The sequence below is a fragment of the Bombina bombina genome, chromosome 8, assembly GCF_027579735.1.
Source record: "Bombina bombina isolate aBomBom1 chromosome 8, aBomBom1.pri, whole genome shotgun sequence".
NCBI classification, from domain to species: Eukaryota; Metazoa; Chordata; class Amphibia; order Anura; family Bombinatoridae; genus Bombina; species Bombina bombina.
Genome location: NC_069506.1, coordinates 222,797,017 through 222,941,195, shown reverse-complemented (window position 1 = coordinate 222,941,195; position 144,179 = coordinate 222,797,017). Strand labels below are relative to the sequence as shown.

The 144,179-nt window shown below is 39.6% G+C and overlaps 1 protein-coding gene across 1 annotated transcript; it reads right to left on the bottom strand.

The window, feature by feature from the left end:
* Positions 1 to 49,150: 49,150 nt before the first annotated feature.
* On the bottom strand, positions 49,151 to 130,700 carry CD79A (CD79a molecule). Its single transcript, XM_053689995.1, has 5 exons — positions 130,603 to 130,700; positions 61,445 to 61,780; positions 60,509 to 60,627; positions 50,136 to 50,198; positions 49,151 to 49,295 (listed from the first exon to the last, which is right to left on the bottom strand). The coding sequence occupies exons 1-5, from the start codon at positions 130,667 to 130,669 to the stop codon at positions 49,182 to 49,184; spliced, it is 699 nt and encodes a 232-aa protein (XP_053545970.1). The 5' UTR covers positions 130,670 to 130,700; the 3' UTR covers positions 49,151 to 49,181.
* Between the last annotated feature and the right edge of the window lie 13,479 nt (positions 130,701 to 144,179).

The window sequence follows — 144,179 nt, the reverse complement described above, 5'->3', positions numbered from 1 at the left end:
AAGAATCACATTGGCATCAACATTAATACATGTAAATCAATGTCATGATATCAGGTATGGCTAGGTAGCAACAATTCTTAATCCGCTGGACTAGATAGTCCAGTATGTGTGTTTCATTTTCTAGCAGTCCTTTAAATGGAAGGTTGGAGCAAATATAAGCTTTATTGTTGCAAAACATCATCTAGACAGGATGATACCTGAGATCCCATAATAACAGTATAAAAGAATATGAGAAGGAGAAAAGATGAAATGAAGAAGACTGAGAAATGATGGTGAAAGGAATTGTAGCAAAATAAATTAGAAAAAAGAGTGCAATCTCTTTAACTATGTATACAACAATGTAAGCATTTATGTTATATGTTATATTGCCTTCTGGATATTGGTCTGGATTCCCATAAAAACATAGGGCCACATTACAAGTGGTGCCGAATTTAGCTCTTTTGTTTAAACGTTAACACCACCAGAAGCAAAGATTTTGCATGTGCATTTTAGTGTTTGTATTACAAGTGGAAAGTAAAACTTCTGCATGTAAGCGGAACCCGACACGTGCTGACTTCAGGACTACGGATATTTTGACCGCACTAACTTATTCTCCCTATAGACTTTAATTAGGAGCGCAGAATCTTTTTTTTAATACCGCTGAACGCAAAAAAAAAATTATGCGCACGGGATAGCGGATGAATTACAAGTTGAAAGTGCTTTGGATACCGCAACCACATTAACTTCTTCTCCCCATAGACTTTGATGGTGCGCAATGAAGAAGAAAAAAAATAACACTCATCTAGATTACGAGTTTTGCGTTACGGTGCGGTAAGGCTTTTAATGCTGAAAAATTGGACATTACGCTGGAATGCCCAGGAACGCATATTATGAGTCGTGTCGGTATAGCTGTAATACAAGCATTTTAGCCTGTAAAGCAACGTCCATGCCACACTCAAAAAATTACATTTTTGTGTGAGATTTTCATAGTGCCGGTATTACAGGTTGTGCGTTCAGGCTAAAAAGCTGGCGTTACAGCCTATACCGACACAATCCATACCGCCATCTGAGAGCAGTAGTTATGGATTTTGTGTAACAAAAATGTTTCACAAAACTGGGGGGGGGGGCGGAGTTAACTGCCAGACTGAGAGGACGTGTTTTGTAGGAGCTCCTCACTTTTTCTTTTAAAACTGCATAAAATTTGGCTAAATACTCGGATATAATAGCTGATTTTTGGGTGTCTTATCTCTATAAATATCTGAGACCCTAAAGAGACAAGAGCTTTGACATAAGAAACCTTATTTTACCGGAAAACAGAAATTGGGATCTGAGCACTCCAATTCTGATTAATGTAGCTTTCGCATCTATCGCATTTACCCTGAAGCTAGAGGACCTGTGTCGGCTGTTCAGTTTTACTCTGGAGGGTCGGGGCTCCTCTCCAGAGTATTAAAGTACCATCTGTCACCGATACTAAGGACATCGGAGTTGGACGGAGTCTTAGTCACATTGATCCCCACGTGGTTTACCGATATCCCTGACCACGATTAGCACTCGGCAGTCTCCAGGTCTTTGTGTCCGCTTTTGTATCAGGACTTTGGCCAATAACACTTACCGGTGGGGAATCGGGTTAGCAAAGAGTGAAGACCTCTGTTTTGTAGTGCGCCACTTGGACTCTGACGCGAACACCCACCATCTTTCTTGCTGCTAGCCCGCTCAGAAGCAGCCTATACAGCACCGGATTCAGTAAGAAGTCTCGATCTTCACTTCTGCACAGAGGGTAAGATTTTCTCACTCATACTTTGTCTCTGCTATACAAACAGCTCCTGTGCTAGCCCTATTCTAATTTCTCTTGTGGACTTTGAGGCCTCTACATAAGTCGATAGAGAATAATACCTTCCTTGCCTATACTAGGGGTCCACAGAGGAGTTTGGCCTTATACACACAGCATGAGCAATTAGTTTCAACTATATCACCAGTAAAGAGACTGTACCCCATACGAAGTTAGCAGTTCTATATTTTATTAAATTTAAATTGCAAATAAAAGAGAAGGGTCAAATAGTAAATTAGGAGATTATCTGCAATCAAGTTCACATATACCGTGTGGGACCTACTAAAATTGCTCGGATTATGAGGTGAACAGATAGAGCTACTAATAGTAGATCTCTCTCCTAGTGCTACTCATTAATCCTGCTGACTACATCACCAGTAAAGAGACTGCACCACATACGAAGTTAGCAGTTTTATATTTTATTAAATTTAAACTGCAAATAAAAGAGAAGAGACAAATTGTGAATTAGGAGAAAATCTGCAATCAAGTTCACATATACCGTGTGGGACCTGCTATAATTGCTGAGACTATGAGGTGAACAGATAGAGCTACTAATAGATCTCCCTCCTAGTGCTACTCATTAATTCTGCTGAAATACTAATTGCTCTTACAGTATTTGCTCCTAGTCTGGCATAGACAATTTGTTCCTTGTCCTAAGGCCATTTAGTAGGTTTTTGAGAGTTTCTTCTTTTTCAACATGCAAATGTAATGGTCTTAAGATTCCGGTGGTCAGGGGACTAATAGGGGATTCTATCCCCCTTCACAGTATAAACAAGATTTAAGTTGTGTGTGGCTTAATAGTCATTATCATCTTGGGCACACTTACACATACTAGAGCTCCTGCCTTAAATACATTTACATAGAGGCTTTTGAGTGGTTGATTCCCTATCATGCCGCAGGGGTCCAAGAGAAGGACCAAAAACCATATCGAATATAAAAAAATCTGTGGCTGATCATTTTAAACCCAAGACCCAGTTGGAGGGGCCTCTGGGTATGGGAGATACTAAAATGGATTCCACTTCAGAGAAAGCTTTGCTGAATCAGTATTCTCAAACAGTTGCTGTTTCAGAGCCCACCATGGCGTCAGAAATAGTAGCCACACTTACCTAGAAGTTAAACAACCTACAAGACTCTCTTACTAAAACTTTTAAAAGCTCTGTTGCTGATCTGCGGAAAGATATAGGGTGATAGGGGAGAGAGTTGACACCCTGGAGCAGAAACAAGAGCACGTAGCAGTGGAGCAAGCCAACCTTTCTAACCACTCACAAATAGTGGTTGATATGATTGACACAATGGAGGCTAAGATGGCGGATATTGAAGACTGTTCTCGCCGTAATAATCTAAGATTTTGGGGAATCCTGGAAGAGGTTTCTTCCCAAGATCTGGAGTCTTTCCTCAATTAATTCTGCGGTTACCTAAAATCTCCACAGCTCCCTAGTGAAAACCTGCTGGATAGAGTTCATAGGCTCCCTAGAGGTAGGAATGTTTCAGCTGAAAAACCTTGAGATGTCATTGCCCGTTTCCACTTTTTCACTTATAAAGAGCAGATCACTAAAGCCATGTTCCCTAATCTTACTCTTCCTGACCGGTTTCAGAGCATACAGGTCTTTCTGGACCTATCCCAGTTCACAATTCAGAAGAGGGCTACTTTCAGAGAGGTTACTAAAACCCTGCAACATCACAACATCAAATTTAGGTGGGGATATCCAACGAAGCTCGTTATCCATAAGGAGGGCCACCTATATGCAGCTGCTACTCCTGATAGGGCCCAACAATACTTGAAAGACTGGGATCTCATTCAAACCCCTTACCCTAGAGGTTGGCATCCTACCTGCAGTGAAAAAGAGTCTTCGGTTACACCAGCTACAGTCCCAAACCCAACTGGATCTCTCAAAACGTCTGCCATGGAGTGGCGTCCTCTACCGCAAAGACTCTCAAACTACAAACGCACATCTCCCATCCAGAGCCCTACTCCACTATCAGATCCCACAGGCTCCACAAATTTGCTTCCCAGTGAGGCAACTATTTTGGAATCTGATTGATCTGCGAGCTCAAGATGATAAGTATTTTTATTTGGGGGAGGGGGAGGGATATGTCTTTATGTTGCTGTGTTCTTTTTTCTTACAGGTTTGTTCACAATGATCTTGAAAGTGACCTATTAGGTCTTTTATCTTAAGTTACATTGTGCCTGATTTAAATTCAGTTCTAGCAACAAATACAAAGACTACCCCAACCTTTTTTCTACACAACGGAGGGGCTTTTCTAAACTAAGGCTCCACCCTATGACGGAAGCCCCGGGGACTGCTCTTAGCACAGACTATCCTAAGCTGCATAAGCAAACTTTCCATAAACTGGAGATCCCTGCCACTGGTGGAGGTCTTTGGAGTTTTTGCTCTAAGCAAACAAAAGGAGAGACACTAATGTAAATCAACTAAATTCAGTTAGAAACTTCAATGTTTTGATTGTTCATATACCCCTTAAATTCCCCAAATTATTTACATAGTTGCTGTGGGGTCTGACAATTGTTTTGATCGTAGGCAAGAAGGCTTCAATTTACTGTAAACCCTATTTTGATTAGTCATTGCTATAATACTAGTGTCTATGCTTAAATATGCTTAGTTTTGGTTAATTATATTCATTTTGTTACTATGTATCACCTAATGTGCTGCTCTGCTCCACCGACCTGGCTTGTGACAAGTAGTCAGGAGCTGTTTCATTCGGTCGAGATTGGTGCTGACTGAGATAGTTCCACTTTCTGGGTGGTGAGGCAGTCCAGTAACACTTTCCTTGAATACACTGTTCTTGCCCCTGATAACATGTATCTTAAATATGCTTAGTTTTGGTTGCTTATATTCATTTGTTACTATGTATGACCTAATGTGCTGCTCTGCTCCACCCTCCTGGCTTGTGACAAGTAGACAGGAGCTGTTTCATCCAGTCATGGTTGGTGCTGACTGAGACGGTTCCACTCGCCGGGTGGTGAGGCACCCCAGTAACATTTCCCTAGAATACACTGTTCTTGCCCCTGATAACATGTATTAACACAGTCTTATTACTAAGTTCAATGTTTTTTTGTATGCTGTTCTGTCTTGCTATTACGAGAACTGCAGTACCGGGTTTCAGGACTGTGGTGACCACAGCGAGGCATACTTTCAGGCTGTGGTTTACTTGTTTGGCAATCTAGAAGAGCATGGTTTCCTATGACGATGCACCTTTTGATCCTGTTCAAGATTGCTGCCATGACTTGACTCTTGTATTTGCCTTCTGTGTCATGTATTTTTTACAGTATGTCAATTCCTAACACCCTATGAGCACATTCTTGATACTTTTTATTACTAACCTGCGAAGTGCTAGCGGCAATACTTTAGTCTTTTATGGCTCATGTTACATTGGCCTTTGGATAAATTGCCCTTATATATACTAGGATAAGCCAAATTTCAATTGGATGTGTTTGCCCTATCATGGGTCATGGTTTTGTATGTTGTTAGGATGTTACTATGTCTCTACACTCTGATAGCTTGCCCTGCTCTTCATTAACTGAATGGGTATTTATTATCTTTTGAACACGCATCTACTGCCTTATCTTTTTACTGTACTTAATGACAGAGCTTTGGCTGTAGAATTTCAAGATATTTACTTCAACAGTCTATAGATAAAGTACTTACAGGTATGATCAAATATATATAATTCTGTCTTGATACGCTCGTTCTGTCATTCTGTGAACTCAAATATCTTACTCTGTCTGGCTGTTATGAGGGGTCTTGGACTAATGAGGATGGATTATTCAGGCTTAGTCTGTGACTAAAAACAGCTGTTAGGACCCTTCTTGTGTCTAGACAGACCAGGAATATTGGCTCCATATGGGTTTCTCTAGCTTTGGTGTACCTATACTAATATTATTATGTAACTCCAGCTTACACTTCCCTACATATAGCTCTGTGCTATTACAACAGGGACTACAGTGGTGTGCCTCTAAACATCTGCAACCATGGCGGGCCCCTTTCCTAGACTGAGATCCCAGTCTTTCAGGTAGACCAAGTTGGCTTTACCAAAGGGTGTCAGGGGCCAGATAACACGAGGAGATTACTATCTGTCTTCTCAGACGCAACCAGGTTAGGGACCCCACTGGTGGCCCTGTCATTAGACGCCGAGAAGGCCTTTGACAGGGTCAGGTGGGAGTTCATATGGGAGGTGCTTAAGATCTTTGGTTTTCCTTCTCAAATAATTTCAGCCATTCAAACTCTTTATTCATCGCCACATGCAAGACTCAGGGGTCCCGGTTTTTGCTCCCCGGAAATTGGCATTTCAAACGGAACGAGGCAGGGATGCCCCCTCTCGCCCCTAATATTTTCATTGGTGATGGAGCCTTTTGCTCAGGCTATTAGAAGCTCAAATCAGATTTCTATCTATCTCTATCCTACTCATGAAGAAAAAATTGTATTGTTTGCTGACAATGTCACGCTGCTTTTGACTAATCCAGAGTCCTCGATCCCGGTGGTGTTTCGGCTAATTGATCACTTCAGTAGACTTAGCTACTACAAATCTAACGTCACAAAAATGGAAGCCTATGCCCTTAATTTTACGGTAGAGCAGTTTTTGGCTTTGCAGAGAGATTTCGATTTTCAATGGTCGGACAGTCACTTAACCCACTTAGGCGAGATTCTAAGCGGAGATATTGACGTGGTAGTGAAAATGAACTTCGACAAAATACTTCTGGAGCTTAGGTCCCTAATGCTGAAGTGGGTCCATCAGGAAATCTCGTGGCTTGGTAGAGTAGCTACGGTAAAGATGTCTCTCCTTCCAAAGGTGCTTTATTTGTTTCGGTGCTTACCGATCAATGTCCTGTATAAATTCCTTCATCAAATCCATAAGACATTCCTACACTATGTTTGGAAGAATAAAATTCCAAGGGTTGCGTACAGAACCCTTCAAAGGCCATTCTCCAGTGGTGGTATTGCATTTCCAAACATCTACCTGTATTATGAGGCAGCAAGACTCACTCACGTCTCAGTGTGGGGTTTATTATCTGAGAAACTGGGCTGGTATAGACTAGAGGAGCTGGCCTTACCTGCTGGATTGAGTCTCAGGGAGGTTATCTGGGTCCCTAAACATATGAATTTGGGCAAACAGATTGACAACCCCATTGTCAAACAGACTCTGGTCATTTAGCATGACCTCCACCACCATACTGATATTTCTCCTCATCCGTCTCCTGTCCATGGTTTGGGGGGTCTACTTTGGAACTCCCCAAACATTCATTTAGATTTTCTGGATAGGAAAAAAATCCTTCAGGCGTCTGAAGGGAGCTCTTATTTCCGCTGCTCAATTGTGTGGCCCTCTGGTGAGAACCCGTTGTTGTTCTGATTTGAGAGTTTCAGAATACTGAGCCTAGTTAGAGCTAGAGGTTTCTCTAAAACGGCTTTGAGTGAGAGAACTAAATGGGAGGAGAGATGGGTCCAAGGCAGGGCCTCTGCCTTTTATTATGCAGCTCTTTTGAAAGATCATACATTAGAACTTCCATGTCAAATTAAGGCCTGGAGCAGAGAACTGGATGCTACGATCTCGGTCAGTGAGATCTCTTCGGCGATTTCGCTTACCAAAAAAAACCCTCCATTGTGTGACAGTTCTGGAAACATATATAAAGGTAATATTGAAATAACATAGGACTCCAGTGAGACTGGCCAAGATGTACTTAAATAGCAACCCCCAATGTTGGAGGAATTGTGGTCAGCTGGGTACAGACTTACATATATGGTGGTCTTGTATGAAGGTTGTTCCGCTTTGGCAAGATGTTGAGTTGCTTCTCAAATCACTCAATATTGAATTAAGCTTGACTCCCCAAATGGCACTCTTCCACATCTTCCCACGTTCTATTCCCTTGTCTATCAGGAGACTACTTGTCTACATCTTGGCAGCCACCAAATTGTGTATCGCCAGGGCCTGGAAGCAGGTAGAACCCCCAGCCCTAAATGGAGTGTGAGACTTGGTGAACCATTTTGCGACAATGGAAAAATATGTTGCCGGAGAAACCAATGGGATGGAGCCCTACTGGGAGACATGGTCAGACTGGATCACATAGAACATAAGTAAAGTCCAGCACTCAGGATGGTATGCAAGTCACAGAGGCCCACTTCCAAGGCCACAAAGGTAATTCAAAGAAACAGAAGAAAGTGACAGCATAACCTTTTATTATGAAACAAGCAGGGTGACAACAGCAATGTTTCGGGACCTCTGTCCCTTTCTCAAGCTGATAATTTACAATGAAAACCTTCACCTTATATAACAATATACCACTAGGTCGCGCTAAAAACAATTAATTACTTACAAAAAAGTTTTTTACAAAGTTAACCATTAATATACTCAGTTCATTACTTTAATGACTATGGAAAATAATTTTTCTTTTATTTTCTTCGTTTAATGTTAATACAAAAAGATCTTTGTCTATAATAAAATATAATCTTTAATATTATATCAGAGAAATACTATCTCAATATATCATTTATGAAGAAAATAATGCACAACTTAGATAGAATTCTAACTATAAAAGGGACAGTTATTATTACTCATATAAAAGTAATGGCTATTGTTGTTTCTCTTAAAGAAATACTGATAGATCCCAGTCTTTGTATCCCAATGGTATGAATAAAGACTGAAGGGAAAAAAAAAAATGTTTCACAAAACTAATAACTAAAGTGTTACACCCATAAACTACCTATTAACCCCTAAACCGCCACCCTCTCGCATCCCAAACACTATATTAAACTTAATTACCCCTAATCTGCCGCCCACCCACATCGCGACTATTAAATAAAGTTATTAACCACTAATCTGCCACCCACCCGCAATGTCAACACTGTTAAAATATATTAACCCCTAAACCAACGCTCCCCGACATCGCCGACACTAATAAAAGTTATTAACCCCTAATCCGATATCACCAACACCTAAATAAACCTATTGGGGCATATTTATCAAGCTCCGTATGGAGCTTGAGGCCCCCGCTGCTCCATAACTTGTCCGCCTGCTCTAAGGCGGCAGACAGAAATCAACCCGATCGAATACAATCGGCTGATTGACATCCCCTGCTAGCGGACAATCTGCAGGGGACAGCATTGCACCAGCAGTTCACAAGAACTGCTGGTGCAATGATAAATGCCTACAGCGTATGCTGTCGGCATTTATCGATGTGTAGCAATGTGCAGCAGACATGATACGCTAATTTGTATCATGTCCACTCGCACATTGATACATATGCCCCATTAACCCCTAAACCTCCAGCTCCCCACATTGTAAATACTAAACTAAACCTATTAACCCCTAGACCGCCGGCCCCCCAACATCGCAAAACACTAAATTAAACTATTAACCCCTAAACCTAACACCCCCTAACTTTAAATTAAAATTACAATATAACTATCTTAAAATAAATAAAAACTTACCTGTGAAATAAAAATAAACATTAAACTATACATTAGCCTAACATAACTATTCTAATAAAATTTAAAAATACTACCAATTAAAAACCTAAATTACAAATTTAAAAAAACCTAACACTAAGAAAAAAAGAAAAAAATAGGATGAGAGCTATTGAATTTAATTTAAACAGCCAATAGGATTTCAGTAGCTCTCATCCTATTGGCTGTTTTGAACAGCCAATATGATTTCCGAAGCTCTCATCCTATTGGCTGATTTGAATTTGAAGAATCAAATCAGCCAATAGGAATGCAAGGTAAGCCATTTTGAAATGGCTACCTTGCATTCAACGTCATTGGATGGCGGTAAACGTATGAAGAGGACGCTCCACGCAGGATGGGATCCACTTCCTCGATAGCCCCGCTCCGCGCCACCGGGATAAAGATAAAAGACGCCTCCGGGATGGATGAAGGTGTTGCCGCATGGATGGAGATGGATGTCCGGACTTCAGGAATCGTCAGTAGATATTCTGGGGTTAGTGTTGTTTTTTTTTTTTTTTCATTTTTGTTGGGTGGGTTTTTTTTAGATTAGGGATTAAGTTTTTTACTTTGGGGGGTTGGTTGGGTGGTGGGTTTTACTGGTAGCAGGACTTTGTATTTTTTTTATAGGTAAAAGAGCTGTTTAACTTAGGGCAATGCCCTACAAAAGGCCCTTTTAAGGGCTATTGGTAGCTTATTGTAGGTTAGGGGGTGTTTTTATTTTGGGGGGCTTTTTTATTTTTATAGGGGTATTAGATTAGGTGTAATTGTTTATATTTTTGATAATTTCATTTTTTATTTTTTGTAAGCTTAGTGTTTTTTACTTTTTGTAATTTAGCGTTTATTATTTTTTGTAATTTTAGATTTGTATTTTTTTTTTCGTAGTGTTAGGTTTATGGGCTAATAGGTTTATTTAGTGGTGGCGATGTGGGGGGCCGGAGGTTTATGGGGTTAATAGGTTTATTCGGTAGCGGTGATATGGGAGGCCGGAGGTTTAGGGGTTAATCATTTTATTTAGTGGCGGCGATGTCGAGGATCGGCGGTTTAGGGGTTAATCATTATATTTAGTGGCGGCAATGTCGGGAGCGGCGAATTAGGGGTTAATATCTTTTTTTTAGATGTTGGCAATGTCGGGGGCGGCGCATTAGGGGTGTTTAGACTTGGGGTTTATGTTAGGGTGTTAGGTTTAAACATAACTTTTTTTTTCCCTATAGACATCAATGGGGTTGCGTTACGAAGATTTTTCATTCCGCACTTCAGGTTTTTTTCTAACACTCTCTCCCCATTTATGTCTATGGGGGAAAGCGTGCATGAGCACATCAAATCAGCCCTTGGCTTTTGTGCAGTATGGAGCTTAACGCCACCATATCGCATGCACAAAGAGGGTTTTCAGTAACTCGTAATGGCAGCGCTATGGAAAGTGATATAACGCAACTTTTTTGTCATTAGTTTCGCATCCTGTTTAGCGCAAAACTCGTAATCTAGGCGTATTATAGCTCTCGCGCTAACACTGCACCACATATGCATATTTTACATTACAATGTTCTTCACAGTAAATGTTCTATTTATTTTTAAATATATATTTCTATATGTATATGATTAATATATATATATATATATATATATATATATATATATATATATATATATATATATATATATATATACATTTTCCCCTATGTGAAGAACATTGGAATGTAAAATATGTACAGTAAATACCCAATAAAACATATTATTAAATATTAATATTTATTAAAAATGATTTTACTTATTTTCAGGTATTTTAGTGGAAAGGGCTACATATACCTTTGAACCCTTATATTTTTTTAAATAATATTTGTATTCACATTTTTTGTTAGTGTCTATATGAGTGTAAATGTTCATTTTAATGTATTTACATTGCGTTTAGTTTGTGCTCATTTGGTCGTGTTTACTTTCAACTTGTAATATATGATATTGATATTGTGCCTCGCACTATGCTTAGCGTGCTACTTGTAATCTATCTTATATATTTAAAAATAAAAAGTTTTTTTTTTATGTGCAGAACATGAGTGAAATGTACACACATACCCACACACATATTTATACTATAATAGCGTTAGTAACGTGTTCGTCGCCAACATCAGTTGCACGCACAGCCAAAATAATTCACCTGGATGCAGTGAAAATGGCAGGGTTGTGAAAGAATCTTAGGAATCCACCGGTGTGTGTGTAGCAGCTTCTTCCCTTCCAGAAGAAGGACCTATGATGTCACAAGTCACGTGACCACAGGGAAACGAGAACTACAGGAAGTAGCTGGGTGAGTAACTTCAATGGTTATATACAAAAAACCTGGGGTGGAGCCAACTACCAAGACAGCTAGACGTGTGTCTATGCAGCTCCGGGCTCTTAATTATAATAATTGACTTTAACTACTACATAAAGAGCCCAAAGTTTTCTTATAGTGTCCTAGAAGGATAATTTAACCATCGTTTACTTCATGAAACGGAAGATACCTCACTAACTGAGTACAACTCTAATCTCCACTTTCAAGCTGCGACACGTGGAGTTCCCAGGCAGAGTCTACAATCCAACGACACTGCTATTATGGAAGCCTTAGAGCTTTGGGAACAACGTACCCTACAGTCCCTGGAGCTACACTTTAAAAGTTTGAAGGACGATTTAACGTCACTGCTATTGACCCTTGCACCGCGGCTGAACTATGCAGTTAAAGGCGCAGATCCTGTACAGGGTGTCGGGAGCAATATTGCACTTGCAAACAAAACCCAGGACAGCGGATCTACAACAGTAGGGGAAAGAGGTGCTCAAATGCTTAGCTCTCCCTCATACCTACTCGAGAGATGCAACAACTCAGAGGTAATCTGCCATAGCAAAGAGGCCGTTTATCAGGCGGCAGGGAAACATCTGTTCTTGCTATCTGTCCCAGCTGAAAGGAAGACGGCTGATGTTTTAATGTGGGAAACAGGTATTATTCCGCATCTACCGAGGACACTATCCCTAAATAGCGGAGAGGCACAATGGGATGTATTCAAGACAAAGACAGTTTACGTGAGGAGGAGAGCCCTAACAATGGCTGCGCATGCATGGCTATCCGTCGACTGGGAAATACCTCTGACTACCTTATGCTCCGGACATCCACATGTCCCCAGAGACAGAGGAACTTCCACTCTTCATGATAACAAGGATCCCACGGCTTCTCAAAACTTTCAAAACAATCAGCCCTAAAGTTTTTCCAGCTTGGTCCGGTAAGAACCCCATTGAGAACAGGGGTGGGCTAAATTAGTTAGACTTTTTTTTTTTCATGAGAGGGCCGACTATCGACCTATGGAACTTGTGAAAGACAAATTGGCTTGACAGTGGAACTTTAAGATGAGACTTGCTGCAGAGTTTACCGGAAGGTATCCCACATTAAACATGTGACTTTAGTTCATTGATTCATAATGTTATCTCACACCAATTGTCCATAATGTTGTGTTTCTGTTATGTGCAGGCTCCCTTTTTCTTTTCTTTTTTTAAACTAATCAATAATTCAGAATGTCACTGTATATGCATTACAATTTTTTCCACTCCTTTGTTCAAGTTTACCCCCCAGGCTGTAGTACTATGGTAATTTATTTTAAGGTGGAATAGGTTAGCAGAGACAAATACCAGGAGCCTAGCACCCCCTCTCACTTGCAGATCTTTCTGAGGCAACAAATGGACAGATCACATGGCTCCCGAGCTCTTTCCTAGGGCCCTATGTCTATGTTCATCATTCTTAGAGTCTGCTCTCCCAGATAGCAGGTGCTGGTCTAGGACTATATATGTAGCCCGGTAGAGAACTCATATCTTAATATGTGACTGGGTATAGGCTAAATGTGTAGTTTAAAATATACAGCTGGCATGATGGGTACTGTTCAGTGTCTACAAGCTATACTGATATCTCAAATTATATCTAATAGCACTAAGCTCCATTTATCCCTTAGCAACATGGACAGATAGGGTACATTGGACACATACTAAGATAATAGAGCTGATGTCCTAATGGTACACGCATCTAACCCACCGTGAAATATGGCAGTTAACCCAAGCATTTATATTAAGAGACATTACTAGAGTTATGAATGACTAGAAATATATATTTTAAGGATCCCTAGGGGTTGTAGCTATAACTCTATCCACATCCTGTATTGACAGTCATTACTGCATACTCAGCAATGTTTATACAGCCTTTCTCTTACAATAAATCTGACAACAGAGCAAAAGGATAAGGATATAATCTCAATCAGACTCCTTCCCCCAGCTTGCAAGTTTTTTATTATTCAACAGACATGTTGTAGACTCTTACAGTCATACTTTATTGATAATAGCCTGTGTGTTACTAGATTTGGAGTTGGTTAGAATTTTTATTTTATTTCTCTTAGTATAGTCAGCATGTATTGGAGTTTACAGATCATCAAAATATTTTACTGATTTCTTTAGCATGCCATGTTTGATTATTGAGCTCTGATGATATTTGTATCTTATAGAGTACCTGTATTTCTAGATATCTTACACCACTTTATGACGCTTATATTTCTAGACAATTACACTCCCTAAGCGGATGTTATTATTGGGACAATTCACCTACTTTTGTTGGGCCCCTCTCCTCCCTTTCCCGCCGGTACCTGCTGCCTGCGGGTCATACCCCTATTCCTTTTCCCCACATTGCCTATAGCTGGCATTTCCCTAGGAGAGGGGTTTATGCCGAAGTTCTATGCATTCCATATATTTAATAATCCTCCTCACACATAACTTAGACAAGAACTACCTCCCACTCATTTGTTGCCTTTTTCCTCTCTTGCACTTTACCATATCTCAAGTTCACAAGCTGACATACTTTATTATACTAAACATGCGGCTTTGGGGCTTCCTATAAGGTTTGTAGCGGTTGGTAGTATTCTAATGTTATAACTGAGGTTGAATCTCCCTAACTCCTTTATGTCCCCTTCAAAATCCTCGATTACAGTGGCTACAATCCCTTGTGCCCTCCTTGGGCCTGTTTGATACTGAGGTTGGTTTAAGGTCTCAATCATATACACCTATACCGTTTGTTATGTATACTGTAATGGCCTCATTCCCTAGCTTATCAGTTCGTCATAGTTTTTATTTTTTATCAGAATTCTACTGTGTTTGACTCTCCTGTGTTCTGGTCTAATGTTCCTGCACTTGCTGAAATAGTTTATCTGCTAGTTTTATATGTATCCGTATTTGGGGTCTCATCACTCCAACTACAACATAACTTCACTTAGGGGGTACATGGAATGTTCTGCTATCCCCCCCTCCCCAGCTTCCAACGATATATATACCCTCGCCCCGTAGATACACATAGCACATAGGACGCCTCTCATAGTTCCCTATCTTAGCCATTGCTATGTACATATATGGCATACATAGATTTATAAACAAACCCATACTGCAACTTTCCCAAATTAGGCTCCGCCCCCCTGCTTTCTCCTCCCCCGTCCCTTCCCCCTCCCACAACTCGAGTGGCTCTTGCCCACTGTAATCCCTCTTCCTTCCAGTGCTCTACGACCTACTCATGGTCATTCTAACAGCTAACTCCCCACATCATCGTAGAAATTTTCATTCTATTCATCCTAGAGCTGTGGAGACCAGATTACAATTATTAAAATATAAAATGAAGTTTCATTTCAGTTCGCCCAAGCATATACCTGACATCTCCCTAGACACAACATAGGTTTCTACATGTTAAGGCTGGCCTTATGGTATTACTATGGTTATGTTTATTTCTGAGAGCCCTAAAAATGTATGATTTAACTTGATATATAGTTCAGTTACTCTTCTACTTGCCTAACAGATATAAGGGATGTCACAATTTTTGTGTTGTACTCTAATGTTAATTTTATGATTGGGCAAATATTGTATTTTGTATTCTTTGTGCTTTTTGAAACTTCAATAAAAAATCTTTAAAAAAAAAAAAAAAAAACCTGCACAGCGGAGCGCTCACGTCTGTCCCATCTGATGTTGATTCTCCAAGCTACAGCTCAATGGAGAGAGGGCGGGACCCTGAAGCCTGTCAAGACAGACAAGTAGTAGAGCTGCTCTGTAAAACGACCTACCTGGTAGCCAAATGCTCAGATGACCAGGTCCGCTGGATCTTTCATGTGAACATGCTGAAGACATACCAGGAGAGGCCAGAGGAGGTAGCTACCATATGTGCTCTGGCTATATAGGGCTCAGAAAGTCTCCCCATGCTGGAGCTACCCGGGTGGAATAGGGCGCCCACAGGTGTAGGGGACATAAATCTAGACAAGAGGCTAGGGACTAGGCAGAGGGAGCAAGTCAGACAGGTGTTAGAGAGCCGACAAGACATGTTCTTCACTGACCCTGGGTACACCACAGTAGTGGTGCACCGAGTGGAGACCCCGGGACAGGCGCCCCTGTGGCAACCCGTGTACCGGGTCCCCGAAGCAGTTTGAGAAAATATGTGCAGCGAGTTCAGCGAGATGCTGGACACAGGTGTCATTGAGCCGTCCAATAGTCCCTGGGAATCCCCGGTAGCGCTGGTCCCCAAACGTGACGGAACCACCCGGTTCTGCATAGACTAATGTAGGCTCAATGACAGAACCACAACCGATGCCTACCCTATGCCCCGGGTAGATGACCTCCTAGACCGCATCGTCCGTGACAACTTCCTGACCACCCTAGACCTCTGCAAGGGGTACTGGAAAATCCCCCTGGACCGGGATTCTGTTCTGAAGTCGGCATTTATCACCCCATTCGGCCTATACCAGTTTAAGGTCATGCCGTTTGGGATGAAGAATGCTCCGGCAACCTTCCAGAGGATGGTAGATCACATCCAGGATTATGCCTGCGCATACCTGGATGACATTGGGGTCTACTGCAATACCTGGGAAGACCATTTGGTCCATCTAGGTACCATTCTAGACTGCATCAAGGCTGCAGGTCTGACGCTCAAGACAGAAAAATGTATGGTAGGACGCTCAGAGGTCCAGTACCTTGGGCACCGAGTAGGGTGTTGAAAGCAGCGGCTGGAGCTGGCCGAGATGGAGGCAATCGCAAACTTACCAACCCCCTAAACCAAGACCCAGCTATTAGCCTTTCTAGGGACCGCAGGGTACCACCGCAAGTTTGTCCCCAACTACAGTGCCCTGGCCAAGCCTCTGACCGACCTGACCAGAAAACAGTTGCCCCAAAAGGTCCTGTGGTCCCCAGAGTGTGAGGCCGCCTTTCCGAAGCATAAAAGCAGCTCTAACTTCTGCCCCTATCCTGGCCGCTCTAAACCCATCTAAACGTTTTTGTGTCGATACAGATGACTTCATGTTCGGGTTGGGAGCCGTACTGAGCCAGGTGGATGAGGAGGGCCATGAACAACCCATAGCCTATATCAGTAGGAAGCTATTGCCCAGAGAAGTAGGCTACATGGTAGTGGAGAAAGAATGCCTGGCCCTGGTGTGGGCCCTTAAAAAACTATAACTGTATCTATATGGAAGGGCCTTCACCATTCTCACGGACAACAACCCCCTGGTCTGGCTTAACAGAGTTTTTGGGGACAATGGACGCCTATTGCAGGGGAGCTTAGCCTTGTAGCCCTTCAACTTCACTATTTAATACCAGCTGTGGAAGAGCAATGGGAATGCTGATGGACTTTCCCGGCAAACTGAGTAGGAATAGCTCCCCAGACAGCCCCAGGCCGACCCTTGTGTGGATCTAGCCTGGTCTGCCGGGCTTTTCAGTGGGGAGCACTGTCACAGATATCAGGATGTGCAAAGGTTAACCCCCCTATTACCTGGCTCACTCCTTTTTACATCAGTTTTGACTTTTTCATGGCTTATAAGATCTCCCAAACTCTTCCTGTTTCTTGTTTTGCTGTTTGTAACACCTCACGGAAGAGCTGATCGATGACCACCTAACCTCTTTCCAGCCGGGCTCCTGGAACTACTGGCCAGCTGGATTACCCTGGACGCCTGCTGGTCCTTATCCCAGGTCGCTCCAGTGGCCATTTGTCCGAGAGCTCTGCTCTTTTGTGGATTGGTACCCCCTAGGGAGGACAAGAGGTGGGTGATCACCGGAAGGGAGCTCCATAGGGAACTTGGGGTTTGGACCCCCTACAACCACTGCTCCAACAGGCTTACCTGGCATACCTTTGGTCCACTGCCGCTCCGGCCCCCAGTGACGGATCATGTCGCTTTTTGGACTGAAACACCTTGGGGCCCAGAGCTCTCCACTGGTACCCTGCACCCTCAGGATCACCCCGAAACCACCACCTCTGTACTCCGGGGACTGTATGGAACTATGGCAGCTATGGGGGGTACCAGCATGTCTGGAGGGGTGGGAATGGCGGGAGATCTGGGGTCAGATAAGACCCTTACCTTATCATGATGAGCTGGGTGTATATAAGTGTGTGGGTTTTTACAATAAAGTCTGTTCGTGTTTCACCTGAATACTGGATATGTCTGGTTATTTGGGTGGGCTCTAGCTATAATCACTTTCTATAGTTACAAGTCCAGGACAGGAAGGACCCTTTCAGGCAGAGCTACCCAGTCGGGGTAGCCGGAGTATGTCACACTATTATTTAGACATATATATAGTATTTTGCAGTCAAATACCTGGCCATATACCATGTAATGTTAAACCTTTAGCAAAAAAACTTTATAAATATTTATATGAATCATTTTTATCAAATTGTTTGGTGCAACTTTTATTTTATCCCTAAGCCTTTATGCAAGGTCTTCAGCCATGCTATTCCAACATGCACTCAAGTGAACGTGTTTACTTTCTACTTGTAATACACACGCAAATTTAATGCGCCCACAATATTACAATATTGTGCATGCTAACGTTAGCACGTCACTTGTGATGTAGCCCAAAAGGTTAAAGAAGCAGTCTAATTTTTTAATAGAGCTATAAAGATATCTTTCCAAGGATAGGTTAAGTTGAGTTTGGGATATCCATTCTTCCAAAGTAGGGATCATATCATGCTTCCAATAGCAGGGTATTAATTGCTTTACACTATTCAATAAGATTTAAAAAAATGTTTTGCATGCATTTTGGAAGGAAGTTTAGGGGCAATGTAAAATAGCAAAATCAGAGGATTGAGAGGTATATTTCGACCCATAATAGCATTAAAGTATGTTCTAATCATGCACCAAAATGGAGCAATCTTGGGATAGGTCCACCACAAATGAAATGGGGTACCATTCTTTCTACATTTCATCCAACAAGCTTGTGGGAATGTGTTTTATTCTTTAAGGTGTCAAACACCACCTCATTAAAAATGTAAAGCTTGTCTTCAAAAGGGTGGCCGAATGAAAGAAACTAGATGTATGATGGCAAATCTGATGCCATTCTTTTTTAGAAACTTGGAATGGTAGTTCCTTCTGCCATGCCAGTGTACAAGTTGGTTAAATGACAATTGGGTTCCTTTTGGTGTGTTCAAGACTGCATACAAGAGAGATATGGAGGCCTATCTATCAAGCCGTCAGCATTTGCCGGGACCGGTATGCTCTCCTAACATCGCCTATCATCGCAGCCGCGGACCTGAATACGATCTCCATATTTATAAAAAAATCTGGCAAAAAGCCACGCACCAAGTACGGGGCGATGAACAGCGGACTGTTGTTAACTAACAGTCATCGATCTTGCTGCTATTCGGATTTTTTCCAACTTTATTTATACCCTGTCACTAAACACTGCCACTATACTGAAAAGTTTAACCCCTATCCCGCCGCTCCCAGACCCCTCCGCAATGAAATAAATCTATTAACTCCTATCCCGCCGCTCCCGGACCCCGCTGCAAATAAATAAAAGTATTAACCCCTATCCCGCTGCTCCCGGACCCTGCCGCAACTAAATAAAAGTATTAACCCCTATCCCGCCACTCCCGGACCCTGCCGCCACCTAAATAAATGTATTAATCCCTAAACCCCTGGCCTCCCACATCGCTACCACTTACTAAACCTATTAACCCCTAAACTGCCAGCCCCTCACATCGCCATAAACTAAATTAAGCTTTTAACCCCTAAACATAACAACCCGCTAACTTTACATTATAATTACCTCATCCCTATCTTATAATAAATTTAAACTTACCTGTAGAATAAAAATAAACTATATTAAACTATTAATTAACCTACCCTAACTATTATACTAAAATTACATTAAACTATATTAAACTATTATTCAACCTACCCTAACTATTATACTAAAATTACATTAAACTACAAATTAAAATAACTATATTAATACATATTTAAAATCCTTACCCTACTCAAATTATTTAAATCTACAATTAAAAATTACTAAGTTACAAAAAAATAACTAAGTTACAAAAAATAAAAAACAGTTACAAAAAATAAAAAACACTAAGTTACAAAAAATAAAAAACCCCAGTATCAGAAATAAAAAAGAATTACACCTAATCTAATAGCCCTATCAAAATAACCCCCCCCCAAAAAAAAATAAAAAAATAAACCCTAGCATACAATAAACTACCAATGGCCCTTAAAAGGGCATTTTTTCGGGGCATTGCCCCAAAGAAATCAGCTCTTTTACCTGTAAAAAAATACAAACACCCCCCAGCAGTAAAACCCACCACCCACACAACCAACCCCCCCAAATAAAACCCTATCTAAAAAAACCTAAGCTCCCCATTGCCCTGAAAAGGGCATTTGTATGGGCATTGCCCTTAAAAGGGCATTTAGCTCTTTTACTGCCCAAAGTCCCTAACCTAAAATAAACCCTTAAAAAAAAACTAACACTAACCACCGACGATCCACTTACAGTTTTCGAAGACCGGACATCCATCCTCATCCAAAAGGCAGAAGTCCTCAGCGAAGCCGGCAGAAGTCTTCATCCAAGTGGGCAGGAGTCTTCATCCAGACGGCATCTTCTGTCTTCATCCATCCGGCGTGGAGCGGCTCCATCTTCAAGACATCCGGCGCGGAGCATCCTCTTCTTACGACGTCTCTTGAAGAATAAAGTTTCCCTTTAAATGACGTCATCCAAAATGGTGTCCCTTACATTCTGATTGGCTGATAGAATTCTATCAGCCAATAGGAATTAAGGGGGAAAAAATCCTATTGGCTGTTGCAATCAGCCAATAGGATTGAGCTTTCATCGTATTGGCTGATCCAATCAGCCAATAGGATTGAGCTTGCATTCTATTGGCTATTCCAATCAGCCAATAGAATGCAGGCTCAATCCTATTGGCTGATTGGAACAGCCAATAGGTTGAAAGCTCAATCCTATAGGCTGATTGCAACAGCCAATAGGATTTTTCCCCCTTAATTCCTATTGACTGATAGAATTCTATCAGCCAATCAGAATGTAAGGGATGCCATCTTGGATGATGTCATTTAAAGGGAAACTTCATTCTTCAAGAGACGTCGTAAGAAGAGGATGCTCAGTGCCGGATGGATGAAGATAGAAGATGCCGTCTCGATGAAGACTTCTGCCTGCTTGGATGAAGACTTCGGCCCGCTTGGATGAAGACTTCTGCCAGCTTTGAGGAGGACTTCTGCCCGCTTGGATGAAGACTTCTGCCGGCTTCGATGAGGACTTCTGCCGCTTGGATGACGATGGATGTCCGGTCTTCGAAAACTGTAAGTGTATCGTCGGTGGTTAATGTTAGGTTTTTTTAAGGGTTTATTGGGTGGGTTTTAATTTTAGGTTAGGGACTTTGGGCAGTAAAAGAGCTAAATGCCCATTTAAGGGCAATGCCCATACAAATGCCCTTTTCAGGGCAATGGAGAGCTTAGGTTTTTTAGATAGGGTTTTATTTGGGAGGGTTGGTTGTGTGGGTTGTTGGTTTTTTCTATTGTTGGGTTGTTTGTATTTTTTTTTTACATGTAAAAGAGCTGATTTCTTTGGGGAAATGCCCCGCAAAAGGCCCTTTTAAGGGCCATTGAAAGTTTATTGTAGGCTAGGCGTTTTTTTATTTTGAGGGGGCTTTTTTATTTTGATAGGGCTATTAGATTAGGTGTAATTCTTTTTTATTTTTGATACTGTGGTTTTTTATTTTTTGTTACTTAGTGTTTTTTATTTTTTGTAACTTAGTTGTTATTTTTTTGTAAATTAGTAATTTTTAATTGTAGATTTAAATAATTTGAGTAGGGTTAGGTTTTTAAATATGTAATATAGTTAATTTAATTTTTAGTTTAATGTAATTTTAGTATAATAGTTAGGGTAGGTTAAAGGGACACTGAACCCAAATTTTTTCTATTGTGATTCCGATAGAGCATGCAATTTTTTTTTTTTAAACATTTATTTATATCCAGCAATGAGTACAAGTTCCATGAAAAATAAAAAGCCACAGTCTTACAATTCATAAACATAGTAAAGGAACAAAAACATGGAGAGAAAGTATTAATTATCAGCCAAAATTGCATATTATCCATCATATACTTAGTCGGTTAAACCTAAATCATCTGCCTATCTACATATTACTCATTGTTGGGTTATTTTATTTATATATATATATAAAAAAACAAGGAAGAGAAGAAGGGAAGGGAAGGAAAAAAAAAAAAAAAAAGAAAAGGGGGGGGGAGGGGGTAAGGGATAGAAGGGAGGGAAATCCCAGTTCTCTCAAACCTTCTCTAAATCACCAAATACCCAATAGTATTAACTCTGAGTTCTTAAATGGAGAAATTAAGTAATCGATTTCTCTCTCAGGGAAGGTCTTAATAAATAGCGCCCATTTATCAAAGAATTTCTTTACATCAGATTCATTATCTATATTGGTATTTTTCTGTTCTAACACACATTGTTTCTTTAGATGATCCCTGATTTCAACAATAGTTGGTACCGACCTCATCTTCCATTTCTGGCAAAGCAGATACCTGGTTGCTAAGATAGATAGATTAACTAATTTCTCATTAGGCTGTCGCCCTTTTCCAGGTTTCAGACAGAATATCGTCTGAAACATTGAAAGAGCTATTAGTTCAATTTTAAGCTTATTCTCAAGCCAGTATTCTAGCTTACTCCATACATTACTCACTTTAGGACAATGCCAGAACATGTGAGTAATATCAGCAGCGTGATAAGAACATTTAGGGCATTTATTAAATTGGTGATTACGAACTCTGAGGCCTCTTTCCGGGGTGAAATATGCCATATGCAAAAGTTTCAAATGGGCATCTCGCCAATTAGATGAGGATGTTGTTCTTATTACTTTGTTAAGTGAAGATTGGATAAGTTTCGAGTTAATGTTACTGTATGGAATTAAAGTGTCCCAGGACCCAGCCAGTTTCTCCAATATCGGGGTGGCCTTGTTAAAGTTCAATGAATAATAACATGGGGCAATAGACATGGAGGAGTTTTTGGTTATTGATAACCAAGTTTCTAGGCTTCCCAAAGTCCAATTCCATCCATTCTTGTGTATAAGCTCTGTAATATAGTGTCTTATCTGTAAATATGCATAAAAATCTTTGTTTAACAGTTTAAATTCAATCCGCAATTCTTCAAAGGATTTAACACAATTTCTCTCCTGGTTGATAAAATAGATCACCCTATCCAGCCCCTTTTTATACCATCTATTAAAAATGACTGAGTCCAGTCCTGGTTGAAAGTTCGGATTTCTAGTTAAAGGAAGATGTTTTGATACCCTGGGGCATATAGAAAGAAACTTGGATATTTTGAACCAAGCTTTAATCGGGTTTAAAATAGATTTAAGTTCTTTTATGCTTCTGGGTAAATCTTTAGGATTCGTATGCGCCAGGGCTATTGGAGAGTATGGGTCGCATATATTATATTCAAGATCATTATTTAAGACATAGTTCTTAGTAGAAAACCAGTCCGCTATTATGCGGGCCAGGAAACAAAGATTATAGAGTCTTAAATTCGGCAGTGCTATTCCACCCAGTTCCCTTGGCATCATTAATTTAGAGAGGGCTATTTTGGCCCTTTTCCCCTGCCATATGAATTGCCCAATTGATGTATTCATTGAACGTATATCGTTCTCAAATAGGATTAGTGGAACATTCTGTAAAATATAAAGTAATTTTGGGAGAAGGGTCATTTTAAGTAAGGCTGATCGGCCAGATATTGAGAGTGGTAAGTTTTGCCAGGCCTTAAGCCTTTCTTTGATGAAACTTAGCATTGGAGTTATGTTCATTTTATATAGATCTTTTAAATTGATTGGTATTTTAATTCCCAAATATTTCAATGAGTCCGAAACTACTCTGAAGGGTAAGTCTGTCTTGCTGGTCTTGTTTTTCCTGAGCCAAATTAGTTCCGATTTTATCGCATTTACTTTGTATCCTGAAAATACTCCAAAATGGTCAGTGATCTGCAGAAGTTTTGGGATATTTTGTGCTGTGTTAGATATGTATATAAGTAGGTCATCCGCATATAATCCGACTTTCATTTCATGACTCCTAACTTTTATGCCCTCCAATGAGGTCCTGATCCTAATTGCTAAGGGCTCTATAGCTAAGTCAAAGAGGAGCGGGGAGAGAGGACAGCCCTGACGAGTGCCCCTCTTTAAAGCAATTGGTGGGGAGATGTCATCATTAATGATCAGACTTGTGAAGGAGTGACTATAGAGGCTCTCCACAAATTTAGGAAAATTTCCCTCAATCCCAAACCTTGCTAATGAAAAAATTAAGTGTTTGTGAACTACCCGATCGAAAGCTTTTTCCGCATCAATTGACAAAATGGCCAGGTCCGGGGAGTCCTCTCCCCCCGCCCCATATGTAATATAGTTAATTTAATTTTTAGTTTAATGTAATTTTAGTATAATAGTTAGGGTAGGTTAAAGGGACACTGAACCCAAATTTTTTCTATCGTGATTCCGATAGAGCATGCAATTTTAAGCAACTTTCTAATTTACTCCTATTATCAAATTATTTTCATTCTCTTGGTATCTTTATTTGAAATGCAAGAATGTAAGTTTAGATGCTGGCCCATTTTTGGTGAACACACTGTGTTGTTCTTGCTGATTGGTGGGTAAATTCACCTACCAATAAACAAGTGCTTTCCATGGTACTGAACCAAAAAAATAGCTTAGATGCCTTCTTTTTCAAACAAAGAAAGCAAGAGAACGAAGAAAATTTGATAATAGGACTAAATTAGAAAGTTGTTTAAAATTGCATGCTCTATCTGAATCACGAAAGAAAAAATTTGGGTTCAGTGTCCCTTTAATTAATAGTTTAATATAGTTTAATGTAATTTTAGTATAATAGTTAAGGTAGGTTAATTAATAGTTTAATATAGTTTAATGTAATTTTTAGAATAATAGTTAGGGTAAGTTAATTAATAGTTTAATATAGTTTATTTTAATTCTAAAGGTAAGTTTTAATTTATTATAAGATAGGGATGAGGTAATTATAATGTAAAGTTAGTGACTTGTTAGTTTTAGGGGTTAATAGCTTAATTTAGTTTATGGCGATGTGGGGGGCTGGTGGTTTAGGGGTTAATCGGTTTAGTTCGTGGTAGAGATGTGGGAGGCCAGGGGTTTAGGGGTTAATCATTTTATTACAGTTGCGGCAGGGTCCGGGAGTGACGGGATATGGGTTAATACATTTATTTAGTTGTGGCGGGGTCCGGGAGTGGTGGGATAGGGGTTAATACATTTATTTAGTTGCGGCGGGGCCGGGAACGGCGGGATAGGGGTTAATACTTTTAGCTAGTTGCTGTGGGCTCCGGGAGTGGTGGGATAGGGGTTAATATATTTATTTAGTTGCGGCGGGGTCCGGGAGCGGCGGAATAGGGGTTAATAACATTGTGTAGGTTGTGGCGATGTCGGGTGGCAGATTAGGGGTGTTTAGACTAAGGGCTTATGTTGGGGTGTTAGGTGTAAACGTTATTTGTTTTCTAGCATAGAAATCAAAGGGATATCTGGCAGCATCGAACATAAGCTTTCACTGCTTTCAGACTCCCATTGATTCCTATGGCATCCGGGGCCTCCAGGGTGGCGGATTGAAAACCAGGTACGCTGGGCCGGAATAGTGGCGAGCGTACCTGTTATAAATTTGATAAATGGCAAAAGGTGTCAGATAGTGCCGAATTTGTATTCAGAACATCTGTAATGACATAGCCATCGATCTGTGTCGGATTGAGACCGGCGGATCGTATGTTACGTCACAAATTTCAACTTTTGCCGGTCTGTAGGTTTGGATAAATGGGTCGAATCAAGCTTGCCACAATTACGCTGCGGAATTCCAGCGTATTTGTGGTTGACGGCTTGATAAATATCCCTCATAGTGTGTTTTGCTGGTTCATTGGTGCTACATAGTAATTCAAAGGCAGTGCACGCACATGTAAACTGAGTGTCAAGATAAATGGGTAAATTTTTTAAGTATCAGGCTGACATGATACGCTGTAATGGATCATGTCCTCCCGACATCGCTAAATGCCGACAGTATACGCCGCTAGCAGGGGGTGCCAACCATCCCGATCGTATCTGATCGGGATGATTGCTGTCCGCCACCTCAGAGATGGCGGATGAATTAAGGAGCAGCGGTCTTATGACCGTTTCTTCTTAACTACAGTTTCCGGCTGCTTGTTAAATCTACCCCAAAGTGTGCTAGCTGATGGTAATTTAACCAAGTCGAATTTGAGGTGGAGGAAGGAGCTTAAAAGAGTCTGTTAACAGGAATATAGGAAGTAATCTGTCTGTAGGGTCACACGGGATATGATTGACCCCTACTGTAAAGTCCGAATTATGCAATTTAGGAGTCAAAGGAGAGATACATTTGGGTATCTCTTGAGGATTTGGGTCCATGTGTCAAAGGTTTCTTTAAAGATGGGATAATTATATGGGCAGGATTAATCAATAACTCTGGTTAAGATCACTGCATCATTATATAATTGAAGATTAGGTACTCCCAGGCCCGATGTACTTCTTGAGACCCTCAGTGGTCGATGACACCAGATATATGAATGCAGGTTAGAATGCATTTAGTTTCAGGAGATAAGGTTTTGAAAGAGGAATATATACTGTTTGGAAGACATAAAGGCCTCGATCCGATATGCAGCATCGCCCGCAAAATCCGGTGACGCCAAATTTTGCGCTGGTTTGGTATCACATATACGGCGTAATATAGAAGTTACGCTCGTATATTTCTGCCTTCAGCCGTAGTTTTTTGGCCCATAGACAGGTATACCAAACCAGCGCAGTTTGGTATCCAATATGCAGCGTAAGGACTTCCGTGGCGAAAATGGAGAAATCTTACTCCATTTTCACCTCGCCACAAATTGCAGGCGTAGTAAGCCTTACGCTGTGTATTGGAGCCCCGTACCTCCCTAAACTACCTGCAAAATAAAACCTAACACCTAACGCATGCGCAATGTCTATCTACATGTCAACCGCGATCCCCCGCCGCAATCCCTAATAAAGTATTTAACCCCTAAACCACCGCTCCCAGACCCCGCCGCCACCTACATTAACTACCCCCTAATGTGAGCCCCTTACTCCGCCGCCACCTACATTACCTACCCCCTTATGTGAGCCCCTTACACCGCCGCAACCTACATTACCTACCCCCTAATGTGAGCCCCTTACACCACCGCCACCTATATTAACTACCCCTTAATGTGAGCCCCTTACTCCGCCGCCACCTACATTACCTGCCCCCTAATGTGATCTCCTTACACCGCCGCCACCTACATTACCTACCCCCTAATGTGAGCTCCTACCTTGCCGCTAGCTATATTAAAATTATTAACCACTAATCTAATCCCCCTACCCCACCGCCAGCTATATTAAAATTATTAACCCCTAATTTAATCCCCCTACACCGCCGCCAGCTATATTAAATTAATTAACCTCTAAAATATCCCTACCACTAAACCTAAGTCTAACCCTACAAATAGCCCTGAAAAGGGCTTTTTGCATGGCATTACCCCAAAGTAAACAGCTCTATTGCCAGCCCTTAAAAGGGCCTTTTGCGGGCCATTGCCCCAAAGTAATCAGTTCTTTTACCAGCCCTTAAAAGGGCTTTTTGCGGGTCATTGTCACAAAGTAATCAGCTCTTTTGCCTATAATCTAAATCCCCCTACACCGCCGCAACCTATAATAAATGTATTACCCCCTAATCTAAACCCCCTACACCGCCGCAACCTATATTAACTATATTAACCCTAATTATATTAGGGTTAATATAGTTAATATAGTTATTATATTATATATATGAACTATATTAACCCTAATTATATTAGGGTTAATATAGTTAATATAGTTATTATATTATATATATATTAACTATATTAACCCTAATTATATTAGGGTTAATATAGTTAATATAGTTATTATATTATATATATGAACTATATTAACCCTAATTATATTAGGGTTAATATAGTTAATATAGTTATTATATTATATATATATTAACTATATTAACCCCATCTAACTCTAACACCCCTAACTTAATTATTATTAAAATAAATCTAAATAATATTAATAATATTAACTAAATTATTCCTATTTCAATCTAAATACTTACCTATAAAATAAACCCTAAGATAGCTACAATATAATTAATAATTACATTGTAGCTATTTTACGGTTTATACTTATTTTACAGGTAACTTTGTATTTATTTTAACTAGGTGCAATAGCTATTAAATAGTTAATAACTATTTAATAGCTACCTAGTTAAAATAATTACCAATTTACCTGTAAAATAAATCCTAACCTAAGTTACAAATACACCTACACTATCAATAAATTAAATAAACTACAAATATCTAAACTAAAATACAATTAAATACACTAAACTAAATTACAAAAACAAACAAACACTAGATTACAAAAATAAAAAAAGATTACAAGAATTTTAAGCTACTTACACCTAATCTAAGCCCCGTAATAAAATAATAAAGCCCCCCAAAATAAAAAAAATGCCCTACCTTATTCTAAATTAAAAAGTAACCAGCTCTTTTACCAGCCCTTAAAAGGGCTTTTTCCGGGGCATTTCCCCAAAGTAATCAGCTCTTTTGCCTGTAAAAAACCCCCACAATACCACCCCCCAACATTACAACCCACCACCCACATACCCCTACTCTAAACCCACCCAAACCCCCCTTAAAAAAACCTAACACTAACCCCCAGAAGATCTCCCTACCTTGAGTCGTCTTCACCCAGCCGGGCCGAATTCTTCATTCAGATGTGGTCCTCCATCCCGGCGATGTCTTAATCCAAGCGGCAAAGAAGAGGTCTCCCATCCCGGCGATGTCTTCATCCAAGCAGCAAAGAAGAGGTCTTCCATCCCGGCGATGTCTTTATCCAAGCGGCAAAGAAGAGGTCCTCCATGGGGGCGAAGTCTTCCTCCAAGCGGCATCTTCAATCTTCTTTCTTCCGGTTTCTTCCGACCACTGACGCGGAACATCCAGCTGGCCCGACGACTGAACGACGAATGAAGTTTCCTTTAAATTACGTCATCCAAGATGGCGTCCCTCGAATTCCGATTGGCTGATAGGATTCTATCAGCCAATCGGAATTAAGGTAAGAAAATCTGATTGGCTGATTCAATCAGCCAATCAGATTCAAGTTCAATCCGATTGGCGGATCCAATCAGCCAATCAGATTGAGCTCACATTCTATTGGCTGTTCCGATCAGCCAATAGAATGCGAGCTCAATCTGATTGGCTGATTGGATCAGCCAATCGGATTGAACTTGAATCTGATTGGCTGATTGAATCAGCCAATAAGATTTTCTTACCTTAATTCCGATTGGCTGTTAGAATCCTATCAGCCAATTGGAATTCGAGGGACGCCATCTTGGATGACGTCATTTAAAGGAAACTTCATTCGTCGTTCAGTCGTCGAGCCAGCTGGATGTTCCTCGTCGGAGGTCGGAAGAAGCCGGAAGAAAGAAGATTGAAGATGCCGCTTGGAGGAAGACTTCACCCAGATGGAGGACCTCTTCTTTGCCGCTTGGATGAAGACATCGCTGGGATGGAAGACCTCTTCTTTGCCGATTGGATGAAGACATCGCCGGGATGGGATGGAAGACCTCTTCTTTGCCGCTTAGATGAAGACATCGCTGGGATGGAGGACCACATCTGGATGAAGAGTTTAGCCCGGCTGGTTGAAGACGACTCAAGGTAGGAAGATCTTCTGGGGGTTAGTGTTAGGTTTTTTTAAGGGGGGTTTGGGTGGGTTTAGAATAGGGGTATGTGGGTGGTGGGTTGTAATGTTGGGGGGTGGTATTGTGGGGGGGGGTTTACAGGCAAAAGAGCTGATTACTTTGGGGAAATGCCCCGCAAAAAGCCCTTTTAAGGGCTGGTAAAAGAGCTGGTTACTTTTTAATTTAGAATAGGGTAGGGCATTTTTTTATTTTGGGGAGCTTTATTATTTTATTAGGGGGCTTAGATTAGGTGTAAGTAGCTTACAATTCTTGTAATCTTTTTTTATTTTTTGTAATTTAGTGGGGGGGTTTTGTAATTTAGTTTAGTGTATTTAATTGTATTTTAGTTTAGATATTTGTAGTTTATTTAATTTATTGATAGTGTAGGTGTATTTGTAACTTAGGTTAGGATTTATTTTATAGGTAAATTGGTAATTATTTTAACTAGGTAGCTATTAGTTATTAACTATTTAATAGCTATTGTACCTAGTTAAAATAAATACAAAGTTACCTGTAAAATAAGTATAAACCGTAAAATAGCTACAATGTAATTATTAATTATATTGTAGCTATCTTAGGGTTTATTTTATAGGTAAGTATTTAGATTTAAATAGGAATAATTTAGTTAATATTATTAATATTATTTAGATTTATTTTAATAATAATTAAGTTAGGGGTGTTAGAGTTAGATAGGGTTAATATAGTTAATATATATATAATATAATAACTATATTAACTATATTAACCCTAATATAATTAGGGTTAATATAGTTAATTTATATATAATATAATAACTATATTAACTATATTAACCCTAATATAATTAGGGTTAATATAGTTAATATATATAATATAATAACTATATTAACTATATTAACCCTAATATAATTAGGGTTAATATAGTTAATATAGGTGGCGGCGGTGTAGGGGGATTAGATTAGGGGGTAATACATTTATTATAGGTTGCGGCGGTGTAGGGGGATTTAGATTATAGGCAAAAGAGCTGATTACTTTGTGACAATGCCCCGCAAAAAGCCCTTCTAAGGGCTGGTAAAAGAGCTGGTTACTTTGGGGCAATGGCCCGCAAAAAGCCCTTTTAAGGGCTGGCAATAGAGCTGTTTACTTTGGGGCAATGCCACGCAAAAAGCCCTTTTCAGGGCTATTTGAAGGGTTAGATTTAGGTTTAGTGGTAGGGAAATTTTAGTATTTTAGGGGTTAATTAATTTAATATAGGTGGCGGCGGTATAGGGGGATTAGATTAGGGGTTAATTAATTTAATATAGGTGGCGGCGGTGTAAGGGGGTCAGATTATGGGTTAATATAGTTTAAATAGGTGGCGGCGGTGTAGGGGGATCATATTAGGGGGTAACATAGTTAATGTAGGTGGCGGCGGGGTAGGGAGCTCACATTAGGGGGTAATATAGATAAAATAGGTAGCGGCGTTGTAGGGGACTCACATTAGGGGGTAATATAGATAAAATAGGTAGCGGCGGTGTAGGGGGCTCACATTAGGGGATAATATAGATAATGTAGGTGGGGGCGGGGTAGGGGGCTCACATTAGGGGATAATATAGATAAAATAGGTAGCGGCGGTGTAGGGGGCTCACATTAGGGGATAATATAGATAAAATAGGTAGCGGCGGTGTAGGGGGCTCACATTAGGGGGTAATATAGATAATGTAGCTGGCGGCGGGGTCCGGGAGCGGCGGTTTAGGGGTTAATATATTTATTATTAGGAGAGTGAGGGGGGATTGCGAATAGAGGGGTATACGTGTCGGGCTATGTTTGGGAGGCGTGTTAGACAGTACGGGTGATTTTATAACTTAGTCAGGTTTTTTTATGTGGCAGCAGCTTCTAAAGTGCCGTAAGTCACTGGCGACTCCAGAAATTTGTACTTACGCAGATTTCTGGACATCGCTGGTTTCTCAGACTTACGGCACTGTAGCATCTGACCTGAAACTACGGGCAGCGCAGGTTTCCACGCTTGCGCCGATAGAATTTTATGAAGAAGATTAATTTTTATTGCATTTATTTTCCTAACCATAAAATTAGTTTCGGCATTCATGAGGTTGTTAAGGAGGAAAAATCATGTATAAACCTTTCGTAACTAAGTTTATATAAACATTATGAATCTGCTGAGAGGTAAATACTAGTATTTTAAGGATTTAGATTGGATCACATAAGGGGTAGAGTTCTGAGTTTAGTAATCAAATGCTCTGAGTGAGGGATAACAGGTCAAATGCTTATTCTGGGTGTGGGCACCTTGTCAAATACTGAATGTGGAGCCCCATGGCAAACTACTATTCTGGTTGTGGAGTCACTGTAAAAAATATCTATTCCAACTCTGGGGCCTTTGGGCAAACACCTATTTTGGGTGCAGAGCCTCTGATCTAAAGAATATTTTCAGGTGCGAGGCCTCTAGGCAAACCTTATTCTGGGTACGGTGCTCCTAGGTAAATACATAATCCAGGTCCAGGGCCCCTTGGCAAATATCTATTCAAGGTTCAAAGTCTTTAATTCAGAAGTGTACCCTGCATATAAACTAAATACACATTTAAAAATAAGATAATGATAATGCTACATTATGCACCCCAGCATACTCAAGCAGTATCAAGGTGTGGGGACTGTAGGTAAATACTTATTCTGGGTTTACGGCCCCTGAGCAAATGCCTATTTCTGCTGTTGGCACTCTGGGCAAACAATTCTTATGATTGTGGTGCCCCTTGGCAAGTGCTTACTCTTATTTTGAATCCCCTAGGGAAATGCCAATTTCAGGTGTGAAACCCCTGGGCATACTCCTAGGATATGTGGAAACTGGGCAAACTTCTATTCCACAATACTACAAAATTTGACAGAAATGTGGTTACGCGATCCAAAGTCATAAGCATCTACAAAATAGGGCTTTACATTGAACTGTCTGGTGAACATAAATGGAAATGGTACTCATATGCAAAATCATGATAGAGAGAACGGGGTGGTAGAGAGAGAGAGAGAGAGAGAGAGAGAGGATCATGCAGTTAGACTGGCAGTAGCTCCCTTTCACTCCTAAGATATTTACAGACAGCTGAGCATCCAATTTTCTGTTCAGCTTCTGTGTAAATTTTCTGAGAATCTGTGGCCTGGTCTCAAGCAGTTATGGAACTGGTGTCCTGTTTTCAAGACGTTTAGAAGCCAGTGTCATAATCTCAGCAGTAGGAATCTATATTTCTGGTCTTCAGTAGTAGCAGCCTTTGTTCCTGATCTCCAGCAGCAGCATCCTGTATTCCTGACCTCCAGCTATGACAGTCAGTGTTCCTGGGCGTAACAATAGTTGCCAGTGTAACTTGACCTCTTACTGAGTCACTTCTGACTTGTTAATGTGGCCTTCCACAAGTAAGCCTGCATGTCATAGCCTCACTTCATGCAGCCTATGATACTTGGCCTGACCACATTGAGCCTTCACTACCTGGCCTGAGATTCTAGATCCTTCTTCAGTCTGCCTGTGGTACCTAATCCTTTACTGTTAGTCAGTGCTGCCCAGTTTCATTAACACACAAGCCTGTGATACCTGACCTCTTACATTGAGACTTTGCTACCTGACTTCACCTATAAAGGGACACTGAACCCAATTTTTTTTCTTTCGTGATTCAGATGGAGCATGCAATTTTAAGCAACTTTCCAATTTACTCCTATTATCAAATTTTCTTCATTCTTTTGGTATCTTAATTTGAAAAGCAAGAATGTAAGTATAGATGCCGGCTCATTTTTGGTGAACATCCTGGGTTGTTCTTACTGATTGGTGGATAAATTCAACAACCAATAAACAAGTTCTGGGATATTGTGGACATTTCCCTCTGACAGCTGTGCGGTCTGTTAGGTGGTGAAGGAGGACGCTTGGATGTTCCGTGTGTATAGTTGAATTCAGACTGTTGCCGTTGTGCAGTGTTACCTGACTGGGAATTTCTACGCTTACCTAAGTGTAAGTTACTATGTATTATTGCATCGGTGTATTCGAATAAATTTCTCAAGTTTTTGCGCTTCTTTTATTTCTTTGTTTCAGTTCTGCCTATGCTTTTGGTGATTTTTGGAAATATCACCTAATGAGAAGCGGCATTAACCCTTGCTAATCCCTAAGGCCTTCTCTGAACTTTAGTATCCATTCATCGTTTCATGGACTGTTATATTCACTACATTTGGACTTTGGGTATCGTTTTCTGAAGTTGTTTTTCATCATTTTTTATATATTGTATATTGTATTGTGTTAGTAAGTGCTTGATTTATTTATAGTACTGTCATCTTATATTATTAGTGCTTACATTTTCATTTTTTATTATTCATTTTTTTGACATATTTCATTGTATGTTTGAGATTTATCATTTACTTTAGCATTTAACTTTTTATGTTTATTTTTTTAGATGATAAGCGCTGTCATACATTTTTTTTGTTATATAACCAATAAACAAGTGCTGTCCAGAGTACTAAACCCAAAAAATTGCTTAGATTCCTTCTTTTTCAACTAAAGATAACAAGAGAACGGAGAAAAATGGATAATAGGAGTACTTTAGAAAGTTGCTTAAAATTGCATGCGCTATCTGAATCACGAAAGAAAAAAATTGGGTTCAGTGTCCCTTAAGCATGATTATACCTCTAAACTTCTTATAGTCCATATATGTATCTAGATTTCAGCTATTGTGTTTACGGTGTGTACGGTCCTCTACATCTTACTTGTGCTACTTGGCTTCTATCTCTATCAAATTTATTGTCAATTATAACATTTATGACCATATGCAAATCACATTTCTTTGCAGACTATTCTTTTCTAGCCTTACTTCTGTCCTTTAGTTATTGTATGTCATTTGTAGCTTTAGACTAAACTTTACCTATTATTTCCTATCCTTATGCTGTATTGCAAGAAATACTCTTTGATCGTCTTGTAAGTTGAAGGTTCAATGGTTCAGAATTCTTTATGAATTTAAATATCTGCTTGTAATTGGTCTCTAATTCCTACCAAACACTGTAATGGAGGTTTCTAATGGACATTTGTGTTGAAAAAAGTGTTTATAAGATTTTAAGCTGGAAGCAATTTTGTCTGTTTGAAAATCACAATGTACTTTTATTTTTTTATTTTTTTTTACAATAGGTCAATATCTAGTCTTAACTATACATATAGAATAATATCAATAAGTAAAATAAACAAACGGTAATAACAAAGATAATATCAAGAGATAATTATATTAGTATAGAGACAGAATCAGCACAGGGAAAATTGCACACAATGGAAATGTTTTTGCGCTATATAGAGCTTACATTCAATCTTGTGCATAGAGAGCTATAAATGTATAGTTTATGAAAAGGAATATAAACATAAAACGTAGGTGGAAAACAAATGAAAATCTAATTTCTTTCATACAGGTGGTGAGAGTCCACAAACCTTTATATTTGGGCATTACTTCTCTACCGCTAGGAGGAGGTAAAGATTCCCAAACCCTAAGAGCTCTATAAAACCCCATCCCACCTCACATACATCTAAGTCTTTACTTTGAAGGTGGTCGAAAAATGAAGATGTGCAGTGTTCTTCAGAGAAGGGTGATTTCATTCTATATTGAGGACCGGTTCCCCTCAGAGTACAGTACTTGTCAGAGGGATGTTTTTGGAGTATGATCTATGATACAATGTTTTTGCCTCATGTGAAATTATTCACAGGCCATTTGTAAATTTGGTTTCAGGGACTCATCTTCTGCCTCCCTTTACAGATCTACCTTATACTCCTATCTCCTTTACCACTACTGTTATGTTTAAGTACTGGTTTTGACAGTCTGCTACTGGCTTGTTAGTGGACGAGTGTCTATGGGTAAGGTTATTTATATATATTTTTTTAGATATATGGCCCTGGGACAGGTTCTTGCTATTCCCTTTGCTTTTAGCAAGTGTAATTTTTGTCCGGCTTTATTTTTCACTCACCGGGCTCTCTACGCTACTATACGCTCGTCGGGTTAGCGCAATCTTCATTCTTTTCTGTTATTGACCCTTAGGCCTCTATTTAACAAAGTCTGGCGGACCTTATCCGTAATCAGCATTGCACCAGCAGCTCACAAGAGCTACTGGTGCAACGCCGCCCCCTGCAGACTTGCGGCCAATTGGCCGCCAGCAGGGAGGTGTCAATCCGGCGATGTCTGTCCACCTGCTCAGAGCAGGCGGACAGGTTATAGAGCAGCGGTCTTGGTGACCGCTGCTTCTTAACTGCTGTATCTGGCGAGTCTGCAGGCTCGCCAGAAACACGGGGCATCAAGCTCCATTTGGAGCTTGATAGATAGGGCCCTCTGTTTTTAATACTTTCCCTTTAACACGTCAGGTTTAACGCTTGCTCGCACGTTAGGTTACGCTCGTCGGGTTAGTGTTTGTCATGGCTGCACACACATCTGCTTTTTTGGTGCACTTTAGGTTTTTTAAACTGTAGTTTTTTGGCAGGTGCTGTCTGTTCTGTCTGGCTTGGCAGAGCACACTTAGGGGCTGATTTATCATTTGTCAGATGGACATGATAAATGCCAACAGCATACAGTGTCTGCATTTATCATTGCACAAGCATTTCTCGTGAAATGCTTGTGCAATACCGTGCCCTGCACATTCGCGGCCAATCGGCCACTAGCAGGGGTTGTCAATCAACCTGATCATATCTAATCGGGCTGATTGCTGTCCGCCGTCTCAGAGGTGGCGGACGAGTTAAGGAGCAGCAGTCTTGAGACCGCTGCTTCTTAACTTATGTTTCTGGCGAGCCTGAAGGCTTGCACAGAAACAGCTGCATATAGCAGCGTTCAGACCATGATAAATTGGCCCCTTAGTCTGCATGCTATTTTTATGAGGGGGGGTATAGGTTTTCTCTTTCCTCAAGGGGTGTTTTTACATAGTACTTTTTTATTTTATGCTATTAAAGAGCAGCAAAAATATGTCCCCAAATTAACCCTGGAATGTACACCTTCCCACCAATGTTAAGTGTGTTCATTATAATACAACGGAAGTACCTTCTTCAGCTCATTTATGTGGCTCATGTTTAGATTTATTATCACATGCTTTACAGTCTAATGTTTCTAAGGGTAGTAATGCACCTACTGTCTGTTCTTTACAGGAAGATGCTGATGGACTACCTCCAGCTATGAAGAATTATATCACTTCAGCGATTACGAAGGCACTAGCTGCCCTTCCGCCTTCAAACAAACATAAAAGCTCAGTTCAAGTATTTCTTTCTACTAGTATTGAGTGTCCTGATACTGGGGATACTGTGGTTTTTTCAGATGGTGAGGTTTCCTCTGGGAATGAGGATTCCCTATATGATATTGAGGCTGATTCCACTTTTTTATTTAAAGTTGAACATATTCGTTCTCTTTTAAAAGAGGTTTTGCTTACTTTGGAGGTTGAGAATCCTAAACCTACTGATATTAAACCTTGTATTCATTTAAATTCAGTGTATAAACCTGTTTCTAATCTGCCTGAGTTTTTTCATGTTCCTGATGCTGTTTCTGATTTAATTGCTAATGGCTGGTCTAAACCAGGTGTGTCTTTTAATTCTAAGGTGGATGGGGCTATTTGCACTCAAGCTAAACGTACTACTATTCCTTTGGAAGACAGGCCCTTTTGATAGAAAATGAGAAGAGCTTTTTTACATACTGGTTAAATTCTTATACCTGCTGTATCTATTGCTGAAGTAGCTGCAGCTTATACAAATTGCTTAGACAGTCTTGCTCAGAAGTTTTCTTCAGACCCTGTTACTTCTAATCTGATGAATAAAAGTTTTTTTCTTTTATTTGTGATGCTGTATTTTATATTATGAAAGTCAATGTTAACATCATGTCTTTGTCTTTTCTTGCCAGGAGGGCCTTGTGGCTTAATTCCTGGAATGCTGACATGGGGGCCTATTTACTAATGTGCGAGCGGACATGATCCGATATTGTGGATTATGTCCGCCGCACATCGATAAATGCCGACAGCATACGCTGTCGGCATTTATCATTGCACCAGCAGTTCTTGTGAACTGCTGATGCAATGCCGCCCCCTGCCCTGGGGGTATCAATCAACCCAATCATATTGGATCGGGTTAATTTCCGTCGATGTCTGTCCGCTGCCTCAGAGCAGGCGGACAGGTTATGGAGCAGACGTCTTTAGACCGCTGCTTCATAACTTGTGTTTCTGGCAAGCCTGAAGGCTCACCAGAAACACGGGGCTTCAAGCTCCATACGGAGCTTGATAAATATACCCCATGGTGTCTAAATCTAGGTTTTTGTCTCTCTCCTTTCAAGGAAAGAAATTATTTGGGTCTGATTTAGATTCTATTATATCTACTTTTACTGGAGCTAAGGGAACTTTTCTTCCTCAAGACAAGAAGTCTAAGGGAAAATTTAAAGCTACTAATCGGTTTTATTCCTTTTGTCAGAACAAGGAACAGAAAACTGACTCCTCTCAGAAGCAGTCTGAAGGCCTAATGCTAATTGGAACATGTCCAAACAGGATAGGAAATCTGTCCCAGTCTCCAAGACCACATGAAGGTGCGCTCCCAATCTAGGTGTTCTAGCAGGGGGCAGATTAAAGCTTTTTCAGGAGGCTTGGTTTCAGTCTGTCCCAATTCCATAGGTTCAGAATCTTTTCTCAGGGATATCGGATAGGATAAGGTCTCACAGTGGAAGTTTTTTTCTGTCCAGTGTTCCAAAGAACCCTGTAAAAGCTCAGTCTTTTCTTCAATCTGTCTCAGATCAAGGAAAGAATGGGAGTGATTGTGCCAGTTCCTTTACTGGAACAGGGGATGGGGTTTTATTCAAATCTCTTCATTGTTTCAAAGAAGGAAGGCACTTTTAGACCAGTTTTGGATCTAAAGACTCTAAACAAGTTAGTCAGGGTTCAATCTTTCAGAATGGATACTATCAGGACTATTCTGCCATTTGTTAAGCAAGGTCAGTTTATGTCCACAATAGATTTAAAGAATGCTTACCTTCATATTCTTATTAACCAAGATCTTCATCAGTTTCTGAAAAAGCATTATCATTTTGTTGCTGTTCTATTTGGTCTAGCTACAGCTCCAAGGATATTTACCAAGGTTCTGGGTGTCCTTTTGTCTGTAATCAGAGCTCAGGGTATTGCAGTATTTCCTTACCTGGACAATATCTTGGTACAAGCTCTGTCTTTTCCTTTAGCAGAATCTAACACCAATCATCTTTTGTTGCGTCTTCAAAGACATGGTTGGAGGATCAATTTACTACTGATTGCTCAGACAAGGATTATTTTCCTTGGTTTTCAGATAGATTCAGTGTCCATGAGTCTTTCTCTAACAGATAATAAAGGAGGAAATTGATGTCAACTTGTCTGAACCTTCAGTCTCTCAATTCCTACTGTGGCTCAGTGTACAGAGGTTCTGGGTCTCATGATTGCAGCCTCAGATGCAATTCATTTTGTTCCTCGGTTTCATATGAGACCTCTCCAGCTTTGTATGCTGTGTCAATGGTGCAGGGATTATTCTCAGCTATCTCAAAAGCTATTCTTAGAACCATCGGTTCATTATTCAGGGGGCTTCTTTTGCTTGTCCTACCTGGTCTGTGATCACCACAGATGCAAGTATTTCAGGTTAGGGAGCAGTTTGGGGGTCTCTGACAGCACAAGGGGTTTGGAATCCTTGGGAGGCAAAGCTTCCAATCAATGATCTAGAACTGAAGACTGGCCTCTATTGAAAGGGAGTATTATCTCAGTTTCCAGTCAGACAATGTTACAGCAGTAATTTATGTCAATCATCAAGGGGACTCACATTTACCTGGCAATGAGAGAAGTATCTCAAATTCTCTAATGGGCAGCAGCCAATTCTTGCCTAATTTCTGCTCTTCACATTCCAAAAGTGAACAGTTGGGAAGCAGACTTTATTATTTGTCAGTCTCTTCTTCCAGGGGAGTGGTCTCTTCATCAGGATGTGTTCAATATGATAGTGGACCTTTGGGGCATGCCAGAGATAGATCTGATGGCGTCTCATTTGAACAAACAACTTCCCAGGTCCAGGGTTCCTCAAGCAGTGGCAGTGCCTCAAGCAGTGGCAGTGGATGATCTAGTCGTCCCTTGGTCATTCTGGCCTCTTATCTGTTTCCTTCTCCGGTTCTTCTTCCCATAGTGAATTCCAAGATAAAGCAAGAGAAGTCTTTTGTAAACCTGATTGCTCCAGCATGGCCTTGCAGGATTTGGTATGCAGATCTGGTCCAGATGCCCAGTTGCTCTCCTTGAACTCTTCCTCTGCGGCTAGACTTTCTGTCTCAAGATCTTCCATCCAGATCTAAAGTCTCTAAACATGATGGCATGAAAATTAAATGCGTAGTTCTGAGGAATAGAGGGTTCTCAGATTATGTTATTGAGACTCTAATTCAGGCTTGTAATCCTTTGTCTAGGAACATTTATAACACGATTTACAAAACTTACATTTCCTGGTGTATAGATCATGGTTTTTCCTCGCATTGTTTTAGAATTCCTAGGATCCTTTATATTTTGCAGAATGGTTTAGATAAGGGTTTATCTGCTAGTTCCTTGAAAGGACAGATTCTGCTCTTTCCGTTTTGTTTCACAGAAAGACTGCAGTCTTCCTGATGTCCATTGTTTAGTTCAGGCTTTGGATCGTATTAAACCTTTTATTAAGCCTATTTCTCCTCATGAGAATCATAAACCTGATGTTTTGCAAGCTCCTTCTTTTGAGCCTGTGCATAAGTTGGACATTAAAACCTTTGTTATTTCTTGTGGCTATTTCTTTTACTTGAAGAGTTTCTTTCTGAATTGTCTGTTCTTTCTTGTGAGTCTCCTTATTTGATTTTTCATCAGGATATGGCTGTTTTGTCTACAGCATTTAATTTGTTGCCTAAAGTTGTTTCCTCTAAGAACAATAAAAGAGGGAATGTTGTTCCTTCTTTATGTCCTTATCTCAAAGGGACAAAAAAACAAAACACATTTTCTTTCATGATTTGGATAGAACATACCATTTTAAACAACTTTCCAATTTACTTCCATTATCAAATTTGCTTTGTTCTCTTGTTATCCTTTGCTGAAGGAACAGCATTGCACTACTGGCAGCAAGATGAACACATCTATTCAGCCAATCACAAAAACATAAATTATGCTTACCTGATAATTTCATTTCCATCTGTATGGGAAGAGTCCACAGCTGCATTCCTTACTGGCCAGCAGGAGGAGGCACCCCAGCCAAAGGCTTAAATACCTCCCCCACTTCCTCATAACCCCAGTCATTCTGCAGAGGGAACAAGGAACAGTAGGAAAAATATCAGGGTGAAAAAGGTGCCAGAAGAAAAAATTTCAAATTTAGGGCTGCCCATCAGAGAACACGGGCGGGAGCTGTGGACTCTTCCCATACAGATGGAAATGAAATTATCAGGTAAGCATAATTTATGTTTTCCATCTTAATATGGGAAGAGTCCACAGCTGCATTCCTTACTTGTGGGAAACATATACCCAAGCTCTAGAGTACACAGAATGCTAACGGGAGGGAAAAAAGAGAGGCGGACCCTAATCTGAGGGCACCACAGCCTGCAAAACCTCTCTCCCGAAGGCTGCTTCAGCAGAAGCAAAAGCTTCAACCTTGTAAAATTTTGTAAAAAGTATGTAAGGAGAACCAGATAGCCGCCTTACAAAGAGGAACCACTGCTCTCGTAGAATGAGCCGTAATCCTCAGAAGAGGCTTATGTCCCACCATTTCTATGCTAAACTGATGACACTCCTCAGATAAAAAGATAAGGAAGTCAAAGAGGCTCTGACCCCTACGCTTCCCAGAAAAGAGAACGTACAGAGAAAGAGGTTTGACTAAATTCCTTTGTGGCCCGAAGATAGGACTTCAAGGCACAAACCACATCCAGAAATACGTTGTAAACGTTCCTTCAACGAAGAAGAATTAGCACATAAGAAAGGAACCACAATCTCTTGATTGATGTTGCGAATTGACACAGGATACAAAGGAAAGGAATGTTCGCCAACCAGTCAAAGTAAAATTAAATGTCTCTTTATTGATTGTATATAGAAAACACAATTTGTGGAGTAGTACAACAGCAACCGGACATGCAAACACACAAACTGGCGCAGCACTAAATGGCTAATTCAGGAAGAAAACCTAACTTGGTTAGTAGAACAGCCTTATCAGCATGAAGCACCAGATAAGGAGGGTCGCATTGCAAGGCAGCAATCTCAGAGACTCTGCGCGCAGAAGCAATAGCTAGTAGAAAAAGAACCTTCCAAGACAACAATTTAATGTCTACTTCATGCATAGGCTCCAACAGAGCCCGTTGCAAAACCTTAAGGACAAGATTTAAACTCCAAGGAGAAACCTTAGATCTAAACACAGGTCTATCCCAGCAGAGCCTTAACAAATGGCTGCACATCTGGAAGCTCGGCAAACCTCTTGTGCAGTAACACAGACATGGACGAAAACTGTCCCTTCAGGGGACTTGCAGAAAAGCCCTTCTCCAGTTCATCCTAGAGAACAGAATAAGTAGGTCCTCCACACCTTATGATAGATGTGACAAGAAACCAGCTTACAAGCTTGAATGAGAGTAAAAATAACTCTCTCAGATAACCCTCTCTTCGGTAGGACTAAGCGTTCATCTCCACGCAGTCAGCCTCAGAGAATCTAGACATTGATGAACAAAGAGACCTTGGTCAGCAGATCCCTGCGACAAGGTAACTTCCACGGAGGAGATGATGACATCCCCACTAGATCTGCGAACCATATACTTTGTGGCCAAGACGGAGCAGTCAGTATCACTGACGCCTGCTTGACTCAAGCCACTACACTAGGAAGTAGTGGTAATGGTCGGAAAGGATAAATTAGATTGAACCTCCAAAGCACCGCTAATGCATCTGTTAGCTCCGCCTGAGGATCCCTATTCCGCGACCCCTATATGGGTAGCTTGTTATTAAGACGATATAAGATCTTCCTCTTGCAAATCTCTGCAAACACTCAGGTTGGAGAGACCATTCTCCCGGATGAAAGGATTGTCTGCTGAGGAAATCCACTTCCCAGTTGTCCACACCCGGAATGTGGATTGCTGACAGCTGATGAAATGATTGTCTGCTGAGGAAATCCACTTCCCAGTTGTCCACACCCGGAATGTGGATCGCTGACAGCTAAAAAATGTGGGTCTCCCCCACACCAGAATCCGAGATACTTCCCTTATAGCTAGGGAGCTTCTCATTCCCCCCCCCTGATGGTTGATGTAAGCCACTGAGGATATATTGTTTGATTGGAATCTGATCAACTGGGACGAACCCATCAGAGGCCAAGCCTTCAGAGCATTGTATATTGTCCAAAGATCCAAAAAGAGATCAGGAGCTTTACCTCCTGAGACCAGATGCCCTATACCTTCCTGACATCCCAAACAGCTCCCCATCCTGACAGACTCGCAACCATAGTCACAATCACCTAGGATGGTCTTGAGACGGATGTTCCTCAGGCCAAGTGATCCAGACAAAACCACCAAGAGAGCGATTCTCCCAATTGGTTGTCCAGAGAAATCTGTTGAGACAGATCCGAATGATTGCCGTTCCACTAGTTCAGCATGCGCAGTTGCAACAGTCTGAGGTGAAACCTGGCAAAGGAAAGGATGTCCAAGCTGGACACCATGAGACCAATCACCTCCATACACCGAGCCACATATGGCCTTAAGGAGATCTGGAGGGCAAGACATGTTGAAGCTAGCTTGCAACGTCACTGGTCATGTCTATGGAGACTATTATAGTACCCGAGAATTCTACCCTGGTACTTGATACAAGAGAACTCTCTCTAGATTATCTGTCATCCATGGTATCGAAGAAGACAGAAAAGATATTCCGAATGGTCCACTCTTTGAAAAATGTCTTTAGCTAGACCAAACGGAAGAGCAATAAACTGGAAGTGCTGTTTCAGGAATCTATCGTGGTCATGCATTACCCCTCTCAAACGAGGGGAAGAATGGACCTTATTGTCGCCCTCTTAAACGAGGGGACATTTAAAAACCTGCTTCTGCACTTAAGGTCCAGAATCGGACGGAAAGTTCCCTCCTTCTTAGGGACCACAAAAAGGTTTGAATAGTATACCGAACCTCTCACTGCCATAGGCACCTGGACAATAACAGATCCCATACACACCCCAGAAAGGCTTCCCTCCTTTCTGGTCAGGAAGACAGGAGGAATCTGCCCTTGGGTGGCTGAGACTTAAAACCTATCTTGTAACCATGAGCTATGACCTCCAGGACCCATGGATCCTGCACGTCCCTGAACCAAGCAACTGAACAGAGCGACATACTGCCCCCTACACGATCCAGAAAATGACCAGGGACCGCCCATTCATGCCGACGTAGACTCAGCGGGCTTCTTGCTCTGCTTGGATTTATTCCAGGACTGAACCAGCTTCCAAGAGCTCTTGGTTTGCTCTGGCTTAGCGGAGGACTGTTGACATGGGCTTTATCAGAATGAAAAGAACGAAAATTGTCCCTTAGATTAGTTCATATACTCTTGCGGTAGGAGGGCACCCTTGCCCCCTGTGACCATGGAGATAATTGGGTCCAGGCCTGGACCAGACAAAATCATTCACTTAAAGGGAGGGAAGAAGTCTAGACTTAGAAGTCATATCCGCAGACCATGACTTCAGCCAGAGCCCAATGGGCCTGAAGAGAAAAAGCTGAAGCCGTAGCATTCAAGTGAATAAACTGCCTAATAGCAGCACAGATAAAATAATTAATAACCCTCAAGGCCCTAAATCTTTTCTGAGTAACGTCGAGGGGATCCTCCACCCCAATCAAATCCTATAAGGAGTCACACCAGAAGGTAGTTTCTCCAGTAACCATGGCAACAGCCGCCACTGGTTGAAACAAATATCCTGTATGTTGAAAATATCTTTCTTAACAGAGTTTCCATCTTTTATCCATGGGCTCTTCAAACGATGAAATATCCTCAAGCGGGATAGTAGTACGTTTAGCAAGGGTGAAGATAACGCCATCCCATTTAGGGACAGAACCTCACAACTTCATTGAGAGTCCAGGACCGGGGACAATTTGTTAAAGGGAGAAGAGGGGGAAAAGGAATCCAATTCTGTCCCATTCATTCTTAATAAGGTTTGCCATCTAACAGGACCAGGGAAGGATAAGGTACCACCCTGTCCTCAAACTTTATTCAATTTAGGAATTAAAGGTTCATCATGCAATTTGGCCTCTGGAACCTCTGAATTCGCCAAAAACTTTCTTTAGAAGAAAGCGCAAATTCTAAACTAAAATCTGGTTCCTCCGCAGCCGGAGGTTTAGAGGCAGCAGACTCCGACCCAGAATGTTCATACTCTGAATTCTCAGAAAGAACTTCATCCTCAGATAATCCAATAAATTATCTGATGTACTCTGGGAAGGAGTGCAATATGTAACCTTTCGCTTGCGCTTAGCAGGGCGAGGTAAAGCATGAAAGGCCGCAGACACCGCCGCCTGAACTGTGCAGTACCGTCTGGTGAAAAAAGGGCCCCTCCAGATGGAGGATCAGGAATGCTATGGGAAAACTGCATGTGTAGAGATATAGGAATGTAGGGTACGCACCTCACTGGACGACAACTCCTCAGAGGTAGACGGCTCTGTGGTATCAAACATGTTCGATATTATCACATTATCAAGGCATATGGAACATAATTGAGAGGGCGGAACTAAGGCCTCCTCACCATATAAACAGGAATTACTCATTAGGAATAGAGGGAGTGCCCTCTAAAGTAATAGAATCATCCATCGCTAGTGCAATAACCGGGGAACTAGAGAAATAAAACATCTTATTTTATTCAAAAATGGCACCCTTATACCCCAATTCTGGGGCACTCACCACCTCCCATGACCCAGACAGTACAGAGATTTATGACTCCTCTCTGATAGACACCCAGTCAGGAAAAAGGGAATGAATCATATGGTGCACAATGCAGGACCGCCCTGCTATGAGAAAGCGCACCAAGCTTGTAAGCTGCATGGCTCTCAAAGTGAAAGTGAAACCTCTATATTCCATAACAGCCTATGAGCCCATAACATCTCACACATAAAAGCAGCATAAAATCAAATAAACATATAAGATTATTCCCCCTGTTCAATAATTCCCCTAAGGAAATATTAACCCCTGATTCTATACAGATAAAAGGAGTCCCACTGTGACCCTGTCTTCTTGCGTTATCATACATGTATAAAATATGAAACAATCTTACCAGAATCTACGCCGTGGAACAGGAACCCGGCCCTTCAAGTGTGACAGATAGTAGCATCACTTCTGACATGGACTTGAGTGAAGAAAGCAGGCAGCGAAACTCGTCAATGCTGATTGCTTACGGAGCTGTTAATATGAGTTGGGATGGTTTTGCAGACTCTCCCTGCATCTCCGGACTCTAACTTTCATCCATGCTCTCACTGAGAGGCTGACAGGACTACTTAAAACTCCAGTCCCATCTCGTAGAGTACTACCCTCCATAAGAGACTACTCCGAAATCTTCTAACACTTCTCTGCCAACCTCCTGTGACAAAAGGCAAAGAATGACTGGGGTTATGAGGAAGTGGGGGAGGTATTTAAGCCTTTGGCTGGGGTGTCTTTGCCTCCTCCTGGTGGCCAGGTTCAGTATTTCCCACAAGTAAGGAATGCAGCTGTGGACTCTTCCTATATTAAGACAGAATGTGTGCAGGCACCAATTAGCAGCAGCTCCCACTAGTGTAGGATATGTGCATATTCTTTTCCAACAAGGGATACCAAGAGAACAAAGCACGTTTGAAAATAGAAGTGAATTTAAAAGTGTCTTAAATTTACATGCTCTATCTGAATCATGCAAGTTTAACTTTGACTTTCCTATCCCTTTAAGAACGCTTCAGAAAGATTCTTGCATTTTCTGGATGTTGTTAGGGCATTGAAATATTATCTTAATGCTACTAAGGATTTCAAACAGACTTCTAGGGGCCGGTTTATTAAACCCCGTATTGGCCCCAATGTAGCCGTTTCCGTGCGAGCCTTCAGGCTCGCCGGAAACAGGAGTTAAGAAGCAGCGGTCTTAAGACTGCTGCTCCTAAACTCATCCGCCAACTCTGAGGCGGCAGACAACAATCTGCCCGATTGCATACAATAGGGTTGATTGACACCACCTGCTAGCGACCGATTGGCTGGGAAAATGCAGGGGTCGGCATTGCTAGTGAAATGCTTGTGCAATGATAAATGCCAACAGCACATGCTGTCAGCATTTATCGATGTGCGGCGGACATGATCCACTACATGTCCGTCCGCACATTGATATTTCAGCCCCCTAGTCTGTTTGTTCTTTTTTCTGGTCCTTGGAAATGTCAGAAAGCCTCTGCTGTTTCTTAAGCCTCTTGAGAAACCTTTGAGTCAAAGGTTTATTTGGAGGGAGGCGAAACGGGTAGGTGTACAAAAAAAAAAAAATACTACCCTTTTTTTTCTACTACTATCTATTTTTTCCACATTTGTACTACTATCTATTTTTTTCACATTTGTACTAGTATCTATTTTTTCCACATTTGTACTACTATCTATTTTTTCCACATTTGTACTACTATCTATTTTTTTCACATTTGTACTACTATCTATTTTTTCCACATTTGTACTACTATCTATTTTTTCCACACTTGTACTATCTATTTTTTCCACATTTGTACTATCTATTTTTTTCCACATTTGTACTACTGCCTATTTGTTTCCACAGTTGTAATACTACCTATTTTTTCCACAATTGTAATACTACCTATTTTCTTTTTCACATTTGTACTACTACCAATTTTTTTTCCACATTTATACTACTACTTATTTGGAGGCAGGTCAGCCTCCATCACAGTGGATTACAGCTCATTCTACTAGGTCAGTTGCCACTTCTTGGACTTTTAAGAATGAGGCTTCAGTTGATCAAATTTTCAAAGCGGCTAATTGGTCTTCTTTGCATACCTTCACTAAATTTTACCATTTTGATTTTTTTGCTTCATCTGAAGCAGCCTTTGGTAGAAAGGTCCTGCAGGCAGTTGTCTCAGTTTGTAGGGTTGTGGATTTATTTTCTCAGTGAAAAAAGGTGATTTTTATATCCCTCTCTTAATGTCATTTATTTGAGGACTTCCACAGCTTTGGTATTCGTTCCCATGAGTAAAGGATGGTGGACTCTCACTACCTGTATGAAAGAAAACATAATTTATGCTTACCTGATAAATTCCTTTCTTTCATGGTGGTGAGAGTCCACAAGCCCCCACGCTTTGTTAGGGTTGTTTTATTTTGAGCACATTTTTTCAACTGCTCCTTTTATAGCTCGTATTCCTTTTTTACCTTACTTACTTGGCTATGCGTTAGACTTAGGTATGTGTGAGGTGGGAAGGGTTTTATAGAGCTCTTGGGGTTTGGGAATTTTTGCCTCCTTCTAGCGGTAGAGAAGTAATTCCCATAAGTAAAGGATCGTGGACTCTCACCAACATGGAAAAAAGGAATTTATCAGGTAAGCATAAATTATGTAGTTTTGCAAAAATTAAATTATTTGCAATTGTACAATATATAATCATAACTAGTCAACTATCTATCCCTACTTTGAGTTATAAGAGAAGAGCTATTTATGTAAATTGGTTAGGCCTACAAACACATTTTACGGGAGACTGATACCTAAAAAATATTTGCCTTTATTTGGAAGCTAATGTAATTTAGGACTTTAACCTACCCTTTCTGTAAAGCTTCAGGTTAGACAACATACCTTGTAAAAATCCTTCAATGTGGATTCCCTTTATGATTGAACTCAAGGATAAATATCACATTAAAATCAGAGAGGAAAACAACCACATAATCTATATTCCAGAAAAATATCTCAAAAAATATAGTTGAGGCTCAGTTTGAACATAGAGCCCTCACATATTAATGATTAGTTAATAACTTATTAACCAATCGGAACATTTAGAAATACTAACACTTGTGGTGCCAAGTTTCCATGGACAGAGTTAACACCAAGGAAGGTTACTGTATGGAGCTCTTTATGTTTTTCTTTCTTGTTTAAAGGGACACTGAACCCAATTTTTTTTCTTTCATGAATCAGATAGAGCATGCAATTATAAGCAACTTTCTAATTTACTTCTATTATCAATTTTTCTTTGTTCTCTTGCTATCTTTATTTGAAAAAGAAGGCATCTAAGCTAAGGAGCCAGCAAATTTTGATAGAGACCATGGACAGCACTTTTTTATTGGTGCTGTCCAATCAGCAAAGACAAGTTAGACAACCCAGGTTGTTTACCAAAATGGGCCGACATCTAAACTAACATTCTTGCTTTTCAAATCAACATACCAAGAGAATAAAGAAAATTTGATAAAAGGAGTTAATTAGAAAGTTGCTTATAATTGCATGCTCTATCTGAATCAAGAAAGAAAAAAAATAAGTTCAGTGTCCCTTTAACTAGAGTGACAAGAAGAGGGTGAAGCAAGGGGCTTGGGTCATTACTCTGGCAACAAGAGACACTTTTTGTGGGTGAAGTTAAAGAACTCTGGCTTCAATCAAGAATGAAGTTAAAGATAGCAAGAGAACAAAGAAAATGTATAATAGGAGTAAATTAGAAAGTTGCTTAAAATTGCAAGCTCTATATGAATCACGAAAGAAAAAATTTGGGTTCAGTGTCCCTTTAACTTGAAAATTGTGCTCACTGGTAGGTCAGTAACATTACTGGCAGTGGTGTTGATCTATACCAACAGGGCTGGCAAAAAGAACATAGTTGTTCTCTCTATTTGTATTTGTATTAGCCAGGCTCACACTTCTGGCTTTCACCTCTTGCCCTTTGTGGATACCTTGATTAGCAGAGGTAAAAGGTTAACAGGCATAGCTCACTCAGATGAGAAACAACTGCAAATTCAGGGCTTTTCCAGTTGAAAGTCAGTTGCCCTCAAAGTGGCAACATCTTCATATGTGGCTTGTAGCCCTCGCGAGATGTCCTCGTACATTGAGCATTCCTCCAGATTCAGACCCTGCAAAACAAACAGAGAATTCATAACACAGAATGAAGGTAATAATAAAGCTTCACATATGGAAAGCTGGTGATAGTATAATTTAATTAGTATGGAAAACAAACTATTATGGATTAAAGTTATGATCATATATCTTCATATAATCTACTAAGCCTACCAAACTTCTAACCTCCTGAATTCCATGTATGTATATCTTGCCATAAGTATTATGCATGGCTCTTTACAATTTATAACAAAAGTTGTATATATATATATATATATATATATATATATATATATATATATATATATATATATATATATATATATATATATATATATATACTGTATATATGAGAAATGAGGCTGCAGTGGCAACATTTCGGAAGCAAAAATATTATATCTATTATTTAAATAGGACAATATTTAGCAAAACAAAAGAGGAAAAGGATTTAGGTGTATAAAAATTCAGTGATAAGTTTGCTTCTGTTAAATGGGTCAGCTTTCTAATTGTATTAAACGGCCATTATAGTCTAAAAATTAAATACCCTAACTCATTAAAATATGTAATTTTAAGCCTATCAACCCTGCAGTACTGCGTGTTTAATCCCTGCAAAGTAGAACTGCCGCTTGGGACCCAAGGTTCACTTCTGGTCCCAAGTGGAACTTGCTGCTGATTCAATCAGCAGCACCAGTTGCAAATCTGAGTTGTTTGACTAGCGCTGCTGATTGGATCAACTGAGAGATTCGACTATAATGGCCCTTGCTTCAGTTGGCAGTTTCTTTATTGTAGGTAGGATCTGTTTAGGTTGAACTCAATGCACTTTTGTTTTCTTTCAACCTCATCTGTTACTATGTTACCTCATACAGGTTTTCTCCTTCTGATTGTTTAAATGAAGCTGTCCGTAGGTTTTCAAAACGCTTCTGTGGGAGGATATGAAAATGAGTGATATGAGAATAAATATCATGTCATACTGTTGATTCAGTGGCATTTAGCTAATAAATTGTATTAACTCTTCCCATAACATCACATACTACAGCGGTAAGAAATCTATGGCTCTGTTGCCATGTGTGGCACTTGTGTTTTTAATGGCATTCAGAGTTCTGCACCAAGGTGTGACAGCTTTTTGTGTTGTGCTATCACATTTCTGTCTGGCTGTCAGACACTGTGGCAGTTAGGCCATTGTTATCTTCCTCATCACCTCCCCTGCATATTCCTATGCATGGTGTAGTGCTTGACCAGGCAGCACGCCATGAAAAAACAAAGCTGCAGACAGCAACCTGGTGGCCCTTGGAATATTACATTGACATAGCACCCAACATTTTTATTTTATGATTTAGATAGATTATGCAATTTTAAACAACTTTCCTATTTACATCAATTATCTAATTTGCTTCCTCCTTTGCTGCCCTTTGTTGAAAAGCAAACATTCACCTAGATTACAAGTTTTGCGGTAAGCTTAAAAAACAGCGTTAGCCCATCCTAATGCTGCTTTTTAACGCCCGCTGGTATTATGAGTCTTGCAGGTACAGGTGTACCGCTTACTTTTTTGGCCAGACTTGGCAATACCGCAAATCTACTTACATAAATTGCGTATCCTCTTTTTTCAATGGGACTTGCATAGTGCCGGTATTACAAGCCTGCCAAAAAGTTAGAGGTAGACCCTCTCCTGTCAAGACTGGTACCGCAGTTTAAAGTCAGTAGTTAAGAGTTTTACACTACAAAGCCATAGCATAAAACTCTTAACTAAAGTGCTAAAAACATAATTTATGTAAGAACTTACCTGATAAATTCATTTCTTTCATATTAGCAAGAGTCCATGAGCTAGTGACGTATGGGATATACATTCCTACCAGGAGGGGCAAAGTTTCCCAAACCTCAAAATGCCTATAAATACACCCCTCACCACACCCACAAATCAGTTTAACGAATAGCCAAGAAGTGGGGTGATAAGAAAAAAAAGTGCGAAAGCATATAAATAAGGAATTGGAATAATTGTGCTTTATACAAAAAAATCATAACCACCACAAAAAGGGTGGGCCTCATGGACTCTTGCTAATATGAAAGAAATGAATTTATCAGGTAAGTTCTTACATAAATTATGTTTTCTTTCATGTAATTAGCAAGAGTCCATGAGCTAGTGACGTATGGGATAATGACTACCCAAGATTTGGATCTTTCCACGCAAGAGTCACTAGAGAGGGAGGGATAAAATAAAGACAGCCAAATCCTGCTGAAAATAATCCACACCCAAAATAAAGTTTAATGAAAACATAAGCAGAAGATTCAAATAGAAACCGCTGCCTGAAGTACTTTTCTACCGAAAACTGCTTCAGAAGAAGAAAACACATCAAAATGGTAGAATTTAGTAAAAGTATGCAAAGAGGACCAAGTTGCTGCTTTGCAAATTTGATCAACCGAAGCCTCATTCCTAAACGCCCAGGAAGTAGAAACTGACCTAGTAGAATGAGCTGTAATCCTTTGAGGCGGAGTTTTACCCGACTCGACATAGGCATGATGAATTAAAGATTTCAACCAAGATGCCAAAGAAATGGCAGAAGCTTTCTGGCCTTTTCTGGAACCGGAAAAGATGACAAATAGACTAGAAGTCTTTCGGAAAGATTTAGTAGCTTCAACATAATATTTCAAAGCTCTAACAACATCCAAAGAATGCAACGATTTCTCCTTAGAATTCTTAGGATTAGGACATAATGAAGGAACCACAATTTCTCTACTAATGTTGTTGGAATTCACAACCTTAGGTAAAAATTCAAAAGTTCGCAACACCGCCTTATCCTGGTGAAAAATCAGAAAAGGAGATTCACAAGAAAGAGCAGATAATTCAGAGACTCTTCTGGCAGAAGAGATGGCCAAAAGGAACAAAACTTTCCAAGAAAGTAATTTAATGTCCAATGAATGCATGGGTTCAAAAGGAGGAGCTTGAAGAGCCCCCAGAACCAAATTCAAACTCCAAGGAGGAGAAATTGACTTAATGACAGGTTTTATATGAACCAAAGCTTGTACAAAACAATGAATCAGGAAGATTAGCAATCTTTCTGTGAAAAAGAACAGAAAGAGCAGAGATTTGTCCTTTCAAGGAACTTGCGGACAAACCTTTATCTAAACCATCCTGAAGAAACTGTAAAATTCTCGGAATTCTAAAAGAATGCCAGGAAAAATGATGAGAAAGACACCAAGAAATATAAGTCTTCCAGACTCTATAATATATCTCTCTAGATACAGATTTACGAGCCTGTAACATAGTATTAATCACAGAGTCAGAGAAACCTCTTTGACCAAGAATCAAGCGTTCAATCTCCATACCTTTAAATTTAAGGATTTGAGATCCTGATGGAAAAAAGGACCTTGCGACAGAAGGTCTGGTCTTAACGGAAGAGTCCACGGTTGGCAAGAGGCCATCCGGACAAGATCCGCATACCAAAACCTGTGAGGCCATGCTGGAGCTACCAGCAGAACAAACGAGCATTCCTTCAGAATCTTGGAGATTACTTTTGGAAGAAGAACTAGAGGCGGAAAGATATAGGCAGGATGATACTTCCAAGGAAGTGATAATGCATCCACTGCCTCCGCCTGAGGATCCCGGGATCTGGACAGATACCTGGGAAGTTTCTTGTTTAGATGAGAAGCCATCAGATCTATTTCTGGAAGTTCCCACATTTGAACAATCTGAAGAAATACCTCTGGGTGAAGAGACCATTCGCCCGGATGCAACGTTTGGCGACTGAGATAATCCGCTTCCCAATTGTCTATACCTGGGATATGAACCGCAGAGATTAGACAGGAGCTGGATTCCGCCCAAACCAGAATTCGAGATACTTCTTTCATAGCCAAAGGACTGTGAGTCCCCCCCTGATGATTGATGTATGCCACAGTTGTGACATTGTCTGTCTGAAAACAAATGAACGATTCTCTCTTCAGAAGAGGCCAAGACTGAAGAGCTCTGAAAATTGCACGGAGTTCCAAAATATTGATCGGTAATCTCACCTCCTGAGATTCCAAAACCCCTTGTGCCGTCAGAGACCCCCACACAGCTCCCCAACCTGTAAGACTTGCATCTGTTGAAATTACAGTCCAGGTCGGAAGAACAAAAGAAGCCCCCTGAACTAAACGATGGTGATCTGTCCACCACGTCAGAGAGTGTCGTACAATCGGTTTTAAAGATATTAATTGAGATATCTTTGTGTAATCCCTGCACCATTGGTTCAGCATACAGAGCTGAAGAGGTCGCATGTGAAAACGAGCAAAGGAGATCGCGTCCGATGCAGCAGTCATAAGACCTAGAATTTCCATGCATAAGGCTACCGAAGGGAATGATTGTGACTGAAGGTTTCGACAAGCTGAAATCAATTTTAGACGTCTCTTGTCTGTCAAAGACAGAGTCATGGACACTGAATCTATCTGGAAACCCAAAAAGGTTACCCTTGACTGAGGAATCAATGAACTTTTTAGTGAATTGATCCTCCAACCATGATCTTGAAGAAACAACACAAGTCGATTCGTATGATATTCTGCTAAATGTGAAGACTGAGCAAGTACCAAGATATCGTCCAAATAAGGAAATACCACAATACCCTGTTCTCTGATTACAGACAGAAGGGCAGCGAGAACCTTTGTAAAAATTCTTGGAGCTGTAGCTAGGCCAAACGGCAGAGCCACAAACTGGTAATGCTTGTCCAGGAAAGAGAATCTCAGAAACTGATAGTGATCTGGATGAATCGGAATATGCAGATATGCATCCTGTAAATCTATTGTAGACATATAATGCCCTTGCTGAACAAAAGGCAGGATAGTCCTTATAGTTACCATTTTGAATGTTGGTATCCTTACATAACGATTCAATATTTTTAGATCCAGAACTGGTCTGAAGGAATTCTCCTTCTTTGGTACAATGAAGAGATTCGAATAAAACCCCAGGCCCTGTTCCAGAACTGGAACTGGCATAATTACCCCAGCCAACTCTAGATCTGAAACACATTTCAGAAATGCTTGAGCTTTCACTGGGTTTACTGGGACACGGGAAAGAAAAAATCTCTTTGCAGGAGGTCTTATCTTGAAACCAATTCTGTACCCTTCTGAAACAATGTTCTGAATCCAAAGATTGTGAACAGAATTGATCCAAATTTCTTTGAAAAAACGTAATCTGCCCCCTACCAGCTGGGCTGGAATGAGGGCCGCACCTTCATGTGGACTTAGAAGCTGGCTTTGCTTTTCTAGAAGGCTTGGATTTATTCCAGACTGGAGATGGTTTCCAAACTGAAACTGCTCCTGAGGATGAAGGATCAGGCTTTTGTTCTTTGTTGAAACGAAAGGAACGAAAACGATTATTAGCCCTGTTTTTACCCTTAGATTTTTTATCTTGTGGTAAAAAAGTTCCTTTCCCTCCAGTAACAGTTTAGATAATAGAATCCAACTGAGAACCAAATAATTTATTACCCTGGAAAGAAAGGGAAAGTAGAGTCGATTTAGAAAACATATCAGCATTCCAAGTTTTAAGCCATAAAGCTCTTCTAGCTAAAATAGCTAGAGACATAAACCTGACATCAACTCTGATAATATCAAAAATGGCATCACAGATAAAATTATTAGCATGTTGAAGAAGAAGAATAATATTATGAGAATCATGATCTGTTACTTGTTGCGCTAAAGTTTCCAACCAAAAAGTTGAAGCTGCAGCAACATCAGCCAATGATATAGCAGGTCTAAGAAGATTACCTGAACACAGATAAGCTTTTCTTAGAAAGGATTCAATTTTCCTGTCTAAAGAATCCTTAAAGGGAGTACCATCTGCCGTAGGAATAGTAGTACGTTTAGCAAGGGTAGAAATAGCCCCATCAACTTTAGGGATTTTGTCCCAAAACTCTAATCTGTCGGACGGTACAGGATATAATTGCTTAAAACGTTTAGAAGGAGTAAATGAATTACCCAAATTATTCCATTCTCTGGAAATTACTTCAGAAATAGCACCAGGAACAGGAAAAACTTCTGGAATAACCACAGGAGATTTAAAGACCTTGTCTAAACGTTTAGATTTAGTATCAAGAGGACCAGAATCCTCAATTTCTAATGCAATTAGGACTTCTTTAAGTAAAGAACGGATAAATTCCATTTTAAATAAATATGACGATTTATCAGCATCAACCTCTGAGACAGAATCCTCTGTATCAGAAGAATCATTAGAATCAGAATGATGATGTTCATTTAAAAATTCATCTGTATAAAGAGAAGTTTTAAAAGACTTTTTATGTTTACCAGAAGGAGGAATAACAGACATAGCCTTCTTAATGGATTCAGAAACAAAATCTCTTATGTTATCAGGAACACTCTGAACATTAGATGTTGATGGAACTGCAACAGGTAATGGTACTTTACTAAAGGAAATATTTTCTGCATTAACAAGTTTGTCATGACATTTAATACAAACAACAGCTGGAGGAACAACTACCAAAAGTTTACAGCAGATACACTTAGCTTTGGTAGTTCCAGCACCAGGCAGCGATTTTCCAGTAGTATCTTCTGACTCAGTTGCAACGTGTGACATCTTTCAATATGTAATAGAAAAAACAACATATAAAGCAAAATTGATCAAATTCCTTAAATGACAGTTTCAGGAATGGGAAAAAATGCCAGTGAACAAGCTTCTAGCAACCAGAAGCAAAAAATAACGAGACTTAAATAAAGTGGAGACAAAATTGACGCCCACATTATTTGGCGCCTAAATGCTATTAGCGCCAAAAATGACGCCACATCCGGAACGCCGACATTTTTGGCGCGAAAAACGTAAAAAATGACGCAACTTCCGGCGACACGTATGACGCCGGAAACAGAAAAAAACATTTCGCGCCAAGAAAGTCCGCGCCAAGAATGACGCAATAAAATGAAGCATTTTCAGCCCCCGCGAGCCTAACAGCCCACAGGGAAGTCAATTTTTAAGGTAAGATAAAAATGATATATTCAAATGCATTATCCCAAATATGAAACTGACTGTCTGAAATAAGGAAATGTTGAACATCCTGAGTCAAGGCAAATAAATGTTTGAATACATATATTTAGAACTTTATAAAAAAAGTGCCCAACCATAGCTTTAGAGTGTCACAGAAAATAAGACTTACTTACCCCAGGACACTCATCTACATGTTGTAGAAAGCCAAACCAGTACTGAAACGAAAATCAGCAGAGGTAATGGTATACATATAAGAGTATATCGTCGATCTGAAAAGGGAGGTAAGAGATGAATCTCTACGACCGATAACAGAGAACCTATGAAATAGACCCCGTAGAAGGAGATCATTGAATTCAAACAGGCAATGCTCTCCTCACATCCCTCTGACATTCACTGCACGCTGAGAGGAAAACCGGGCTCCAACCTGCTGCAGAGCGCATATCAACGTAGAATCTAGCACAAACTTACTTCACCACCTCCATAGGAGGCAAAGTTTGTAAAACTGATTTGTGGGTGTGGTGAGGGGTGTATTTATAGGCATTTTGAGGTTTGGGAAACTTTGCCCCTCCTGGTAGGAATGTATATCCCATACGTCACTAGCTCATGGACTCTTGCTAATTACATGAAAGAAAAGTACACTAACACCCATAAACTACCTATTAACCCCTAAACCGAGGCCCTCCCGCATCGCAAACACTCAAATAAAAATATTAACCCCTAATCTGCCGAACCGGACATCACCACCACTATAATAAATATATTAACCCCTAAACCGCCACACTCCCGCCTCGCAAACACTAGTTAAATATTATTAACCCCTAATCTGCCGTCCCTAACATCGCCGCCACCTACCTACATTTATTAACCCCTAATCTGCCGCACCCAACGTCGCCGCCACTATATTAAAGTTATTAACCCCTAAATCTAAGTCTAACCCTAACCCTAACACCCCCTAACTTAAATATAATTCAAAGAAATCTAACTAAAAATTCATATCATTAACTAAATTATTCCTATTTAAAACTAAATACTTACCTGTAAAATAAACCCTAAGCTAGCTACAATATAACTAATAGTTACATTGTAGCTAGCTTAGGGTTTATTTTTATTTTACAGGCAAGTTTGTATTTATTTTATCTAGGTAGAATAGTTATTAAATAGTTATTAACTATTTAATAACTACCTAGCTAAAATAAATACAAAAGTACCTGTAAAATAAAACCTAAGTTAAAATTACACCTAACACTACACTATAATTAAATAAATTAATTAAATTAAATACAATTAAATAAATTACATACAATTAGCTAAATGAAATTAAATTAGCTAAAGTACAAAAAAAACACTAAATTACAGAAAATAATAAACAAATTACAGATATTTAAACTAATTACACCTAATTTAATAGCCCTATTAAAATAAAAAAGCCCCCAAAAATAAAAAATAAAAACCCTAGCCTAAACTAAACTACCAATAGCCATTAAAAGGGCCTTTTGTGGGGCATTGCCCCAAAGTAATCAGCTCTTTTACGTGTAAAAAAAAATACAAACAACCCCCCAACAGTAAAACCCACCACCCACACAACCAACTCCCCAAATAAAATACTAACTAAAAAAACCTAAGCTCCCCATTGCCCTGAAAAGGGCATTTGGATGGGCATTGCCATTAAAAGAGCAGTTAATTCTTTTGCCGCCCAAACCCTAATCTAAAAAATAAAACCCACTCAATACACCCTTAAAAAACTTAACACTAACCCCCTGAAGATCGACTTACCGGGAGATGTCTTCATCCAAGTCGGGCGAAGTGTTCCTCCAGACGGGCAGAAGTCTTCATCCAAGCCGGGCAGAAGTGGTCCTCCAGACGGGCAGAAGTCTTCATCCAAGCCGGGCAGAAGTGGTCCTCCAGATGGGCAGAAGTCTTCATCCAAGCCGGGCAGAAGTGGTCTTCCAGATGAGCAGAAGTCTTCATCCAAGCCGGGCAGAAGTGGTCCTCCAGACGGGCAGAAGTGTTCATCCAGATGGCATCTTCTATCTTCATCCATCTGGCACGGAGCGGGTCCATCTTCAAGACATCCGACGCGGAGCATCCTCTTTATCCGACAACTAACACAGAATGAAGGTACCTTTAAGTGACGTCATTCAAGATGGCGTCCCTTAGATTCCAATTGGCTGATCAGCCAATCGGAATTAAGGTAGAAAAAATCCTATTGGCTGATGCAATCAGCCAATAGGATTGAAGTTCAATCCTATTGGCTGATCCAATCAGCCAATAGAATGGGAGCTCAATCCTATTGGCTGATTGGATCAGCCAATAGGATTGAACTTCTATCCTATTGGCTGATTGCTTCTGAACGGCAGTAGTTTGGATATCATCCCCCTTAGTCTGATCTATTCCCCACAGAGGAAAGTATAATTTGTACATATCTACTGAATCTCCTGCTTTAAGCGCCCACTTTTTTTAAAAATTTATTACTGTGTTAATAAGTGTAGGTAGGTGGCAGCGACATTGGGGGCGGGAGATTATGGGTTAATAAATATAATGTAGGTGGCGGCGATGTTGGGGGCAGCAAATTAGGGGTTCATAAGTATAATGTAGGTGGCGGCGGTGTCCGGAGCGGTAGATTAGGGGTTAATAATATAATTTAGGTGTCGGCGATGTGGGGGGCGGCAGATATGGGGTTAATAAGTGTAAGATTAGGGGTGTTTAGATTCGGGGTTCATGTTAGGGTGTTAGGTGTAAACATAACTTTAGTTTCCCATAGGAATCAATAGGGCTGCATTACTGAGTTTTATGCTGCTTTTTTGCAGGTGTTAGACTTTTTTTCAGCCGTCTCTCCCCGTTGATTCTTATGGGGAAATCGTGCACAAGCACGTACGACCCGCTCACCGCTGACTTAAGCAGCGCTGGTATTGGAGTGAGATTTGGAGCAAAATTTTGCTCAACGCTCACTTCTTGTCTTTTAATGATGGGTTTCTGAAAACCCGTAATACCAGCGCTGTCTGTAAGTGAGTGGTGAGGGAAAACTGCTCCTTAGCACCGCATAGCCTCTAACGCAAAACTCGTAATCTAGGTGATTGGTAGGCTAAGGAGCAGCAATGCATTACTGGGAGATAGCTGCTGATTGGTGGCTGCACTTAAAAGCCTGCTGTCATTGGCTTATCTGATGTGTTCAGCTATCTCCCAATAGTGCACTGCTTCTCCCTCAGCAAAGGATACGAAGAGAATGAAGCAAATTTGATAACAGACATTAATTGGAAAGTTGTTTAAAATTGTATGCTCTATCTGAATCGTGAAATGATTTTTAGGGATATTATATCCCTTTAAGGTAGATGTTGAAAAAAAGGGACTTCCGAGCCAGTGATAAGACTAACAAATGACTTGTAGAGTCAAGGTTGTGTTTGTTCCTTATTTATTATTATTATTATTATGTTTTATTTAATTGTCCAACCTGATTTAAACAAATGAGACACAAGCATTGGATTACTGTGTAGTATTATTTCAGCATTCCACTCATTCTGACTCCTGACATAAAATCTCTGCACTGTGAAATAGCCCTGCAAGTAGCTACCCAGTCCAGGTATCTTACTTACATCAGACCTAGAAAAAAAATATTCTTTGAGGAAACAGACTTATTTTACCATGTTCTGTGAGACCCTAACCTAGGGGTATGTTCCAGTCTTTAACATTTGTCTTTGAAAATAATATTCAACTGAGCTAATTTTGTTGTTAACTATAATCCCTTTGAGGTGTTCTGTTTTCTGTAAATTGGGCCTCCTGACATATGTCATTAATAGTCTTGATAACCTACTCCCAAATTGGGTAAAGAAGTGAAAATCTTAATGTCATGAAGATCTCATGACTTTTGGATCTCAAGGGTTGACTTTTTCTTTCTTTCCTTTTCTTTCCTTTTCCTTCTTTTCCTTCTCTTCTATTTACAACTCTGCACCAGAACTATCTAAAAAAAAGTTTACTTAAGGGACCACTGTTCTGGTTCAACAAGATATAGGGGAAGGAAATACAGTTTCCTCAATACAGGGATTTTTATGAGTCAAAGATGTTAACCCAGGTTGACAGAAAACAGTCCCTATCAAGGCACCAACCTTGAGGTCGATCAGAGGTGACACTCTAGGATGTCTTAAGGCATTTTTTATTCAGATTTGTATTATTGGGTAACCAAATATGACAGACATGAGCACACAGTATACACATTATATGCACAGTATAGTAAGTAAATCACGTACATCAAAACAATGTGTAGCAATAAGCACACACCTTATACAGGAGTAAGGTCCCAGGTATTACTGTACATAGTAACAATAGGATTCCCTCAGCTGTAATGAGTCTGTTCTTTGTGGATTCCGCAATTTTAAGGAAGATGTAAGGGGCAGGCTCTGAAACTAAAAAGGTTCTTAGAACAGAGTACAAAGATAGACATATACTTCAAATCAGAGAGAACACATCCTGTACAGTGCAAATCTGAAAACAAGACATTAAGCTAAATCAGCAATGGTTCTATCTCTACATCTCGTATTGCGGAAGAAATCTAATCAGACCTAAACCTTAACTGGCATCATATAAAGTATTAATAAAGATGACATAGCAGCATAATTTACTAGCTAAACATTTCTGTTGGATTCAGATTTTTTTTTAACTAAAGCTCTTGCTTTTCATTACAGGAAAATGCACTGCCTAATGTAGCTTCATGAGATTTATTTGTATTGAATATTTCTTTCAATTCAATCCCTCATTGTAACATAACTCCAAGATTTTACTTTCCTATTCCCAGGAGTGGGAGAACTGAGGGTGGTCCTATCTATAGGGCAGAAATAGGGTGGTCCATTGGCTTGCCTGAGGCAGTCAATAGGCAGAACAGGGATGTTTAGTGGGCATGGCTGGTCATCCTGGGTACATGGCTTGCTTTTGTGAAATTGTAGCATGTAAGGGGAAGACAGAGAGGAGGGAACAGCAGAACTGAATTCACAAAACAAGGCCATTCCACAAAATACAGGACAGACGGAATCTCTGCTTTAGTTCCACTGGATTCTCCTTCTCAAGCATTCTTTCTATCTTCACTACACTCTCACTCACTTATTTTTTCTGTTATCTTTCTGTTTTCCCTCTTCCACTCTCAAATATATTATTTCCATCTGTGCTTTCTTCTGTCCTTCTCACTCGTTTACATTAATTTCTCTCCTGTCTTATACTCACCTTTCACTCTAAGGTAGGTCCCACAGGACTTGTAGTCGACACCTTCCGATGTCACTTTGCATACATACAATGAAGTGTCATTTTTTTGTGTGTTTTCAATTTTTAGGATTTGGTGATTGGGGTCTTTAATCCTATTCTCGAGGAATGCCAAGCTGTCCGTAATGTTTCTTGTCATTGTCCAATTTTTCAGGAATTGCATCTGAAGCCAATTAACTTGTTTAATTTTTTCTTCACCTGGCTTCAATATAAACTTACATTCAAGATCAACAGACTGACCAACATGCACTTTTATTGAAGGCAGCACCCACTGCATCTCCAAACACCAACAAAACTTTCCTGTGGAGACAAGAATAGGACTTATATTTATTTTAGTTTCACAGTTATGTAGCTACATATTCGCTTTGATAACTTTCCAATAAATTATTAACATATTGGCCCAGATTACAAGTGGAGATGTATTGATAGAGTAGGTTGTGCTTTCAAATCTTGAGCTCAATCTTATATTACAAGTCCATGGAAATAAAGAATTATCATTGACTGTTAGTGCAGCAGATATTTTTTTAGCACAGCCATTTTTTTTAGCTTGCCCTATACTTTCGATGGATAGCGCAGCCACACTAAACAATGTTTATTGGTGAGATTTGCGCTGCACTTGAGTGCAACACATAACTCCTAAAAGGTTAGCGGGACTGTAGACCTGAAGTAAAGTGTTAGGGTTACAATAAAAGTTTATAAAAACACAAGTATAACATAATAAAATAAAGTTTTATATATATATATATATATATATATATATATATATATAAACACACGCACAAACATGCATACATATATATACATACATTAATAAGAAACATTAATTTAAAAAAGTAAAAACCATGTTTTACATTAAAATAAATGTTTCATAGTGTTTTAAATGAACATGGTATATGACAAGGTGTTGGATTAGGAAGGACTTAAATGTTTTATTTATATATATAGATACATATATTCTGTATATATATATATATATATATATATATATATATATATATATATATATATATATATATGCACAGTATGTATATATATATATATATATATATACATACTGTATATACACTCACCAGCCACTTTATTAGGTACACCTGTTCAATTGCTTGGTAACACAAATTGCTAATAAGCCAATCACATGGCAGCAACTCAATGCATTTAGGCATCTAGACATGGTGAAGACGACTTGCTGAAGTTCAAACCGAGCATCAGAATGGGGAAGAAAATGGATTTAAGTGACTTTGAACGTGACATGGTTGTTGGTGCCAGGCGGACTGGTCTGAGTATTTCAAAAACTGCTGATCTACTGGGATTTTCACGCACAACCATCTTTAGGGTTTACAGAGAATGGTCAGAAAAAGAGAAAATATTCAGTGAGCGGCAATTGTGTGGATGAAAATGCTTTATTGATGTCAGAGGTCAGAGGAGAATCGACAGACTGGTTCGAGATGAAAGGCTACAGTAATTTAAATAACCACTCGATACAACCAAGGTATGCAGAATACCATCTCTGAACAAACAACATGTCGAACCTTGAAGCAGCAGAAGACCACAACAGGTGCCACTACTGTCAGCTAAGAACAGGAAACCGAGGCTACAATTCGCAAAGGCTCACCAAAATTGGACAATAGAAGATTGGAAAAATGTTGCCTGGTCTGATGAGTCTCGATTTCAGCTGCAACATTCAGATGGTAGGGTCAGAATTTGGTATAAACAACATGAAAGCATGGATACATCCTCTCTTGTATCAATGGTTCAGGCTGGTGGTGGTGGTGGTGTAATGGTGTGGGGGATATTTTCTTGGCACACTTTGGGCCCCTTAGTACCAATTAAACATTGTTTAAATGACACAGCCTACCTGCGTATTGTTGCTGACCATGTCCATCCCTTTATGACTACAGTGTACCCATCTTCTGATGGCTACTTCCAGCAGGATAATGCACATTGTCACAAAGCTAAAATAATCTCAATCTGAATTCTTGAACATGACAATGAGTTCCCTGTACTCCAATGGCCTCAACAGTCACCAGAATTCAATCCAATAGAGCACCTTTGGGATGTGGTGTAATGGGAGATTTGCATCATGGATGTGCAACTGAAAAATCTGCAGCAACTGCGTGATGCTATAATTTCAATATGGACCAAAATCTCTGAGGAATGTTTCTAACACCTTGTTGAATCTATGCCACAAAGAATTAAGGCAGTTCTGAAGGCAAAAGGGGGTCCAACCTGGTACTACTGGTAGGTATACCTAATAAAGTGGTTGGTGAGTACTCTACAACATAATCCACTATTTGGTATAGTAGAATGGTCCCGTTTATATATCTGTGTATATATCACACATCCTGCCATATATATTTTTGTTGCAGTCTTCAACATAGTTCGTCCTGATGCCACCTTGGGGTTCTCTATTGTGTGCAATTTAGAAATAAATGTTTTTAATTAGATACATTTTAATTTATTAACTTTTTTACCTGTGAACAACCTCATCCCTCAAAAAATCTACACTATATGCAGAACAGATGGTACACAGAAGAGACCTGTGGCTTATCTCTTTTCTGATGGAGATGTACTGCACTGGGTTAATTGATTTGTGTGCAATGATGTAGTTTACATAATGGATGTAAATACTGCAATGAGTTGAATAAGGGTGACAGCTGACCCGCTTCCTATGGTAGACTAAGGCCTAGATTTAGAGTTGGGCGGTAGCCGTCAAAACCAGCGTTAGAGGCTCCTAACGCTGGTTTTTACCGCCCGCTGGTATTTGGAGTCAGTCAGGAAAGGGTCTAACGCTCACTTTGCAGCCGCGACTTTTCCATACCGCAGATCCCCCTACGCCATTTGCATATCCTATCTTTTCAATGGGATCTTTCTAATGCTGGTATTTAGAGTCGTGGCTGAAGTGAGCATTAGAAATCTAACGACAAAATTCCAGCCGCAGAAAAAAGTCAGTAGTTAAGAGCTTTCTGGGCTAACGCCGGTTTATAAAGCTCTTAACTACTGTGCTCTAAAGTACACTAACACCCATAAACTACCTATCTACCCCTAAACCGAGGCCCCCCCACATCGCCGCCACTCTATTAAAATTTTTTAACCCCTTATCTGCCGCTCCGTACACCGCCGCCACTTACGTTATCCCTATGTACCCCTAATCTGCTGCCCCTAATACCGCCGACCCCTATATTATATTTATTAACCCCTAATCTGCCACCCACAACGTCGCCACCAGCTACCTACAATAATTAACCCCTAATCTGCCGCTCCGTACACCACCGCCACTTACGTTATCCCTATGTACCCCTAATCTGCTGCCCCTAATACCGCCGACCCCTATATTATATTTATTAATCCCTAATCTGCCCCCCACAACGTCGCCGCCAGCTACCTACAATAATTAACCCCTAATCTGCCGAGCGGATCTCGCCGCTACTCTAATAAGTCTAACCCTAACACTAACACCCCCCTAAATTAAATATAATTTAAATCTAACAAAATAAATTAAATCTTATTATATAAATTATTCCTATTTAAAGCTAAATACTTACCTGTAAAATACACCCTAATATAGCTACAATATAAATTATAATTCTTTTGTAGCTATTTTAGGATTAATATTTATCTTCCAGGCAACTTTGTAATTATTTTAACCAGGTACAATAGCTATTAAATAGTTAATAACTATTTAATAGCTAAAATAGTTAAACTAATTACAAAATTACCTGTAAAATAAATCCTAACCTAAGTTACAATTAAACCTAACACTACACTATAAATAAATAAATTAAATAAAATACCTACAATTACCTACAATTAAACCTAACACTACACTATCAATAAATTAATTAAATACAATACCTACAAATAAATACAATGAAATAAACTAACTAAAGTACAAAAAATAAAAAAGAACTAAGTTACAAAAAATAAAAAATATATTTACAAACATTAGAAAAATATTACAACAATTTTAAACTAATTACACCTACTCTAAGCCCCCTAATAAAATAACAAAGCCCCCCAAAATAAAAAAATGCCCTACCCTATTCTAAATTAAAAAAGTTCAAAGCTCTTTTACCTTACCAGCCCTGAAAAGGTCCATTTGCGTCGCATGCCCCAAATAATTCAGCTCTTTTGCCTGTAAAAAAAAACATACAATACCCCCCCCCCAACATTACAACCCACCACCCACATACCCCTAATCTAACCCAAACCCCCCTTAAATAAACCTAACACTAAGCCCCTGAAGATCTTCCTACCTTGTCTTCACCATGCCAGTTTCACCGATCCGTCCTCCGAAGTCTTGATCCAAGCCTCCGAAGTCTTCATCCAAGCCCAAGCAGGGGCTGGTGATCCATAATCCGGCTGAAGTCTTCTATTAATTGGATTGGATCAGCCAATCTAATTGAACTTGAATCTGATTGGCTGATTCCATCAGCCAATCAGAATTTTCCTACCTTAATTCCGATTGGCTGATAGAATCCTATCAGCCAATCGGAATTCGAGGGACGACATCTTGGATGACGTCCCTTAAAGGAACCTTCATTCTTCAGTTGGACGTCGGAAGAAGAAGATGGATCCGCGCTGAAGGTCTTCAAGATGGAGCCGTTCGTCATCGGATGAAGATAGAAGATGCCGCTTGGATCAAGATGGTTGCCAGTCCGGATCTCCTCTTCTTCCCGGATAGGATGAAGACTTTGGAGCCTCTTCTGGACCTCTTCAGCCGCTGCTTGATAGAAGACTTCAGCCGGATTATGGATCGCCAGCCCCCGCTTGGGCTTGGATGAAGACTTCGGAGGCTTGGATCAAGACTTCGGAGGACGGATCGGTGAACCTGGCATGGTGAAGATAAGGTAGGAAGATCTTCAGGGGCTTATTGTTAGGTTTATTTAAGGGGGGTTTGGGTTAGATTAGGGGTATGTGGGTGGTGGGTTGTAAATGTTGGGGGGGGTATTGTATGGTTTTTTTTTTTACAGGCAAAAGAGCTGAATTATTTGGGGCATGCCCCGCAAATGGCCCTTTTCAGGGCTGGTAAGGTAAAAGAGCTTTGAACTTTTTTATTTTAGAATAGGGTAGGGCATTTTTTTATTTTGGGGGTCTTTGTTATTTTATTAGGGGGCTTAGAGTAGGTGTAATTGGTTTAAAATTGATGTAATATTTTTCTAATGTTTGTAAATATTTTTTTATTTTTTGTAACTTAGTTCTTTTTTATTTTTTGTACTTTAGTTAGTTTATTTCATTGTATTTAATTGTAGGTATTGTATTTAATTAATTTATTGATTGTGTAGTGTTAGGTTTAATTGTAGATAATTGTAGGTATTTTATTTAATTAATTTATTGATAGTGTAGTGTTAGGTTTAATTGTAACTTAGGTTAGGATTTATTTTACAGGTAATTTTGTAATTATTTTAACTATTTTAGCTATTAAATAGTTATTAACTATTTAATAGCTATTGTACCTGGTTAAAATAAATACAAAGTTGCCTGTAAAATAAATATTAATCCTAAAATAGTTACAATATAATTATAATTTATATTGTAGCTATATTAGGGTTTATTTTACAGGTAAGTATTTAGCTTTAAATAGGAATAATTTATATAATAAGAGTTAATTTATTTAGTTAGATTTAAATTATATTTAACTTAAGGGGGTGTTAGTGTTAGGGTTAGACTTAGCTTTAGGGGTTAATCCATTTATTAGAGTAGCAGCGAGATCCGCTCGGCAGATTAGGGGTTAATTATTGTAGGTAGCTGGCGGCGACATTGTGGGGGGCAGATTAGGGGTTAATAAATATAATATAGGGGTCGGCGGTGTTAGGGGCAGCAGATTAGGGGTACATAGGTATAATGTAGGTTGCGGCTGTGCACGGAGCGGCAGATTAGGGGTTAATAATAATATGCAGGGGTCAGCGATAGCGGGGGCGGCAGATTAGGGATTAACAAGTGTAAGGTTAGGGGTGTTTAGACTCTGGGTACATGTTAGAGTGTTAGGTGCAGACGTAGGAAGTGTTTCCCCATAGAAAACAATGGGGCTGCGTTAGGAGCTGAACGCTGCTTTTTTGCAGGTGTTAGGTTTTTTTTCAACTCAAATGGCCCCATTGTTTTCTATGGGGGAATCGTGCACGAGCATGTTTTTGAAGCTGGCCTCGTCCGTAAGCAACGCTGGTATTTAGAGTTGCAGTGGCAGTAAATATGCTCTACGCTCCCTTTTTTGGAGCCTAACGCAGCCCTTCTGTGAACTCTAAATACCAGCGGTATTTAAAAGGTGCGGGGGAAAAAAAGCATGCGTAGCTAACGCACCCCTTTGGCCGCAGAACTCTAAATCTAGCCGTAAGTTAATATATATCGGGATTGGCACTTATTATGATGACCCCCCATTTCTACTCTGAACATATATGGAGCATCAGACCGCATAAAGATCACCTGTTTACATGAGCGATACGTTAAACATACACTGAAACTATTCATCACGCTCCTCCTGCAATATGGTAATTAGCCATGCATCTTTGCAGATGAAACAGCGGAGTGGCTGAAAGTAGCAATGACACTAACCAATTGGATCATAGTATATATCCGGAAGTGATGGGTTCATGAGTCTGTACATGGAGCGTGTTGGATGTCAACAGGTGATATCAGCCTGTGATATCTCTGACCTAAGCACTGGGAATATTGGATAAAGATGCCAGTTGGGCATTGAAACGTCATGGACTTTCCCTTGCTTTAATTATATGTTTTGAATAAAAATTATTTTTTATATTTGAAAGCCCAGTGAGTGCAGTCATTACATTGGAGAGTACTACTATTGAGAGCAGACTAGCACCTTGGTTTCTGCTATTTATGTTGGATAGTGCAGACCCTTTTGGAATCTTTATATATATATATATATATATATATATATATATATATATATATATATATATATATATATATATATATATATATATATGTATTGCTTCAGACTTGAAAAAGGAAGAAGACATTTTTCCGAAAGCTTGTCATCTTATAAATGTATGGTTAGTCCAATAAAAAAGTATCATTGCTCAATGCAATACTCTTGTTATTTTGATATTTGTATATATATATATATATATATATATATATATATATATATATATATATATATATATATATATACAGTATATAGGGCTCAAAATTTCAGGTCGTAAACTACTAGCCAGGCCAAAATGTTACTCACCACTACTAATCCTACCCACTACCTTCCAGCACCGCACACACTACTCCACCCCATCTTTGCATATGTTTAGCAATTGTGAAACACATTACTGTGCAGTAATTTTTAATATTTTTTTATTTTATACCATAACAAATTAAATAATGCTACATACAGTAAAAGATTAACAAAAATAAGTGCATAGAAGATAGCAACATCAACTTGGTGGTCCTAGGTAAGACAACAGCTGGATAGAAATAGGAAGTTGTTGAAGTTAGATAGTAGAGAGAGTGCTAACAGTGATGAAAGGTCATAGAAGAACTAAATATTTTCTTTTAATAATTATCATCTCTCTCTTTTGTCTCTTAACAATCTTTCTCCCCTCCCTCCTCTCTTCAATCTCTCTTTTTACCCACTCCCTTATCTCTCAGGCCATGGGGGCGATTTATTATCAAAACAGCAGTTATAAAGCAGCAGTCTTAAGACCACTGCTCCTTAACTGGTTCGCTGCCTCTGAGGCTGCGGACATCAATCCGCTCGATTGTGTACGATCGGGTTGATTAACACCCCCTGCTAGCGGCCACGAATCTGCAGGGGGCGGCATTGCACAAGTAGTTCACTAGAACTCCTTGTGAAATGTTAAATGCTGACAGCGTATGCTGTTGGCATTCAGCAATGTCTAGCGGACATGATACACTACAGCGTATCATGTCCGCCAGACTTTGATAAATTGGCCCCTAAATCTTCTCTTTGCACTCTTTCTTTCCCCTCTCTCATATCTTTTACTCTTTCTTTCTTTTTTCTCCACTCTCTCATAAAACTATCTTCTTCTCCACTTTTAGATTTCCTCTCCAATATCTCTCTCTCTCTCTGTCCCCATTTACCCTCTCAGAAGTAACAGTCTAAGCATTAATGGTGTTCCTACAGCCCTAGAGGAATAACATATCCTTGCCCTTTCTAGGATATATAATATCCCTTCAGATAATATTTCTAGCACATAGCCAAGGTCGGAACTACCGGTGATGCAGACATCGCTACTGCGACCAGGAGGTCCCTCCCTAAGCAGATGAAAAATATTTTTTTTTTTTGTTTTAATTATTTATTTATTTTGGTTTCTAAATTCATGCACAAACTTTGTCACGTCACGTGCTAATAGTAGGCATGCACCTCTGCTGCCCGGACCGGTCCCTTTGGATTTGGGCTACTTTGACTTGACTTGAACATAGAGAGACCCAAAACTGCTTATGCTCGCACCAGTCCCACTCCCAGCTGTGTCCGGTGGTCAGGGGATGGAGCGTGCTAGTTGTATGCAGCAGGTGGGAAGTGCGTGTGCTATTAGTTTACAGTAGGCAGGGTGAATGCTCAATCTATAGAGCAGTGAACCGCAGTAGGATTTAGGAGAGATAGAGAGAGTTTGACAGTCATACAGTGCAGGCCTGAGGATTTAGAAAAGAAGGCAGAGCATAGGAAATACTTTTTAATTGGCTGCACAGATGAAAAACCTCAGAGTTTGAAAGCTCAACAACATTACAGTGGGTCAATCAAGTGTGGGGTTGCTCTCTGGTAATAGGTGCATTTTGCCCGGAGTGTGTAAAAATGATGAGGGCATGGGGGCTGTTGCTGGTGATGAGGACAAAGACCCAGGCAGCTAGGGACCTAGACAGTGTCAGTGACAGGTAAGTTCAGCAAAAAACCCTGGTGGTTGAGGAAGTGAGTTGCTGTAGCCCAGTTGAGGAGAGCCCTGTCACACTCCCCTCTCTGATTTGATGACCCGATCAACTTCTCCGCTCACCAGCCAATGAGGAGTGATGTCACGCGTCACCCCTCCCATCCACCTCACGAGGATCTGAAGGCAGCTAAAGGTTTTTTCTTTCTTTCTGAACTTCTTAAGGCAAATATAATCACAGAGTTCGCAGGGGGCATCATTTTATTGCAGGGGGTATCATTTTATTGCAGGGGGCATCATTTTGTTGCAGGGGCATCGTTTTATTGCAGGGGGTTGGGGCATAATTTTATTACAGGGGGCCTGGGGGCATCATTTTATTGAAGGGGGCATCATTTTATTGCTGGGGTATCATTTTATTGCAGGGGGGCTGGGGGCATCTTTTATTGTAGGGGGCTGGGGTATAATTTTATTGCAGGGGCATCATTTTATTGCAGGGGGGATGAGGGCATCATTTTATTGCTGGGGGCATCATTTTATTGCAGGGGTGCTGGGGGCATCATTTTATTGCAGGGGGCATCATTATATTGCAGGGGGCTGAGGGCATCATTTTATTGCTGGGGGCATCATTTATTGCAGGGGGGCTGGGGGCATCATTTTATTGCTGGGGGCATCATTTTATTGCTGGAGCATCCTTTTTTGCTGGGGGAATCATTTTATTGCAGGGGTGCTGGGGGCATCATTTTATTGCAGGGGCATCATTATACTGCAGGGGGGCTGAGGGCATCATTTTATTGCTGGGGGCATCATTTAATGCAGGGGGCTGGAGCATCATTTTATTGCTGGGGCATCATTTTATTGCAGGGGGCATCATTTTATTGCTGAGGGCATCATTTTATTGCAGGGGTGCTGGGGGCTTCATTTTATTGCAGGGGACATCATTATATTGCAGGGGGGCTGAGGGCATCAATTTATAGCTGGGGGCATCATTTATTGCAGGGGAGGCGTGGGCATCATTTTATTGCTGGGGCATCATTTTATTGCAGGGGGCATCATTTTATTGCTGAGGGCATCATTTTATTGCAGGGGTGCTGGGGGCTTCATTTTATTGCAGGGGGCATCATTATATTGCAGGGGGGCTAAGGGCATCAATTTATAGCTGGGGGCATCATTTATTGCAGGGGAGGCGTGGGCATCATTTTATTGCTGGGGGCATCATTTTATTGCAGGTGGTGGGGCATCATTGTATTGCAGTGGGGCTGGGAGAATCATTTATTGTTGGGAGCTGGGGGCATAATTTATTACAGGGGGTCTGGGGCATAATGTATGCATGGGGCATCATTTTATTGCAGGGGGCTGGTGGAATCATTTTTTGCAGGGGGTCTGGGGGCATAATTTATTACAGGGGGGCTGGGGACATATACTGTGCATATATAAACATAAATCTGTGACTGTGTGACAAGCAGTTTAGAAATGGTCTGGCCTTAGGCAAATATATTTTTAAACATTAACCATTCCATTTCTAAACTGCTTGTCACACAGTCACAGACTTGTATTTATTTATAAGACCACTACTTCCCTAGTTCAGCAGATAAAAGGCTTTAGGCTAATATAATATTTTAAAATCATTAATCGGTCCATTTCTAAACTGCTTGTCACTCTCAATAACAAAATAATTTAATTGACTTGGGGACATTAAAGGGACAGTCGCATGCAATTGTAAAAAACTTTACAATTTACATCCATTGACAAAATAGTCAGTCTTTTTATATGTATACTTTTTGCGTCACTAGCTTCTACTGAGCATGTTTACGAACTGACATCATATACGTATATGCACCCTTTTGTGATTGGCTGATGGCTGTCACATGATAGAATGGGAGTTGAAATAGACATAACTTTAAAACTTGTCAGAAATACATCTATTACTCAGTTGGAGTTTAGACAAAGTGCTATTGCATTGTTTTGTTGTTGTGCATTTGTTGGTTATTATGCAAATTCAATTTTTTTGGGTGGGTGGGTGGGTGGTGTGGGGGGGGCCCTTCTTGGATTCTTGCACCCGGGCCCTATGGTTTCTAGTTACGCCTCTGCACATAGTCCAAAATGTGTGTTTGTCAATGCTGCAATAGGAGTGTACATTTTGCAAATGTTCTAACTTTCGGCTAGATTACGAGTTTAGCATTATGAGTGAAAAAGCAGCGTTATGGGTCATAACGCACACCTTTTTGGCCGTAACGCAAATTAACTAACGCACCTTTCAAAAAGACATTTTTCAATGGGACTCCCATAGCGCCGGTATTACGAGTTTTGCCTGGGAGGCCAAAAAGTGAGCGGTACAGCCCATACCGACAAGATTCGTAACGCAATCTAAAGTCAGTAGTTATGAGTTTTGCGCTGTAAAGCTGTAGCATAAAACTCATAACTAAAGTGTTAAAAAGTACACTAACACCCATAAACTAGCTATTAACCCCTAAACCGAGGCCCTATCGCATCGCAAACACCAAAATAAAATTATTAACCCATAATCTGCCGATCCTGACATCGCCACCACTATAATAAACATATTAATCCCTAAACCTAACCCTAAGTCTAACCCTAACACCCACTAACTTTAATATAATTAAAATAAATCTAAATAAATATTACAATTATTACCTAAATAATTCCTATTTAAAACTAAATACTTACCTATAAAATAAAACCTAAGCTAGCTACAATGTAACTAATAGTTACATTGTAGCTATATTAGGTTTTATTTTTATTTCACAGGTAAGTTTGTATTTATTTTAACTAGGTAGACTAGTTAGTAAATATTTACTAACTACCTAGCTAAAAGGTACAACATTTACAAAATTTACCTGTAAAATAACACCTAACATTACAATAAAATTAACTAAAGTACATTAATTAAATACAATTAACTAAATTACAAAAAATAAAAAACACTAAATTATAGAAAATAAAAAAGAAATTATCAAATTTTTAAACTAATTACACCTAATCTAATAGCCCTATCAAAATTAAAAGCCCCCCAAAATAAAAAAAAACCCTAGCCTACACTAAACTACCAATAGCCCTTAAAAGGGCCTTTTGCGGGGCATTGCCCCAAAGAAATCAGCTCTTTTACCTGTAAAAAAATAATAAAAACACCCCCAACAGTAAAACCCACCACCCACACAACCAACCCCCCCCCCCCCCAATAAAATCCTATCTAAAAAAATCTAAGCTCCCCATTGCCCTGAAAAGGGCATTTGGATGGGCATTGCCCTTAAAAGGGCATTTAGCTCTTTTTTAGCCCAAGCCCTAAGCTAAAAATAAAACCCACCCAATAAACCCTTACAAAATCGGAATTAAAGGGACCCTAAACACCATCTGTTTTAATGTAATTATAATTTTTTTAAATCTATTTTGCTTTGTTTTATATATTATTTCTTTCTTTATTTAGCATCTGCACATTTTTTTTTATTTTCAATAATACCCCTAAACCACCGCCTACTGAATGCAGTGCTGGCTGACATGTTGTAACGCACGTTCTATGCGATACTCAATGCACACTCCCTTCTTCACTTGCATGCGCATACCAAGTAAAGGGACTTTAAACACTTGCCATTAGGTTATTTTGTTTTTTTTATTCATAATGTTTCTTTTGTTTTTTTAAATGCAATTTGCTATTTATTTTTATTATATGTTTACTTTTTTTACATTTATTTCACTTTCTGACCGCTCCGTGCAGACATGGCAGAAAGTTATGTGTAGACAAACCTCCCAGAAGTCTCTGCTTTGCTGTGAGCGCGCACGTCTGTAGAGTTGTAGACAGCACACTGAGCACAGCATGACTAAATCTACAGCGATTATCTTAGTGTTTTTCCCTGAATAGTATCATTTGAACTGGCCTCATCTGTAAGCTAATAATTCATTATCATTTTTTAAAAACAAAATGTATTTACCCTATTTTTTAATCTTACTTGTAGTGCGAGTGAAAGAGGGACCGCCCAACACACTGCTCAGGGAGACAGCTGCTGTCTCATAAATATTACCCCTCTGTTTTTTCTATCCAAGCTCCCGGAGTCCCGCTCAGTTTATTGCACATCTTATACAGCTCACGCTCTCTGTGCATCTCAGGTTATGTGACCGCATCAGTGGTTTGTCTATTTAGCAGGCATTCCAAAGATCCTAAAAGATAGTGTAGGGAAGGGAATGCTTTATTTGTTTTGTGTTACGAGTATGTAGAGGTCAGCCACAGTGCTCTGTTCTATGTACATCAATTTATAATGTCACATAACCTGAGGTGCACAGAGAGCGTGAGCTGCATAAGATGTGCAATAAACTGAGCGGGACTCCGGGAGCTTGGATAGAAAAAACATTTTGTTTTTAAAAAATGATAATGAATTATTAGCTTACAGATGAGGCCAGTTCAAATGATACTATTCAGGGAAAAACACTAAGATAATCGCTGTAGATTTAGTCATGCTGTGCTCAGTGTGCTGTCTACAACTCTACAGACGTGCGCGCTCAAAGCAAAACAGAGACTTCTGGGAGGTTTGTCTACACATAACTTTCTGCCATGTCTGCACGGAGCGGTCAGAAAGTGAAATAAATGTAAAAAAAGAAAAAAAAAGTAAACATATAATAAAAATAAATAGCAAATTACATTTAAAAAAACAAAAGAAACATTATGAATAAAAACAAACAAACAACCTAATGACAAGTGTTTAAAGTCCCTTTAAAGGTGAAAAAATCCTGTTGACTGATGCAATCAGCCAATAGGATTGAGCTTGCATTCTATTGGCTGTTCCAATCAGCCAATAGAATGTGAGCTCAATCCTATTGGCTGATCCAATCAGCCAATAGGATTGAAGCTCAATCCTTTTGGCTGATTGCATCTGCCAATAGGCTTTTTTCACCTTTAATTCCGATTGGCTGATAGAATTCTATCAGCCAATCGGAATTCAAGGGACACCATCTTGGATGACGTCCCTTAAAGGAACCTTCATTCTTCAGTCGCCGTGGAAAGAAGAGGATGCTCTGCGCCGGATTTCTTGAAGATGGAGCCGTTCCGCGTCGGATGGATAAAGCTAGAAGATGCGCCTGGATGAAGACTTCTGCCCGTCTGGAGGACCACTTCTGTCCGCTTGGATGAAGACTTCTCTCTGCTTCATTGAGGATGGATGTCCGGTCTTCAAAAACTGTAAGTGGATTTTCGGGGGTTAGTGTTAGGTTTTTTTAAGGCTTTATTGGGTGTGTTTTATTTGTAGCTTAGGGTTTGGGCTGAAGAAGAGCTAAATGCCCTTTTAAGGGCAATGCCCATCCAAATGCCCTTTTTATAATAATAATAATGGGGAGCTTAGTTTTTTATAGGATTTTATTTGGGGGGGTTGGTTGTGTGGGTGGTGGGTTTTAATGTTGGGGGTGTTTGTATTATTTTTTTTACAGGTAAAAAAGCTGATTTCTTTGGTGCAATGCCCCGCAAAAGGCCCTTTTAAGGGCTATTGGCAGTTAAGTGTAGGCTAGGAGTTTTTTATATTTTGGGGGGGCTTTTTTATTTTGTATAGGGCTATTAGATTAGGTGTAATTAGTTTAAAAAATTGATAATTTCTTTTTTATTTTCTGTAATTTGGTGTTTTTTATTTTTTGTAATTTAGTTAATTGTATTTAATTAATGTACTTTAGTTCATTTTATTGTAATGTTAGGTGTTAGTGTAGGGCAGGTTAGGTTTTATTTTACAGGTAAATTTGTATATATTTTAGCTAGGTAGTTAGTAAATAGTTAATAACTATTTACTAACTAGTCTACCTAGTTAAAATAAATACAAACTTAACTGTGAAATAAAAATATGATAGCTACAATGTAACTATTAGTTATATTGTAGCTAGCTTAGGGTTTATTTTATAGGTAAGTATTATTTAGGTAATAATTGTAATATTTATTTAGATTTATTTTAATTATATTAAAGTTAGTGGATGTTAGGGTTAGACTTAGGGTTAGGTTTAGGGGTTAATATGTTTATTATAGTGGCGGCGATGTCAGGAGCGGCAGATTAGGGGTTAATAAGTGTAATGTAGGTGGTGGCGATGTCGGGATCGGCAGATTAGGGGTGTTTAGATGTGGGGTTTTTTAGGGTGTTAGGTGTAAACATAACTTTTTCTTTCCCCATAGGAATCAATGGGGCTGCGTTACAGAGCTTTACGCTGCTTTTTTGCTGGTGTTAGGCATTTTTTTAGCCAGCTCTCCCCATTGATGTCTATGGGGAAATTATGCACAAGCACGTAAAACCAGCTCTCAGGAGTGCTGGTATCAGTGTTTGCTATGGTGCGAAATGGAACTTAACGCAACCATATTTCCAGCTAACGCAGACTTTTTATAAACCTGTAATAGCAGCGCAAGAGAAAAATGAGCGTGCAAGTTATTACCGCACCGCTCATAACTCAAAACTCGTAATCTAGCTGTTTGTTACTTACAACATTCTACCAGACTTCATAATGTGAGTGAATGTGGATTTAACATTTACTCACTAATTTTCACTCACCAGTCACCACTATTAATTTCCACTCGCCAACGGCTAGTAAAGAGTGGAAATTTTGAACCTTGCGTGTATGTATATATAATATATATATATATTTATATAATATATATGGGTATAAATATATATCTGTGCAAAAATACACAAGATATATTTAGAAATATGTATTTATAAATAGAACATATTCTGTTATGTAAAGAACAATTAAATATAAAATATTTATATTTTCATGTTGGGTTAGCACAACTGAGAATATGTCATTGTCTTTGAGCGAGAGTGGCATGTTAGGGTTTTCTTCCATTTTTTTCTCTCCATTGACTTCAATGGGGGAATACATGAACGTGCACGCGCTATTCTAACTTTGGATTTTTGGGCTAATCGGGTTAACGCTAGAGCTAAAACAGTTTACTTTCAACTTGTAATACCAGCGCAACCCGACAAGCACAAAAATCATAATTTTAGCGCTATTAACGTTCGAGCAGAAGCGGTAAGTATCGCTCCACTCGTAATCTAGCCCAAATGTGTATACACACATCAGCAGCTGGAAGATGAACAAAGATGCCCTTTTAACAGCTTGTATATTGTAAAGTGCCTTACAACAGTATTCTGAGTCTATATAGCCCCACTTAAAGAATAAAGGTCCAAAAGCGGCTTTAGTGCTTTCCCTCGTGACCAAACACTGCTGGAAGTAAACTTTTAACTCGCACAGGTTAGCGAGATTACTACAAATTGAAAGTAAGATGTTTGCGTGCAAGACTTCTCCCTGAAGACTTCAGTTGAGCACACTTTAAAAAAACACTTATCACTTGCGCACTAACCCGACACATAGAAGAAAATGTTCTTTTAATTTTAAATATATATTTCTATATATATCTGATTAAGATTTAAAATAACATAATTTATGTAAGAACTTACCTGATAAATTCATTTCTTTCATGGTGGTGAGAGTCCACAAGCTACTTACTGATGGGATATATATTCCAACCAGGAGGGGGCAAAGTTTCCCAAACCTCAAATGCCTATAAATATACCTCACTCATACCCCAGTTTAACGTATACCCAAGTTAGTGAGGTGTATAAGGAGTAAAAGCATAAAAAGAGGAACAGGATAAATAATGTGATTTGTACAAAAAAATCATAACCCCAAAAAATGGGTGGGTTTACCATGAAATAAATTAATTTATCAGGTAAGTTAAACATAAATGATGTTTTCTTTCATATAGGTGGCAAGAGTCCATGAGCTAGTTACTGATGGGATATAATACCCAAGATGTGGAAGTCCACGAGTAACTATAGAGGGAGTAATAAAATAAAAAAACAGCTATTTCCACTGAGAAATTAAATGGAAAAAATTTTACGTTTTTTTAAAACTTCAAAAAACTTAAATTATAGGAACTAGAATCAAACTGAGACAACTGTCTGAAGAACCTTTTTACCAAAAGCTGCTTCCGAAGGAGCAAAAAACATCAAAAAGGAATGAAGTGGCTGCTTTGCAGATCTGATCAGCTGAAGCTTCATTTTTGAAAGCCCAAGATGAGGCAGAGACTTGCCCACCTCCAAATAAGCTTTGTGAACCAGAAGTTTTAACAAAGGTGCCAAAAAAATGGCAGACGCGTTCTGCCCTTTTCTGTAACCAGAAAAAATGACAAATAGACTAGAAGTCTTTCTGAAATCTTTAGTAGCATCAACATAATATTTCAAAGCTCTTACCACATCCAAAGAATGTAAAGACCTTTCAAGAGTATTCTTAGGATTAGGACACAAGAAAGGAACAATAATTTCCCTTTTAATGTTGTTAGAATTCACAACTTTAGGCAAAACTTTAAACAAAGTCCTCAAAACAGCTTTATCATGATGGAAAATCAGATAAGGTGACTCACAAGAAAGAGCAGACAATTCAGAAACTCTCCTAGCAGAAGAGATAGCCAAGAGAAATAACACTTTCCAAGAAAGTAGTTTAATATCCAAAGAATGCATAGGCTCAAAAGGAGGAGCCTGCAAAGTCTTTAATACCAAATTAACACCTAGATTACAAGTTGTGCTCTATACCGGGTGTGTAAAGAACGCAAAAAAATTTCCATAGCGCTGCCATTACAAGTTACAGAAAAACCTCCTTGTGCTGTGCGTTATGGTGCAATAAGCTGCATACCGCACAAAAGCCAAGGGCTGAGTTTACGTGCTTATGCACGCTTTACCCCATAGACATCAATGGGGAGAAAGTGTTAGAAAAAAACTGATAACTGCAATTGCGGAATGGAGATCGCCGTAACGAAACCCCATTGATGTCTATGGGGAAAAGAAAGTTATGTTAAAACCTAACAACCTGACATAAACCCCAAGTCTAGAAACCCCTAATCCACCGCTCCCCGACATCGCTGACACTAAATACAATGATTAACCCCTAAACCATTGCCTCCCTGACATCGCCAACACTAAATAAAATGAGTAACCACTAAACCGCCGCCCCCCCCCCCCCGACATCGCCGACACTAAATAAAATAATTTAAACCGCCGGCCCCCAAATCGGTGCTAATAAACTAAGCCTATTAACCTCTAAATCGCTGCCCTCCCCACATTGGTACTAATAAACTAAACCTATTAACCCCTAAATCGCTGCCCCCCCCCACATCATTAATAATAAAGTAAACATATTAACCCCTAAACCGCCGGCCCCCCACATCGGTACTAATAAAGTAAACCTATTTACCCCTAAAACTTCAGCCCCCCACATTACAACACACTAAATTAAACTATTAACCCCCTAAACCTAACACCCCCTAATTTTAAATTAAAGTTACAATATAACTATCTTTAAATAAATAAAAACTTACCTGTGAAATAAAAAAAAAGTTTAAACTATAAATTAAACTAATTTTACTATTTTAAATAAATTAAAATAAACAAAAAATAAAAAAAAACTAACATTACAATATTAAATAATCCTAACACTACGAAAAAACAAAACAAAAAACTAACATTACAAAAAATAATAAACACTAACATTACAAAAAATAAAAAAAATCTAAGATTCAAAAAATAATAAACAAAATTATCCAAAATAATAAAAATTACACCTAATCTAATAGCCCTATAAAAAATAAAAAGCCCCCAAAATAAAAACACCCCATAACCTAACAATAAACTACCAAAAGCCCTTAAAAGGGCCTTTTGTATGGGCATTGCCCTTAAAAGGGCATTCAACTCTTTTACTGCCCATCCCAAATCTTTAAAAAAAAACACCCCAAAAAATCTTAAAAAAAACTAACACTAACCCCAGAAAATCTACTCACGGTTCCTGAAGAAAGAAGATGCCCCCACAATGGATCAAGATGTAGCTGTTTGGATGAAGACTTCTTGCCATCTGAATGAAGTAGATTTCCTGGGGTTAGTGTTAGGATTTCTGTTACATTTTTGGGTGTTTTTTTTTTTTTTTTAGATTAGTGCTTTGGGCAGTAAAAGAGCTGATTGTAAAAGGGCTGATCGCCCATACAAAAGCCCCTTTAGTGGCAATGGGTAGCTTAGGTTTTTTTTTAGACATAGGTTTTTTTATTTTGGGGGGTTGGGTGGGGGGGTTACTGTTAAGGGGACTTTGTAATTTTTTAGGTAAAAGAGCTGTTTAACTTTGGGCAATGCCCTACAAAATGCCCTTTTAAGGGCTATTGGTAGCTTATTGTTAGGTTAGGTGGTGTTTTATTTTGGGGTGTTTTTTTTGTTTTTATAGGGCTATTAAATTTGGTGTAATTTTTATTATTTTAGATAATTTCATTTTTAATTTTTTGTAATCTTAGTGTTAGGTTTAGGGGTTAATAGTTTAATTTAGTGTTTTGCAATGTGGGGGCCAGCGGTTTAGGGGTTAATAGGTTTAGTTTTAGTTGCAATGTGGGGGCAGCAGTTTAGGGGTTAATAGGTTTAGTTTATTAGTTGTGATGTGGAGGGCTAGCGGTTTAGGGGTTAATACTTTATTATAGTGTTGGCGATGTGGGGGGCCGGCGGTTTAGGGGTTAATATGTTTAATATAGCATTTGCAATGCGGGAGGGTGTCGGTTTAGGGGTTAATAGGTCGGTTATGGGTGTTAGTTTACTTTGTAACATTTTAGTTATGAATTTTGTGAAACATTTTTGTTTTTTCTCAGATCTTCGAATGAATCACGGCGCTATAAGTTATAACACTAGCATTATAGCCTGCCCAAACAACCTGTAATATGGCGCAATGGAAAATCCCGCACTCAAACGACATTTTGAGTGCGGAATGAATTGTTGCGTTACAGGCTCAAAACGCTTGCGTTATAGCTATACTGCCACAACTTGTAATACTGGAGACCTGCCATTCCATGCTCAATGGCCAAATTTTCAGCAGTATAGCCGTACCGCACCATAACGCAAAGCTTGTAATTTAGCCGTTAGACTCCAAGTAAGAGAGATAGATTTAATAACATGTTTGATACAAGTCAAAGCCTGTACAAAACCGTGAACATCAGGAAGATTAGCAATCTTTCTTTGAAAAAAAAACAGAAAGAGCAAAGATTTGTCCTTTCAAAGTATTGGCAGACAAACTTTTATCTAAACCATCCTGAAGAAACTGTAGAATCCTAGGATTTCTAAAAGAGTGCCAAGAATAATCATGAGAGGAACACCATGAAATATAGGTTTTCCAAATCTTGTGATATATTTGCCTTGAAACAGGTTTAAAAAGCCTGTATCATAGTGTTAATCACAGAGTCAGAGAAACCTCTATGACTAAGGGGCCGATATCGGCCCCAATGCCTCTGTTTCTGTGCGAACCTTCAGGCTCGCCAGAAACAGGAGTTAAGAAGAAACGGTCTTAAGACCGCTGCTCCTTAACTCGTTCGCCTGCTCTGAGGCTGCGGACATCAATCCGCCAGATCGAATACGATTGAGTTGATTGGCACCACCTGCTAGCAGCAGATTGGCTGTGAATCTGTAGGGGGCAGCATTACACAAGCAGAACTGCTTGTACAATGTTAAATGCCAACAGCGTATGCTGTCGGCATTTAGAGATGCAGAGCGGGGTATGTGTCAGGGTTTTTTCCCTGTTGTGTTTGCCATGTGCTGCTAGCAGCCATTTTACTCACCTCTCTTCCTGACTATGGTGCATTGGGGTGGATGCTGCTCATTTCCTGCACTTCCTTTTATGGCCAGACTGGTGTGCATCATCCATGTGAGACAGGATGCAGTCTCAGAATTGTGATGTCATCACTTATTATTTAAAGGGCCTCTGTTCAGTATGCTTTGCCTTTGCGTTGTCTCAGACCTGTTTGTGAGAGTTCCTGTGTATTACCTGGCTGCCTGACGTCCTTCCTGGTTCCTGATCCCTGGCTTGTTCCTGACTCTGCTGTTTTCCTTGTTCCTGATTGCGGCTCGTCTGACTATTCGTTTTGGCTCCTGACCAGACTCGTCTGACTACCAGCTCTGGTTTTGACTCCTGGCTTGTTATTTGACTTGTGGACTTTTTATTATTTTTTACTATTAATAAAGGTGTGATTATTTTTGCACTTCTCGTCTCAGTCTGATTCCTGGCACCCTGACATTACGCAAAGGACATGAATCGTGATGGTGCTAATAATCCACCTTTACCTGCCGTCATTTCCATGATGGATGAACAGGATCACTGCTTGGATCAATTTGCACTAGCCCTGAAAACCCTGCTGACTCGCACTGCACATTTGGACCAAAGTGTCTCTCAAGTTATGGCTGCTCCTGTTTCTGCTGCTGCACCTATGCCTACCAGGAGCATGTCCTGTTCTGCACCTCTACCTCAGCGATATGGAGGCGATCCTATTCAGTGCAGAGGGTTTTTGAACAGAGCTAAGGTGGGATTTCTGATCTCGTTACTCTCTGACACAGCTCTTGCCTGGGCTAATCCCTTGTGGGAGACTAATAAACCTTTGATTTCAAATTACCCTGAATTTGTGGCCTCCTTTCGAAGGGTATTTGATGTTCCGGCTCGCTCCTCCTCTGCTGCTAAACGACTCATGTCCATTCAGCAAGGTACACGATCTCTTGCTCAGTATGCTATTGAGTTCCGTACGCTTGCCGCAGAGGTAGGTTGAAACAATGAAGCCCTTGTTGCCGCCTTCTTTCATGGGCTCTCTGATGCGATTAAAGATGAAGTTGCTGCCAGAGATTTACCAGAGGATCTCGAGGCATTGGTGTCTTTTTTTATCCTAATTGACATCAGACTCAGAGAGAGGCCCTCTTTCAAGGAGCGCTTGAGGAAGCCTCCTGTTCCGTTGTCTCCTACGTGTTTGTTCCCACCCATGCCTCCATCTCCTTCCATGCCTCCTGGTGCCGAGTCACCAGGTACTGCTGAGCTGATGCAGCTGGGATTCACGCATCTCTCCGCGGCGGAGAGGGCCTTTAGGAGGAGGGAGGAGCTCTGCCTCTATTGTGGGTTACAGGGTCATCTTTTGAAGTCTTGTCCTACACGGCCGGGAAATGCTCACACCTAAGGTCCTGTGGGGGGCAGACCTTGGGTGGTTTATCCTCATCCCCGGAACCGCTTAAGGAGAAACCTTTGGTCACAGTTGTCCTTTCCTGGGTGGACTCCTCCATAGTCACTCAGGCTCTTGTTGACTCCGGTGCTGCGGGCTATTTCATTGACAGTGCTTTTGTATAAAAAATGCTTTTGTATTCCTGTTTTGCCTCGGTCTGTTCCGCTTGCTAATGAGGCCATTGATGGCAGGCCCCTTCAGCCCGCACTCGTTACTCACGAAACTGCTCCGTTGTCCATAGCTGTTGGGGCTCTCCATTTTGAAACCCTCCAGTTATAGGTGTAAAAACTCTCAGCATTTTCCGGTTGTTCTGGGTTATCCCTGGCTCCAAAAGCACAATCCCAGTCTCGACTGGCGCAAGTCCGAAATTTTGTCGTAGTCCCCGCAATGTATTTCCACTTGTCTTCGGAAACTAGTTAAAGTCTTGTGCACTTCTTCAGTATCTCAATTGCCAGAGGAGTACCGAGAGTTCCTAGACGTGTTTGACAAGGTGCATGCCGGTACGTTGCCTCCTAACCGGTCTTACGATTGTGCCATAGACGTGCAACCCGGAGCCATTCCTCCTCAGGGCCGGGTGTACCCTCTGTCTGTTGCAGAGAATTGTGCTATGGAGGAGTATGTTGCCGATGCTCTGTCACGGGGGATCATCCACAAATCCTGCTCTCCTGTCGGGGCTGGCTTCCTCTTTGTGAAGAAAAAGGGTGGCGAGTTAAGACCATGTATCGATTATAGGGGTCTTAATCGTCTTACCATTAAGAATGCTTACCCTATTCTGCTTATTACGGAACTCTTTGACCACCTCAAGGGAGCTACGGTCTTTACTAAACTTGATTTGAGAGGAGTGTACAATCTCGTTAGGATTAAGGAGGGCCACGAATGGAAAACAGTATTTAACACCAGGAGTGGGCATTATGAGTATCTTGTAATGCCCTTTGGCCTATGTAATGCTCCTGCTGTTTTTCAGGAATTTACTAATGATGTCCTACGAGATATGTTGCAACAGTGTGTTGTGGTGTACTTAGACGACATCCTCATACACTCACCCACACTTGAGGCTCATCGTTCTGATGTTACACGGGTTTTTCAGAGACTACGTGAGAACGGCCTGTTTTGTAAACTCGAGAAATGTGAGTTCCATCAGACTCAAGTAACCTTCCTTGGTTATTTTATCTCCGTTGCAGGGTTCTCCATGGATCCTGACAAGTTATCTGCAGTTCTGCAGTGGCCTCGCCCAGTTGGTCTTCGGTCTATTCAACGTTTTTGGGGTTCGCCAATTACTATAGAAAGTTTATTAAAAACTTTTCTTCCTTGGTCAAACCTTTCACAGACATGACCCTTAAAGAGAATGATCCACTCCATTGGTCACCTACTGCCATTGAGGCCTTTGATAGTCTTAAGACTGCCTTTGCTGCCGCTCCAGTTCTGGCTCATCCTAACCCTGCCCTGCCTTTTGTTCTTGAGGTCGATGCGTCTGAGACTGGAGTAGGTGCCCTCTTGTCTCAACATCCTATGCCTGGCGGTTCCTTGCATCTGTGTGATTTCTTCTCTAAGAAATTGTCTCCAGCGGAGTGAAATTATGAAATTGGCGACAGGGAATTACTGGCCATAATTTTGGCACTTAAGGAATGGAGGCATCTTCTCGAGGGTACTAGCGTGCCAGTGTTCATTCTTACTGACCACAAAAATTTAACTTATCTATCTGAAGCAAAACGTTTGTCACCCCGACAGGCCATATGGGTGCTATTTTTGTCTCGGTTTAATTATGTGGTCTCCTACCTGCCTGGTAGTAAGAATGTTAGGGGTTATGCCCTCTCTCGACAATTTTCGCCTCTGTCCAAGGAGGAGTCTGTACCTACTCCTGTTATACCTCCTGACCATATTTTGGCTACCATACGTACTAATTTGACTTCTCCCTTGGGGGAGGAGATCCTGGCTGCACAAACCAATGCACCTCCTGAGAAACCTAGTGGTAAGTGTTTTGTTCCTGAGAATCTTCGAACTAAACTTTTGCACACTTACCACTATCCTAAAGCCGCAGGTCATCCAGGCAAGAACCAAATTATTTGGTCTGTCACTCGACAATTCTGGTGGCCAGGTCTCTGTTCTGATGTTGCTAAGTATGTTGCCTCCTGCTCAGTTTGTGCACAGAATAAGACTCCTCAACGTCTTCCTGTGGGTCTTCTTCAATCTATTGCTAATGATGTGCGTCCTTGGACACATCTTTCCATGGACTTCATTGTCGAGCTCCCTTGTTTCCAATGGCAATACTGTTATCCTTATGGTGGTCGACCGTTTTTCTAAAATGTCACATTGCATTCCCTTGAAGAAGTTGCCTACCGCTCAGGAGCTTGCTTCAATTTTTGCCCGGGAGGTCTTCCATTTACATGGATTACCCAAGGAGATAGTGTCGGACCGGGGTAGCCAGTTTGTCTCCAGATTTTGGCGTTCCTTTTGTGCTCAAATGGGGATCCAGCTTTCCTTCTCCTTGGCATATCACCCTCACTCCAATGGGGCTGTGGAATGGTCTAATCAAGCTCTGGAACAGTTCCTCCATTGCTATGTCTCAGATCACCACAATAATTGGTCTGAACTGTTAAATTGGACAGAGTTTGCTCATAATAGTGCTATTAATGCTTCCTCCAAGTTATCCCCATCCATGGCGAATTATGGGTTACAACCATCCTTGTTGCCTGATTCTTTCATGTCTCAGGGTATTCCGGCTTTGGAGGAGCATCTCTGGCAACTCTGTTCCACGTGGGTGCAGATTCAGGATTGCCTTCATCGTTCTATGCAGCGCCAAAAGTTCCAGGCTGATCGTAGGCGTCTGCCTGCACCTTCCTACCAGGTTGGTGAGAGAGTTTGGCTGTCCTCCCGCAACTTGAACCTTCATGTGCTTTCCAATAAATTGGCTCTCCATTATGTTGGTCCTTTACGAATACTCCGACGGGTTAATCCTGTGGCCTACGCTCTTGACCTTCCTCCTGCTATGCGCATCTCCAATGTTTTTCCTGTCTCCCTCTTGAAACCATTGGTTTGTAATCGGTTTATCACTGTGTTGCCTTGTCCCTGTCCTATCTTTGTTGACAACCATGAGGAGTATGAGGTCAGCAGCATTATTGACTCTCGTATGTCCAGGGGCTGTGTACAGTATTTGGTTTACTGGAGGGGCTACGGTCCGGAGGAGTGTTCTTGGCTTCCCTCCTCTGATGTTCATGCTCCCGCCCTCCTCCGTGCCTTCCATGCTTGTTTCCTCAATAAGCCTTTTGTCCTCCCGCGGGGGAGGGGTCGTTGAGGGGAGGGTACTGTCAGGGTTTTTTCCCTTTTGTGCTTGCCATGTGCTGCTGGCAGCCATTTTACTCACCTCTCTTCCTGACTATGGTGCATTGTGGGGGATGCTGCTCATTTCCTGCACTTCCTTTAATGGCCAGACTGGTGTGCATCATCCATGTGAGACAGGATGCAGTCTCAGAATTGTGATGTCATCACTTATTATTTAAAGGGCCTCTGTTCAGTATGCTTTGCCTTTGCATTGTCTCAGACCTGTTTGTGAGAGTTCCTGTGTATTACCTGGCTGCCTGACGTCCTTCCTGGCTCCTGATCCCTGGCTTGTTCCTGACACTGTTGTTTTCCTTGTTCCTGATTCCGGCTCATCTGACTATTCGCTTTGGCTCCTGACTCGGCTCGTCTGACTACCAGCTCTGGTTTTGACTCCTGGCTTGTTATTTGACTTGTGGACTTTTTATTATTTTTTGCTATTAAAAAAGGTGTGATTATTTTTGCACTTCTCGTCTGAGTCTGATTCCTGGCACCCTGACAGTATGATAAATCTACCCCTAAGTGTTCAATTTCCATGCCTTCAGATGTTGAGATCTGGATGAAAAAACAGGCCTTGTGACAGGTCTGGTCTTAGAGAAGGTGACTAACGTTAGCAACTGGACATTCGGATAAGGTTCACATACCAGAACCTGTGAGATCATGCTGCTGCTATCAGAAACACATAAGATTGTTCCATTATGATCTTTGAGATCACTCTTGGAAGAAGAACCAGAAGTGTAAAAATGTAAGCAGGTTGGTAAAACCATGGAATTGCTAGAGCATCCATCAATTCCGCCTGAGGATCCCTGGAACTTGAAAGGTATCTGGGAAGTTTTTTGTTTAGACAAAAGGCCATCAGATCTGTTTCTGGAAGACCCCACATCTGCACAATCTAATAAAACACATCTGGATGGAGAGACCACTTTCCCAGATGTAGAGTCTGACAGCTGAGATAATCCGCTTCCCAATTGTCTACACCTGTTATATGAATCAAAGTGATTAGATAAGAGTTGGATTCCGCCCATGAAAATATTAGAGATACTTCATTCATTGCTAAGGAACTGTGAGTTCCCCCTTGATGATTAACATATGCCACTATTGTGACATTGTCTGTTTGAAATCGAATATACGATTCTCTTTTTAATAGAGGCCAAGCCTGAAGAGCTCTGAAAATAGCACAGAGTTCTATGATATTGATTGGTAACCTTGCCTCTCTAGGATTCCAAACTCCTTGTGCTGTCAGAGACCCCCAAACAGCTCCTTAACCTATGAGACTTGTATCTGTTGTGATCACAGTTCAGGTAGGACAAGCAAAGGAGGTCCCTTAAACAATAAAGTGTTGATTTAAACACCAAGTCAGAGAGAGTTGAGTGTTGGGATTTAAGTATATCAGTTGTGATATCTGAGTATAATCCCTGCACCATTGGTGCAACATGCAAAGCTGTAGAGGTCTCATATGAAAACAAGCAAAAGGGATTGCATCCGTTGCTGCAATCATGAGACCTAACACTTTCATGCATATAGCATATATATATGAAGGAAATTATATTGACTGAAGGTTTAGAAGCTGAAACCAATCTCAAAAGGGATAGCGTCATGGACACTGAATCTATTTGGAAACCTAAAAAGGTGAAGTTTGTCTGAGGAATCAAGAAACTCTTTGGTAAATTGATACTCCAACCATGTCTTTGAAGAAACAACAGAAGTTGTTTTGTGTGAGATTCTGCTAAATTAACAGATTGAGCTAGTACCAAGATATCATCCAAATAAGGAAACACTGTATTACCCTGCTCTCTGATTACAGATAGAAGGGCACCTAGAACTTTTGAGAATATTCTTGGTGCTGTTGCAAGGCCAAACGGAAGAGCGACAAATTGGTAATGCTTGTTTAGAAGAGAGAATCTCACAAAACGATAGTGGTCTGGATTAATCTGATTGTGAAGGTAAGCGTCCTGTAAGTCTATTGTGGACATGAAGTGACCTTGCTGAATGAAAGGCAGAAGAGCCCTTATAGTCACCATCTTCAAAGTTGGGACTCTTACAAAACAGTTTTAAAGTTTTCAGATCTGAAATTGGTCTGAAAGAATTTTCTGTAAGAACAGTTAATGCCTTTATAGATATTGGTATATATGTTTTAACTAAGAGATCTAAACAAGTTTAGTTATGTGTCACAGTAAGTAACTGAATATTAGGTTTCTCCTAAGTTACAACAGTGACTTAATATAGCCGCATCTATTAACTACTGAAATCTAAAGGTGTATGATAACAGCAAGCTAGGTTACGGCTTGTAGCACTTCTCTTCATATAACTTTGAACATACCTCCTGTCCCTGTATGATAATGTCTCTGGCAGCGTACATCCGGTCAGGGTGTTAGTGACTGCAGAGTGCAGGGTTGAGGTGAAGCTGCTGACGAGCTGCACAGCCCTCCGGAGCTTACCCGGCGAGACTGAAGGGAGAGAGACACTGTAGGAGAGATGCGGCTGCAGCTGATGACGTAGGCGGCCTGTTCAGTCTCTCCGGTAGTCAGAGGGAAGATAGAGGCAGAGCTGCGTTTTGTAAGTATAAGATCCCTCTTATACTTAACTTCTTGTTGAATAAGTTTAGCGGATGATAGGTAGAGGAAGTTGTAGCAGTCTTGAGTAAGACTAAGTAAGGATTTAGTGTAAACCACTAGATAGGCTGACAGGGTTGAAGATCAGATGAAACTTCAATAAACCAGCAAGGAAATGCTGAAAGGAAGTGCCCTTTATAGGAAGGAGGTGACCTCCTTAAAGGTACAGTGTAACACAAAGCAGAATTGAGTTCAATCCCTTACATAGGCCCCCAACCAAGGAAACCACAGCAAGGTTTCAAGGACGAGGTCTGTCAGGGTGTCGCTGATGGAACAGCAAAACAAGTCGAGGGGCCGAGAGGTTGGAGGCAGGCTCCCAAGAATCATCTTCATGCCCATAGCCCAACCAATGGACAAGATAAAACAGTCGACCATGAAGAAGTCGAAGTAGAATCAAGGATACTGTGGACCTGAAATTCCTCTTGGGTGTCCGAACTTGAGACGCCAGGAAGGTCTGTAGGCGTGGGTGCATCAGAGTTACAGGGTTTAATCAAAGAGATGTGAAAAGTGGGATGTACCCTTAAGGTAGGTGGAAGTTCCAAGGTAACCGTGACAGGATTGTGTATCGAAGTTATGGTATAAGGACCAATAAAAGTTCAACCCAACTTCTTACAGGGGTAATGCAGTTTCAGATTTCTGGTAGATAACCAAACCCGTTGTCCAACTGCATACTGGGGACTTCCCCTATGTTGTAAGTTATAGTACCTGCTTTGAGAGGCTTGTGCCTCAAGGATATGAGCCCGTACAGAGGAAAAAATCCGGGAGATGTCATTCACAGTATCGTTTACCTGAGGGCAAGGTGAGTCAATCTTAGGTAAAAGATCATAGCAGAGATGCAGCCCTTAGTTGATGAAAAAGGGGCTAAATCCAGTGGAAGAGTTCACATGGTTGTTATGTGCGAATTCGGCCAATGGCAGAAATGTTGGCCAGGTGTGTTGTTCTTGAGAACAGTAGCATCTCAAATACTGTTCCACCGTTTGGTTTATTCGCTCAGTCTGTCCATTCGATTGCGGATGGAAAGAAGTTGTGAGGCATTGTTCTATATGTAGGGCTTTACAGAGGTTCCTCCAAAATCTAGATGTGAACTGTGTTCCGTGGTCACTGACAACAGATTTTGGTATGCCATGCAAACGAACAATTTCCCTCATGAAGAGGTCAGCGGTATGTTTAGACGTAGGAAGAGCAGAGGTGGGGATAAAATGGGCCATCTTTGAGAAGAGGTCCGTGACAACAAATATAGTATTGAAACCATTGGATCTGGGTAACTCAACTATGAAGTCCATTGATATTTTGTCCCAAGGTCTTTGGGGTGCTTGAAGTGGTTGTAGATAACCAATAGGTCGCTGTTTCGAGTGTTTTGAGGTGGCACATATGGCACAATTGGATAAGAAGGTTTGTGCGGATTTTCTGATTCCAGGCCACCAATAGGAACGGAGAAGGAGTCCAGTGGTTTTCGTTGTGCCCATATGTCCCGCTAGGGGTGATTCATGAACATTTTGTAGCACCAATTGACGAAATGAGGGTGGTACGTATAGCTTCTTTTCCTTGTAGTATAAACTATTAGTGTGTAAAGTGAGACCTTTTTTGTGATACCCATTCTTTCAGAACGTCTCTCCCTAAGACGTCTGTCTATGGATATGGAGACAGTATAGAGTTCCTCTAGTGTGTCTGGTATGCCAATGCGTCAAAGCTCATCCTTAAGCTCTTCACTTAATCCTAAGCGGAATTGATTTCTAAGTGAAATCTCGTTCCACATAGAGTCTCTAGCATATATTTTAAATTGAGTTATGTATGTTTCAACAGCGTTCTTGTGCTGTTTCAGAGCACAAAGGTTATTCTCAGCCGAGATTTGTTTATAGGGATCGTGATAAAGGGTCGACATTTCTGAGAAAAAAGCATCCAATGATCCCAGGATTGGATCTTGCTTTTCAAAAAAGGTGTCTGCCCATGCCCTGGGCTCTCCCCTTAAATATGAAATTACAGTCAGAACTCTTATTCTTTCAGATGCATATGTCTTAGGTTTTAATTCGAATAAAAGCATGCAGGAGTTTCTGAACTCTCTGAACTGAGAGCGATTGCCAGAAAACTTCTCTGGTGTAGAAACAGCAGGTTCAGGGAGGTGCTCATTTGAATGGGGTTTGGCAGCAAGGGTTTCTCTGAGACAGGCTTTTAGGGCCTGATTCTCTACCTGCAGTTCATGGAATGAGTTTGCTAAAAGATCTACCCTGTCTGATAGGCTTTTTATGTGATCAGACATAGCATTAGGATCCATTTGTACAGTATAATTATTTAACAGGACTGGTTATGTAGTACACAGGATTCAGACAAACACAAGTCCTGATATCTTTTTCAAGGCTGGTTTATTATGTAAGAACAGTTAATGCCTTTATAGATATTGGTATATATGTTTTAACTAAGAGATCTAAACAAGTTTAGTTATGTGTCACAGTAAGTAACTAAATATTAGGTTTTTCCTAAGTTACAACAGTGACTTAATATAGCCGCAACTATTAACTACTGAAATCTAAAGATGTATGATAACAGCAAGCTAGGTTACGGCTTGTAGCACTTCTCTTCATATAACTTTGAACATACCTCCTGTCCCTGTATGATAATGTCTCTGGCAGCGTACCTCCGGTCAGGGTGTTAGTGACTGCAGAGTGCAGGGTTGAGGCAAAGCTGCTGATGAGCTGCGCAGCCCTCCGGAGCCTACCCGGCGAGACTGAAGGGAGAGAGACACTGTAGGAGAGAGGCGGCTGCAGCTGATGACGTAGGTGGCCTGTTCAGTCTCTCCGGTTGTCAGAGGGAAGATAGAGGCAGAGCTGCGTTTTGTAAGTATAAGATCCCTCTTATACTTAACTTCTTGTTGAATAAGTTTAGCGGATGATAGGTAGAGGAAGTTGTAGCAGTCTTGAGTAAGACTAAGTAAGGATTTAGTGTAAACCACTAGATAGGCTGACAGGGTTGAAGATCAGATGAAACTTCAATAAACCAGCAAGGAAATGCTGAAATTAAGTGCCCAAAGCAGAATTGAGTTCAATCCCTTACATTTTCCTTATTTCGTACAATGAATAGATTTGAATGAAAACCCAATCCTTGTTGCTGCTGTGGAACTGGAACAATTACTCATGAAAGCTCTAGGTCTGAAACACATTTCAGAAAGGCTTGAGCTTTAACTATTTTTTTTGGTACATGGATAAGAAAGAATGATCCCAAAGGAGATCTTATTCTGAATCCTCTTCGATACCCCTGAGAAATTATATTCTGAATCCACTGATTTTGGACAGAGTCTGTCCAAAGTCTTTGAAATAGCTTTAGTCTGCACCCTACCAGACGAACCGACTTGAGGACCGCACCTTCATGTAGGTTTAGGGGCAGGATTTGGGGGGGGTTTGCACGCAAATTTCTAATACACATATCACTCTAAAAAACAGGTAAGAATTGGTTTTTATATAAAAAAAAAAAACTCAAAATGTACCTAAATAAAGCCTAATGGATACTTCTATTATAGCTGTATAAAATGTGATTATCAACATTCTATGAGACTAACATAATACGCAGCATCCTAATTTATAAATTACTAGCTCCAGAAAAACCCCTGTATGTTTCACAGACTCTATCAACCTTGACAAATATTTAGCCACCAAATAAAGTCACTAAAACAGAGAACTGAATAACTGACTCAAGGCATGTATACAAACAATATATAACAATGTTACTTAAAAAGTGCCCATGGCTGAGAGTGTTTTATATAATAAAAGTATATACTTACTATGTAAGACACCCATCCACATATAGCAGACAGACAAACCAGTACTGAAACATATCAGCAGAGGTAATGGTACAAGAGTATATTGTCGTTCTATAAAGGGAGGCAACAGATGAATCCCTACAACCGATTTACAGAGAGCCTTATGAAAAGCTTTCCCATAGGCCAAAACATGGTATCATCAGGTAATACTCCCTTCAAATCCCTCAGACAAACACTGCACTTAGAGAGGAACTGGGCTTCAATATGCTTAGAAGCGCCTTTCACAGAAGAAATCATGCACATTATGCTTTACCACCTCCTAAGGAGGCAAAGTTTTTAAAACTGAGGTATGAGTGAGGTGGGAGGTGTATTTATAGGCATTTGAGGTTTGGGAAACTTTGCTCCCTGCTGGTAGGAATGTATATCCCATCAATAACTAGCTTGTGGCCTCTTGCCACCTATATGAAATATATATATATATATATATATATATATATATATATATATATATATATATATATATATGTGTGTGTGTGTGTGTGTGTTTATATATGTATGTGTGTGTGTGTGTGTGTGTGTGTGTGTGTGTGTGTTTATATATATATGTGTGTGTGTGTGTGTGTGTTTATATATGTATGTGTGCACATACTGTTTTCCTTGTGCAAACATACATACATGCATACATATACATACGTGGACACATACACATATATATATATATATACATACACACATACAAACACATACACATTTATTTACACCTTTATTCCCTTTCAAATCCAACACCTTGTCATATACCATATCCCTTTAAAACATTGGTAAAACACTTCTATTATTAAAAATATATCTATATAATTTTATACTGTGTGAAGAACAAAACTATTTCTTCTGATTTTTAATGCTTTGTCTTAGCACAGTTTTGAGCACCTTCAGATACCGCTTGAGCGAATTCCAGGAACTGAGTTTTTTAGAGCTTCCTATATATGTATATATTATGCGAGTAATTTAGCGCAGTAGCAGCGCTATCCAATTTCCAGATGATAGCGCGCCCAAGGCTTTCACTTGAGTGCTACCATTTTACTTTCAACTTTAGTTCTAACGCAGTGTGGGGTTAGCGCACATGAAGAATTGCTAACCTCAATGCGCGTTATTGAAATATTGCATATAAAATATTAATAAATATTAATAAAAATGATTAAAACTTATTATACATACTGTAAAAATTATAAATAATGTATTAAATATATATACTGTATATATTCACGCACATGAAGAATTAGTAACTATACATCACATTATTAAATACAAAATATTCAAATAAATTAATAATAAATATTAGAACATATAGATACAAGTATAGGCAGTTTTAACTTTACAGCAGGGCTCCGGTCCCTAAACCGCTGTATGAGCTAAAGATTATTTAGCATTTTGACAGTATCTATTTTTACTAACTTATTTTAATATTTTATATTTAATATTTTAATAACGCAATGTAAGATTAAGAATTCTTCATGTGCGCTAACCGGACAACGCATTGGAACTAAATGTTTAGATATATCTGATAATGTTAATGTATAATAGATATTTATACCTATATATTTACAGGGATAGATATACAGGTATATAAACATATATATATATATATATATATATATATATCTCAAACAAGTAGAATCCTGGGACAAAATCCCAGGAAGCTAAGGGTCTATAAGCGCTCCAGATAGGGACAATATAGTATAATCCCTTATTAGTAAAACTAGAACTAGAATATTATTTCTCTTGTAAGGTGTATCCAGTCCACAGGTTCATCCATTACTTGTGGGATATTCTCCTTCCCAACAGGAAGTTGCAAGAGGACACCCAGAGCAGAGCTGTCTATATAGCTCCTCCCCTAACTGCCACCCCCAGTCATTCTCTTGCAAATCTCGACAAGATAGGAAGTATAAGAGATATGTTGTGACTTAGTGTAGTTTTTACCTTCAATCAAGAGTTTGTTATTTTTAAACGGTACCGGCGTAGTACTGTTTTACTCCCAGGCAGAAATTAGAAGATGAATCTGCCTGGAGGTTGATGATCTTAGCGGTTTGTAACTAAGGTCCATTGCTGTTCTCACGCATAACTGAAGAGTATGGGAAGGACTTCAGTTGGGGGAACGGTTTGCAGTTTACCTGCTTTGAGGTATGTTCAGTATATTTATTTCTAGAGAGATGATAAGATCTAGAAAATGCTGACAGAACCTTGTATAATTGAGGTAAGCCTGATGCAGTGATTTAACAATGACTGGGATCATGCTTACAAAAAGGGTAATATTCATGTTTATACTCATATTGCTTAGTGTCAAAACGTTTATATGTTATATAGAAAGAATGTTTTTTCTCTGAGGGTGATAAATCTTTTTTTTGGGGCCTAGTTTCCACATGGCTAGTCAGATACTCCTAGGAGTATTTCCTTAAGGCCCTCTGACATCAAGTGCATGGTGGGAGGGGCCTATTTCCGCGCCCTAGATGCGCAGTTCTTAGTCAGACTGAGACATCCAGTTTCCCCAAAGGAGTCCTCTGGCATCTGAGGACCACTATAGAGGGCTTATTTCTTCCCTAAATCGTATTTGAGGGCAGGTAGGAGCCACAGCAAAGCTGTGGCAAGGTGTTAACTGTTTATTAAAGTTTTTTGACGTTTTTCAAATCCGGTTTGGGGCCTAAAGGGTTAATCATCCATTTGCAAGTGGGTGCAATGCTGCTTTAGTCCCTTATACACACTGTAAAAATGTCAAAGAGTTTACTACTTTTTAACACTGTTTTGCAGTTTATGTGATAGTTTTTTCTCTTAAAGGCACAGTACCGTTTTTGTTTAATTGCTGTTTCACATTTATTAAAGTGATTTCCAAGCTTGCTGGTCTCATTACTAGTCTGTTAAACATGTCTGACATAGAGGAAACTCCTTGTTCAATATGTTTAGAAGCCATTGTGGAACCCCCTCTTAGAATGTGTACCAAATGTACTGAAATTTCTATAAATTATAAAGACCATATTTTGGCATTTAAAGATTTATCACCAGAGATTTCTCAGACTGACAAAAGGGAGGTTATGCCATCTAGCTCTCCCCATGTGTCAGAACCTATAACTCCCGCTCAAGTGACGCCAAGTACATCTAGCGCGTCCAATGCGTTTACCTTACAAGACATGGCGGCAGTTATGACAAATACCCTCACAGAGGTATTGTCCAAACTGCCAGGGTTACAAGGAAAGCGAGACAGCTCTGGGGCTAGAACAAATACAGAGCTTTCTGACGCTTTAGTAGCTATGTCTGATATACCCTCACAATGCTCCGAAGCCGCGGCAAGGGAGTTGCTATCTGAGGGTGAGATTTCAGATTCAGGGAAGACGATACTTCAGTCCGATTCTAAAATGACAGCCTTTAAATTTAAGCTTGAACACCTCCGCTTATTGCTCAGAGAGGTTTTAGCGACTCTGGATGACTGTGACCCCATTGTAGTTCCAGAGACATTGTGTAAAATGGACAAATACTTTGCAGTGCCTGTTTACACTGATGTCTTTCCAGTCCCTAAGAGTTTCTCGGAAATTATTACTAAGGAATGGGATAGACCAGGTGTTCCGTTCTCTCCCCCTCCTGCTTTTAAAAAGATGTTTCCCATAGATGTCGCTATACAGGACTCGTGGCAGACAGTCCCTAAGGTGGAGGGTGCTGTTTCTACCCTAGCTAAGCGTACAACTATCCCCGTCGAGGACAGTTGTGCTTTCTTAGATCCTATGGATAAAAAATTGGAGGGTCTCCTTAAGAAAATTTTTATCCATCAAGGTTTTATTCTCCAGCCTCTTGCATGCATTGCCCCAGTTACTGCTGCAGCGGCTTTTTGGTTCGAGTCTCTTGAGGAGGCTCTACAGGTGGAGACCCCGTTAGATGAAATCTTAGACAGGATTAAAGCTCTCAAGTTAGCTAATTCCTTTATTTCTGACGCCGTTTTTCATCTAACCAAACTAACGGCTAAGAATTCAGGTTTTGCCATTCTGGCGCGCAGGGCGCTATGGCTTAAGTCCTGGTCAGCAGACGTTACTTCAAAGTCTAAGCTTCTTAACATCCCCTTCAAAGGACAGACCCTATTCGGGCCGGGCCTGAAGGAGATCATTTCTGATATTACTGGAGGAAAAGGTCAGGCCCTTCCTCAGGATAGCTCCAATAAATTAAGGACCAAACAGAATAATTTTCGTTCATTTCGAAACTTCAAGAGTGGCGCAGCTTCAGCTTCCTCTAATGCAAAACAAGAGGGAAATTTCGCCCAGTCCAAACCAGTCTGGAGACCGAACCAGGCTTGGAACAAGGGGAAGCAGGCCAAAAAACCTGCTGCCGCCTCTAAGACAGCATGAAGGAGTAGCCCCTGATCCGGGACCAGATCTAGTAGGGGGCAGACTTTCTCTCTTGGCCCAGCTTGGGCAAGAGACGTCCAGGATCCCTGGGCATTAGAGATTGTTTCCCAGGGATATCTTCTGGACTTCAAAGCTTCATCTCCAAAGGGGAGATTTCATCTCTCACAATTATCTGTAAACCAGATAAAGAGAGAGGCATTCTTATTCTGTGTTCAAGACCTACTGGTTATGGGAGTGATCTACCCAGTTCCAAGGGAGGAACAGGGGCAGGGCTTCTATTCAAATCTGTTTATAGTTCCCAAAAAAGAGGGAACTTTCAGACCAATCTTGGATCTCAAGATCCTAAACAAATTTCTCAGGGTCCCATCCTTCAAGATGGAGACTATCCGAACCATCCTCCCTATGATCCAGGAGGGTCAATATATGACTACCGTGGACTTAAAGGATGCTTATCTCCACATTCCGATTCACAGAGATCATCATCAGTTCCTCAGGTTCGCCTTCTTAGACAGGCATTACCAGTTTGTGGCTCTTCCCTTCGGGTTAGCCACGGCACCAAGAATCTTTACGAAGGTTCTAGGGTCCCTACTGGCGGTTCTAAGGTGGCTCCTTACCTAGATGACATTCTGATACAGGCATCGACTTTTCAAATCGCCAAGTCCCATATGGACATTGTTCTGGCCTTTCTGAGGTCTCACGGGTGGAAGGTGAACGAAGAAAAGAGTTCTCTCTCCCCTCTCACAAGAGTTTCCTTCCTAGGAACACTGATAGATTCAGTAGAAATGAAAATTTTTCTGACAGAGGTCAGGTTATCAAAGCTTCTAACTTCCTGCCGTGCTCTTCATTCCACTTCTCGGCCATCAGTAGCTCAGTTTATGGAAGTAATCGGCCTAATGGTAGCGGCAATGGACATAGTTCCATTTGCCTGCCTACATTTCAGACCACTGCAATTTTGCATGCTCAATCAGTGGAATGGGGACTACACAGATTTGTCCCCTCTGCTAAATCTGGATCAGGAGACCAGGGATTCTCTTCTTTGGTGGTTATCTCGGGTCCATCTGTCCAGGGGAATGAGTTTCCACAGGCCAGAGTGGACTATAGTGACGACAGATGCCAGCCTTCTGGGCTGGGGCGCAGTCTGGAACTCCCTGAAGGCTCAGGGTTTGTGGACTCAGGAGGAAGCCCTCCTTCCAATAAACATTCTGGAACTGAGAGCGATATTCAATGCTCTTCAGGCTTGGTCTCAACTAGCTGCGGTCAGGTTCATCAGATTTCAGTCGGACAATATCACGACTGTAGCCTATATCAACCATGAGGGGGGAACAAGAAGCCCCCTGGCAATGTTGGAGGTTTCAAAGATAATCCTATGGGCAGAGATTCACTCTTGCCATCTCTCAGCTATCCATATCCCAGGAGTAGAGAACTGGGAGGCGGATTTTCTAAGTCGGCAGACTTTTCATCCGGTGGAGTGGGAGCTCCATCCGGAGGTATTTGCCCAGCTGATTCAACTATGGGGCAAACCAGAACTGGATCTGATGGCGTCTCATCAGAACGCCAAGCTTCCTTGTTACGGGTCCAGGTCAAGGGATCCCCAGGCAGCGCTGATAGATGCTCTAGCAGTGCCCTGGTCCTTCAGCTTGGCTTATGTGTTCCCACCATTTCCTCTCCTCCCTCATCTGATTGCCAAGATCAAGCAGGAGAGAGCTTCAGTGATTTTGATAGCACCTGCATGGCCACGCAGGACTTAGTATACAGATCTGGTGGACATGTCATCCTTTCCACCATGGACTCTGCCGCTGAGGCAGGACCTTCTACTCCAAGGTCCATTCAAACATCCAAATCTAATTTCTCTGCGGCTGACTGCTTGGAGATTGAACGCTTGATTTTATCAAAACGTGGTTTCTCTGAGTCGGTCATTGATACCTTAATTCAGGCTCGAAAGCCTGTCACCAGGAAAATCTATCATAAGATATGGTGTAAATATTTTCATTGGTGTGAATCCAATGGTTACTCATGGAGTAAAGTCAGGATTCCTAGGATATTATCCTTTCTCCAAGAAGGATTGGAGAAGGGATTGTCAGCTAGTTCCTTAAAGGGAGAGATTTCTGCTCTGTCTATTCTTCTGCACAAGCCTCTGGCAGATGTTCCAGACGTTCAGGCATTTTGTAAGGCTTTAGTTAGAATCAAGCCTGTGTTTAAACCTGTTGCTCCGCCATGGAGTTTAAATTTAGTTCTTAAAGTTCTTCAAGGGGTTCCGTTTGAACCTCTGCATTCCATAGATATCAAGCTTTTATCTTGGAAAGTTCTGTTTTTGCTAGCTATCTCTTCGGCTCGAAGAGTTATCTGCCTTACAGTGTGATTCCCCTTATCTGATCTTCCATGCAGATAAGGTAGTTTTGCGTACCAAACCTGGTTTTCTTCCTAAGGTGGTATCTAATAAGAATATCAATCAGGAGATTGTTGTTCCGTCACTGTGTCCTAATCCTTCTTCAAAGAAGGAACGTCTATTACACAATCTTGACGTGGTTCATGCTTTAAAGTTTTATTTACAAGCTACTAAGGATTTTCGTCAAACATCTGCATTGTTTGTCGTCTACTCTGGACAGAGGAGAGGCCAAAAGGCTTCGGCATCTTCTCTTTCTTTTTGGCTGAGAAGCATAATCCGTTTAGCTTATGAGACTGCTGGCCAGCAGCCTCCTGAAAGAATTACAGCTCATTCCACTAGAGCGGTAGCTTCCACATGGGCTTTTAAAAATGAGGCCTCTGTTGAACAGATTTGTAAGGCGGCGACTTGGTCTTCGCTTCATACTTTTTCTAAATTCTACAAATTTGATACTTTTGCTTCCTCGGAAGCTATTTTTGGGAGAAAGGTCTTGCAGGCAGTGGTGCCTTCCGTTTAAGTTCCTGCCTTGTCCCTCCCTTCATCCGTGTCCTAAAGCTTTGGTATTGGTATCCCACAAGTAATGGATGAACCCGTGGACTGGATACACCTTACAAGAGAAAACAAAATTTAGGCTTACCTGATAAATTTCTTTCTCTTGTGGTGTATCCAGTCCACGGCCCGCCCTGTCACTTTAAGGCAGGTGTTTTTTATTTTTTAACTACAGTCACCACTGCACCCTATAGTTTCTACTTTTTTCTTGCTTGTGTTCGGTCGAATGACTGGGGGTGGCAGTTAGGGGAGGAGCTATATAGACAGTTCTGCTGTGGGTTTCCTCTTGCAACTTCCTGTTGGGAAGGAGAATATCCCACAAGTAATGGATGAACCCGTGGACTGGATACACCACAAGAGAAAGAAATTTATCAGGTAAGCATAAATTTTGTTTTCTATGTATGCCAAAAGCTGCTGCTCAACCAAAATGCAAAGGGAGACTCCCTATTTTCCCCCTTCTAGAAGTAAAGATTTAAAAGAAATAAACGGTTAGCGCTGCAAGGCATAAAGAGAAAAACCATACAAAGATAGACAGAGTCAATGTATCAATCACAGAATATAAAAATGGTTAAAAAACACAATTAAAATCAAAATAAAAAAGTCCATAAACACATAGGTAAAGTTGTGAGCCGGGAGCAATGTGAGAAATATTTCGAAAAATCCCAGGAAATCTTCAAATACGGTTCCCCCAAGGATGTGCACTTACTTGAAGAACCCTCAATCCATATGAGGTAAGAAATGACGTAATCGCCATCCAATCCCACTGTATTTGCACTGCAAGCCACTGTTTTCAGATGTGAGTCCTCTGTAGCTCTTGAAGTATCCACAATTAGAAAATTTCAGACCTCCTCTCCTCAGGTAGTAATGAAACCTCACAGGTGCTCATACAAAGTAGAGAAAAAGAAGGAACACAAGGAATCCGCCCTTTCTGTTCCCAGGTGATTGATTCAGCCCCAGCAATGCTCACTGCACTTTTTTTTCTCTACTTTGTATGAGCACCTGTGAGGTTTCATTACTACCTGAGGCGAGGAGGTCTGAAAGTTTCTAATTGTGGATACTTCAAGAGCTACAGAGGACTCACATCTGAAAACAGTGGCTTGCAAATACAATGGGATTGGATGGTGATTACATCATTTCTTACCTCATATGGATTGAGGGTTCTTCAAGTAAGTGCACATCCTTGGGGGAACCGTATTTGAAGATTTCCTGGGATTTTTCGAAATATTTCTCACATTGCTCCCGGCTCACAACTTTACCTATGTGTTTATGGACTTTTTTATTTTGATTTTAATTGTGTTTTTTAACCATTTTTATATTCTGTGATTGATACATTGACTCTGTCTATCTTTGTATGGTTTTTCTCTTTATGCCTTGCAGCGCTAACCGTTTATTTATTTTATATATATATATATATATATATATATATATATATATATATATATATATATATATATATATATATATATATCCTGTAATTGAGGAACATTGGAATGTTAAATATGTACAGTAAATATACAATAAAACACATAAATGCATCTGTATACCCATTTACATACACATATATATATATATACACACACATACGCATCCATACATACACATATTTAGACATGTACATGTATGTATACATACAATATAACACTTCTCATTGATCATATACCTTTGAACTATTATAACCGTTTTTTTATATTTATATGAATAATTTTAATAGATAGTGTTTATATGAGCGTAACTGTATTTCAATGTATTTATGTTGCGTTTAGTGCAACTTTTTTTAACACACTACCCTTTCCGCAAGGGTTTCAGTCACGCTAACCTGGCGAGTGTAAAATGCGACTGCATTTACTTTCAAATTGTAAGATGAGCACTACTCCCAATGCGCACAAAAACACGATATTGCTTGAGCGAAACGGTTAGCGTGCCACTTGTAGTCTAGCCATGAATGTTATAAAAGCTTCAGAAAGTTTAATTAGTAAAGAGCAGAGATTTATAATTTATCCATATTAGGCAATATTTAGTGTGATTACAACACTGACAGGTAGATTGCAAATTATTCGCGCTACAGGGTTTTTAACAAACGCAACAAAAGTTGCATTATTTTACCCTCTATAGCGCTGCTATTACAACTTTAAACAGCTGGCTTGTGCGTGCGATATGGGTGCATTGAGCTCCATACCGCACAAAAAACAAGCTCTGTTTTGACGTACTCGTGCACGCTTTCCCCATAGACATCAATGGGGAGAGCACCTGCGATCGCGGAATGAAAAGCTCCGTAACGCAGCCCCATTAATGTCTATGGGGAGAAAAGTAACGTTTAAACCTAACACCCTAACTTAAACCCTACGTCTAAACACCCCTAATCTGCTCCCCTGACATCGCCTCCACCTACATACAGTTATTAACCCCTAATCTGTCGTTCCCGATATCGTCGCCACTAAATAAAGTTATTAACCCCTAATCTGCCGCTCTCGATATCGCAGCAAATATATTAAAGTAATTAACCCCTATTCTGCTGTACCCCGACATTGCCGCCACTATATTAAAGTTATTAACCCCTATTCCACCGCTCCCCAACATCACCGCCACTAAATAAAGCTATTAACCCCTAAACGTCTGACCTCCCACATCACTACCACTAAATAAACCTGTTAACCCCTAAACCGCCAGTCCCCCATCGCAAGAACCTAAATTAAACTATTAACCCCTAACCCTAAACCTAACTGTAACCCTAACCCTAAACCTAACCGTAACCCTAACCCTAAACCTAACCCTATCACCCCTAACTTTAACATAATTAAAATAGAGCTAAATTAAAGTTACAATTATTAACTAAATAATACCTATACATACTTACCTGCAGGGCCGACACTAGAAATTTTGGGGCCCCTGACTTAACCATTGATCAGAGCCCCCCTCCTTTGACATGTGCAATTTTTGACCAAGTGACTAAAACGTATATGCACTTTATTCTTAAGTGTCTATTTAAACTTGGAAATGTTGTAAAGGTAGTAACATACACACACACTCATACACTGAAACACACACACACACTCACACATAAGGATTCACATATAGACACTTTAGCAGAAACGCAAATAAACACACTCAGACACAGAAACCCAAACAGACACTCAGCACTTGTTTACATTGACCTGACAAGTAATGAGGTAAACTACAGTTTTGTAAAAAAAAAAGGAGATTTAGAAAACAAAATATGGAGTCCTGATTATCTTTTTGTAAAGGAAGATGCCAACTAAATGATGACAACAGCATGCAGTGGCTGAAAGGAAGGGCCCTGGACTGCCTAAACAATAATTTAAAGGTTAAATGGTGGATTGGTGACTTCCGGAAAGGTCTCGTTAGTCTCAAAATCTGTATAAAGATGTGAATAATCAGTAGTTAGGTCAAAATGTCCTAAAAAGGAACAGACAATGGACACACACACACAAACTCAAGCTTGCACATACACACCCAAGGAAACACCAACAGAGACAGCCTCAGAAAACACACAAAGACATACACACACACACAGAGAGACACCCACAGAAAACACACAAAGACATACACACAGAGACAACCACAAAAAGCACAGAAAGACATACATACACACATCCTCACTAAGACATCCACAGAAAACATACAAAGACATACACACAGAGACAACCACATAAAACACAGAAAGACATATATACACACACCCACACAGAGACACCCACAGAAAACACACACCCTCACAGAGACATCCACAGAAAACACAGACATATATACACACACACACCCTCACAGAGACATCCACAGAAAACACAGACATACACTCCCACCCTCACAGAGGCATCCAGAGAAAAAACACAAAGACAAACATACACACACCCTCACAGAGACACGCATAGAAAAAGCTCAAAGACATATGCACACACCCTTACAGACATTCACAGAAAATGCACAAAGACATACACACCCACCCTCACAGAGAGACCCACAGAAAAAAATACATACACACTCATAGAGACACAAACCAAAGCACAAAGACATAAACACAGACACCCGCAGAAACACTCACAGGAGGAAACATTTATGCACCTTGCATCCCCTAAATCAACAGTGTGTGACATGCATGATAAAAAAAATTGCAGAAATTAAGAGATCACTTTTTAAAGAATCATATTTGTAAATGTGCAAACAAAAATAATTCTGTGAATTCAAAATTGTACATTAATGATCTAGGTAGATGGCTAAATGAAGAAAAGTACTTTTAAAAGGTTGACATATGTTAGTTTGTTTTTTTCCCCATTTTCCCCAACCAAGAACACCACTTCAAATATAGTGTACAAATGTTCCCATCTGTCAGCTGTACTTATGGATTTTGAAAATGCTGTACTCTATATGGTCTTGGTGGAACCATAAGCTGTTGTACTCATACCATTAGATCTGGTTAAATGCAGGATTTAGACTTGTTGGTATGTATTTCAAAATTAAGTCAGCTGTAGTGTAAACCGAACAGTTTTAAGTTAACCTGTCTCATTTCAAACACTGAGCAATCTTAGTTTTAGATAACATTTTATGCAGATGTAAAAATCTTGGATAAAATGCCTCCTTGCATCTGGAAAGTCCTTGCATAAAGGGGCAGCAAACTGGAATGTAATTAACATTATATATATATATATATATATATATATATATATATATATATATATATATATATATATATATATATATATAAATTTAAAAAAATGCATATCTGCCAAAAGGGCACCTAACATTTGTGTATTGAGGAGGAAACATTTCTGCATGGTTTTAAATATAGAATTTCTACAGCATTTTCAAATAATCATAAATACACTGCTGCTAAAAAAAATGTGTTTTTATGGACCCCTGGCCCCACCATACAACTGCAAACAGAGATGTAGCAGCACCAAAATGTGAATTTTGTAGCCTTTAATTAGAGACATCACATAAAACAAAAAACAACGACGTTTCGGTCAGTATCTGACCTTAACCATACAACTCTCACCACACTGAAGTTACAATCTGAAATTGCACAAAGAAATAAAAAACATTTGCTAAGTAAGTCCTACCTCCTCTGCAAATGAAAGTGATCTGCCGTCTGACTCACACACTGTACAAACAAAGTGCCAAGTCTGTCTCACACTGTGCATAGTGGTTTAGTGCACACTCAGAAATCCTCTCAAATGCTAATACTTTACTCCTTGTAATAACATTTCCCATGCTCAATTAGCACTCTGCTGTAGTACCCACTGGTGGCTGCCAAAATTTAAAGTTCTTGCCTCATGGGGCCCCCCTGCCCCATAGGGCCCCTGACAGGAGTCACCCCTGTCACCCCCTGATGGTGGCCCTGCTTACCTGTGAAATAAAACCTAAGCTAGCTACAATATAACTAATAGTTATATTGTAGCTAGCTTAGGTTTTATTTTTATTTCACTGGTAAGTTTGTATTTATTTTAACTAGGTAGACTAGTTAGTAAATAGTTATAAACTATTTACTAACTACCTAGTTCAAATAAATACAAATTTACCTGTGAAATAAAACCTAAGCTGCCTTACACTAAAACCTAACATTACAAGAAATAAAAAACCTACCATTACAAAAAATAACAAACAAAATTATACAAAACAATAAAAAATATTCATATTCTAATACTCTTTAAAAAAAAAACATCCCAAAATAAAAAAAAACTAATCTATAATAAACTACCAAGGGCCCTTAAAAGGGCCTTTTGGGGAGCCTTAAATGGGCCTTTTGGGGGGCCTTAAATGGGCCTTTTGTAGGGCATTGCCCTAAAGATATCAGCTCTTTTTCTCCAAAAGAAAATCAAACACCCCTAACAGTATACAAACCCCCGAACCCACAAAAAAAATCAAGTAAAACCCATTGCCCTGAAAAGGTTATTTGTATGGGCATTGCCCTTAAAAGGGCATTCAGCTCTTTTGCTAACCATTAAAAATAAAAAAATGGATATTCTAAAAAGATAAAATCCACCCCAAAATGAAAAAAAAACATTACACAAAATAACAAACGAATTATCAAAAATAATAACAATTATTCCAATTCTAATACCCATTTTAAAAAACTCCCCCCAAAATAAAAAAACTAATCTATAATGAACTACCAATAGCCCTTAAAATGGCCTTTTCTAGGGCATTGCCCTAAGTTAAACAGCTATTTTACCTGAAAATAAATACAAAGACCCACTAACATTACAAACCCCCAAATCCCCAAAATAAAAAAAAAACTATCTAGAAAAAACCTAAACAACTATTACCCTGAAAAGGGCATTTGTATGGGCATTGCCCTTAAAAGGGCATTTATCTCTTTTGCATTGCCCTGAAAAGTTTTTGAAGGCCCGCTTGAATGATCTTCATGCAGGCGTCGAAGTCTTCATCCAGGCAACGAGAAGTCTTTATCCAGACGGCCTCTTCTATCTTCATCCAGGTGGCATCTTCTATCTTGATCGTGGCTGTAAGGAGCGGATCAATAGAATGAGAGCTGCTTAAATCCTGTTGGCTGATTTGAACAGCCAATAGGATTTTAGCAGCTCTAATTCCTATTGGCTGATTCAAATTTTTCAGCCAATAGGAATGCAAGGGACGCCATTTTGAAAGGGTTCCCTTGCATTGAAGATTCAGTGTACGGCGGCGACCATATAAAGAGGATGCTCTGCACCAGATGTCTTCAGGATTGACCCACTCCGCACCGCCGGAATCAAGATAGAAGATGCCGCCGGGATGAGGACTTTGCCACCTGGATGAAGATAGAAGAGGCCACCTGGATGAAGAGAAGACTTCTCGCTGCATGGAAGAGAACTTCGCCACCTGGATGAAGATCGTTCAAGCGGAACTTCAAAAACTGTAAGTGGGGGGGCCGAGTTAACCGCTAAAGCGATCAGACATGTTTCTTTGAGGCTCCTACTTATAACCATAATTTACCTAATTATATTAAGATTTCTAGGTAAAAAAGCTATAATACACTTTTACAACTTCACACACAAGAGCTCACATCCACAAAGACAGCATATTTGTGTGATTGCTCAGAGTGGAAACAGTGGTACAGTACTCCTTAATGAAGAAGCCATGACGGCGGGAAGCAGCATCCATATCTTACATACTTTACTCGATACTCCTCTAGAGAGGAAACGCTAACCAAAGCGATCTCACTCTACCCACTGCCTAAAGGACCTGAGAAAACTATTGTACTGGGGCCTTTGGTGCTGCTTCATTGACCGGGGCCTTTGAACCCCCTCTCTTCTTAGCTCCTGACAACTGGGATGAAACAACGCTCACAGAGAGACCAAGCTGATGTGGATTATAGACAGAGAGAGGGCAGCTGCAGAGTGTATCACGTTTGTAAAACCACATTGTTATGGAAGAACTGCACATAGCCATAAGATCTCTTCTACGGGACTTTGAGGTCAAAATGAATAACCAGTTTAAGGACCTAACCCTGCTCTGTAAAGTGAGTAGATGCAACGTTCCCCCACTAGATGAGACCTTACCTTTACCGGATAGCATGTCTATCCCCTCTTCTTCTCACAGTAGAGTACTGACCCAGAAAAAGATCCTGGCTGAGGGGCAATAAGGGACCTTCAACGTTCAACCATATGGAGCAGATGCGTGTAACCTGCAACCTCAGCAATCCGCAATGGTTAAATCCAACCGACTGGGTCCTTTGCTGACGCAGGGAGTGATGGGACCAGCCTCCCTGGCTCAAGCGGAGCTTTGACACCCCTGATCAGCTTAAAAAAACAGGATGCAGCATTTAAGAACAGAATCTAAAGTCTTCTATACCCCTTGGAGTAAGGACCACTGCACGGTGATGCTCGATACTCACCTCCGTGGGGTGCACCAGATACATGTCCTCTTTACATGCACTGGGATGGCAGACCTTTTCTCTGACTGCTTCTTCTCCTGTCTCAACAGGTTGAAGGAGTTACTGAATCAGGACAGAACAGGTTGGACAATCAAATAAGGCACCTTAAGATCAAGCGGTCTGGTATAGGCTGACCTCCTCCTGAACACATGGCAATCTTCATGCTCTTTCTGATGGCAGTAGAATTTGGTTTATTTAGAGTTGATATAGTACCTTGACCATTACAGAGGACTCTTATTTCTATGTTTGTTTATTTTTCTCTTTTTTTCTATTGATCTAACCCCCAAGTTGACTATGGGGCCAAATGCGATGAGGAAAAAAGAAGCGCAGAGTCTCTCAGTGGGTCCAAAAAGGTTTAATCAGGAGCAGGCTTCTACAATGCACTCAAGGTAAGCTCCTATCTGACGCGTTTCGCGCATGCGTACATGCACTTCATCAGAGATAATTGTCTCAGGTGGTGTGGATATGTATATAGGTGAGGCTGGCCAATCAGTGGGGAATAGGTTTTAACCCTTTATTTGTATAACAAGTGTGTCTGTTAGTGTAAAAGTGGGCCTTACCAATATGTGAATGTTTGAAATATTGCCGACTCATAATATACTGATCCAGAGCACAGAGAGACTTATAAGAACAGAATTGATTCTTTACAGAGTTTATCTATCACATAATTCATATTGATAAATAGAAATACTAGCTTAATATTCACATTGTACAAATAAATAATGTAGAAAATAATAATAAATAATAATAAAAAGATAATAAAAAAATAATTATTTAAAATGTAAGAGAACACTTTAAATGATCCAAAGAAAATACTAAATACTAAGCATGGTTACAAATTGAAAACTTTAAAAACATTGGTAAAGTGACAAGGGACTAAAATATCTCTAAATTCTCAAAGCTGGAGATTTTTAAACCAGTGCAGCGGATTAAACACTCCCACTGAATGTGACCAAATGCATGTGATCACAGTAATGTGAGAGAGAGTGAGCTGAATTAGAGGGAAAAAAAGTTGATAAATTAGGACGCTGATCCTGACACTAGTACAACATTGTTTAAAATGTTATAGAACGTTTTTATGGGGCCAAATGATTTAGGTTACCTAACCATCACCTAGATTACGAGTTTTGAGCGCTATAGGGAAAGTAAAGAACGCAACAAAAGTTGTGTTATTTAACCCCCTATAGCACTACCATTACAATTTTTGAAAAACACTGCTTGCGCGTGCGATATGGAGATTTTAAGCTCCATACCGCAAACAAAACAAGCGCTGTGTTTGACGTGCTCGTGCACACTTTCCCCATAGACATTAATAGGGAGAGCCGGCAAAAAAAAAGTCTAACACCTGCGATCGCAGAAACAAAAGCTCCATAACGCAGCCCCATTGATTACTATGTGGGAAAAGAAAAGACAGTTTAAACCAAAAAAAAATAAAGATTATTCCTATTCTAATACCCTTTTAAAAAAAAAACACCCCAAAATAAAAAGCCTAATCTAGAATAAACTACCAAGGGCCCTTAAAAGGGCCTTTTGGGGGGCCCTTAAAAGGGCCTTTTGTAGGGCATTGACCTTAATTAAACAGCTCTTTTGCTCCAAAAAAATACAACCTCCCCTAAAACTATACAAACCCCCACCCCTCAAACTACCAGGGCCCTTAAAAGGGCCTTTTGGGAGGCCCTAAAAAGGGCCTTTTGTAGGGCATTGCCCAGAGTTAAACAACTCTTTTGCTCCAAAAAAAATACAAACATCCCCTAACACTATACAAAACCCCACTCCCCAAACTACCAAGGGCCCTTAAAAGCGCAATTTGGGGGCCCTTAAAAGGGCCTTTTGTAGGACATTGCCCTAAGTTAAACAGCTCTTTTGCTAAAAAGAAAAACACTCCCTAAAAATATACATTACACAAAATAACAAATTATCAAAAATAAAAAAACCATTCCTATTCTAATACCCTTAAAAAACACCCCAAAATAAAAAACCTAATCTAGAATAAACTACCAATAGCCCTTAAAAGGGCCTTTTGTAGGGCATTGCCCTAAGTTAAACAGCTCTTTTACCTGAAAATAAATACAAAGACACACTAACATTACAAACCCCCACCCCCAAACCTACAAAATAAAAAAAAACTATCTAAAAAACTAAGCTACCCATTGCCCTGAAAAGGGCATTTAGCTCATTTACTGCCCAGACCCTAAACTAAGAAAATAAAACCCACCCAATAAACCCTTAAAAAACATAATTTATGTAAGAACTTACCTGATAAATTCATTTCTTTCATATTAGCAAGAGTCCATGAGCTAATGACGTATGGGATATACATTCCTACCAGGAGGGGCAAAGTTTCCCAAACCTCAAAATGCCTATAAATACACCCCTCACCACACCCACAAATCAGTTTAACGAATAGCCAAGAAGTGGGGTGATAAGAAAAAAGTGCGAAAGCATAAAAAATAAGGAATTGGAATAATTGTGCTTTATACAAAAAAATCATAACCACCACAAAAAAAGGGTGGGCCTCATGGACTCTTGCTAATATGAAAGAAATGAATTTATCAGGTAAGTTCTTACATAAATTATGTTTTCTTTCATGTAATTAGCAAGAGTCCATGAGCTAGTGACGTATGGGATAATAAATACCCAAGATGTGGAACTTCCACGCAAGAGTCACTACAGAGGGAGGGATAAAATAAAGACAGCCAATTCCGCTGAAAAAATAATCCACAACCCAAAATAAAGTTTTAATCTTATAATGAAAAAAACTGAAATTATAAGCAGAAGAATCAAACTGAAACCGCTGCCTGAAGTACTTTTCTACCAAAAACTGCTTCAGAAGAAGAAAACACATCAAAATGGTAGAATTTAGTAAAAGTATGCAAAGAAGACCAAGTGGCTGCTTTGCAAATCTGATCAACCGAAGCTTCATTCCTAAACGCCCAGGAAGTAGAAACTGACCTAGTAGAATGAGCTGTAATCCTTTGAGGCGGAGTTTTACCCGACTCGACATAAGCATGATGAATTAAAGATTTTAACCAAGATGCCAAAGAAATGGCAGAGGCCTTCTGACCTTTCCTGGAACCGGAAAAGATAACAAATAGACTAGAAGTCTTTCGGAAACCTTTAGTTGCTTCAACATTATATTTCAAAGCTCTAACTACATCCAAAGAATGCAACAATCTTTCCTTAGAATTCTTAGGATTAGGACATAATGAAGGAACCACAATTTCTCTACTAATGTTGTTAGAGTTCACAACCTTAGGTAAAAATTTAAATGAAGTTCGCAACACCGCCTTATCCTGATGAAAAATCAGAAAAGGAGATTCACAAGAAAGAGCAGATAACTCTGAAACTCTTCTAGCAGAAGAGATTGCCAAAAGGAACAGGACTTTCCAAGAAAGTAATTTAATGTCCAGAGAATGCATAGGTTCAAACGGAGGAGCTTGTAAAGCCCCCAGAACCAAATTCAAACTCCAAGGAGGAGAGATTGACTTAATGACAGGTTTGATACAAACCAAAGCCTGAACAAAACAATGAATATCAGGAAGATTAGCAATCTTTCTGTGAAACAACACAGAAAGAGCAGAAATTTGTCCTTTCAAAGAACTTGCAGACAAACCTTTATCCAGACCAGGTCTGGTCTTAACGGAAGAGTCCATGGTTGACAAGTTGCCATCTGAACAAGATCCGCATACCAAAACCTGTGAGGCCATGCTGGAGCCACCAGCAGAACAAACGAACGCTCCTTTAGAATCTTGGAAATCACTCTTGGAAGAAGAACTAGAGGCGGAAAGATATAGGCAGGATGATACTTCCAAGGAAGAGACAATGCATCCACAGCTTCTGCCTGAGGATCCCTGGATCTGGACAGATACCTGGGAAGCTTCTTGTTTAGATGAGAAGCCATCAGATCTATTTCTGGAAGTCCCCAGAATTGAACAATCTGAAGAAATACTTCTGGGTGAAGAGACCATTCGCCCGGATGTAATGTTTGGCGACTGAGATAATCCGCTTCCCAATTGTCTATACCTGGGATGTGAACCGCAGAAATTAGACAGGAGCTGGATTCCGCCCATACAAGTATTCGAGATACTTCTTTCATAGCCAGAGGACTGTGAGTCCCCCCTTGATGATTGATATATGCCACGGTTGTGACATTGTCCGTCTGAAAACAAATGAACGGCTCTCTCTTTAGAAGAGGCCACGACTGAAGAGCTCTGAAAATCGCACGGAGTTCCAAAATGTTGATTGGTAATCTCGCCTCCTGAGATTCCCAAACCCCCTGTGCTGTCAGAGACCCCCATACAGCTCCCCAACCTGTCAGACTTGCATCTGTTGAGATCACAGTCCAGGTTGGAGGAAAAAAAGAAGCCCCCTGAACTAAACGATGGTGGTCTGTCCACCACGACAGAGAGTGTCGTACATTCGGTTTTAAAGATATTAATTGTGATATCTTTGTATAATCCCTGCACCACTGGTTCAGCATACAGAGCTGAAGAGGTCGCATGTGAAAACGAGCAAAGGGGATCGCGTCAGATGCAGCAGTCATAAGACCTAGAATTTCCATGCATAAGGCTACCGAAGGGAATGATTGAGACTGAAGGTTTCGACAAGCTGAAACCAATTTCAGACGTCTCTTGTCCGTTAACGACAGAGTCATGGACACTGAATCTATCTGGAAACCTAAAAAGGTTACCCTTGTCTGAGGAATCAACGAACTCTTTGGTAAATTGATCCTCCAACCATGTTCTTGAAGAAACGATACAAGTCGAATCGTATGAGATTCTGCTAAATGTGAAGACTGAGCAAGTACCAAGATATCGTCCAAATAAGGAAATACCACAATACCCTGTTCTCTGATTACAGATAGTAGGGCACCGAGAATCTTTAAAAAAATCCTTGGAGCTGTTGCTAGGCCAAACGGCAGAGACACAAACTGGTAATGCTTGTCTAGAAAAGAGAATCTCAGAAACTGAAAGTGATCTGGATGAATCGGAATATGCAGATATGCATCCTGTAAATCTATTGTGGACATATAATGCCCTTGCTGAACAAAAGGCAGAATAGTCCTTATAGTTACCATTTTGAATGTTGGTATTCTTACATAACGATTCAATATCTTTAAATCCAGTACAGGTCTGAAGGAATTCTCCTTCTTTGGCACAATGAATAGATTTGAGTAGAACCCCAGACCTTGTTCCAGAACTGGAACAGGTACAATTACTCCAGCCAACTCTAGATCTGAAACACATTTCAGAAACGCTTGAGCCTTCACTGGATTTATTGGAACGCGAGAAAGAAAAAATCTTCTTGCAGGAAGCCTTATCTTGAAACCTATTCTGTACCCTTGAGAAACAATGTTCTGAATCCAAGGACTGTGAATCGAATTGATCCAAATTTCTTTGAAAAAATCATAATCTGCCCCCTACCAGCTGCGCTGGAATGAGGGCCGCACCTTCATGTGGACTTGGGAGCTGACTTTGGCTTTCTAAAAGGCTTGGATTTATTCCAGACTGGAGATGGTTTCCAAACTGATACCGTTCCTGTTGGGGAAGGGTCAGGCTTTTGTTCCTTATTGTGACGAAAGGAACGAAAACGATTAGCAGCCCTATATTTACCTTTGGATTTTTTATCCTGTGGTAAAAAAGTTCCTTTCCCCCCAGTAACAGTTGAAATAATAGAATCCAACTGTGAACCAAACAATTTATTACCTTGGAAAGAAAGGGAAAGCAAAGTTGACTTAGAAGACATATCAGCATTCCAAGTTTTAAGCCATAAAGCTCTTCTAGCTAAAATAGCTAAAGACATATACCTGACATCAACCCTAATGATGTCAAAGATGGCATCACAAATAAAGTTATTAGCATGTTGAAGAAGATTAACAATGCTATGAGTATTATGGTCTGTCACTTGTTGTGCTAAAGCCTCCAACCAGAAAGTTGAAGCTGCAGCAACATCCGCCAAAGATATAGCAGGCCTAAGAAGATTACCTGAACATAAATAAGCTTTTCTTAGAAAGGATTCAATTTTCCTATCTAAAGGATCCTTAAAGGAAGTACTATCTGCCGTAGGAATAGTAGCACGTTTAGCAAGAGTAGAGATAGCCCCATCAACCTTAGGGATTTTGTCCCAAAACTCTAATCTGTCAGATGGCACAGGATATAATTTCTTAAACCTTTTAGAAGGAGTAAATGAATTACCCAGATTATTCCATTCCCTGGAAATTACTTCAGAAATAGCATCAGGGACGGGAAAAACCTCCGGAATAACTACAGGAGGTTTAAAAACCGTATTTAAACGTTTAGATTTAGTATCAAGAGGACCAGAATCCTCTATTTCTAATGCAATTTAGACTTCTTTAAGTAAAGAACGAATAAATTCCATTTTAAATAAATATGAAGATTTATCAGTGTCAATCTCTGAAACAGAATCCTCTGAACCAGACAAATCATCATCAGAAACAGAATCAGAAAGATTTTGTTCATTTAAAAATTCATCTGGAAAATGAGAAGTTTTAAAAGACCTTTTACGTTTACTGGAAGGAGGAATAACAGACATAGCCTTCCTAATAGATTTAGAAACAAAATCTCTTATATTAACAGGAACACCCTGAGTATTAGATGTTGACTGAACAGCAACAGGTAATGGAACATTACTAAAGGAAATATTATCTGCATTAGCAAGTTTATCATGACATTCATCACAAACAACAGCCAGAGGGACAGTTACCACAAGTTTACAGCAAATACACTTAACTTTGGTAGATCCAGCATCAGGCAGCGATTTTCCAGAAGTAGCTTCTGATTCAGGGTCAATCTGAGACATCTTGCAATATGTAATAGAAAAAACAACATATAAAGCAAAATTTATCAAATTCCTTAAATGACAGTTTCAGGAATGGGAAAAAATGCCAATGAACAAGCTTCTAGCAACCAGAAGCAAATAAACAACTAGACTTAAATAATGTGGAGACAATAATGACGCCCATATTTTTTAGCGCCAAAAAAGACGCCCACATTATTTGGCGCCTAAATGCTTTTGGCGCCAAAAATGACACCACATCCGGTGACGCCGACATTTTTGGCGCGAAAAAAATGTCAAAAACATGACGCAACTTCCGGCGACAAGTATGACGCCTGAAATGACAAAGAAAATTTTTGCGCCAAAAAAGTCTGCGCCAAGAATGACGCAATAAAATGAAGCATTTTCAGCCCCCGCGAGCCTAACAGCCCACAGGGAAAAAAGTCAATTTTTAAGGTAAGAAAAAATGTTTTAATTCATATGCATTATCCCAATAATGAAACTGACTGTCTGAAAAAAGGAATATTGAACATCCTGAATCAAGGCAAATAAATGTTTAAACACATATATTTAGAACTTTATATAAAAGTGCCCAACCATAGCTTAGAGTGTCACAAAAAATAAGGCTTACTTACCCCAGGACACTCATCTACATGTAGTAGAAAGCCAAACCAGTACTGAAACGAGAATCAGTAGAGGTAATGGTACATAAGAGTATATCGTCGATCTGAAAAGGGAGGTAAGAGATGAATCTCTACGACCGATAACAGAGAACCTATGAAATAGATCCCGTAGAAGGGACCATTGAATTCAAATAGGCAATACTCTCTTCACATCCCTCTGACATTCCCTGCACACTGAGAGGAAAACCGGGCTCCAGCCTGCTGCGAAGCGCATATCAACGTAGAATCTAGCACAAACTTACTTCACCACCTCCATGGGAGGCAAAGTTTGTAAAACTGATTTGTGGGTGTGGTGAGGGGTGTATTTATAGGCATTTTGAGGTTTGGGAAACTTTGCCCCTCCTGGTAGGAATGTATATCCCATACGTCACTAGCTCATGGACTCTTGCTAATTACATAAAAGAAAAAGCCTAACACTAACCCCTGACGATCCACTTACAGTTTTTGAAGTCCCACTTGAATTATCTTCATCCCAGAGTTGACGCCCTAATCCAGGCGGCGAGAAGTCTTCATCCAGACGGCCTCTTCAATCTTCATCCCGGCGGCGAAGTCCTGATCCAAGCGGTGAAAGTCTTCATCCAGACGGCCTCTTCAATCTTCATCTAGGCGGCATCTTCTATCTTGATCCCCGGAGGCTCGGAGTGGGTCTATCCTGAAGACATCCGGCGCAGAGCATCCTCTTCATATGGTCGCCACCGTACACTGAATCTTCAATGCAAGGGACGCGATTCAAGATGGCCCTTGCATTCCTATTGGCTGAAAAATTTGAATTAGACAATAGAATGAGAGCTGCTGAAATCCTATTGGCTGTTCAAATCAGCCAATAGGACTTAAGCAGCTCTCATTCTATTGGATGATTCATTTAAGCATACGCAAAGTAGCACTCCCTTATGTACAGCGCACCAAGACTTTCTTAACTAAAGCTGTTCATAAGGAAGTACTTGTACGGCTCCCGCACATGAAATCAGTATAAACAAAAAACTGACTTACTGCTGTTCTCCCGATATCAGGATCAGTTGCGGGCTAGCCTTGAATCCATCCACCATTATGAACTCCTTAGTTTCTTCTCGACTCCTACCAGCAGCAGTCCCTTCCGGCAGCGTCAACACGCCGAGAATAGCTCCGCCCACTCTTCACCTCAAGTAAAACACTCACTTGCAAACTGCAAATGGGACTCCCCAATCCACTCGTTCCACAGAAAAAATTCAATAGCGAGACAGTGAGTGTAAAAGCTAAAATATAACTTTTATTAGCAACAATTAAAACTCCACATCAAGTGATCCAGAGGCCAGTGCAGCACCGGTCTTACGCGTTTCAGCTTGCGCCGTCCTCATAGACCATGCTGCACTGACCATTACAGCCTCATTATATACATGTGAGATCCTGTGATGTCATTATACACATACCATTAACCCTTAATTCTATCAGTTTTCTATCAAATTCATTTTCTAGGCAGCCTCTGCAAAAAGAATTCATCAGGGATAACATAAACCCAAAAGCATTTTCCTGACTTGCAAATCCTTATATGCATTTGTGAAACAGTATACACTAAGCAAATAACAGGATCGTTTCACCAAATATTATACATCTTTCATATTTCTTTATAATGTTCACAGCTATATATGCAACAAATTTTTTTGCAACAAATTTCTTTAAACAGTTGGCAACTATGCATTTAGAAAAGACAGATAATAACATCCCTGTTACTGCTCATGATATACTATATCTGACGGTAGCTTCTTGATTACTTTAGAGCCTTACATACAGATTCCTAGAGGCAGCTTCATGTATACATTTAGTGTTCAACCTTAAAACTAAAGGGAACATTTTATTATTACATAGCTCACACATCTAAGAATCAAATATATCCAATGCATTAATATATACATAAAAGACTCATAACTATATAAGAATAAAATTAAAAAGCCAATCACCCGCTGGAATTCTAACTATAGTGACTGATGTTAGCATAATCTCTAAGCATAAGTACATAGGTAAAGTTGTAACATTTTTACTTACCAACTTAACAGCTCGAAAGTATTTAATCCTCACATTCATAAAGCTATATCACAATAATGTTTCCAATTGCGTAATGCTAAAATATTTCACCTTTATACAGAGATCTTAGAGTGTATAACCCTTAACAGCATAAAATTCGATCCTATTCATATACTCTGTCAAATTATAGTCCATATATGCTTCAGAGTATAACTATAGATAGGTATTCTGAGTATAAAAGCCTATTTTGGATTAATTCTTACTCCCAAAAATTTATCAAATCTGTCTGTATGTTGAGGCCCTCGGGCACCCTGGTTTTTAATTTAAAAATCCAAAACGCCTCACGCTTGTGTAGCAGTTTTTTTCGCTTTCCACCTCTCCATGGTGTACTTACATGCTCTATTATTTGCCATTTGAGGCCATCAGTATACTCATGTACGTATTTAAAATGACAAGCTACTTGTGATTTAGGGCATACCGTTTTAATCTCATATATGTGTTCCTTAATCCTGTCCCTTGCCTCTCTAGAGGTGAGACCAACTTATTGTAAATTACAATGCAGACATGTTACTAGGTATATGACATAGGTAGTACGACAATTAGTGCAATCATTAATATCAAAGACCTTATGTGTCACCTTTGATTGAAACTGCTTCCCTACCTGCGTATGATCACACGCTTTGCAATTCCATTTTCCACATTTATAGTGGCCCTTGCAATGTAACCAACTGCTCTCTCTCTTCTCGCTTCTTATTCTTACTTTACTAGGAGATAGGGTATTACCCAGGCTTTTATTCCTTCTGGACACACATTTACATCCATCTTTTACCAAAGAGTAAAGTGCTTCATCTCCCTGTAAGATTGGTAGATTTTTCTTAATAATATTTGCAATTTTCTCAAACTGATTGCTATAGTTAGTGACAAAAATTGGTAGTTTATTTTACTACTCCCATATAACATAGATCTCCTATCAAGCTTTTCTACATCTCTTTCTGCTCTTTCTATTAAATATTTAGGGTATCCTCTTTGTATGAATCGTTCTTTTAATATTACAACTTCTCTAATATACATATCCTTTGTTGAACAATTCATTTTATACCGTAAATATTCCCCTTTCAATATTCCATACTTACTGTGTCTTGGATGCATACTTTTGGAATGTAATAGACTATTTCCTGCTATTTCTTTCCTATGTAAACCTGTTTCAATATTATTCGTATTAAGGTTACCTTTTAGAGTGAGATCCAGATAATCAATCTTTAATGGGTCTCTAGTGCAAGTAAAACTCAGCCCTTTATCATTGTTGTTCAATTCTTTCAAGAAATAGTCACATTCAGTTTCGGAACCCTCCCATATAAATAGGAGGTCATCGATATACCTCTTATATAATATGATATTTCCCCTCTGAGAGCAGCTCTCCCCACAAATATATTTGAGCTCCCACCAACCCATGTAGATATTAGCAAAGGCTGGCGCAAATGTTGCGCCCATGGCGGTGCCTCTCCTTTGTAGGAAGAACTGCTCCCGAAATGAAAAATAATTATGTGACAACAGAAAAACTAACAGTCTGAGTATATACTCCTTATGATCAGACACATAGTTTGTAAAGGTATCTAGAAAATATCTAACCGCTTCTATTCCTTGATTTTGGGGGATACTAGAGTATAAACTCACTACATCCACTGTTATCCACATATAGTTAGATTTCCATTCTATTTCATCTAAAATACCTAAAAGCTGTTTAGTGTCCTTAAAGTATGATGGCAACATTCTTACAAGGGGCTGAAGTATCTTTTCAATTCATTCGCCCCAAAGGCTCCAACAATGACCCAATCCCTGAGACAATAGGTCTCCCTTGAACATTAATAAGGGATTTGTGAGTCTTAGGGAGATGGTGAAAGATTGGTACTTTAGGGTTTTTAACATCTAGATATCTGTATGTATCCTCATCAATGATACCCATTTCCCTTCCTTCATCCAAAATGTGACTTAAACTTCTCTTATATATAGCAGTTGGATCAAAATCCAATTTTTGGTAAACTTCCTTATCCTCTAGCTGCCTGAAAGCTTCCAAGATATAGTCACTTTTATTAAGCACTACAATATTGCCACCTTTGTCACTACGCCTAATGACAATATCTTCATTACTAGGTAAATTTGTAATAGCTTCTTTCTCATGTTTATTCAGATTACATTTGCTAAAAGATAGAGTATCCTGTAGTTCTTGCAATTCTAGTTCCACTCTTCTATGGAATGATTCTAAATATATACCTCTAGTTCTAGTTGGATAAAAAACACTTTTGGGCTTAAATGTTGCATTCACTTTCTCTATTCCAGAGGATTCAGTCTCCAGGCTAAGTAAAGCAAGGTAGTCATTTGCTTCCTCAAATGGAATATCTCTGATATTTAAATTTTCTTGCCTCTCTATTTCCCCAGATGCTGAAGCCTCTGGACTGACCTTAAAGTATTTCTTAAGTGTCAAATGTCTTACAAATGTATTCAGATCTATAATGGTATCAAACAAGTTAAAATTGTTAGATGGTACAAAACCTAGACCATATTTGAGAACTTTTACATCATCCAATAGTATGAGAGCTGCTTAAATCCTGGGTGGGTTTTATTTTTTAGTTTAGGGACTGGGCAGTAAAAGAGCTAAATGCATTTTTAAGGGCAATGCCCATACAAATGCCCTTTTCAGGGCAATGGGTAGCTTAGTTTTTTTTAGATTTAGGTTTTTTATTTTGGGGGGTTGGTTGGGTGGTAGGTTTTACTGTTGGGAGGGGTCTTTGTATTTTATTTTACAGGTAAAAGAGCTGATATATTTGGGGCAATGCCCCACAAAAGGCTCTTGCCATTGGTAGTTTATTGTAGGTTAGGGTTTTTTTTTATTTTGGGTGGGCTTTTTTATTTTGATAGTGCTATTAGAATAGATGTAATTCTTTTTTATTTTGGATAATTTCGTTTGTTATTTTCCGTAATTTAGTGTTTGTTATTTTTTGTAACTTAGTTTTTTTTTTTTGTAAATAGATAGTTTGTAATTTTTAGAGTAGTGTTAGGAATTTTTAATGTATAGTTTAGTTTATTTTAATTGGTAGTTAATTTAATATTAATTTAATAATTATATTAGTTTAATTGTTAGTTTAAACTTAGTTTTTTTAATTTGACAGTTAAGTTTTAATTTAATTTAAGATAGGGAAATTGTAATTTTAATCTAAAGTTAGGGGGGCTTTAGGTTTAGGGGTTACCAGTTTAATTTAGTATATTTAGTTATGGGGGACTTTCAGTTTAGGGGTTAATAGTTTTATTTATTATATTTCGTTGTGGGGGCTTTCGGTTTAGGGGTTAATAGGTTTATTATAGTGGCTTAATAACATTAGTAAAGGCGATGTGGGCGGACGGCAGATTAGGGGATAATTATATTTAAAAAGTGTTTTGATGCGGGAGGGAAGTGGTTTAGGGGTTAATAACTTTAGTATAGTGGTGACGATGTCAGGGATCTGCGAAATAGGGGTTAATAAAAAAAACTGTGGCGGCGATGTCGGAGCAGCAGATTAGGGGTTAATAAATGTATTATAGTGTTTGCAATGCGGGAGGGCCTCAGTTTAGGAGGTTAATAGGTAGTATATGGGTGTTAGTGCACTTTTTAACACTTTAGTTATGAGTTTTATGTTACAGATTTGTAGCGTAACACTCATAAATACTGACTTTAGATGGCGTTAAGGAAAATGATAAATGATGCGTTATGGGCCACAATGCTGCTATTTGACTCATAACGCAAAAATCGTAATCTAGGTGCATGTGTATTAAAGGGACACTGAACCCAAATTTTTTCTTTTGTGATTCAGATAGAGCGTGCAATTTTAAGCAACTTTCTAATTTACACCTATTATAAATTTTTCTACGTTCTCTTGCTTTCTTTATTTGAAAAAGAAGGCATCTAAGCTATTTTTTTTGGTTCAGGACCATGTAAAGCACTTGTTTATTGGTGGGTGAATTTATCCACCAATCAGCAAGAACAACCCAGTTTGTTCACCAAAAATGGGTCGGCGTCTAAACTTACATTCTTGCATTTCAAATAAAGATACCAAGAGATTGAAATTAATTTGATAATAGGAGTTAATTAGAAAGTTGCTTAAAATTGCCTGCTTTGGGGCCTATCTATCAAGCTCCAAAAGCAGCTTGACGGCCCGTGTTTCTGGCGAGTCTTCAGACTTGCCAGAAACAGCAGTTATGAAGCAGCGGTCACAAAGACCGCTGCTCCATAACGCTATCCGCCTGCTCTGAGCAGGCGGACAGGAATCGCCAGAAATCAACCCAATCGAGTACGATCGGGTTGATTGACACCTCCTGAGCTGCTGGTGCAATGCTGAATACGGAGAGCGTATTGTTCTCCGCATTCAGCGAGGTGTTGCGGACCTGATCCGCAGTGTCGGATCAGGTCCGCAAGACCTTTAATAAATAGGGGCCTAATTCTGAATCACAAAAGAAAAAATTTGGGTTCAGTGTCCCTTTAATACCTAATATGTATGTCCCTAAATTAGTTACCATTTACCTTTTTTACATTAGTGCTAAGAGACATGCAAGTTAATTACGGTGTGTTCATGTTAGTAAGAATTCATGGTCACTTTTGAATCCTATCAAACTATATATGTTTTCAAATGCGTCATAAAACACCTAGCCATCTCTAATGGTTAATATTAGCTTTGCCCCCCCCCCCAACTTCATATATTAGAAAGTTGATAATAACGTTATAAAAAGGTCCAATAGCATTCTTAAAGATAACCCTGATGAAAACACTATTTCCAATATTCTTACCGCTATTGAGACTTAAACTAGACTATAATACAAGGTACTTCTGTTTATGCAGACATGTTATCATGCTATGTACCCCAACCCGATCCCCACACCTTCTATATGGGTAGCACCTCCTCTATTGATATTTCCTAAAACTACTTTACATATAACCTTCACCATGCATAACAATGTTGGTTGACAAATCTTTATTTTTAAGCTGCCCTACATTAACAATATGCTCAGTTGCTACACAAACTATCCCTATAATTAGAGCCACAAATCTTAGCGAGCCCAAAAGCAGTTCCTTTTCTCGATGGAGGACCTAAGTTAAAAGAGAGGTCCTAGTTATATATGTCTAGCTTCCCTTGTTTCATTTCTAACTAACCGTATATAATGTAACTTTCTCTATGGGTACAGATAACGTTTAGCTTCCTATTTTATCTCTAGGTGCAAGAAATTCCTTGCCTTACCTCACTACTGTATGTGCCCACTATATATATAGCAGATTACTGGGGTTGATGTGGCATTTAGCTGAATATACATGTATAGTCTTAATATGTTTAATTGGAGTTTTATTTATCTTTTATTTATCTTATGTTCTCTTTAGGAACCATATAGCACACTCTTGTAAGGAAGGATGGTTAGCTCTAAACTCCCATACTTCTACACATTTCAGGATTCATATATTTCTATTTGAGCTCAAAAGTAGAATAGGTAGGCAGTACTCAACTAACCTTTCACTTTAAATATTATCCCTACCCCAGTAGTGAAGGTCTCATTGTCCTTTGACTTGGAATAGGGTTAACCTAACCGAACTATCTCAATAGCTCAAATACACTCTCTGTATTTATGATTACCCTATGATCCGATAAACTTTTATTGGAGCAAACAGTTTAAAAGTTTGGGTTGGGCTAAACAGCAACAACTTTGGTAACAATATGTTAAATATAGCTATTATAATTGTGCTTTAATTGTGTATTAGTTATGCTAGGTTACTATATATTTTAATAGCTATCTTGAAATTTTCATATTCTTGTTTTGTCTAGTTGGTCATGGAGTTTTAACATTTAGACTGTGCTGGAAGTTGAATACAATGGCCCCTATTTATCAAATGTCTTGCGGACCTGATCCGACAGTGCGGATCAGGTTCGCAAGATATCGCTGAATGCGGAGAGCAATACGCTCTCCGTATTCAGCATTGCACCAGCTGCTGGTGCAACGCCGCCCCCTGCTGACTGGCGGGCAATGGGCCGCCAGCAGGGGGGTGTCAATCAACCCGATCATACTCGATCAGGTTGATTTCCGGTGATTCCTGTCCGCCTGCTCAGAGCAGGCGGACAGCGTTATGAAGCAGCGGTCTTTGTGACCGCTGCTTCATAACTTGTGTTTCTGGCGAGTCTGAAGTTAAATGGGCCCCAATAACTCCACTTTGACATTTATATACTACAAGGTGCACTTTTCACTTAGTATAATGCATGGATAGTTGCCCACCACATCTCATACTGTAAGCGCCAGCTTTGAGATCTAGTGTTCTAATTAGCTATGTACCATGCTCTAAATACCAGTATAGATAACTCTCTGATCCCTAATTTTGAGATTTTTCCAATTTGAGTACCTGATAGATTGTATTGTCTTTGCCCTTCTTGAGGTTCTGGTCTAGGTAATACATTGAGAGGTTCTAGTTTAAATAACAAGTTGTCTTTCTACCTCTCTACAGATGCCTATCCTTAGAAATAACCACCCCTCTATTCATACCACAAGTCCTCCCCTCACTTTCCTCATCACTTTACTGTTTTATTCTGGAAGGCTCCACTCCCCCTTCTCCTCCCCTCTATTTCGAGCGGCTTTTGCCTGCTGAACTCCCCCCCATATACTATGGCCCAAGAGTGGCCAAGACAAAAGCCAACTCCCCACATCTTGACATTGTTAGATTAGATAGGGTAAAGAGTGACCACTCTGCTGATGTGGGGAACATTTGCCACATAATATAATATAAACTGAAGTTCCATTTTATTCAGTCCAAACCCTTTTCTTACATCTTATTAAGACATGATATGTGATATCTCACATTGTAGATTCCATTACCTTTATACAAAACATTAAAATACGAGACATAGCTCAATATCCTATGGTTGTAGGTCCTATCTTTCTCTAGCTAAATACTTTTTATTATTACCTATGCATATTCCTCTATAAAAACATAGGTGCCCATTTATCAAGCTCCAAATGGAGCTTGTGGGCCCGTGTTTCTGGCGAGTCTTCAGACTCGCCTGAAACACCAGTTTTGAAGCAGCGGTCTAAAGACTGCAGCTCCATAACCCTGTCCGCCTGCTCTGATGAGGCGGAAAGGAATCACTGGAAATCAACCTGATCGAGTACGATTGGGTTGATTGACACCTCCCTGCTGGTGGCTGATTGGCCGCGAGTCAGCAGGGGGCGGCGTTGCACCAGCAGCTCTTGTGAGCTGCTGGTGCAATGCTGAATACGGAGAGCATATTGCTCTCCGCATTCAGCGAGGTCTTGCGGACCTGATCCGCACTGTCGGATCAGGTCCGCAAGACCTTTGATAAATAGGCCCCATAGACTATATATATGAAGCTGCAACCTTTATTCTATTTGATCATCTTTGCGTGATAGCAATGTATATCTTGCTCTGATGTAATTTTTGTTTATGGACAAATCTTGTATGTTACTTTTTCTCAGAACTTCAATAAAAATTGTTTAAAAAAAAAATTGTAAGTGGATCATCTGGGGTTAGTGTTTTTTTAAGAGTTTTTTTTGGGTGGGTTTTTTTTTTTATTTGGGTTTGGGCTTTCTTAAAAGAGCTAAATGCCCTTTTCAGGGCAATGCAAAAGAGCTAAATGCCCTTTTCAGAGCAATGGATAGATTAGGTTTTTCTTAGAGTTAGGTTTATTATTTGGGGGGGTTGGTTGGGTGATGGGTTTTACTGTTTTACTGGGGGGGTCTTTGTGTTTTTTCTTTACAGGTAAAAAAGCTGTTTATCTTAGGGCAATGCCCTACAAAAGGTGCTTTTAAGGGCTATTGGTAGTTTATTGTAGGCTAGGGTTTTTTTTTTTTTTTTGGGTGGGATTTTTATTTTTATAGGGCTATTAGATTAGGTGTAATTCTTTATTATTTTTGATAATTTCGTTTGTTATTTTTTGTAATTTAGTTTTTTTTATTTTTTGTAATTAGATAGTTTGTAATTTTTACAGTAGTGTTAGGATTTTTATAATGTATAGTTTAGTTTTCTTTAATTGGTAGTTAGTTTAATTTTAGTTTAATAGTTATATTAGTTTAATTTTTAGTTTAAACTTAGTTTTGTTAATTTGACAGGTAAATTTTAATTTAATTTAAGATAGGGAAATTGTAATTTTAATATAAAGTTAGGGGGGCGTTAGGTTTAGGGGTTACTAGTTTAAATTAGTAAATGGGTTTATTATAGTGGCTTGCTGTTTAGGGGTTAATAACTTTAGTATAGTGGGGGCGATGGAATAGGGGTTAATAAATTTTAATAGTGGCAGCGATGTCAGGAGCGGCAGATTAAGGGTTAATAAGTTTAATATAGTATTTGCAATGTGGGAGGGCCTCAGTTTAGGTGTTAATTGGTAGTTTATGGGTGTTTTGTGTACTTTGTAACAGTTTAGTTATGAATTTTATGTAACAGTTTTGTTGCGTAAAACTCATAACTACTGCTCTCAGATGGCGGTACGGATTGTGTCGGTATAGGGTGTAATGCAAGCTTTTTAGCCGCACCGCAAAACTTGTAATGGCTGCACTATGGGAATCCCATAAAAAAAAGTATTTTTTACGAGTGCGGGACTGACGTTGCGATACAAGCTAAAAAGCTTGCTGTACAGCTATATTGACAAGACTTGTAATGGCTGTGGTGCTGTTTCAAGGGTTAAAACACGAACGCACAAACTCGTAATCTGCCTGTGAAAAAAATGTTTAGTGTTTTTGGACAACATTTTGACGACAACTGAGTTCTTTGGGGTAAAGTAGCCTTGAATTTAAAACCTTCCAAAGATCTGTGCAGATCATTTCATATCGTTTTTCTGATGGACTGGAATACAACCAAACGTGTTTTCATTTTAAAATTACATTGCACACTATTATCCTTTTTTACCAAACATCTGCACCAGTTCCAGCAAACTATTAACAGGAGTGTTAGCTATTACCCTACTAAGTCATGACAGCATGTGGATAGAACCACAGGTGTTCAGTGAGCAATGTCAGAGTAGGGAGGGCCTAATGCTGATGACAAAAGGGCCAAATGTGGGGCTTTGGGATCATGATGACTGGAAAGTTACGGGTACATCTAGTTTATTTGGGGATGTGTCTAAGCAAAAAAAAGTATGGTTGCAATTAATGCATATGGCATGTTAATGAGACATGAAATTCAATATTTTTTCTTTCATGATTCAAATAAAGCATACAAATTTTAAATGTCCAGTTTACTACCATTATTAAATTTAGTTTCTTCTCTTAGTATATATACTTTGCTGAAAAAGCAGGTAGGTTGGCTCAGGAGCGTGCACATCTTTAGAGCACTAGCTGGCAGAGCACTAGATGGCAGCAGCATTTGCTGCCGTGTAGTGCTCCAGACTTTTGCATGCTTTCTACCTAGGTATGTTTTTCACAAAAGAATTCCAAGAGAACAAAGCAAATTTGTTAATATAAGTAAGCTAGAAACTTTTTTTTTTTAAATTGCATGCTCTTGTCTGAATCACAAAAAGAAAACATTGTGTGGTTCATGTCCCTTTAAATAGGCCATGTTTGAATTTAAATACAAAAATTTGAAAAAGCCAAGGAGATTCTTCTTCTTATTATAACAATTTGAATCATTCCTATTATTTATTTAAGAAACAGATATATGTGGGGAAGTTGTAATATATTAGCATGTAGGAAGCAAGTAGAGCTCATTCCATTAGGTGATGTTCATTTATTCAAGAACAAATTAGAAAATCTTGAAATTTGTTTATAATGTTACGTTAAAAATACAAAGAATTTATTTCCCAGTAGTCTAATTAAGACGTTTGCAAATAAGGACTCTGGATTACGTCTGTCTTCGAGACCATGCATACCGCAGCTAAGTGATCTTTCTGAACGAGCTTTAATCTTTCACCTTGGTTTTTTTTGAGGGGTAGGAGGATGATCTTAGAGATTTCTGCCTGTTAGCTTGTTATGTTACTAATATTTATTTTTAGTTTTGGTGACTGCAAGCATAATATTTTTTTGGTATTGTGAACACTTGGGACCAATAAAGTCCCATGATTATATTAGAACCTACCTGATGCAAACATTTCCAATTAAAGACTTTTGTGTGGGTGTGTTAAACGTTAAAAAGTCCCTGCTAAAAATAATTAACCATTTTACATTTATATGACAAAAAAAACTTGTTTAAGGAACATGAAACACCCATTTTTTTTTTATGATTAAGAGCATACAGTCCTTGTTGAAAAGCGGGTAAATAGGATCAGGAGAGTGCATGTGAATGGTGCACTACATAGCAGCAGATTTGCAAAATTACTATGAACAATGTTATACATGTGCAAGAGCAGCAGATGGCAGCGGTATTTGCTGCCATGTGTGCTCAAGACACATACACACTACCTATCTAAGTATGCTCTTCAATATGGAATAATTTTAGGGCAAAGCAAATTTGATAAGTATATAGGAACCTTTTTTTAATGGTATGCTCTGTATGAATCATGAAAACCTTTTTTTTTTGTTCATGTCCTTAATTATCCCATGGGGAAAAGAATCACTCTAGATTATAAAACAGTTACTTGATGCTATGTGCACTAACAGAGCTTCCCTTCAAATAGTCAACAGAGTCCATGGGGCCTATTTAACAAAGGTCTGTCAGACCTGAACCAACAGCGTGGATCAGGTCCGACAGACCTCGCTGAATGCGGAGAGCAATACGCTCACCGTATTCAGCATTGCACCAGCAGTTCTTGTGAGCTGCTGGTGCAACGCCGCCCTCTGCAGATTCTGCAGGGGGTGTCAATCAACTCGATTGTACTCGATTCGGTTGAATTGCGGCAATGTCTGTCCGTCTGCTCAGAGCAGGTGGACAGGTTATGAAGCAGCGGTCTTTAGACCGCTGCTTCATAACTGGTGTTTTTGGAGAGCCTGCCAGCTCGCCAGAAACACGGGCCCTCAAGCTCCATCTGGAGCTTGATAAATGGGCCCCCATAAGATGAATATGCTTCTGTCAAAAAAAATGTAGTGCTTAAAGTTTTATTGTTTATTATTATCTTTCAAAGAAATTCTACTTGCAAAAAAAATCATATTGGATGTGTCCAAAAAAGTGAGTGGTATCACCTAATGTACAACTAACCACTGATATACATTAACCAGCCATATTAAACCCTAAAGCCCCCCCCCATGGGACAATCCAAAACACATGTTTTTATAGATTCACACTTCCTCTTTTTCTAACATTCTGCAAATTAAAGGAACATGACACCCTATCTTTTTTCCTTCATCATTCAGATAGACTATGTGATTTTAAGCAACTTTCCTATTGACTTCTATTATCTAATGTGTTTTCTTTCTGTATTCTTTGTTTAAAAGGATACCTAGGTAGCTCAGGAGCTGCTTATTGGTTACTGTGTATATATATATATAATCATGTTATAGGCTCACCTAATGCTCTCAGTAGTGCACTGCTGCTTCTTCAACATAGAATACCAAGATATTGAAGCAAATTTGATAATAGAAGTAAATTGGAAAGTTGTTTAAAATCTTATGCTTGACCCCCTAATTAGGTACTACATTCCCCTATTAAATAACACACATACAACAACTCTGGGGTATAAAGGCCACAGCTTATTTATTAACAACTTTTAATACAATGAATAAATACCAACATCATAAATAACACTGTAGTATAACTACCCACGGGGCTAGCCCAGCTGTCCTCACGTCTCCACTTTATTTACCTTTCCACAATTCAACCTCTCCTGTCTCCACAGGAGGTACCAAGCCCCTAGTTACCACCCAAACCAGGCAAGCCCCCCGCCAATAGCTGCGACAACGAAATAGTCAGAACAAAGGGAGGGCGGGAGTGAGCTTCTTCCCACTGTCAGGTCCGGATGCAAAGAGGGGGGTAATCATCCTGTACCCCTTAATATAAGTGCCTCCGCTAGCTTCACCCCCCCTACCCAATACATCCGGTTCATTCCCCTGCTATGGGTTCAAAAGCCCCTCCCAATATGCGTTACCGGGCTCTCTCTATCAGAATCATAAAATAAAAAATTCAGGTTTTATGTCCCTTTAACCTACAAGCTTCCCCTAATAATCCTACTACAACAAAATGTTCTGTACACAGTTTGTTAAATATATAAACGCTGATATTTAATATGATCTACACAGATTAAATCATTAAGTAGATCATCCTTGTGTTGGGACAGAAAAAGTGATAAATATGTTTAAAAGTTATGTGAAGGAGGATACAGACAGACTGTCATGGTGAAAAAGTAATGCAGAGATATGCAAGTGACAGTGACACTTATACAGACAGACTGCTATAGTGAAAAAGTAATGCAGAGATATGCAAGTGACAGTGATACTTATACAGACAGACTGTCATGGTGAAAAAGTAATGCATAAAATGCAAGTGACAGTGATACTTATACAGACAGACTGTCATAGTAAAAAAGTAATGCAGAGATATGCAAGTGACAGTGACACTTATACAGACAGACTGTCATAGTGAGAGAGAAATGCAGAGATATGCAAGTGACAGTGATACTTATACAGACAGACTGTCATAGTGAGAGAGAAATGCAGAGATATGCAAGTGACAGTGATACTTATACAGACAGACTGTCATAGTGAGAGAGAAATGCAGAGATATGCAAGTGACAGTGACACTTATACAGACAGACTGTCATAGTGAGAGAGAAATGCAGAGATATGCAAGTGACAGTGACAGGTACAGTGTCTAAATCAGATTGCTGGGGACAGAACCACTTAAACATTAGGAGCATTTAGAAAGCCACAAATCAATAGATTCCAGCACAGAATAATACATTTGCCAATGTTCTCTTCAACTGGTCTCAGTTCTTTCCAGCTAGTATATTTTACTCGCCCATACTCACCTGGTGAAAGAAGTAGCAAAATAAAAGAAAGTGGTCGCCATGCTGGGTATCCTGAAACAAGCTGCATCTCTGGACTGAGTTAGTGGTCTCACTAGGCAAATTTCATGTGACCAAAAGTAGTCTGTTCCTGGACACTTCAGCTCTTACACCCTGTTAATAAGGTTATTTGCTTCTCTTTTTTTTGTCTCGAGTGGGGGAGGAAGGGTGTGATGGGAGATTTGCATCAGTGCTTCTGAAAACATCTGAAGGATACTTAAAACAACTAGCAGTGAGGGGTTATAGAGCTCAATATGCTTAACCCCTTGGCTTCTGCATAGGTTAGGAACACACTGCCTAGCAATACATGCAGTTATCTCTTGACGTCAAGAGGTTAAGCTACTCAACAACACCAACTTTTACAAATATCAACAACTAGTACACTTACGGCTAGATTTATTAAGCCCCTACGGCAGCAAGTTCTCTCAAGAACTTGCTCGCCGTCATTTATCAAGCAGCGGTCACCAGACCGCTGCTTCCTTAGCCTCTTCGCCACCTCTAATGTGGCGAAATTCAATCTCCTCGATCTAGTCAGACCGAGGAGACAGACAGCTCCTGCCCACACGTGATTGGATGTGCGCGGGCAGGGGGCGAGATTGCACGCGAGCGCAAAATTGCGCTCGTGTGCAATGCCGAATACCTGCGGGTATTTTTGCCCCACCACAGGCGAGCTGAGGCATACAGGGCCACGTATACGCGCCCCTGTACGCCTCAGCTTTAATAAATCTAGCCCTTAGTGACAGCAAGCGTCACCAGGGTACTTGTAAGAGGCGCCTAGGAGCAAAATAAGTGTGACACTGGAAAATACGAATACTACAGCAGTATGTTAAGATAACTAAGTAATTTGATGATGCAACAATAAAGCAACAATAATATGCAAGGACAAAAAGCAGGGAAATAAAGGGATATACAGACTATATAGTCCAGTGAATAATATATAATATATAATATTGTAACAGTCCTGCTATATGCAATTCCAGGAGGTTTCAAATAAAGTGCATCCAGGAATGGTAGGCCGCTCCTCCAGGGTGTCGTGCCACAACACAGGTAAGAGAATCTAAAGAGAACAGAATAGAGGGCGCCACATAGTGCAGATCATAAACAACCTGGAATAGATAGCGATAGGAATTAAAGAATCCTACTCACACAATGTAAAGCACTGATGTGCAATACCAGCAGTCCGGAACCACACGTCGTCCGGTAGACCAGAAGAAGATGTCACCAGTAGGGGTCCTCGTCTCAGCAGGGAGAGTCCAAAGATGCCCAGAGTGGAATGATCAAGACGAACCAGTATAGCAGTGGTCAGCCAGCAAGTCCAGAGACTCTGTGCAAAATGTCCAGAAGGTCCGGAGGATATTTTGCAGGAACAAAATTAATAATTCAGCAGCAGATGGAGAGTTAAAAAAGTTTAAAAAAGTTTAAAATTTATTATAATAATAAAAACAACAGCAATGCGTTTCTCAGTGTAACACACTGTTTCATCAGGCTAATAAATTTTAAACTTTTTTAACTCTCCATCTGATTTATCAAGTAGCAGTATCCCCTGAAACTGAAGTTAGGAAGCAGCAGTCTTAAGACTGCTGCTTTTTAACTCGTCTGTCACCTCTGAGGTAGCGGACAGCAATCATCCCGATCGGATACGATTGGGATGATTGACACCCCGTGCTAGTGGCCGATTGGCAGCAAATGTTCAGAGGGCAGCATTGCACAAGCAGTTTACGAAAAATGCTTGTGCAATGATAAATGCCGACAGCGTATGCTGTCGGCATTTATCAATGTCCGTCTGCACAATGATAAATCAGCCCCTTGAAGTTAGTGTGTGGTGGGTTTCACACGTGTGCAAACTATTTACTTTGCATTACAAGTGAGTGAAAGTGCTAAATAGGGCATCACTTGTAATCTGACCCCCTATAAGGTACCTATAGAAAAACTCAGAGTGAAATATGGAACCCATGCAAAAACATGTTAAATAATATGCGCAAAACTGTTGGAATTTAATTTAAATGTAAAAATTTCATATCAAACAGAATGTGGACACACTCTTTAATGTACAATTATACTGACTATCCCTTTGTATTCCCTTTTTCACATATTATTATTGTGTGATGTGCAGAAATGTGATGTTTACATATAAGCATCATGTAGGTTGTGTTGAAATAATATTTAAAATAATTTTGCTTTAGTTCTATGTCAGATAATTCAGGACTAATAATTGCAAACCTATACGCATATAGTGGCACCATTTCAGTGTTGAGTAGGGATGGGCGAATGTTTCTAAAAATTCGAAATTTAAAACGAATTTTGATACATTCGTTCATTCTAATCGAATTTCGAATGTTTATATAACATTCTGACATTCTATTTTCGAATTTTCGTTTTTGAATTTTTCAATAAAATTCGAAAAAATTTGTTTGAATAATAGAATGTTTAGCTATGTATTCATTCAATTTCGAAATGTAATATTCGAATTCGAATGTGACATTCGAATTTGAATGTGACATTCAAATTTGAAATAGTATTTCTAGTCTACAACTGTGTTTAATAAAAGTAATATTCGAATTCGAATGCTACATTTGAATTTGAATGTCACATTCGAATTTGAAATAGTATTTCTAGTCTAATACTGTGTTTTAAATGTGATATTCAATTCGAATGTGATATTCGATTCGAATGTGACATTCAAATTCAAAATAGTATTTCTAGTCTAATACTGTGTTTTATAAATGTAATATTCAAATTCGAATGTGACATTCGATTCGAATGTGATATTCGATTTTAATGTGACATTCGAAATAGTGTTTCTAGTCTACAATTGTGTTTTATAAATGTAATATTCGAATTCGAATGTGACATTCAAATTCAAATGTGACATTCGAAAACTGTAAATAACATTTGAAAATCGAATTTTTAAGAATATTCGTTCTTATCAACATTCTATTATGTAAATCGAATTCTACAATAACATTCGTTCTAACATTCGAATTCGGATATAAACACATTCGCCCATCCCTAGTGTTGAGTTCCTTCTCTTTGCCTTTGTTTCTTAGACTGGGTATTTTTTTATGAATGTTGATATTTGTTTTATTTATATTCCTGATATAGCCATACTGACAAATATTAAAAGATGCCAGTAATTCAAGCAAAAATTCTAAGTTTATTAGAGCATCTAGTATTATTATATTTTATTTCTAAAGCTCTAAAAATTCAGCAGGACTGTTGTCAGGGTTTCACCCTGCTTTTTTTGCTATTTGCTGCTGGCTGCCATTTTACTCACCTCTCTCACTGAATCTGCTGCAGAGTGTGTAATGCTGCTCACTCATCTAGGTGCCCTCTTATGGCCAAACTGGTGAACATCATCGGTGTGAGACAGGTTGCAGTCCCAGAATTATGATGTCATCACTTATTATTTAAAGGGCCACTGTTCAGTATGCTTTTGCCCTTGCGTTTGCTCAGACTTCTTTGTGAGTTCCTGTGTTCCAGTTCCTGTGTTTACCTGGGTTGGCTGACGTCCCTTCTGGTTTCTGATCCCTGGATTGTTCCTGATTCTGCTGTTCTCTTTGTTCCTGACTCTGGATTGTCCCACTACTCGCTTTGGCTCCTGACCCGGCTCATCTGACTACCAGCTCTGGTTTTGACTCCTGGCTTGTTGTTTTGCTTTTGGACTCATTTCATGTTTCAGTCTTATTCCTGGTACCCTGACACATTGTCCATGGGTACAATTGATACAGTGATACAATACTTGTAAGAGAGTTAGATGAGGGTAAATATAAGCTAAGTGGAACTCATTTGTTACTGAGTTGGGTGGTAGGCTTCCCTGAACAAATGTATTTAGGGAGCATTTAAAAGAAGACAGATTAGGGAAAGTCAGACAGCATGTGTTCCAGTGGGTTGGTGCTGCACGAGTATGAATGGGGTGCAAGTGAAGGGACTCAGAGGAATGCAGCAGATACAGAGTGGTGAGAAAGGGGGATTATCCTGGAAGAGGCATTTAGTATGGATTGAAGAGGGAGAGAGGGGAGAGAGGAAGGCCAGTTTTACAATAGTCAAGTTGGGAAATTGCAAGGGTGTGGATTAGTTGCTTAGTGGTGTCAGCATTTTGAAACTGACGCATTTTGGAAATATTGTGTAGGTGGTTGTGGCAGAAGGAAGAGAGCAGTTGGATATGGGGGAGGAAGGACAGATTGGAGACAAGTGTTACTGTGAGGCAGTGGACTTGGGGAGATAGTGATGATAGAAAAGTCAGAAATCAGAGTAGAGCTAGAGGGGGGATTAGAAGGAACTCTTGGACATGTTAATCTTTAGGTGGTGAGAGAGCATCCAGGAAGAAATGTCAGTTGATTGTTGGTGACGGAAGTCAAATTGCAGGGGGTCAAGCAAAGAGTTGGAGGACAGTAAGTGGGTTAGGCAGTCATAAACTAGTTTTTCAAGGAGTTTTTATGTTGGTGGAAGCAATGATATGGAGTGGTATTTTGTAGGAGAATTAGAGTTAAGGGAGGGTTTTTTTTAGTATGGTAGTGACCTTTGCATGTTTGAATGAAGGTGGGAATAAACTGGTAGAAAGGGATAGGTTGATGATGTGAGTAAGAGAAGGAGTGAGGGTGGAAGACAGAGAAGGTATAAGATGGGAATGGATAGGGTCAAGCAGGCAGATAGTGAGGCGTGAGGAAGACAATAAGGAACCAACTTAATTTTCTGTGGCTGGGGAAAGATGCAGAGCATGGCAGAGGTGGTGGCCAGGGGTGGAAATGGAAGATTGCCGGTTAGTGTTGGAATGGTGCTTTTGATAGTATGGTTTTTTTAAAAAAAAGTAGTCTGCCAGGTCTTAAGCACTAAAGACAGAAGAAGGGGGTGGTGCAGGTGGGAAGTGGATAGAGTTAAGAGCAGAGAAGATCTGTTTAGTGCTTGAGGAGAGAGTAGATATAAGAGAAAAGAAGTAGGCTTGCTTGGCTAAGTAAAGGGCAAAGGTGTATGAATAAACGTAAAGTGGATAAATTCAGGTTCAGAACAAGATTTCCTCCAAACAGTTGTAAGTAGCACATTTGCTAATAATGCCAGGGCTGTAACTGAAGATGTGGGATTTTGCGCAGTGGGGGAGGAGCAAAATTGTCTAGTGCAGAGGAGAGAGTATTATTATAGTTGGCTGTAGCAAGAACAGGGCAGGTAATATTGGAAGTGTGAGGGAGGAGATGTTGAATAAGTTTGGAAAATTAGAGAGGATCCACAGCCTGCAGATTTCTACAGGTGCAGAGGTGAGACAGAGAAGTAGGTTTAGCATTTAGCCACCATTCAGCAAGCGTTACCCAGGAGTTGAACCAAAAATGGTCCGACTCCAAAGATTCCTGTCTTTTTTTTTAAATAAAGTTACTAAGAGAAAGAAGAAAATTTGATAATAGGAGTAATATAAAAAGTTGTTTAAAATTACCTGCTCTCTCTGAATCATGAAAGAAAGAACTTGGGTTTCAAATCCCTTTAACATGCTGTGCACCCAAACCATAGAGATATGTTTGTTTGACTTTAAACCAGGGCATCATGGGAACAGTTTCACAGGGGGGTTTATCAAGTTCTTATAGCTGTGGAATTTAATAAGGGCAAATGTGTTAATAAAATAGAGAATTTCGATTGTCATCTGTAGGAACAGGACCGGCACGTGTTATGCATAGGGCCAATTTTTTGCAAACCGATAATGAAAAAAGTGCAGCTGTTAAAATGCAGATAATTACCAAAAGACTTTGTCAACCCCTGTTAATGACTTTGATGCTTTACATGTTTTAGACTAGAGATAGTTATTTTAACATTTTTTAAACCTTTATACATGTTCCTTAAATAGTTGTTTAGTTTTTACAGAAAAAGTCTAGAAAAGGCAAAATAATTAGGAACACTTCTCTGGAGCAATAATAACAATCTCTGTGTGTATGGGTGACCGGCCACTAGCATTATATTGCCATGTCTACATGTCAAGTTATTTAGCCTGAACACAATTTTTATTGGAATATTAAAGTTCTCTATAAGTGTTAATAAATGAAAATTAGTTCACAAAAATAGTACAAGTTTACTATTTAATCATGTTAAAATATGTTTTGCACTAAAAAGGTTACATTAAAGATTATTATTTTGATTCTATAACAAACAAGAATTAAATGTTTGTGTACAACTTTTCTGTGGGATAGATTTCTTACTGGTTAAAAAAAAAACAATTCACAAAGCCCTAAAGGGACAGTCTACTTGAAAATGTGTATTTTACATGCTGAGTCAAACCAGCACCAGGTCATAATCCAAAGCAACGTCAGTGATAGTCTAAAGACTTAAAGAAATCAGGCAACACAGTTTAAAAACAGGCAGACAGAAGGGTTGCCATATCGGCCATGTTTTCCTGGACATTTATGACTTATACATGTTGCAAGGTGTGCAGAGATGAACATGAATAGTGATTTTCAGTGTCACTATTTCTGTGCTGTCCAGGGTTGAAATTCATGGTCCCCTCTGCACACCCCGCAGCATGTATAACTCAAAAGTGTCAAGGAAACCATGGCTGAGGTGGCAAACCTAGTCAGCAAGCCAGGGGTCAAAACAAGGAGCAGAAGATACACAGAACAAGAAGAAAAGTCAAATAAACGGTCCAAAGTTCATATTCAGGTAACGCAGATAGCAACTATCAACAAACTAAAAAATAAAAGGAAACTGTGCCATAAATAGCTACACAATTTGAGACAAAATGCAGTCACAAAAGATGATACAACCAGAGGGACAGAGTCAACAAAAATGATGCCAATATAAATAAAAACCTGGAAGTACAGAAAAAATACATACGAGAAATTATGACAGATTATAAAATGGTTCATAAACGTAAAACTATTTTTTCCAGCATAGGAACATCTTTTTAAAAAACAAAACAGTATCACAATTTTCAAAACCCTGTTAATGATACATCAAAGAGAAAATATATACCTTTAAAGTGACATGGAAGTCAAAACACTGCTACCAGCCAGAATATTGAAAGTAAAACTGAAAAGTTCATTGGACAATTCCTCTCTGAGTCACAAAGTTTAAAGGGATAGTAAAGTCCAAATTAAACTTTTATGATTCCAATAGGGCATGTAATTTTAAACAACTTTATAATCTACTTTTATCATCAAATTTGCTTTGTTCTCCTGGTATTCTTAGTTGAAAGCTAAACCTAGGATGCTCATATGCTAATTTCTAAGCCCTTGAAGGCAGCCTCTTATCTGAATGCATTTGACATTTGTTTCACAGCTAGAGGGCTTAAGTTTATGTGCTTCATATAAATAACATTATGCTCACGCACGAAGCGTTAGCACTAATTGCCTGAAATGCAAGTCTGTCAAAAGATCTGAGATAAAGGGGCAGTCTGCAGAAGCTTAGATACAATAATTACAGAGGTAAAAAGTATATTAACATAACAGTGTTAGTTATGCAAAACTGGGCAATTGTAAATAAAGGAATTATCTATCTTTTTAAACAATAACATTTTTTGTGTTTGTTGGTTTGACTCCCATGTCCCTTTAATGTGAACAGCAATTATTTGTGTATACAAAAAAAAACAATCAATTAATATCAACTGTTTGCTAAAGGCATAAAATTCCCAAAATTTAAATGTTCACTTAATGGAAATTTAAAGCTTAAATTTGAGTTATGCAAAACTAAACATTCAAATGTGAAAAATTAGATATCTCAAACGTGGTTAAGCATTAAATGCAATAAATATTGTAGGAGACTGCACCTAGTTATTGCTAGGGATGGGCGAATGTTTCGCAACATTCGAAAAACTGCACGAATTTTAACACATTCGTTCGTTCGAAACGAATTTCGAATGTTTACATTACATTCTAGTTTGCCTTGAGAAGTCTGCAGTGTGCTCTTTAATTTCTGAGAATTACAAAATGCTTCATTTTTAGAGGTAAACAACAAGAAAGGGGTGGTGCAAAATAAATAATGAAAGTACATTGAAAAGTTATTTTACTATTTCTAACTAAATATATATGAAAGATCAAGGTGTTTAATTCATTTGAATAAAAGCTTTCATCAGAAGTGCCATTGTTTTCTTATCTATTTCTTTGTATTTCCTTTTTTCAGTGAACAGGTGCTTAAATTGCTCACACCAGTGATTTGTGTGACTTTCAGTGTTTAAGAGGCAAATTAGTGTTTAAACCGTCTGTTGTAACTCATTACTTAGTTACGCTATATGAGCATAAGTTAAAAGTACAGCAAATCACCTTTAAAATAATTTTATGTTTCATATTTTCATGTAGAATTGAATATTATATGTAAAATATACACATAACACCCTAACATGAACCCCAAGTCTAAACACCATTCATTTTACACTTATTAACCCCTAATCTGCCACCCCAATATCACCAACACCTACATTATACTTATTAACCCCTAATCTGCTGCTCCGGACATCGCCACCACTATAATAAACATATTAACTCCTGAACCGCCACACTCCCATCTCGCAAACACTAGTTAAATATTATTAACCCCTAATCTGCGCCCCTAACATCGCCGCCACCTACCTACGTTTATTAACCCCTAATCTGCCACCCCCAACGTCGCCGCCACTATACTAAATTTATTAACCCCTAAACCTAAATCTAACCCTTACCCTAACACCCCTAACTTAAATATAATTCAAATAAATCTAAATAAAACCTACTATCATTACCTAAATTATTCCAATTTAAAACTAAATACTTACCTGTAAAATAAACCCTAAGCTAGCTACAATATAACCAATAGTTACATTGTATCTAGCTTAGGTTTTATTTTTATTTTACTGGCAAGATTTTATTTATTTTAACTAGGTAGAATAGTTAGTAAATAGTTATTAATTAAAACCTAACCTAAGTTACACTAACAACTTACACTAAAATTAAATAAATTACCTAAATTAAATACAAACACTAAATTAAATACAAATACCTAAATTACAAAAAAAACAAACACTAAATTACACAAAATAAAAAACAAATAACAAGACATTTAAACTAATTACACCTAATCTAATAGCCCTATCAAAATAAAAAAGCCCCCCCAAAATAAAAAAAACCTAGCCTAAACTAAACTACCAATAGCTCTTAAAAGGGCCTTTTGCGGGGCATTGCCCCAAATAAATCAGCTCTTTTACCTGTAAATAAAAATACAAACAACCCCCCAACAGTAAAACCCACCACCCACACAACCAACCCCCCAAATAAAACCCTAACTAAAAAAACCTAAGCTCCCCATTGCCCTGAAAAGGGCATTTGGATAGGCATTGCCCTTAAAAGGGCATTTAGCTCTATTGCAGCCCAAACCCCTAATCTACAAAATAAAACCCACCCAATACACCCTTAAAAAATCCTAACCCTAACCCCCGAAGATCCACTTACAGTTTTGAAGAGCCGACATCCATCCTCAACAAAGCCGGGAGAAGTCCTCAACGAAGCCGAGAGAAGTCTTCATCCAAGCCAGGAGAAGTGGTCCTCCAGACAGGCAGAAGTCTTCATCCAGATGGCATCTTCTACCTTCATCCATCTGGCGCGGAGCGGGTCCATCTTCAAGACATCCGACACAGAGCATCCTCTTCTGCCGCCGACTACCCGACGAATGAAGGTTCCTTTAAGTGACGTCATCCAAGATGGCGTCCCTTAGATTCCGATTGGCTGATAGAATTCTATCAGCCAATAGGAATTAAGGTTGAAAAATTCCTATTGGCTGATGCAATCATCCAATAGGATTGAGCTTCAATCCTATTGGCTGATCCAATCAACCAATAGGATTGAGCTCACATTCTATTGGCTGATTGGAACAGCCAATAGAATGCAAGCTCAATCCTATTGGCTGATTAGATCAGCCAATAGGATTTAAGTTCAATCCTATTGGCTGATTGCATCAGCCAATAGGATTTTTTCAACCTTAATTCCGATTGGCTGATAGAATTCTATCAGCGAATCGGAATCTAAGAGACGCCATCTTGGATGACGTCACTTAAAGAGACATTCATTCTGGAAGAAGACTTCGTTGGAAGAGGATGCTCCGCGCCGGATGTCTTGAAGATGGACCTGCTCCATGCCGGATGGATGAAGATAGAAGATGCCGTCTGGATGAAGACTTCTCCTGGCTTCGTTGAGGACTTCTTGCCGCTTCGATGAAGACTTCTCCCGGCTTCGTTGAGGATGGATGTCGGATCTTCAAAACTGTAAGTGGATCTTCGGGGTTAGTGTTAGGTTTTTTAAGGGTTTATTGGGTGGGTTTTATTTTTAGGTTAGGGCTTTGGGCCGCAATAGAGCTAAATGCCTTTTTAAGGGCAATGCCCATCCAAATGCCCTTTTCAGGGCAATAGGGAGCTTAGGTTTTTTTAGTTAGGGTTTTATTTGGGGGGTTGGTTGTGTGGGTGGTGGGTTTTACTGTTGGGGGGGTTGTTTGCATTTTTTTTTTCAGGTAAAAGAGCTGATTTCTTTGGGGCAATGCCCCACAAAAGGCCCTTTTAAGGGCTATTGGTAGTTTAGTTTAGGCTAGGTTTTTTTTTTTATTTTGATAGGGCTATTAGATTAGGTGTAATTAGTTTAAATATCTTGTCATTTGTTTTTTATTTTGTGTAATTTAGTGGGGGTTTTTTGTAATTTAGGAAATTGTATTTAATTTAGGTAATTTATTTAATTGTAGTGTAGTGTTAGGTGTTAGTGAAACTTAGGTTAGGTTTTATTTACAGGTAAATGTGTATTTATTTTAACCAGGTAGTTAGTAAATAGTTAATAACTATTTACTAACTATTCTACCTAGTTAAAATAAATACAAACTTGCCTGTAAGATAAAAATAAACCATAAGCTAGCTACAATGTAACTATTAGTTATATTGTAGCAAGCTTAGGGTTTATTTTACAGGTAAGTATTTAGTTTTAAATAGGAATTATTTAGGTAATGATGGTAGGTTTTATTTAGATTTATTTTAATTATATTTAAGTTAGGGGGTGTTAGGGTTAGACTTAGGTTTAGGGGCTAATAAATATAGTATAGTGGGGGCGGCAGATTAGGGGGCGACAGATTGGGGTTAATAAATGTAGATAGGTGGCGGCAATGTTAGGGACAGCCGATTAGGGGTTAATAATATTCAACTAATGTTTGCGAGGCGGGAGTACAGCGGTTTAGGGTTTAATATGTTTATTCTAGTGGCGGCGATGTCCAGAGCGGCAGATTAGGGGTTAATAATTTTATTTTAGTGTTTGCGATGCAGGAGGGCCTCGTTTTATGGGTTAATAGGTAGTTTATGGGTGTTAGTGTACTTTTTAGCACTTTAGTTATGAGTTTTATGCTACAGCTTTGTAGTGTAAAACTCATAACTAGTGACTTTAGAATGCGGTACGAATCTTGATGGGATAGGGTGTACTGCTCACTTTTTGGCCTCCCAGGACAAGCTCGTAATACCAGCGCTATGGAAGTCCCAGAAAAAAGACTATACACAATTTGCGTAAGATGATTTGCGGTAAGGCCAAAAAAGTGTGCGGTGCCCCTAAATCTGCAAGACTTGTAATACCAGCGGTAGTGAAAAAGCAGCGTTATAACCTGATAACGCTGCTTTTTCACCTTACCGCAAAACTCGTAATCTAGCCGTATGAGAATTAGTAGGATGAACATAGCACATACTGCTGTATTATTTTCAGTTTCATTAAAACAAAAACAAGTTTATCTTTTTCAAGCAAAAAAAAACCATAGTATGAAAACATTGAATTTATCAAAATAATTTGTGATTACAAATGGACACAGAGTCTCATTAGCAGTACATGTTTAGTAGGTACTGCTTTAGCGTAACACACATCTAATACCAGTCTGAGGGGTCAATTTATTATAGTGCGAGTGGACATGATAGCGTATCATGGCCGCTGCACATCGATAAATGCCGACAGCATACGCTGTCGGTATTTATCATTGCACCAGCAGTTCTTGTGAACTGCTGGTGTAATGCCGCCCCCTGCAGATTTGCGGCCAATCGGTCACTAGCAGGGGGTGTTAATCAACCCGATCGTATTTGATCGGGTTGATTTCTGTCCGCGGCCTCAAAGCAGACAGACAAGTTATGGAGCAGCAGTCTTTAGGCCGCTGCTTCATAACTTCTGTTTCCTTAAGGCTCGTGCTGAAACAGGGGCATCAAGCTTCATAAGGAGCTTGATAAATCGGCCCCTGAATATCTTACACTTACACAGGTCTGTAAGCTCCATACCTAGTAATCAACGCCTGTGTGTTCCTAGTTCCACTCATGGTGCCAAACAAATGTTAAAAAAGGCTGCTGTGCTGTAGAATTGTATTCTATGTACCTTTAAAGGGACATTAAACACTTTGAGATGGTAATATAAAATGATAATAAATCATATATATATATAAAAATCTCTGCAATATACTTTCATTATTTATTTTGTCCCCTTTTCCATTCTGAAATTGTGACCGTTTCAGTTTCTGTTAGAAATGGAAGTGCAGCACACTGTTATATTCCACACAATCATTGGCTGCACAATCTAGTGACCTATTTATAACTGTCCCTAAGTGGCCACAGCAGAGAAGGTAACCTAAGTTACAATATGGCAGCTCCAATTGTTTTATAGACACTTAAACTTTACTTACAATATTTAAACAACTAATGAAACTGTAAAAAAAAATCTACATGTTCTCAGACTAATCTTTAGCTTAAATTTTAGAGGTAAACAACAAGAAAGGGGTGGTGCAAAATAAATAATGAAAGTACATTGAAAAGTTATTTTACTATTTATAACTAAACATATATGAAAAGATCAAGGTGTTTCATTCATTTGAATAAAAGCTTTCAACAGAAGTGCCATTGTTTTCTTATCTATTTCTTTGTATTTCCTTTTTTCAGTGAACAGGTGCTTAAATTGCTCACACCAGTGATTTGTGTGACTTTCAGTGTTTAAGAGGCAAATTAGTGTTTAAACCGTAGCAAGTCTGTTGTATCTCAAGTACTTACGCTATATGAGCATAAGTTAAAAGTACAGCAAATCACCTATAAAAGAATTTTATGTTTCATATTTTCATGTAGAATTGAATATTATATGTAAAATATTTGAAATCTCCTTTCAGAAGTCACATAAAAAATCCTCACATCGCTAACCTAACACTAAAAAAACCTAAACTACCCATTGCCCCTAATGGGGCATTTGTATGGGCATTGCCCTTAAAAGGGCATTCAGCTCATTTACTGCCCTTAAAAGGGCAATCAGCTATTTTCCAGCCCATTAAAACCCTAATCTTAAAAATTAAAAAAAAATTAAAAAAAATCCTAACACTAAGCCCCAAATAGGTACTCACCGTTCCTGAGGTCCGACAGAGAATGTCTTCTTCCAGGCGGCTCCATCATCTTCTATCTGCATCCGGAGCAAAGGTGGCGTGGAGCAGAGGTGCGGAGCTGTCTTCCCCGATGTGTAGCGGTCCTCAACGGCGGTGGTCCTCGGCGGCATGGAGGCTCCTATTCATCCGATGTCTGTCGTACACTGAAGATTAAATGTAAAGTACCGCAATCCATTTGGGGT

What these genes read in the sequence shown, in the direction of transcription:
- CD79A (XM_053689995.1), bottom strand. Translation starts at nt 130,669, where the DNA reads ATGCAGCTTGTTTCAGGATACCCAGCATGGCGACCACTTTCTTTTATT. An exon ending in GGACCTTACTCCTGTATAAG is followed by an intron (nt 50,199 to 60,508) that starts GTGTGTGCTTAT and finishes ATCCTCCCACAG; the next exon opens with AAGCGTTTTGAAAACCTACG. An exon ending in AAGGAGAAAACCTGTATGAG is followed by an intron (nt 49,296 to 50,135) that starts GTAACATAGTAA and finishes TTTGTTTTGCAG; the next exon opens with GGTCTGAATCTGGAGGAATG.